The sequence below is a fragment of the Musa acuminata genome, chromosome BXJ3-6 (genome assembly GCF_036884655.1).
Source record: "Musa acuminata AAA Group cultivar baxijiao chromosome BXJ3-6, Cavendish_Baxijiao_AAA, whole genome shotgun sequence".
NCBI lineage: Eukaryota > Viridiplantae > Streptophyta > Magnoliopsida > Zingiberales > Musaceae > Musa > Musa acuminata.
In genome coordinates, this window is record NC_088354.1 from 13,386,563 (window position 1) to 13,530,741 (window position 144,179).

General features: G+C 37.4%; 10 protein-coding genes across 17 annotated transcripts; 5 read left to right on the top strand and 5 right to left on the bottom strand.

Annotated features, from left to right (window-relative positions):
* The first annotated feature begins 5,236 nt into the window (after window positions 1–5,236).
* On the top strand, window positions 5,237–7,090 carry LOC135639888 (polygalacturonase-like). The gene is made up of 4 exons (XM_065153880.1): window positions 5,237–5,839; window positions 5,921–6,210; window positions 6,300–6,528; window positions 6,606–7,090. Exons 1-4 carry the CDS (start codon window positions 5,252–5,254, stop codon window positions 6,822–6,824), a joined length of 1,326 nt encoding a protein of 441 aa, XP_065009952.1. The 5' UTR covers window positions 5,237–5,251; the 3' UTR covers window positions 6,825–7,090.
* A 780-nt stretch (window positions 7,091–7,870) lies between these two features.
* On the bottom strand, window positions 7,871–17,073 carry LOC135639445 (la-related protein 6B-like). Its single transcript, XM_065153200.1, has 10 exons — window positions 16,586–17,073; window positions 14,903–14,984; window positions 10,943–11,037; window positions 10,653–10,724; window positions 10,485–10,564; window positions 10,315–10,411; window positions 9,818–9,865; window positions 9,664–9,732; window positions 8,727–8,867; window positions 7,871–8,468 (listed from the first exon to the last, which is right to left on the bottom strand). Exons 1-10 carry the CDS (start codon window positions 17,006–17,008, stop codon window positions 8,196–8,198), a joined length of 1,380 nt encoding a protein of 459 aa, XP_065009272.1. The 5' UTR covers window positions 17,009–17,073; the 3' UTR covers window positions 7,871–8,195.
* A 19,646-nt stretch (window positions 17,074–36,719) lies between these two features.
* LOC135584256 (ankyrin repeat protein SKIP35-like) lies at window positions 36,720–44,276 on the bottom strand. 2 transcript variants are annotated; one of them, XM_065156970.1, is made up of 5 exons: window positions 44,016–44,184; window positions 43,736–43,859; window positions 42,897–43,639; window positions 42,253–42,685; window positions 36,720–37,882 (listed from the first exon to the last, which is right to left on the bottom strand). In XM_065156970.1, the coding sequence occupies exons 3-5, from the start codon at window positions 43,517–43,519 to the stop codon at window positions 37,076–37,078; spliced, it is 1,863 nt and encodes a 620-aa protein (XP_065013042.1). In that variant the 5' UTR covers window positions 43,520–43,639; window positions 43,736–43,859; window positions 44,016–44,184; the 3' UTR covers window positions 36,720–37,075. The 2 variants fall into 2 exon arrangements, with proteins under 2 accessions (XP_065013042.1, XP_065013043.1); XM_065156971.1 differs by having other exon boundaries at window positions 36,942–37,882; window positions 44,146–44,276.
* Window positions 44,277–45,041: 765 nt separating this feature from the next.
* On the bottom strand, window positions 45,042–48,735 carry LOC103988120 (protein FAR1-RELATED SEQUENCE 11). Of its 3 annotated transcripts, none has more exons than XM_018827015.2 (4): window positions 48,555–48,735; window positions 46,774–47,853; window positions 46,203–46,643; window positions 45,042–46,119 (listed from the first exon to the last, which is right to left on the bottom strand). In XM_018827015.2, the coding sequence occupies exons 2-4, from the start codon at window positions 47,806–47,808 to the stop codon at window positions 45,418–45,420; spliced, it is 2,178 nt and encodes a 725-aa protein (XP_018682560.2). In that variant the 5' UTR covers window positions 47,809–47,853; window positions 48,555–48,735; the 3' UTR covers window positions 45,042–45,417. The 3 variants fall into 3 exon arrangements, with proteins under 3 accessions (XP_018682560.2, XP_009404919.2, XP_065011027.1); XM_009406644.3 differs by having other exon boundaries at window positions 48,461–48,735; XM_065154955.1 differs by having other exon boundaries at window positions 45,975–46,106.
* A 369-nt stretch (window positions 48,736–49,104) lies between these two features.
* LOC103988121 (DNA-repair protein XRCC1) lies at window positions 49,105–60,782 on the bottom strand. Of its 4 annotated transcripts, XM_009406646.3 has the most exons (10): window positions 60,554–60,782; window positions 57,911–57,983; window positions 57,623–57,787; window positions 57,339–57,527; window positions 56,070–56,181; window positions 54,940–55,022; window positions 52,454–52,564; window positions 50,568–50,654; window positions 49,775–50,103; window positions 49,105–49,472 (listed from the first exon to the last, which is right to left on the bottom strand). In XM_009406646.3, coding segments are annotated over exons 3-10 (1,059 nt in total). In that variant the 5' UTR covers window positions 57,770–57,787; window positions 57,911–57,983; window positions 60,554–60,782; the 3' UTR covers window positions 49,105–49,471. The 4 variants fall into 4 exon arrangements, with proteins under 4 accessions (XP_009404921.2, XP_065009720.1, XP_065009719.1 ...); XM_065153648.1 differs by lacking the exon at window positions 57,623–57,787; XM_065153647.1 differs by lacking the exon at window positions 50,568–50,654.
* A 3,009-nt stretch (window positions 60,783–63,791) lies between these two features.
* LOC135640627 (putative clathrin assembly protein At1g33340) lies at window positions 63,792–65,431 on the top strand. The gene has a single exon (XM_065155288.1). It carries the CDS (start codon window positions 63,958–63,960, stop codon window positions 65,155–65,157), a length of 1,200 nt encoding a protein of 399 aa, XP_065011360.1. The 5' UTR covers window positions 63,792–63,957; the 3' UTR covers window positions 65,158–65,431.
* A 72-nt stretch (window positions 65,432–65,503) lies between these two features.
* Window positions 65,504–70,744, bottom strand: LOC103988123 (uncharacterized protein At5g39865-like). 2 transcript variants are annotated; one of them, XR_010497412.1, is made up of 3 exons: window positions 69,299–70,744; window positions 68,417–68,590; window positions 65,504–66,295 (listed from the first exon to the last, which is right to left on the bottom strand). XR_010497412.1 is itself a non-coding variant. In XM_009406650.3 (2 exons), exon 1 carries the CDS (start codon window positions 70,571–70,573, stop codon window positions 69,338–69,340), a length of 1,236 nt encoding a protein of 411 aa, XP_009404925.2. In that variant the 5' UTR covers window positions 70,574–70,744; the 3' UTR covers window positions 65,504–66,295; window positions 69,299–69,337. The 2 variants fall into 2 exon arrangements, 1 of the variants encoding a protein (XP_009404925.2); XM_009406650.3 differs by lacking the exon at window positions 68,417–68,590.
* Window positions 70,745–82,570: 11,826 nt separating this feature from the next.
* Window positions 82,571–89,727, top strand: LOC135641768 (uncharacterized). Its single transcript, XM_065157470.1, has 8 exons — window positions 82,571–82,750; window positions 82,845–82,947; window positions 83,043–83,147; window positions 83,714–83,799; window positions 85,281–85,525; window positions 87,911–88,100; window positions 88,361–88,544; window positions 89,098–89,727. The coding sequence occupies exons 1-8, from the start codon at window positions 82,593–82,595 to the stop codon at window positions 89,401–89,403; spliced, it is 1,377 nt and encodes a 458-aa protein (XP_065013542.1). The 5' UTR covers window positions 82,571–82,592; the 3' UTR covers window positions 89,404–89,727.
* Window positions 89,728–91,469: 1,742 nt separating this feature from the next.
* Window positions 91,470–92,695, top strand: LOC135641769 (B3 domain-containing protein Os11g0156000-like). The gene is made up of 2 exons (XM_065157471.1): window positions 91,470–92,334; window positions 92,425–92,695. Exons 1-2 carry the CDS (start codon window positions 91,611–91,613, stop codon window positions 92,559–92,561), a joined length of 861 nt encoding a protein of 286 aa, XP_065013543.1. The 5' UTR covers window positions 91,470–91,610; the 3' UTR covers window positions 92,562–92,695.
* Window positions 92,696–95,913: 3,218 nt separating this feature from the next.
* LOC135640067 (uncharacterized) lies at window positions 95,914–98,415 on the top strand. Its single transcript, XM_065154187.1, has 6 exons — window positions 95,914–96,189; window positions 96,797–96,964; window positions 97,037–97,114; window positions 97,213–97,278; window positions 97,454–97,519; window positions 97,614–98,415. Exons 1-6 carry the CDS (start codon window positions 95,938–95,940, stop codon window positions 98,277–98,279), a joined length of 1,296 nt encoding a protein of 431 aa, XP_065010259.1. The 5' UTR covers window positions 95,914–95,937; the 3' UTR covers window positions 98,280–98,415.
* The last annotated feature ends 45,764 nt before the right edge of the window (window positions 98,416–144,179 follow it).

The window sequence follows — 144,179 nt, forward strand, 5'->3', positions numbered from 1 at the left end:
TACTTGACACTAGGTTGTGCCATTGTCTGACACTATCTCAGAGATTATGTCTTGCAGATTGAGCCTCTAGGGGTGCCATCGCTTGACCCAACTTTTAGATTACTAAATTGGTCTTTCTCTTGGCCCAAAACAGTCCCAACATAGGCTCAATTGACCCCTAATTGAGTTAACTTAATTACATTTTAAACCAACCCAATTATAACTAAAACTATTTCGATCTAAACAATTATTACAAAGCATTAATCACATATTGTCCGACATATCATTCGTTCATCAATGCTTCGTCTAATCCTTCGATACATCATCCTCTTTTGGGGCCTTTTGCCTAATCGGCTTGTTGACCTCCGTAACTTCGATCTCTTTAGCGCAATGTCTGCTTTTCTATGCCCGATGCCCGAAGTCATGGCACGAAGCCTTCTATCGACACGTCGATCGATTCTCCGGCTCGACGTTTAATCTTCTGACATATTCCACTCCGGCCCAACATTGATTCTTCCAGCTTTAATTATCTCTTCATGATCGAAGCTAATCTTGCATTACACAAAACACATATTAAATCATAAACGTTATCAATTAGTTTTATCGTCAAAATTCGAGATTTAACATTAATAAGTACAAATACATTTCGAATCTTGGTAAGTTATTATGGATAACTTTTTTGTTAAATTTCTAAATAGATAACTTATAGATTATTATTCTTAAGTTTGTATTATATTATATTATATAAGAGATATCAATCTTGATCCAAAGGTAAATTATCTTGATATATGAGATAAAAGAGCATGCAATTAATTTTTCACTTATATGAATATAAAAAGTAGTTGATGTACGTAGGTTAGATCACCTCGATTCTTAGCTCAGTCATCATTAGGAAAGACATTTATTTGAGGAAAAAATTATAATTTGAGGTCGCGGAAGGAGATGCTTAGTAGCAATCCAGTAAATCTTTATAGTTAATGCATAGATGCAGCAAATCTGAATGGAGCAAATCGATTGAGATTTTAGGATGTATAGGAGAAAAATAATACATTTGTCTTAAGTTATATCCGTTGGAGTTGATCCACAACTAATTAAGAATTGGAATCGAATTGGGTCAACACTCCAATAATTTCAAACCAAATAGAATTTCAATTCTAAAGATTCAATTGAAGTTCCTCATATTTAGAACTAAAATCAAAATCGTCGATTCTAAACCAATTAGAATTATAAAAAAATCTGAATATCCCCCCTATAAATGATGAATTTATAATAAATAACTAATTAAAAATGTATTTTAAAAAAAAGATAGTTTAAGTTTGGAATATAGTTCTTTAATATAGTTCTTGAACTATAAAAAAAGATGTTTGATTGATCATGCATTCTATATTATGTATACGAACTTAAAAGAAGAATAAAAGTTCTATTAAATCTCTAATTGGGTACAAATATGTTTCTTATGAGAATCTCCATTAATTATTGTGGATAAGTTTTCATTAAATTTCTAGATAGATAATTTCTAGATTATTATTCCTTTTAAGTTTGTATCATATTATATTATATTCCGTTAAATTTGTATCATTAGAAAAGTCTTTTTTTTTTTTGCAAAGGTTGAATTTATTCGAGAAAAAATCTATAATATATTATATATTTGAGGTAATAGATGAAGATGCAGTGTAGCAATCTAATGAGTCTCTTCAGTTAATGCATAGATATAGTAAAATGGAGCAAATCCATTAAGATTTCAGGATGTATAGGAGACAAATAATACAAGTTATATCCGTTGGAGTTAGACCCACAAGTAATTAAGAATTGGAATCAAATTGGGTCAATAGTTCGATGAATTTAAACCAAATTGAAATTCAATTCTAGAGATTCAATTCAAGTTCCTAATATCTAAAACCGAAATCAAAATCGTCAGTTATACACCTATTATAATTATAAAAAAAATTATATATCCCCCTTATAAATGATGACTTTATAATAAATAACTAATTGAAGAATTATTTTTAAAATATAAAAAATGATAGTTTTAAGTTTGGAATATAGTTCTTCAACTGAGATCAAAATCGTTTGATTCAATTTCAATTTCAAATTAGATAAAATTTTAAATAAAATTGAGTCTGACTACCTAAATCGACTAATGGATAATTTTCTTTTTACTGAGTTTTAGTAGGCATTCATATTACGATGCATCAAAGTATAGGAGGTTTGGTGGCATTTGAAGTATCTCCACTCCCAACAAAAAAGATATTGTTATGATACCCTCAGTTTATGATAAAAAGACCTCTTGCATTATCATAGCATTATATAAGCTAATGAGATAGTTAAACATTATCATCGCAATAGTATATCTCTTAGAAATACTATTTAGACAGATTTGAGGATCTTTGACTCCTTAGAATTTTGTTCTTATAATATTTTGCATTGTGAGCTTTCTTTGGTTTGTTGAATGGATTAGAGAGTGTATTACCACTCCAAAGTGTGCTTATCTTCTTTTCTCTTTCATATAGCTAAGGAAGTCTCATCTCAGTACTTGATTCAGGGATTAGGGGTTTGTTGATTGACCTATTCATTCTTTAGAATCTCTCTCTCTCTCTCTCTCTCTCTCTCTCTCTCTCTCTCTCTATCTCTCTCTCTCTCTCTCTCTCTCTCTCTCTCTCTCTCTCTCTCTTCATTATATGCTGTAAAGGATGAATTATAATATGTCTATAAGATCTTTGGCATGAAGATCAATGTTCAAAAACCTGAACTATTTTGTGCTCGAATATGCAATCATCAAATTGTTCAGGTTTCAGAAGCTTCAAGGCTACTGCAAATATGACCTCCCTATCAGGTACAATTGAGCCTTCCATTAATCTTCAGCAAACTACCGATGGGTGATAGCTGAATTCTTATTGATAAGGTCACTACATGTATCACAAACTCGAATTCCGGACATCTTTCTTATGCATGTAGATCACCACTAATTAAGTCTCTACTATCCAACGTTTCCAACAATTGGAAATCTGCCTGCATGTATATTTCATTCAGTGCTCTCTCTCTCTCTCTCTCTCTCTCTCTCTCTCTCACACACACACACACATTCTTGTCAAAATTTACTACACATGTATACCTGCCCATAATTTTGAAGCTCTTTAATTGTCAGTATGTGCTTGGAGATTAACTATTCATGCTAGAGATGAGCAAATCAACGAGGATAAAGACTAGCTAATATACAGGTGACCGGACATGTGATGATTTACATGCCTCATCTACCTGCATTGTGATCGGAGAGACGCATGCCATGCCTACATAAAGCTGCAGGCGGCAGATCATATCACCTTGTTGGATCTTCTACTGTAAATTCCTAAACAGTGTGGGTCGGCTGATACGCTTTAAAACCATTACGTGTATTATTCTTTTCCTGGTTTTGTATGCTATTCGATCCGTTTCTTTTATATTCATGTCAGATTTCTTGTAGAGTTATTATCGAAAATTAAGGGTATTCTTGTTGGATTATAACTGAATTAATTCAAGCCAAATTATAGTGTTCGAATCGATTCATCAGTTATTTGATTTTAAGAACTATAGACGACGATTCTAGTTCAGGGTATATTTTTTCGTTCGATTGATCGATGCAGATCGATTTTAATTTAAAACATATCAATCCGATTGAGTTCACTATCCTAAGTCCTTAATCGATTCAAACTATTCAATTAAATTGGTCAAAATATCTAATTTTATAAATAATATAAGCTTAATTTTTATAAATATTATCAAAAATAAATATTTTTAAAATTATTTAACATTATAACTTATTAATCGGTTAATTGAATCGGATTAGTCAATATTGAATTGGTTTGATGTCGTAGATCCGAATCATTCGAACTATTTTATTCTAATCGAATGAAAAAAAAATGATTTAATTTTAATGATTCGATATGAACTGGTATGAACGTTTCTCTCTGTAATACTATCATTACTTAGACGAATTATATAATCAACATTTTTTTTTTGAATTATAAAATTAAGCTTACCTTTGTTTTAAGTAACGACCAAGTGGAGGCAGCATTCAGGCAATTTGCAGATCTTTCTCTGTATCTGCAGAAAGAGACTCCTCAAGCAATCTTCATTGTTGAAATGTGCCATGTTCTTAGGTCTATCCCCATGTGTTGTGCCATTAAGAAACAACAAAACCATGAAGAAGCAATGTATGGATAACTTATAAAGTGGAACTGACAGAGAAGATGTGTTTTCTTTGTTGATGGAAAAGCTCCAGTCAAGCTTGTTTGCTTCATCTTTCAAGTTATGTGGTTGAGATGCAAGGAATTCTTTTAGGTCTTCACATTGGCACACATAAGAAGAAAAGGGATTGAATGTAATCTAAACTGCAAGATAACCCTCTCTTCTTAACAGCCAAATCAGGAGGTGGAAATACAGATGTTAAGGTCATAATTGCTTAGCTTTTGAAAGGACTACCATCTAAATGAATAAGAACATAACATGCTTAGCTGGGATGAGGAGGTTTGCATGCAGAAGCTGCTGATATATTATATATCAATCACATTAATGCTTCTCTGACATGCATGATGGTGTTGTCAAGTCTCCTGTACATGGATTTTGGTGCTGTACATCACATGATCACTCCTTTACTTTTGCTTAACCAAAGCAGCCACCAAACTTGAGATCTAAGCACTGATTGATACATCGAACCTAAAAATAATAGCAAATTCCAATCCAAGACACCATAACCTCCCTGCGTAGGTCATTGTGCCTTAAAGCAACCCCTTAATCATCCACGAGGGATCCAATGAAGCTGAGAGAGATCTATAAGGAAGCAGTGGATGGTCAAGGAAGGAAATCGATTAAGATGATTTTGATTTGCATTATTTGTATTAATTACCATCTCAGTGCGCATTTGAATATATGGTAGATTTAAATCATCCATGTAAGCTTGATGTTGGATTGATTCTTTTTCGTGGATCCGAATCATAGTTTCCAATTCTCCATAGCATACAGAGATCTTTACTTTCTCCTTTCACTTCCTCCAACTATATATAAATGAGCTGAGAGGATCATAATGGAATTGCATCAAATGCAGAAACAATTGATGTGGCTTTGTGATGAGCCAAAGTGGATGCCAAGTTAGTACGGCATGCACGACTAAGTACTCAATAATAGGCATTTAAGTACTCCCATGCGATGATAACGGCCAAAACCGCTACCCGACACTGTGCGCTGCTGCTCGTCCAACCTTTGACCTTCCCCTTCGCATTGATTGACTCCATAGTTTATGGCGACCCGCAATCTGAGCAAAGACATGATCACCAGATCCCGCTGCGTGCTCCTCTTTCCTCTTCCCAATCCGTCTTGTCAACCCTTATCGGAGATCACTCGCTATAAATACATTCCCAACTCAATCCTCCGCAACACCTCCATCCCTCTCTTCTGCATCATGGCGCAAACTTTCGGCTCTCTGCTTGCACTGCTACTCATCTCCTACCTCTCCATCACCATGGCAACGGCGGCCTACAACGTGGTGGACTTTGGCGCCAAGCCGGACGGGCGCACCGACGCGGCCAAGGCGTTCCTCGCTGCATGGGCGGCCGCCTGCGGGTCGAACCAGCCGGCGACGATCATCGTTCCGTCGGGCGGGTTCCTGGTAAGCCAGGCGCTCTTCAGCGGCCCCTGCAGTAACACCGGGATGAGGATGTTCATCAAGGGGACCCTCATGGCTCCCGCTGGTTACAGTGATTCCACACAGTGGATTACCATCAAGTATGTGGAAGGGTTGTCCATCTATGGCGGAAGGCTGGATGGGCGGGGACAGGCCTTCTGGGCCTGCAAGAACGCTCGCCGGAGCTGCCCCTACGGTGCCACGGTAACAGTCTAAACTCTTAAGCTACCAGTAGAAGAAGAGTACACGAAGGCTAATGAATGAACGTGCCGCGAATTACTGCAGTCATTAACTATTGGGCAGTCGAAGAACCTCTTGTTGAGTGGCATAAGGCTGGTCAACAGCGAGCTCTTCCACATGTCCATCTTCGCTAGCAGTGGCATCACACTGCAGGGTGCAACCATCACAGCACCGGACGACAGCCCCAACACCGACGGTATCCATATCCAGATGTCTAGCTTCGTCACGATCACCGGATCGACCATGAGGACCGGCGACGACTGCATCTCCATGGGGCCTGGTTCCACCGATGTGTGGATCGAGAATATCAAGTGCGGCCCTGGCCACGGCATCAGGTCGGCAACTTCAACTTCACATGCGTACGCTTCTCGAAATTATCGGTGTCCGCCAACATGGTAATCGAACTTGTTCTCGTGGTCTGCAGCGTCGGAAGCTTGGGCGGCGAAGCACAGGAAGCCGGAGTGCAGAACATAACGGTGAGGGCCGTCGAGTTCACGGGGACGCAGAACGGGTTGAGGATCAAGACATGGGCGAAGCCGAGCAATGGCTTCGTGAAGGGGGTCACCTTCGAGCACGCCGTCATGAAGAACGTCCAGAACCCGATCGTCGTCGACCAGAACTACTGCCCCGGCACCGTGAACTGCCCCGGCCCGGTAATCTTAGAACCATCAGCTGCAGAACCTAAAACGCAGTCACCTTCATTACCTTTCTTCTCTCATCAATGTTGCAGAGCTCAGGAATCAAGATTAGCCAGGTGAAATTCAACGACGTCCATGGCACATCGGCGACCCAGGTGGCGGTGAAGCTCGACTGCAGCCCGAGCAACCCGTGCACTGGAATCGAGTTGCAGGACATCAAGCTCACTTACCAGAACGAGCGGTCCCTGTCCTACTGCAAGAATGTGAAAGGGACTGCCTCAGGAGTTATGATCCCATCCAGTTGCCTCTGAACCATGGCGCCATGGCATTGCATCAGATAGTGTATGCTACCATATATTGTATCTTTAGGCCGTCTCCAGCTGACTGGCCCCCGACGTTCACCGGAGTTGTGGTGAACGGAGCTGTCGCAGTTCTTGAGAGACTAGATTTGTGTCTTATGGTCATGTTGTTTGTGGGAACAACAAAGAAATCAAGCACTATTTGCTATGTGCCGCAGCAGATGAATTGATTTCTGATATGTAAGAAAGGCTCCTCCGGAATCTCATATTAGCATCTATTTACCCTCCTTTTCTCAATCTCGGTACTTATTCCTGAGACTTGATGTCATTTTGTCTCATAATGGTATTGATGAGTCCCATTTACTATTCAATGCCATGAGGAGCCATTTCTTAGTATTGTTGTTCTTAATAAAGTCTCATTAACAATGCCTACTCGAAGGAATTCTCAGAGTAGAGTTCAATCAGAGAGACCATCCTGCTTGGGGAAAAATTTCCATGTTTTCACAGTGGCTGTGGGAGTCAAAGAGTCATGACTATTCCACATAATTTATATACATATATGAAGCTCGTGCTCATGTGTTATGGACACGAACATATGGGGATCGAAGTTGGAGGGGTGGACTGCACATCCAACACAAGGCATAGGGGTGGGTCTACCGAACCTCGCCAGGGTTGCGGGGCAAATACTTGAGATGTGATCAAATCGTGTCTAGAATGGCAGTTTCAATCACTAAGGTGACCGATGGCGTAGCCGATGGACATGATCGATTCCGACGCGTCAAATCTAGCACCTGTACTGGTGTGTCGATATGTCAAACTATGATTGGATAATTTTCCCCTCTATCAGACTACTACAAGTGATAAAAGCCCATCAGGTGACAAAAAATCATGTTACAGAATTTTAGGTGGGTTGGATTGATACATGAACCATCACGAACAGCACAAATGTAAATCTATAACACGCAAAGTCTTCAAATAACTCTAACCAACATTGCATATTCTATTGTAGGAAATGCCAGTAAGAACCATAATAACACAGCACCATCGAAGATCGTGTCTGCCAATCGACAAACCTTCTGCCTTTTAAAGCTTTATTAGCATATAGTTAGAACAAGTTCAGTACCAACATTCATTTTTCTTTCTTTTCACCACACCATCAAATGTCGAGGACCAAAAAACGAATACAAGGAAACGAGCCCCAAAACTAGGTTCGAGACACCCTAATATACTGGACACATGGATGAGCGAAATGATGGATGGATGGATGGATGGATGGATGAATATACCCAAAATCATCAGCAGTTACACCCAAAAGCAGCAGATTTGCTGATAAAGGTCACTATTAACACACACATCCAGGAACAACCATACTAATAATGGTATTTAGACTGTACTTGTGGGGACCACTGGTTTCCCGCGACCCATGGTAAATCCTCTTGTACCATCCGGCATGCGAGGGCCAGGAGGTTGCTTATGAGCTACTGCAGGTTGCTCACGATCGGGATGAATCACATAGCTAGAAGGTGGAGTGCCAACCGCATGCCCTCCACCGCGGCTATTGTTATAAGGCTGGCCACGTCCTCGTCCTCTCCCTCCTCGGCCCCGACCTCTTCCTCGCCTTGGAGCTCCATCTCTGTCATTGAAACTCTCCTCGCTCTGAACAAAGTATCATATATTCAATCATGTTTACAACTACCAACCATCAACTCAACATATTTGAACAGCCCTGAAACAACTCCATCCTAGACTGATGATTTACCATAGAGATAAAGATTAGGTTTTGGTCTATCTGATTTATTTCTTGCATATTGATTCAGTTATTTATCTAACTGGTAGGCATCAAATAAACTGAATCTTTATTAGAGAAGAAAGCTTTAACATGTCATGGTCGGAAAGAGGAGCATGCATTCTTACCTCATGCTCATGCAACACTTCAGACGGGTGATATGTATCCTCAACCTGCTTCTCATTTGAATGGGTTGACGTGCAGACATCCTCTTCCCCGTTAATATCGGCTTCATGCCCTCTTCTTCCTCGAGCTTGCCCATGTTTTGTCTGGATTGGAGATGGCGAAAATGAGTTACAGCTAGTAACTTAAAAAGTTTCACTTCACTAGCTTATGTAGCTTATCAACTCATGAAGTAAGGAACAGATACAAAAATTTTGATAATACAAATTATATAGTCTTCTCATACAGTCTAGTATTCCTTTTTGCTCAACAGGAGCAAATAGATAAGATCTATTAAATCAAACAAAGAAACATCATCAGGTCATGCGCATTATATCTAGAAACCCAAAACTTATGCAAGAACCAAGCACGACATCCAGTCAGAATTACAATCCTAAACCTTTACATAAAGAAGGGAAAACATTAAATTGAAAAATATATCTACATATATATGACCCAGCTTTTGATTGAAATCTAGCAACACCCATCTACGTTTTTGATAAAAAAACAATAACCTGCAAATCCTCTTCCTCATCATATATTCCAACTGAACTAGCAGAATTCCAATCAATGCTGGAACAGATAGTCATAATAAGTTATTATGGGTCATATTTATATTCCCTGCCGTGAGAACAAAACAATTTTCATATATGGGAAATTGAATTTCAAGGTAACACCTCTTTCTACCACCACTGCCTTTTTAATTAGTTGCACACTCGCACACAGATGAGATACCCAACAGGTATAGAGCATGGTGTGCATGCACATACACAGAAACAAAGCAAATGTTTAGAATATGATGATTCTAGACCAAGCAAATGTTTGAAAGTAAGTTATAAACTAAGATTTGTGAGTGATAATGCAAGTCACTACAGAACACAGAATGAAAAACATTATGATTACCACAAATTTAGGAAATAATCGAAGTTTGAGTCCAGTTCTCCAGTTCTTCTCATCATTCAGTTCTGCTACCTGTGTGCCCAGATAACAATACATCAGCATAATTAAAGCTTAGAAAATGCAAAAATCCTACGAAAAAAGGGACTAATAAACTTACTGCTTTTTCAGCATCTTCGAGAGTCTCATACACCACAAACGCATGCAACTACAAAGGAAAAGTCTATAATTAAGGATTCATATTATAATCTGCATATGTACAAGTGCTACGAAACTCTGCAAGCTATAGATAGTTAAAAAAACACAATTTATGTAAAGCTAACATGTACATAAGGTTCCCCGAGGACTAAAGTGTCAGGAGAGAGGTGCACGAATTTCCATTAACTCAATAGTACAATCTTACAACATTTTCTCAATTTTCAGAAACATCAACTAGCTAAAAATCTAGTTGTTGAGAAAAAGACCATTTTTTAATACAACCAACTTTGAAAGAGAAATTCACCGTACAAATGAGACTCAAATAGATAGGCAAACAATGTTAGCTAACCATGAAAAATGTGCAAATGTTAAAAAGCAATCAGCATAATAATGAGAAGGTACATTTTAAAAATGCCATCTAACAGCCACACAAATAAAACAATTGACAGAAATACATACTCTGTTGCCAAAGAGCATTTCTAGTTTTGTTGGTCTATTAACTGCAGCAGCAGTTCCATTGGGAGGCTGTGGGTAGCATGTGCGAATTGTCTTTACACTACAGAACAGCATCACCTAAGTCATTTAGGTTTCAAAATCATATAATATTTACAAATTACAATATACTCTACCTGCCAACAGCTGAGAAAATCTTCATAAGATTCTGATAGCAGTGATCCTCAGGCAGATTTTCAGCCACAACAATGCGCGACTAAGAAAAAAAGGACAAAACTGTTATTAAAATAAGACCACATAAAATGTTGAAATAACATCAATAGCGGTCTGGTTGAACCTCTCACCTGCAACTCTTCCATGTCTGATTCTGTAAACGGCTGTTGGCGCCCAACTTTTTTACCATCATCACTTACAACCTGTAACTAACTAAATTTAGTACACTAAAAGACTAAGCAAGTACCATCATATCTATGACATCTATGACTAGAAAACATATTTAGAGATGCATTATGCAATGCAAATTATGCCACGGTCATGGTATACATACAGTTCCCCAGAACGAAAAAAAAAAAGAGGTTCAACATATTATAAATTAAAATGAGGAGCATTACTCAAGTGTGTTAACATATCCCACCAGTTTTGATGATGTCCGGAGTGCCATAGCAAGCTGAGAATTGTTGTGGACTAAGGCCCTAATTTTCTTAAACCCTGCAACAACTGATATTGGAACTGCACAGTGGCGAAAAAAAAGGATGATTAGGCAATCTCTATTACAATCTGATCTCCCAATTCTTCTCACAGGTCAATCTTCCAAATGTTGAAAAAAGATGCTGAAAATATCGATTGCTATTTGCATGGCAAGTCAATGAAGCTACAGCTTAAAATTTGATAAAAAGCACATGATACTTTTTCTCCAACTGGATAACCAATTAGGTGATGCCAAAATAAAATATTAAAATATAAAGTATAAATGTCATCTCAACGTACAAATTATACCTTTCAGGTGACAGGTGAAATAATAATTTACCAAACAATACAACTACATATCTATTGCTCAACTTCAGCTATAAACCATGTCAACTTTCAGGGGAAGCTGGGTGTTCCAGCTTTAGGTCACTGACAGCTACAAAAGGATTCATCAACAGGTGCAGTCTTTCCAAATGAAAATAACTTCTACAAATAATTTACAATCAAATGCCAAGGTCAATCTGCAAATTAGACAAGATGTATAATCTCCAAGCATCTGTTCCATATGGTCCCATAAAAGCTATAACAAAAATCAATTCTCAAAATTGGTTCTGAAACCCTTCAGACACCATATAAATATCAAAAATCTTCATAGGGTACACATATTTGAGTATTAGGCCTTTAGGATGAATATAGTCGCCATTAGATCACATGGAAGGCTTCTAAAGGACCAACCTCTCTTTCCACATACAAAGCAAATGTTTTCTCTACATTCGACCTACAATCCCACAAAATAGAACACAAAATATGGGCATTGCAGAGAATGACACCATAAATTAGTACAAACTAGGACAACAATGTTCCCAGCGAAGCACCAGTACTCTATAAATGAACTCCTCAGGCATTGGTAAAAATACATATTTGCCTACATGTCTCTCTTGCTCCTGCAAGTTAGAGCTGTTGTTACAGTTCCATCTTTGCAGTCTATTAATTGCCAAATTTTATTTTGCCACCAGGAAAAGAATGAGGTTGCTTTTTGCTCAAGTTAAAATGCAAGTGAATTATAAAAAACATTTTCTGTCAAATGAACCATTGGCAAATGTTGGTTCCTGATGTTGTCAATCATGCACGCACCATTGTGAACCGCCCACAATCTTTGTATGTTTCCATAAAGGGATAAAGCCCAAATTGGTTACATATGACATGTTCAGTTTCAAGCCTATAGTCCATATAGCATCATGCATTAGAGGACGCCAGTGTGTGACACTCTCATGATTGTGGGGCTGGGAACGGTCAATGTACCTAAACTTACCCTTGCAAGAAAAGAGACTTTCTGTGAGTCAATTTTGGTCACTTATATTGCAAAAGAAGTAACCTTACTGAAAACACTAGTGTTCACCCTTAGCACCATGCAATAAAAGGTTCTTGGTAATTATTCTGTCAGACAATCATCTTCATATGGAATAGAAGTTTGCCATCCAACAAAGGAACACAAAATATTTAGGATTTCCTGCACATAACCCCTATCTTATGCCTTCATTATTGAAACCCTTCATGTATACATCCAACCCTTTACCCTACCTACAACTCTCAAACCCCTATAGGTAACAGAGAGTAATTGGAAAGAAATAATTGTATAATATTTGTTTTTTTAACATAATTAGAGTTTTTGATAAAATTCTTACCATTTGTGAAATTCATTAAAATGTCTATCTTTCTCTTGTACAGAATACTAGATGAAGACTTTCTTCTTTTTTATTTCTCTGGCCATCTTTCTTCCCAAATTGGCCGCTTAAGCAGATTGAGACTTGACATCTCTTATGATGAATAATTAGTGAGACCCAATAATTTCTGAAATCTTTAAGATCAAGTTGCTTTATGTGTTCATCAATCAGTTTCACAGGGAGATCCAATATTCACTGCCAAGCTCCCTGACTTTCAGGTCTTGAAGCACTAAGCTCTCAAAACTTGGACAGTATGGTAGGTTTTGGGAGATTGATTCCTCCATTGATGAACTCACCAAAATAGTCCTAGATATATATTAGTATACATAAATGTAAAGTGCAACCCATTTACCAGTTGAATGCAATTTTCCTGGGTACGCAATCCAAAGAAGTCCACCCATGTTGAATCAAGTTCCAAACTAGTAAATTATGATTCCCATTTTCACTCCACATACCAATGCAAACCAAGCTTCAGGTAACAAAGATTGGTGAGAGGTGGGTGATTATTCATTGCTACATCGATTTGAACCAGAACCAAGCAGCTCAATCAATACCATGTTAGGTCTCTCAAATTACAAAAGATTCACCTACTTGAAAGCATCATCTTTTCAGTCGCTGCAACATTTCAAGAACTTATTGTGGACTTGATGACAGGAGGAGAAGGAAGAGAAGAGAGAAAGCAAAACAGAAATAAAAATTCTGATTTGGTACATCATGAAAATAGGAAAAAGATACAGATTTAGAACAAAGGATAAGTTTGTCATCGATGATGATGGAATATTCTGCAAGATATTTTCTCTTGGTTACCATTTAATGGTTGCAGAGAGTTTCAACCTATTCAAGGTATAATAATATGGGAGGCATATGCAAATAATTAGGGGGTTTCGATTACAATATATATTTAAACCACTTTCTTCAACACAATACTTACACATATTGCACTTAAGAATTATGATAAAACATGCAACTACTTCCCTTATCTTTGGATTGTTTTTTCATAGAAAAATTGTACCAATATATAGCAGTTAAGGTTTATAATAGTAAAAAGGATGAAAATTGTTGTTTGTTAAAGGCAAGTCACTTTTGCTCACTTGAACTGAGGACCATTGTTTTTCTCATAGTGGCAACCGAAAGTATCCTTCAAGTGAAAGTGGCATGTGTTTGACACTCCAGAAATGGGCCTAAAATCCAGAAGCATAGTTCCAGGAAGCCGTAGGGAGTGAAAGAAACATGTCCTAAAAGATAAGCAAAGTGCTAAAAGGGGTACCAATATAATGACAGATGCTGAAAGGCTATCACTTCAACTTTGAAAATTACAGTGACCTATTAAAAGGATTCATTTATGATGAAACAGCAAATCTAATTATGATGGTTCATTTGCCCTTTCTAGGAAACAACACCAAGTTGTTGTTGTCATCCATATAAGACAGTGTCCTTGCAAACCAATTGACTTGCTTTTCAATCTAATGTGACTAGTTTGGTGTAAGGTCCATGGAAGACATATAACTAAAAGTATTATAAACAAGGCAACACACAAAGAGCCCATTTACCCTACAACATTGTTCATACAACTAACAAGCTATGTTTGCATACCCATTTTTGGATGTGTGGAAGACTCCAAATCAGACAAAAAATTTAGCAAGTACCACATGGAACTCATTCATGCCAATAGGTCAGTGTATACTAAGATAAGCTTCAACCTTAAAAAGCTTCCATATAGGAAAATGAACTGCGCCAGCAACAACCTAATGACAAATAATCAAGGAATTGGAATACCGAGCAGCAATACAGGTTAGATCCCAAAGAGAGCAGCCTGGTTGGTGTCATTTAGGGTTGGGGTTTTCATTCAACCTAATAACATGCTCAACTGGAAGACCTAATTCCTAACATGCTCAACTGGCAGCCCTACTTAAATCTTGGTTAACCTTGATAAAACTTTTGTTAACCCTAATTCCAATGCTCTTTATAGAATTTTTGTTCATCATGTATATGCATGACCAATAATTTCAGGTCCATGTTCATCTCAATAAACCTCAACATTCTACCTTTATAAGACATTGATGCAAACACCTTTGAACATCTTAATTTGTTGAAAAAGATATATCTAAAAAACATGTAAAATTATTAGATTTGGATAAATCCAAAGAGTAAAAAAATTGAATGGTCAATGGATAAATCTTTACCAAATCCATCGGGATCTTTGTTAATGAACCTCATCAAGTGTTCAGTTGTAGCAAGGTTCACATCACTGAAATAATACTCGACCTGTCCAAGATAAAATAGTAAGTTACAAGAGACAAGATACCTTGCATCAAATAACACAATACAAGATAATGTAGGAAATTAACAGTTTTGAAATTATAGTAGGAAAACTAGATGCAGAAAACTTATTGCAAATAAGGCACGAAGAGTTGATAAAAGTTCGTAACAGATCATCCTGATTTCGTATTAATATTTAAAAAAGGAACAAAAATTATTTAAATAACAAAACTTTTGTTTTTACATTTTTAACAGGCCATATTTTGTAATATTTACAACCTATGCTGGAGAAAAGTGAAGAGAACATAAGAGAAAGTCTCTTTCTCTTGTTTGGTTACAAAAACTTAAGGAGAGAACTGAGAAGGAAGTATCATTATCCTGTTACAGGACTTGTGGCTGAATCCTGTGGACATGTCATTCTGAATCTCTAAAAAAAACAAAAAGTTCACTTTATGCTGGATGGCCTTGTTATTCTCCTTCCTTTTTCTTTATAGTTTCTTCCCACTGCTGACCTCTGTCTCTCCACCAGGGTCTATCATTCTAGTTCCTAGTCCATGTTGCGATAGGATTCAAGCATTTGGATTCAGATTCTAGTGCATTCTGATTTTGATTCAAATACCAATTCTAACCAAGGAACAAACTGCTTCTTGGACTTGAGAATTAGCACACAACGAACACTTGAGGTTATATTCGAGATTATAAGGTCGTATTATCATTTATAAAAACAATAGCAAGGTCACTTACATACAACTCAAACTTGTGGCCTGAAATTAATCAAGCAAAATTATGTGGAGTATTAAAACCTCAACAACATCAAAAGACAACACAAATTAGCCAAAAACAAAATGTCTCTTTCTTTGACTTGACATAAAAGAAAGCCCAACCTAATTGCAATGACATGTTAGATTGAGGATGACAAAGACAATTAAACCAAATTCACCATTAAATGCCAATTATTACCACATGGAACAAAAGATGGACTTCTCACATGCATTGCCATGAAAGAGTAAGGAGGCACAAGAGACATATTTGTTCAATTATGCTACTTCTCCATACACAGGACATGTGAGATTTGGTGTTTAAACAGGGAAATAAAGGAGGACGTGATCAAGGGCTGTTTATATTTCAGTATCTGAACAAAAGAGTGACAACAAGAAACCCTCTAAAAAGAATCCCTATCGTACACGTCCAACTACAAGAGGTAGACCTTCTACCGATTACCATTTTCATATATCCATTCTCACCATTAGCAAATGAGAGGACATAGAAGCAACAAAAATCTATCACATTCCATGGAATGAATAAATGGCTCGAGTAACACACGTCACAAGTAGATATAAGTATCAGGATAACAAGGCATTATGCTCAAGTCTCATTCATTTTCCGCAGGCAGATCATGGTACAGTCTAAATTATATGTTTTTCACAAACATCAAGGAAGCTTCATTTCATCAATTACTTCTTCTTCTAAGGTTTGTGACAAAAGTCTACATTTTACTAAAAGTCGTAAACCTATTCTTTTTCCAAAAATACTATCTTCAAATACCTAATGCATCAAATCACTGTCAAAATTGAGAAATTAAGCGAAATCTTCAGGAAGGCACACACCTGCTTAGTGATCTTTTGGGTAACTTCCTCCGACAGCCCGTCCCTTGCCGGATAACTCTGATCGGGATCAACACCTGAGTGACCTCCCTCGTGTTCTCCAAACCCACCGGCGGGCCCACCTCCGTAGTACTCGAACGAACTCGCCCCAGGACCAAAGTACGTGGGGCTGGGGGACGTCTGGTGGAAGACGTGCATCACCTGGTGGGCGACCGGATCGTGGCCGTGGTGGATCTGCGCCGGGGCAGGACTGGGGGGCTGCGCCACCCGGGGGACGAATTCGGCGGCCCGGGCGTTGAGGCGGCTGGAGGAAAGGGAACGAGAGAGAGAGGGATCAACAATGTCAGACGGCGATCGCTCGACGCCGGGTTCGGAGGTCCGATCATCGGGAAGCTCCAGGGTTTCGTCGAGAATTTCTTGGGCCATTAGGGTTTGGACTTTGAAGGGGTCTCGTCAAGGGGAGAGGTAAGTCCTCCAAAGATGGAAGCTTTAGCTCGACCCTCACCGGGGATATTAATAGACTGCACGGAAGCGTCATCGAACCCGATGGGGTTAAACAAAAGAACCGGCCTTTTACTGTTATTTACGACGTGGCGCAAACGGGGATTACAGTCCTACGTGGCGCTCAACCAGTGGTTAACCAACAAGCGTGAGGTATATAACCAGAGATTAGCAAGTATTGAAGCAAATTTCTAGTTTATATATCCTAATTATTTCCTAATATTTGATTACTAAATAGTGAATTTTCATCCTAATCCCTATGGGGGCATCAATTCTTTATATATATATCCTTGCAATATTTGGAAATAATATATTTATCTTTAAAAATTTTAATATAATATATTAAGAATAAATTTCTAAAAATATTCCTCAGAGGAAGTGGTTCATAACCAACTTGGGAGAATATTTTGTGAAGGTGGGAGGATATTTTGCGAAGATCCTTTAAAGGAAGTGGTTCATAGCCAACTTAGAACTATCTTTTAATCTTTCCAAAATATTCCTCAGAGTAGCTACTATGTAACCGACCCGAATTACCTTATGATCTTTTGGAAATATTCCTATGATTATTCCTAAGGGGGGCTAATTTATAATTAACATAAATTACCTTCTAATCGTCTAAGAATATTTCAGGAATATTTCGTAAAGTAGGCAATTCGGTAACTCAATAATTGACCCGAGCTACCTTTTGGGCTTTGACCTGTTATGATCGTAATGACGCTAAGAGAGGGGTGAATTAGTACTATAAAAATTTTTATCCAATCTTAATGTTCAATCGATAAGTCTATATTGGAAATGTGATTAACAAAAAGTATGAGTAAGGGTTGCGAGTAAGGTAAATGAGTAAGCAATAACAAATCATAAGTAAGAGAATGTAAACCTATTTATAGTGGTTCGATTTTCCCGACCTACGTTCACTCCTGATTTCTCTTCTCTCGAGGCTATTAGCTTTCACTCGATCTTTTTTCCAATGGACGAATATCTACTACCCTTGTTACAACTCTTCTTCTTTTAACAAGCCTAGGAGAGAACCTCTATAATACTCACTCTTTTACAATAGACCTCACACCTACTGAGAATCATTTCTAAACTCAAGGAGGAGGAAGAGACTCAACCAATGCTCAAAGAGAGTTGTAACCCTTAGAAACTTCATAACTTGTTTCTTGCTCTAACCAAGCCTTGGTGGGGGGTATTTATAGCCCCAAATGGCTTTAAGGTAGAGCCAAAAAATTTAAATCATGGAAAATTTTAGGATTTGGATGATCCTGTAGTCGTAACTTTTTATGCCATAATTTTGGACTTTCAAATGGTCATCACAAAATTTGAATTCTAGGTGGTACTACCGTCGCCTTAGGTGGTACCACTACCTACTTGGGTGGTACCACCTCCGACAGTGCTAATAAGCATAAAACAGTGGCTATTGGCTGTTTAGGTAGTACCACCATTGTGCCTGGTGGTACCACCGCCCAGGCTAACTTAAGGCCATTGATTTGGCCTTCTAACGAGCCTAATTCGGCCCTGGTCCAAGCCCATTAGCTTTCTCCACAAGTTGGCATGATTTTAACCTAATACCAACTCAATTTGACCCCAAAAGACCTTAATCAAGACTTAAACACTCTAATCAAGTATCTAACACAATCACGAAGCCTTCAATATATTGTTTAGCATTCCAACATGTCATCTGATCATCTGACACTTCGTTTTAATTTTCGGCATATCACTCGATCTATCGACATGTTGACTTTCCCATAACATCCGATCTTTTGGTGTAATATTCGATCCTTCTGACATGATGCCCCAACTCATGGCATGAAGTTTATTCTTCAACACGTCGATCAATCATCCGGCTCGATGTCCAATTTCTTACATGATACTTTCTAGCCTAATGTCTAATTTCTCCTACTTCTATTGAATCTTAGATTTTGATGATGAACTCAATTGATGAATTTATGATCTAATCTATATTTTGAGAAAATTGATGTAAGACTAACCACGATCATGAAAGGTAAAACAATTGAAGCAAGAAGAATAAGACGTTGGGCCGGAGTCAGAAAATGAGCACCAGATTGGAAGAATTAAACATTGTGCCAAGATCAGATATTGCGGGAGTCAACATGCACTTGGATCGGGTGATACACTGAAGGTTCGGACGATGCGCCGGAAGTTCGCTAGGAGTTTGAATGAACAAATGATGTGTTGGACAACTTAGCTTCTTGTTTTGTAATTGTTTTAGTTTCAATCATCGTAGTTAGGTCTTAATTTAAATTAGGTTTGAGTATAATCCTACTAACTTAATTAGGAGCCAATTGAGCCCGAATTAGGGTTGAATAGGGCATGTTGTTTAGCTTATTTAGTGATCCTTAGCTAACCTAGGCGGTGGCATCGCTAAGGTTATTGGTGGCACTACTTGAGGCTCAGCCTCCCAGGTTGTCTGACGGGTGGTACTGTCCAGACTAGCGATGGTACCACCCAGACACAATCCTCCATACTATGTCAAGTGGTGGTACCGCCAAACTGGATGGTGGTATCATCCAATGTCAAATTAACAAGCGGTGGTACAACTAGTTATTAATCTAACAAACGATGGTATCGCCTAATAATGGCAGTGGTACCACCCAATAATGATGGTAGTACCGTCAATATCCTGGAAACTCACGATGCGACACTTTTTGGCTTCATTTTTTAAGTCATTTGAGGCCTATAAATACCCCAAACTTTTTTATTTACAAGCACAAAAATGAGAACAAAAGTCTTGAGATTTTGAGTTATAAAAGTCTTAAAAAAGTGCCAAGTATCCTCCTCATCTTCCTTAAGTTTTATTATCATTCTAAGAGAGGTGTGAAACTTATAAAGGTTGTTTCTTAAACCTATGAAAAAGAAAAATAATTGTAAGAGGTTTGTTGGTCTTCGCCCATTGAAAGAAGATCGTTAGTGGATGTTGGTGGCCTCGACAAGAGAAGAATTGGGAGTGGACATAGGCCATGACGATTGAACCACTATAAACTCGGTTTGCATTTACATTATGCATTTCATTGCTATTACTTTCTAAATTAATTATTTAGTTCACTTACTCCAAGTCAAGCACATTTTCGCTATGAATTTTTTTATTGAACGAAAGTTTTTCAAAATCGATGATTTTATCGAAAGCACTAATTCACACCCCAACCTCCCCCCCCCCCCCCCTCTCCTTATGTTGAAACAGTCCTAACAACTTCGACAACTTACCTATGATAGTTTGTGTCCTTGATCAAAGTATTTTTTATGTTATTTATCTCAAAAGTATATTAGTCCATAAACTCATCAATTGATTTCATCATCAAAATTCAAGATTTAACAATCTCCCCCTTGATGATGACAACCAATTGATAATAGAGTTTTAACAAGGCTCCTCTTGTCTATATGCTATTTTCAAACATAACAAACTTGAATTCAAAAAAGAATGATAACCTTTCAATGCTAGTCTTTGAATTTGAGTTGAAGTAATTTTAATCATAAATCATAGTGAGTTCAATAGTAATCATTACAAAAATCATATGCATAATTTTAGTTAAAATGTTAAAATAATTATTACACAAAATAAAGACATCATCGTCATATGTTAAAACAAATATCATCATCATTATAAGTTAAAATATCATAAGTTAAAACATCATTACACAAAATAAAAACATCATCATCATATAAGTTAAAATTTATAATTTTTTATATCATCAAAGACTCCCCCTTTATCATCAACAAAAAAAAGAAATATGCAAACTACTCATGTGGTAATCCAAAATGCCTAAATAGAGTATCAAAATATGCATCAAAAGTATTAAGATGCTGATGAATATGTTGCATCTCAGTTAAAATTTAGTCTTGAGTATAAAAATGTGTATCAATAGTATCAATACGTTAATGAATTTATTACATCTCAGTCAAAATTTGATCATAAAAAAAGCTCAATATAATCCAATCGAGTTGCTATGAAATTAATAGATGAAGAGGGTACTGGATTCATTGGAGGTCTTACCTTAAAGGGACTAGTATGATGAAGACTTCCCCTATGTATAGGTGTTTTTGGTTCTGGCTCAAGTGGGGGAGAATCAGTTCTCCTAGGTAATCTAGTCCAAATTATGTTCATTACTATGCATCTCAATCTTCTTAATAGGTTTTTATTGATGATATTTAATCTATCTAGTTTCATAATTTCTTTATTGATGGCTATGCCATATTCATATAGTAGTCTAGTAATTAGGCCACCATATGAAAGCATTATATCCTTCATAAATATTTCAATCATGTTTTGAGGTATCAGATATCCAAAGTAGTTATCACATCCTATCATAATCTATTACATGGTGCCTATTTTCATAGTATTTACTTCATTAAAATGATATTGCTTAGGAAGTAGAATGCTAATCATGATATGTTGAAGTAATTTTATGTTAAATGGTAGCAGATACTCATAATTTTTTGGAATAATAGATAGGTTAGGATTTTCAAAAATGGTACCAATCACCTTAGAATTTGTAACCCTAATTAACTTAGTGTCACATTATCCTCTAAAATAACAACCTTATCTTTTTCAAAAATTATTATAAGGTTACAAATTATGTCATCCGTAATAGGTATATGATGCCCTAGAAGATAGGTGGATATTCTATCATGTTCATCTACGTGCAAATTATTGTAGAACAATCTAATAAGTTTAGGATAGATATGTTTACTAATTTAAAGAATTGGAAAGATATCTAAGTTAGCGAATCATTAAATTATTTTCAAATCACCTAAATCTTCTAGATCTATATATTTTTCTCTATGGACATTTCTAGATTTAAAATTTAGAAATCTAAGGGCATGTTTATAGGAATAAAAAAGTGTAGTATCATAGATCTCATCTATTATTCTTTTTCCTTTATCCCTTGAGGATCTTCTAGGTACCATGGGGACTATAACATATATTCCCAAAATAATAAGAACAAGATCAACTAATAGATTAAGAACAAGAGAAGGATTTAAGGGTTACCCTTGTAGTCTAGTCTCAAGCTTCTTTTTTATCACTAAAGAGATTGAACTCTAATCTTGATCCTTAGCCTTGTAAAAGGAGGAGAGATGAGTTTCCTTGGGCTTTTAAAGGAAAGAGGAATGAGGGGAGGTTTAGAGGAGAGAGGTTTGGAAGAAAGGGATGAAGGAAAAAGAAGGATGGAATGGGTTGTGAGGAAGGTTAGGTGAGAAGAGAAGAGAGGTTTAGAAAGGGTTTGGGGTGGTTCTACCATCGACCCTAACTAAATAGAGCTAAGGCAAGGTTACAGGCAGTGGTACCGCCTATGGGTAGTGGGTTTTGGCGATGGTACTGCCAGTCCAATGATGCTACCGTCGATCTCCTGTTTTCAGCACCAACAAATTTTTCCTTTTTTTTTTGGCTTATCAAGATTCATTCAGGTTTAACATACTTAATTCCCTTCTAATAAAATCATATTGTTCCTCACTCAATGATTTAGTAAATATATCCACTGGCTGATGTTTTGTGTCAATAAACTCCAAAGATATATCATGATTGTTTATATGGTTCCTAATAAAATAATATCTAATATCAATATGTTTGGTTCATGAATACTGAATAGGATTCTTTGACAAGCAAATTGTACTAGTATTGTCATATTTTATAGGGATATTTTTTAGGCATAGTCTATAATCTTCTAAATTATTTTTCATCTAAATTACCTATGTATAACATGCACCTGCTGTAACATATTCAACTTCAGCTATAGATAATATGATAGAGTTTTGCTTCTTGGATGACCAAGAAATAAGTGTATGGCCTAGGAATTGACAAGTTCCAAAGGTTCTTTTTCTATATATTCTATATTCTACAAAGTCAGCATTAGCATAAACAATCAAATCAAAGTTATTAGATTTAGAATACCGTAATCCTCGAGATGATGTTCCTTTTAAGCACCAAAATTTTTTTTTTACTGTTTGAAAGTGAGATTGTTTGGGATTGGATTGAAATCTTGCACAAAGCCTAACACTAAATATTATACCAGGTCTAGTTGCAGTGAGGTATAGTAAATTGCCTATCATGCCTCTATATATTTTTTTGATCAAAGCATTCTCCTTCATTATCTATATCTAATTTAATAGAAATGCTCATTAGTGTGTTGATGGCCTTAGCATTATCCATGTGAAACCATTTTAATAGATCTAAAGTATACTTAGTTTGACTAATAAAAATTTCATTGTTTAGTTGCTTAATTTGTAATCTTAAGAAAAATATCAATTCAACCATTAAATTCATTTTAAATTCTTGGCTCATATTCTTGACAAATGATTCACATAAAAATTCATTTATAGAAAAAAATAATATCATCAATATAAATTTGAATAATAAAAAATATTTTTTAAAATATTTAATAAAAAGTATAGTGTTGACCTTGTCTTTTCAAAAATTATTCTGAATAAAAAAGAGCTAAGTCTCTCATACCAAGCCCTAGGGGCTTGCTTCAACCTATAAAAAGTCTTAGATAATTTATAAACATGGTTTGAAAAAAGATTATCTTCAAATTTGGGTGGTTGCTCAACAAAAAAACTTCTTAAAAAATAAAACCATTAAGAAAATCACTTTTGATATCAATTTGAAATAATTTAAAATTTTAAAAGCATGTATAGGTAAGGAGTGTCCTTATGGCTTCAAGTCTAGTCATAAGAGTGAACATTTCTTTATAATCTATACCTTCTTCTTGATTGAAACTTTTAGCCACTAATCTACCCTTGTTTCAAACTACGACATTATATTCATCTTGCTTATTCATAAAAACTCATTCATTGTCAATCACGAGATATCATTAAGTCCAGGAACAAGCATCCAAACTTTATTTCTTTCACATTGATTTAATTCTTTATGCATTGTCGAGACCCATGAGTCATCTTTAATATCATCAATAATACATTTAGGCTCAATTTGAGATAAAAAAATAATAATTATTATAAAATATATTTTAACGAAGAACGAGTTTAAATGCCTTTTGATGTATCTCTAATAATCAGCTCCTTATGATGTGCATCTATATACTTCCATTCATTGGGTAAGGTTTCTTTAAAAGTAGAGCTAAAAAAATGAAGCCAAAAATTTAAATTCATGAGTTTTCGGGATATTAGTTGTACTATCGCTAGTGTTGGGCGGCACTACCATCATTGAGCAATACCACCGCTGGCATTGGGTCGGGTTCCCAAAAAAGTAAAATAGTGCTTTTCAGCTCTCAAGTGGTATCATCGCCTAGCCCAACCCGAAGTCACCGAATTGACATTCCAACAGGCCTAATTTGACCCTAGTTCAGGCCTAATGGGCTCCTAATCAAGTTGGTATGGTTATGCCCCAAAACCAACTCAATTAGACTCTAAACGATTTCGATCAAGACTTAACAACTCTAATTACAATCATAAAACCTTCAGCATGTTGTCCGACATGTCATCTATTCATTCGGCACTTGGTTCGAACCTCTAGCATATCGTCATTTCCTTCGGCGTATTGCGCGATCCATCGGCATATTAACCTCTCACAATATTCAATCTTCTTAGCACAATACCGGATCCTTCCGGCTCGATGCCCAAAATCATGATACGAAGTCCATCATCTGGCTTGTCGACTAATCCTCTAGCTCGACATCCAATTGATGACATGATGCTCTCCAGCCCAATGTCTAATTCTCCTTCTTCAATGATTTATCTTTCGATGATTCAAATCCATGATTGAAGTTTTTCCTACGTCACTTATCTCAAACACTTATTAGTCAATAAACTCATCAATTGATTTCATCATCAAAATTCGGGAACAATCTCCCCCTTTTTAATGATGATAACCAATTGATGATAGAGTTTTAACTCAACTCTCCTTGTCTATATGATATTTTGAAATAAACTTGGATTCATAAAAAAAAAATGATAGCATTTCATTGCTACTATTTGAATTGAAGTCAAAATATTTATTAATAAAAAATCATAGTGACTTTCATTGCAAAGGTTATATGTATAATTTCAGTTTTTATTTGTAAAGATTAAAGTAATCATTGCACATTTCATATGCATAGTTAAAATATCAAAGTAATAATACATCATATGCTTAATTTTAAATCATCATACGACATCATAATTTTTTACGTCATTAAAAAGTACAGTCGACTTTTCACCTTTTGTCATCAACAAATAAGAGAAATGTGTAAGTTACTACTTCTCTTTGAAATATACAAGTTATTACTTCTTTCTCCCCCTTTGTCATCATCAAAAGAAGAGAAGGATACTATGGTATCATGGTGCTACTTTTATCCCTTTATATCAATGTTCCAATCATAACATAAAAGATATTAATATCAAAGATAAGTTCAAGTTATGGTGGAGTATTAACAAAACTCCTTTTTATGTCATCTTAAAAATATGATTATCTTGAATTCAAAATAGAGCTTTTTAAATAGTATTCTTGAATTTAAGTTGAGATAAATTCGAATTAATATATCATTTCAAGCCCAAATATTTAATCAAACTTCAAAAAATAACTAGTAAAATTTAGGCATGAGTCATTACTAATGAAAAGTTATAAACACATCATAAGTCTCCTTGTTCAACATAATTGCTGGTGGAAAATCTGGGGGCGACATCACATGTGCAGCGAAAGAACAAGAAAATAAATTCTCCAATTTTTCAAAAAGATATTCATCATCGTGTGAAGATTGGTGCGCAAAAATTATAAAACAAACTACGTATAGAATAGATTGTATTACCTAGGGAGATCGTATATCCCTGAATCCTTGCAGATCTCTAGGAGAGGGTGAAGGAGGTCAAGCGTCCTCCTCTCTAGTGGTGATCCACACAGCAAGGTTGTGACGATGCTCCTCAAAACTCTAGACCTGCTCTGAGGTAGAGAGGGGGAGGAGAATAGGAGAGGCAAGCAAAGGCTCTAGCCTATGAACCACTGAATCCCTCCTATTTATAGAGGTCCTCTATCAACTTAACCCTAATGGATTCTTCCCTATTGGGTATTGGATCTCCATCCAACTACCAAAGCCTCTTAGATTAGTGGATCTCTATCCAATAATTTCTTATGAGCTCTTATTGGATCTCATCCATAGGATCCAATAATTCATGGGCTTATTGGATATCTAATAAGACAGGGGCTCCGACAAATATCTTATATCCGAACCTCTACTCATCGCAATGCCTATCATATGTGTGTGACCCTCTAGGCCCAATATCGAGCTGGCCGTGAGTTATACCTATCAGAACTCCTTCTAGCTGAGTGAATTATTATCTCTATACTATGTACTCGACTCATCGACTACGGGTGTACTAGGCCACTACGCTGTAGCACCTAAACGATACAGGGGAATCTAATCCATTGGCTTGCCTGTCCTCAATTACTATGTACCTATAGTCCCTCATCCATCTAATATCACAGAGACTATATACCGGGCATGGTGCTGTCAGACTTATACGATTTCTACTCGAGTCTCGCTCTAATCGGATTCTCCCGGAGAACTCTTTCTCTCTCAATCCGAATGACCCTGGTTAGGGATTTATCTGAGCAAGAATACATGAGATATTCCTTTCATGACGCCGAGAGTGGATGATCCTCTATCGATACTCAATAGCCCTCGTAAGGTTGACTGTCACTCTCAAGGACTAGTTGTATTAGATCTAGGACATCCAAACCTATAAGTCTGATATCAAAGAATGGAGCACTCATATAAGATATTTTTGGTGTCTCAAGTTTAAGGACCAGATTATACCACTAGGACTATGAAATCGCTGTCTGACAATATGGCATCATCAATCATCCAGCATTCCGTAAGTGGATTAATCAGTGAACTCATTCTCCAATGAGCACTTGTATTGTATCCCTAGTGTCCCTACACGAGCAGCTATAAGACCAGCTGCATCCATCATATGGATGGGTATACAGCATACCAGTCTGTCCGGTTATCTCAATGTCCCTCTTGAGTAACCTATGACCGAGATTATTTAGGATTTGCGTTTAAAAGTGAATCGATCTTATTATCATGATCTCATCACGATCTGATTCCCATTGCATAGATCCAAGAACATCACAATACTAAAGTGATAAATACTAAAATATAATAAGTAAAAAGATTCTGTGTCAAGTCACACGTGTCATCACTCACGTGATTGGCTTGTTGAGCACCTATGACTAGCAATTTCTATTTCTCTTGTTTTGTTATCAACACAAATATGAGCTTCTTCTTCTTGTTTGTTATCAACAATTGGAGTTTACAAGTCATAAATACAAAAGAATCATAATAAATCTCAAGTCATCAACATCAAGAAGTTAAGTGAAAGATTATGATTCATTTAGATAAATCTCCTCTTTAGTAAATAGAAAAAAGAATCATAGGAAAACAAATAATAAAAGGTCTTAATTCATATAAAAAAATCTCAAGTTATAAATATCAAATGAAATATCATGATTTGTTTGGATAAATCTCCTTAGTCATTAGCGAAAAGAAAGAATCATAAGAGATTGAATATAAAATAAATATTAAATCATGAATTTCAAGAAGTTAAGTAAAAGAACATGATTCATTTGGATAAATCTCCTTTTTAGTAAATAGTAAAAAAAATAGAAAAATAAATAATAAAAGATCTTGATTCATATAAAATAAATCTCAAGTTAAAAATATCAAGTGAAAGATCATGATTCGTTTGTATAAATCTCCTTCTTATTCATATTAGCCAAAAGAAAGAATCATAAGAGATCGAATACAAAATAAATCTTGTCATAAATCTTAAGAAGTTAAGTAAAAGATCATGATTTGTTTGGATAATATTTTTTTAATAAAAAAATTATACGAGAACAAATAGTAAAAATTCTTGATTCATGTATTTGAATAAATATTTTTCAAAGAAGAGCTAGTTTAAACACCTTTTTGATATATTTCAAATAAGCTCATTAAGGTGTGCATCAATGTGCTTCCAGGGTAAGGATTCTTTGAAAGTAAATATATCCAAGTTGCTTTGGAGAGAAGAATTCTATTTCAAATTCAATATATCAAATTCAAAATCATCAAAATTATTTTTCTTAAATTTGGGAGACTCATTAAAAACAACATGGATAGATTTCTTAATAACTAAAGTTCTTTTATTGAAAACTCGACAAGCTTTAGAAATAGAAGAATATCCAAGAAAAATGACTTCATCGGATTTTATATCAAATTTTCCTAAAGCATCCTTTTTTAATTAAAATAAAATATTTATAATAAAAAACTTTAAAATATGAAATATTTGGTCTTTTATTACTCCATGATTCATAAGGAGTTTTAGATAGTAGTGGTCTTGTGAGAATCCTATTTATGACATAGCATGCTATGTTAACGATTTCGGTCTAAAAATATTTGGGTAAGCTATGTTTATTAAGCATGATTCTTGTCATCTTTTGTAAAATCCTATTTTTTTCTCTTAATAACTTGATTTTGTTATGGATTTCTTGGAGTAGAGAAATTATGATCATACCCATTTGAATCATAAAATTATTGAAAATCATGATTTTTAAATTCACTATCATGATCACTACGAATAGAAGAAATCATGAAACCTTTTTTATTTTGAATTTGTTTGTAAAACATTTAAAACAATCACTTTTATATGTCAAGAAGTATGTCCAAGTATATCTACTATAATCATCAACAACCACAAAAGCATATTTACTACCTCATATACTTATGATATTAATTAGTCCAAATAAATTAATATGAATTAATTATAACAATATAGAGGTACTCACTTGATTTTTAGGTTTAAAGTTACTTTTTATTTTTTTACGTAGTTGGCATTAAATCATTCATAGTTGTTCTAGGAACTCAAACTAATTTATGAGAGCTATATTTTTTAAATGAATATGTATATGCATAATGATCACATCTTTCATAAAAATTACATTTAACTTTAGGGAAAATTAAATGAATATGTATATGCATAGGTCCTTTTACAAATGTAGTTGGCTTTTGTTGAGTATTGTTGCTTACAAAGCTGATTCCTTCCTCTCTATGAACATGACCTATATTAACAAGAATCATATTTAATGATTTATTTTAAATTTTAAAATTTTCTAATATTTATATTAATAAAATATTTTCCTTTTTGAGTGAGTCTATTTCTTTACATTTAGTGCAAGATGTTAATATGTAATTGTCATACTTATTTTTTAATTGATCAAATTCATTAGAGAGAGATACATGATTCTTTTTTAAAAATTTATATTTCTTACCAATTTTTTTAAATTCATCATATAAATCATGAAATACATCAAGTAATTCATTATAAGGTAAAGAAATTTCAGTTGAGTCACATACCTCATCGTTGAAAGCTATCGATACATAGTTTTGCTACTTCGTCTTTATTGGTTTTCTTTTCATCTTCTGATGCATTTGATTTATCCCAAACTCATTTTTAAAGTGCCCTAGCTTTTTGCATTCATAACAAATTATTATATTCTTTTTAAGTTCATTTTTATTCTTAGATTATTATCTTATAAAATTTGTTTTGTTCCTTTTTATAAACTTTTTAAATTTTCTTCTAAGGAGTGCTAAGTCATCATCATCATCACTCGAGCTTTCGTTCGAGCGGTCTTCTTTGGTTTTAAGTGCAATATCCTTCTTGTTTTTTGGAAGGCTCTTCTCTTGCTCGTTATATGTCTTGCAAGTCATTTCATAGGTCATTAATGATCCTATAAGTTCTTCAAGAGGAAGTTGTTCAAGTCATTTGCTTCTTGAATTATAATTACCTTTGGATCCCAATTTTTTGAAAGAGATCTTAAAATTTTATTAACTAATTCAAGATTAGAATAATATTTATCAAGAGTTTTAAACTATTGACAATATTCACAAAATATGTGCATATGTCACTAATGGTTTTGCTTGACTTCATTCTAAATAATTCATAACTATGTACTAAAAGATTACTTTTAGATTCTACTTTATTTGTGCCTTCATGAGTAACTTCAAGTGTGTGTCAAATATCATATGTAGTTTCATATGTAGAAACACAATTAAACTTAATTTTGTCTAAAGCACAAAATAAAATGTTTATAGCTTTAGCATTTAAAGAAATATTTTCCTTTCAAGATCATTTTATTCATTTACCGGTATAGAAGATTTTTGAAAACCACATTCAACAACATTCTATAAATCAAAATATATAGAAATCAAGAAAATCCACATTTGTGTCTTCCAATAAGTGTAGTTCGTCCAACTAAACATAAGAGGATGAGTGATAGAGTGACCCGCTTGATTATAAAAAAAAACATTTAATCTCTCTTGGGTGTTAAACCAACTAAGAGAACTAGACTCAAATACCAATTGTTAGGATCGTGAAGGCACTAGGGGGGTGTGAATTAGTACTTTCAAAATAAAATTTTAATTAAAAAATTTTGATCGATAAAACCCGTATCGGAAATGTGTTTAATTAAAAATATGGGTAAGGATAGTGAATCAGTAAATAAGAAAGTAATGACAAGGTAAGGCAAGAATGATACAAACCAATTTATAGTAGTTCGATCATCCCAACTTACGTCCACTCCCGATTCCTCTTCCCTAGATACCATCGACTTTCATTATCGATTTTTTTAATGGGCGAAGATAACTGTTATTGTTATAACCCTTCTTCTTTTCATAGACTTAAGAGAGGACATTTACATCTCTTTTCTTCTTTTAATAGGCTTAGGAGAGAACCTTTGCACCTCTCTTTTACACAAGATCTCACACCTCTTTAGTATAATATCTACACTCAAAGAGAAAGAGACTCAAACACATTTTAAGAAAGTTTACACACTTCAATGCTCAAGATTTTTTACTCCATCAAGCAAGCATGAGTGGGGTATTTATATACCCCAAATGGCTTAAAAAATAGAGCCAAAATTTAATTCCCTAAGTTTTCAAGGTACTAGTGGTACTACTGCCAGCATCGAGTGATACTACCGCCGAACAGAGCCTGAGAATCTAGGCTCTAGCGGTATCACCGTCGACCAGGGTGGTACCATCATCGGCACTGAGCAGTACTACTGCCGAGGTTCCTAGAAAAGTAACAACAGTGTTTTCTGGCTCTTAGGTAGTACCACCACTTAGCCTGGTGGTGCCACCGCCCAGCTTTAACCCCAGGTCACCGAATTGGCCTTCTAATAGACCCAATTTGATTCTGGTTCAAGTCCAATGGGCTCCTAATCAAGTTGGTATGGTTACGCCCCCAGGCCAACTCAATTAGACTATAAACTGTTGAATCTCGGATTTTGATGATGAAACTAATTGATTGTGTTTAGATGTTTAACTGCATTTTGAGTGATGCAGGTCTACTCAATCAGGATTAGACAGTTAACGCAGGAGGAATTGACGTTGAGCCGGAGGAGATCACGTTAGGATATTGGATGACAGAAGGCTTCGGACGTCGGGCATCGGGCCAAGAGCGGAATTGCACCAAGGATATCGGGGTTGCGGAGGTCAACCGCCGATTGGGCAACAAGCCGCAAGAGAGGACGATGCGCTGAAGAATCGGACGAAGCGCCAACCAATGACATGTCGGGCAATAGAATGTCAATTCGCGTTGTAATAATTGTCTAGATCAGAGTAGAGTTTTGGCTTGTGTGTGCAGGATTAACTACGATAACGATGAAGACATAAAGTGAAACAAAGTGTCGAAGTCAAGTGCGAAGGATTTGTTGCGAGTTCGAGAGTTCGACGGAAGTCCGAAGGTTCGTCGGGAATGCTATCGGAACTAGCCGAGAATGAGTAGGGAGCTTGCCGAAGGGTTTTTCGGAAGCTCGCCAGAAGGTTCGTTGGAAGTTCGCAGAGCTCACCGAGAAAGATTGGAGCTTGCCGAAGAAGCTCGTTGGAACTCGCCAAGATCAAATCGTGAAGTCTAGGAGCTTGTCGGAAGTCCGCAGAATGGTTTCTGAGAGTTTATCGGAAGACCGTCGGAAGTTCGCCGGAAGAAGTCTTGACTTGTGGACTTTATAATAGCTTAGGAAATATCTTTAAATTCGTATTTAGCACGTTAATTAGGGTTAGGATTATATGTTAATCCTATAACCCAAGTAGGGGTTAATTGGGCCCTCGGACTGGTTTGGGCCAAGTTTAGAGCCCAACCAGTGAGCTAAAATAGTGTAGGCGGTGGCACCGCCTAGAACCCAAGAACTGAGCGGTGGCACCGCCCAGAACCCGAGAGGTCGGGCGGTGGCACCGCCAGCCTCGGGAACCCAAGAGAATTCAAAATTTAGAGCCCAAATTTGAATCCTCTTGGGGCCTATAAATACCCCTCAATTCTCAACTAAGATTACAACCTTTGAGAAGCATTAGATTGAGACAAAAGCCTTTGTAAAGTTTTTGGCAAGCCTTGTTTTCAATTGCTTGAGTGTTCACCTTCTTCCTTTTCGTTGAAGATTTGTAAGAGTGTGAACCATTTGTAAAAAGGTTGTAAGAGGGGTATTTGTCCTTCCCCTTCAAAGTGATTTGCTAGTAGAAGTTAGGAGCCTCATTGAAGAAGGCTTCGCAAGTGGATGTAGGTCATTTTGACCGAACCACTTTAAATTGGTGTGTTCTCTGGTTTGCATTTACTTATTGCTATTTACCTTACTGCAAACCTTCATACGTGCTTTACTTCCTCATTACTTTTGCTGCATACCTTTACGAATACGCTTTCAAGTTAAGCACTTCCGAGTTCGACTTTTATCGTACGAAAGATTTTCCAAAACCGACGTTTTAATCCACTGCACTAATTCACCCCCCCCTCTTAGTGCCGTTCCGATCCTAACATAAACAACTTCGATCAAAACTTAATAACTCTAATGACAATCATGAAGCCTTCATCATGTTGTCCAGGATCTTTTCCTTTGGCGTATTGCCTGATCCATTGGCATGTTGACCTCCCATAACATTCGATCTTCTTGTTGCAATACCCGATCCTTCTGGCTCGATGCCCGAACTCATGGCATGAAGTCCATCCTCCAACATATTGACCAATCCTCTGGTTGATGTCCAACTTTTGACATGATGCTCTCTGGCCCGACGTCTGATTCTCCTGCTTCAACGATTTGCCTTCCGATGGTTCAAGTCTATGATCAAAATTTCTCCTACGTCACTTATCTCAAATGCTTATTAGTCCATAAACTCATTAATTGATTTCATCATCAAAATCCAGGGTTCAATAATAACCATATATATTTAGTAAAGTAACTTACAAAATTAACATAAAATTTAAAATTGTCAAAGGAAGTGGTTAAGATAGGGCCCAAGACATCGATGTAGATAATTTCAGATGATTTAGAGTAGGATATATAAGACATTCTAAAAAATAGTTTATGACTTTTATTACTAAGGCAAGCATTACAATGAATTTTAATTCTACTTGATTTGGAAGCTAGAAGAGAGTATCAAAACATATCTATTATTGAATGAAGGATGAGGGATAACTAAGGTGATGATGCTACACATCAATTAAAGTAACAACTAAAATAAGAGTGATTGGCTAGGTGATTTGTAAAAAAAAGGGCCACTCGGAGATATTATTTTTATTCTAGCCTCAGACCAAAGATGTCCCCATGCTCAAATTCTTTACAAAAAATAAGTAAGAAAATAACTCAATAGATGTATTATTTTATTTACAAAATTAAAAAATAAAAATAAGGTTTCTTTTAATGTAAGGTGCACGTAAAATATCATCGAGTGTAAAAATATTAGTTATTGAATTAAGTGTTATGGAACTAGTGTAAATAATAATAATTTTGTTACCATCACTAATGATGATGTCTTCATTGCCTCCTTAGTTGTTATGGATCGATAAGTTCTGCATATCAAAAGTAATATGATGAGAAGCACCAAAGTTAATAATTCAATTGTTTTGATGAGCAGAGTAGTCATGATGTTTGCTTGATGCCAATTGGGTATAGTAGTAAGCTTGGGTCGAGACCGATAAACTTTTGTTATGTGTCCAATATTATCATTAAGGTAGCAGATGACTTTTTATTGATTATTATTGTTGGGACGTTAGAGTTACTGATAGTTGTAGTGTAGATTATTTCTTGAGTTTTTTGGATTAAAATTACCATCACAATTGAAGGGTTAATAGTGTAATGAATGATGATGGCTTTGCATGTCACCAGGCATCTTATTTGATCATTTATTGAAGTTTTTATTGCTTTGATTGCTTTTTCTTTTAATTTTTTGACTGAATTGAGTTGTGATAGTTAGTCGTGTCATAATTTCTTCTTTTTTTATATATATTTCATGATTAATTAACCTGTCATGTAGTTCTTCAAATGATATCAGTAAATCTTGTGCCCGAATTGCTACTACCAATTCCTTATATTTATCTCATAGGTTATTGAGAGTAGGGACAATGACTTCTTTATCACTTAGGGGATGACCTATTAATGCCACATCATCTATAATAACTTTTATATTTTACATATAATCAGTAATAGTGCTTCTCTCTTGTGTTGTTTTCATCAGAATAGATTAAAAACTTAGCATGCGAGTGCGGGAGCGATTGGCAAGGGTGGTTTGTAATTTTGACCATACTTCTCTATAGCAATTGAGGCTTGAATTACTTATAGAATAAGACGATCTTGTCGTAGCCATAACTTATGATCATGATTTGTTATTAGGTTGGGTTCTCATGGTATTTAAATCTTTTCTAGTGGACAACTAAGGGAGCTACCGATGTAGCCTAATAAATCATATCCAAAAAGGAAATTAGAGAATTGTGCTTACCAAGATGTATAGTTGTCACCTTTGGATAGTTTGAAGGGGATTTGAGTTGTGACATTGATGAATATAAGTCTTATTATATGTTGAGGAGAACTATTCTTTGCCGAGGAAATAATAACTGGAGCATTAGATGTAGATGATAACACATACTGAATAAAAACTGATTTAGTAAAGATCGAGGGCACAAGAGCCAATGGTTGAGGATCTACCGTTGTTGAAGAGACAAGCCAAGTGTTCAATAGTGATGGGCATAGTCAGCTCTACTATAAGGATGGATTGAGGCGACGGGAGATTTGGAGCACTCGGTCTCTTACTATGCAACTTGCTTCTTCTTGACAATGCTAGAGAACTCAATGGAAGTTGACCCATGATCGGAGGATCGCAATCATTAAAGGAGGAGTAGCAATAGTGAGGAGCAATAGAAAATATAAGGAGGCGATGAACAAGTCAACGAAGGAGCAATAGATTTGTAGAGTTGTTGACAATCGAGTTAGTTATTTGATTGTTGTTAATTTGGAGGGGAAAAGGGAGGAAGAGGTTGTTTGGAAGCTGATGGGTGGCCGTAGTGAAGGGGGAGAAGATGCTAGCCGCGGGCATGAATGGATACTATAGAGAAAGTCACCAATATAGGGGAGGGAAAGGGAAGATGCCAACGTAAGGAGAAAAATGCTCTCAGCGTAGGGAGAAAGGGGGAAAGATGGTTGCAATAAGGCGGAGAAGAGGGGTGCTTCGATCGAGGGTAGTGTGGCCTTCGATAACTAAAGTCATTGTAACGGCGACGAAGAGAATAAGTCATCGAGCAAGATGCCAAAGTCTGAGAAAGATCGTCGAGCAGAATAGTGAAATTGAAATCGATTGATCTATGAGAGATCTGGTGTAGGAGAAGGACCATTAAGTAGAGGAGGAAATTGACAGTGATAGATCAGTAGAGAAGAGAGATTATTGTCACCGGACAACAAAGAAGAGAAAGTCTTGCTCAATGTAAGAGGAGCTCTGATACCATGTAGAATTAAGAAATATGTTGTGAATGGATTAAATTTTATTCATTTAAGTGATGAGTATTTATATAAGTTTTGAGAGAAATTTCCTTCCATCAAGCACTCATAATACGCAATTAGATCAATTGCTCAAATTTGTGATTGATTGAGGATGTAAGGGATACAAGAATGTCATTATGTGTCTCTATCATGATCTTCTATCATATAGCTCCAACTCATAAACTGTAATAACAAGGTACAAGTCTACATTTTGGATAAGAAAAAACTTAACATGATATGAAATCTATCATGATCTTCTATCAGATGGCTCAAAGAAGCCGTAATAACATGATACAAGTCTAGAGTTTGGATAAGAAAAAAAATTAAGACGACATGAAAAAAAAAATTAAGACGACATTTCATGCACTAAATGGATGACGAATATTTTGATGCTTAGTTGTTTATGATGAAGAGAGAGAGAGAGAGAGAGAGAGAGAGAGGTTTTCTTTATCTTTTTCTGTATCAGTGGTGCAGAAATTGTAGATCTTTAATCACCATTTCTTGCTGCTCTCATTGTAAATCTTTCTCTAGTGCCCAAAGTTACCTTTTAAACAATTCATTTGGTTCGATTATGAGTTCTTGCGAGTCGCAAATGCATTCGTTTCCAGGCTTCATGATCCATTTCACAATGTATGTTTCATGCCAATGCCCTCTATTCATGCTAATGTAGGGTATGGGGGCAGCATATCTGGCCATGCAAGCTTCTTAATGTAACAATGCTAACCATAGTAAACCTGAACGGAAGCATCAACAGATAAGGCATTGAAACCAAAAAATATAGTGATTGAGATATGTTTTTCAAAGGATCCGATAGTGCCGTAGTAATCGAAAGTAACGAGGAAGGCATTGTGAACAAGATGCTAACCAACTCACAAAATCTATACCAGTTGAAGCAATGCCATTGCGAACAGCTTATTCAGATCCCAGCTCGATAGCAAATCTTAAAGGTAACTAACTGCATCTCGAATGGTGGGAGCTCACCATGTATGTCAGATACAGGCATGTGACACTATCGAGACCTCTGAATGAGGATGATCGAGGTAAACTTCAACTAACATTTGATGTCGGCAGCTGCAAGATCTTTGGTATCCATCCCTGTTGCTCTCAACACAGACACCGGATGGTAGTGTTAATAATCTGTAGATCAAAGGAACCAACTAAACCTCGTCAGCTGCTCCTTGAATCATGGATATTTAGATGAACTGCATAAAAAGGGCTCAGAGAGTAGTCAATGGATGCAAAAAGAAACGTGGCAGGTTACGCTCCAAAATTTCTAGAAGCTCGTTTGCCTGGCTATCGTCGTCCACCCATCTGCCACCAATCCTACGGGCCGCTTCCACGAGCTGGCCTCTCAGTTTCTGCGATAGCAACTGTCCGCCTGCCTCCATGCACTCCCTATACAGAGGCATATATGCAATGGTGGCTGCCAGGGGTGGTGGGAGGTCCATTAGACAGATGGGTGAACAGCCCCTTCTCAGAATCCTCATGAAATTCACAAAGTGATCCTGTCCAGAACTCAAGCCTTCGGCAAATGCAGCTTCGGACCACTGTTCCAGAAGAAAAGCCCTCAACTCGGGTGCTACAGCCTCATCATTTGACCTTGCGATGCTGTCAGCCACAGCATATGTTGCGGCAGGGTCACCAAGGAAGTCACTGCAGAGAAGAAAAGCGACACCATCAAGTGATCCCCTGCTTCGTTCACCTGCGGCCTTTAGGATCTCGATGCTCAGAGCAGCAAGCACATGTTGTGGAATGTGTGGGAGAAGGTAAGCAGAAACACCCACTTGGCTGCTAGAGGTGGCTGCAGTAAGGGCAAGGCAGAGCTCCATGTCTCCACACCCCCTGTTAACAAACCATTGGACAACCTGCATGCAGCCCCTCTCAGATGCTCGCACCAGAGGTCCCAGGAAGTCAACAGCATGGCCCTCATCAACCAAGCACTCCATGGTTCCAATTTTACAGTAGTGGGAGGCAAATACAAGGGCGAGATCGACATCAATATCCAAGCTATTCCTCTCAGCGATCTGGATAAAAAACAGCAAATTTAAGAGAGGATAAATATGATAGCATCGCATACATGTCCAAGAATTTGTTGCATGATTCTGGATAAATGGAGCTAAAGAGCTGAAGGTATATTATGGAAGATTTACTACTTAATGTAGTAGAACTGCTGGTTCAACAGTATTGTTACTTTTAACATTGGACAAATCGATGTTTGACAGTTAGCACATAAATAAGAAAATTGTATCTCAAGTGAAATGAACAAAAAGCAAAATGGCTAGAAATTATCCTGATTCACTGATTACTAGTAAAAGCACCATAAATGGTTGGTGGTATCAGCCAGATTGAACTGAGATCAATAGGAATGGTGATCGGTCTTGATGATCTGTCAAAGAAGCAGCCATCCAGAGAAAGTTATTAAATTCCTTAAGGAGTCGACAATGGAAATGCATGGTGCTATATATAAGCCTAGATACCCAAAAAACAATAGCTCCAAAGAGGCAAGTTACTACGATTTCGGGTAGACACATAATTCAAAACATAAATCTCAACATTTTGGAAAACGTTAATGAATGTGTAATTCTGGCTGATGAAACCCAAAAACTGATAAGGTGGATGCACTTACGAAAGAAAAAAAAAAAGAAAAAAAAAGGCCCTTTGGTAAAAGTTGAAGAAAGCAGATCCTAACCATCTTGTATACAACAAAAAGTTTGGGTTATACAAATTATGAGTGCATGCCACTCTTTAAAACTCCCTTGTTAGAGACTACATACAGAAAAATCAGATATTGAATAGATAACGACCTAATTTGCGGTTTCTAAGTTTTCAGTAGTCAATCATCCATAAATATGATTATCTTCTTTTTCTTCTGTATCCCCTTGTATAACATTTTGTTGCATGATTATAAGTCCGAGCATCATGTTTCTTGACAATCCATAATTTCAAATCTCTGAAATACATCACAGTTCTTGACTAGAAATCATAATGTTATTTACATGCATGAGGGATTGATGCTTCTGTCTTTCTTCTTTACACCTTATCATTTGTCCTTTTTGGTATCTATTTGCAAACAATTTATTCTCTCATTTCTGTCAAGATTCAGAAACATGAATCCAGGTAATCAATGTTTAGTATTGTTCAATCACATTTTCCAGTCGATTTAGTAAATTATGTATTCCTTGTTTGAGCTATGAATCTAGATTCATGGGTTTCAAGGAAAATTCCTATAAACTATTCTGCTTCGAGGATCTTGCGAGAGTGGTTTGAAGCACGTTGTTTAGTTTATCCGACATTGGAGCATTCGAGATCTTATTCTGCGGGTCGGGTTTTCCCGATTCAAGTGTCTTGGGCACGTTGGGCCTATGTTTTTGCCATAGCGGATTCCTTTTAGCGTGGATCGGATTCCTGACTTATGCGTCTCGAACACATTTTGCTCTGCATCTCTACCGTAACGGATTTATCTTAGCGTCGGTTGGGTTTCCTGATTCACACGTCTCAGGCGCATTTTGCCTTGTGCATTTTGCCATGACGGATTTACCTCGGCGGCGGTTAGGTTTCCCGACTCACACGCCTTGGGCACATTTGGCCCTATGCCTCCGTCGTAGTGGAGCTCTTCACGTGGGTCGGGTTTTCCCAACTCACACTTCTCGGGCGCATTTGGCCTTGTGCCTCCGCTGTGACGGATATACCTTGGTGTGGGTTGGGTTTCCCATCTCACACGCCTCGAGCACATTTGGCCTTGCTTCTCCGCCATGAATGATATACCTTAGCTTAAGTCGTGTTTCCCGGCACACACCTCGTGCGCATTTGGCCCTACACCTTCGCCTGGCAAATATACCTTGGCGTAGGTCATGTTTTCCAACTCACATGCCTCAGATGCATTTGGCCCTACTACTCTGCCGTAGTGGATCTCTTCACATGGGTTAGATTTTTCCGACTCGCATCACGGGCGAATTTGGCCTTGTGTCTCTACTACGACGGATATATCTTGGTGCAGGTTGGGTTTCCCAACTCACATGCTTCGGGTGCATTTGGCCCTACACCTCTATTGTAGAAGATATACCTTGGCACGAGTCGGGTTTCCTGACTTACATGCCTCGGGTGTATTTGCCCTTGTGCCTCTATCGTGGCAGATATACCTTGGCCCGGGTCGGGTTTCCCAACTCGCACGCCTCGGGTGCATTTGGCCTTATGCTTTCGCTGTGGTGGATTTCAGATCTTCCCGTTGTAGGGGGCTTCAAATTCTCCCTTCGCCATGGTGGATTTCAAGTCCCCTTTCGCCATGGCAAAATTTCGGGTTCTCGTTCACTGTGGCGGATTTGAAGTCCTCTCAGTGTCGTGGCAGGTCTCGGACCTTCTTATCGCGGTAGGCCTCTTAGGATTTGCCCTTGAAGGGACACTTATTTTGATCGTGGGAGGAGAGATACCGATCTCCTTATAAATCCTCTCCTCCCATAGGGTGGCATTCGTTCCTCTATTTGAGCCCTTAGAGTCCATAGTCTTTGGAGCCTCGGGAGCTCTCGGCCTCGCCCCCAAGGCCTTCTTAGGAGTGTCTCCCCCATCGCCCCGATTCCCGGTAAGGCGGGTTAGTCTTCGAGTCCTTCTCTTGGCGTCAATTCTGCTCTTCTGTCTCAGGTCGGGATGTCTCTCCTCTTTCGTACAAGTTCTTCCCGATCCTCTAGCTGTTAGTCGGTCGAGGTTTGTGCTCCATCTTTGGACAGTAAGGGCGGAGGAGATTGGGTCCTCTTCATTGGAAGGGGCCTCTCCTGTGAACCTAAGGGGTCTTCGGGACTTGTAGTCCATGAGGAGTTCTCATGACTACAATTTGGTGATTAGGCGCACCTCTCTTAGATCGCTTGAGAACTAGGTAATTTTATCTCGGTCGAGTTTGACCTGCAAGTTCCTCGACCCAGTCAGCGCCCTTTCGATCTTGTCATAGGGTTTTTTTGCTTGTCTTGTGATGCCCTCGAGATGAGCTTTCGTCTTCTTTTTCATCCAATGATAGTGTCCTGCCTTTAATGGTTGGGGAATATCGCCTTCCTAAATGACACCAACTTGTCGACTGAAGGTAGATTCTCTATCACAAAACACTATTACAGGATCTAAACCGGTAAAAAAGGAAGAGAATGAAAAGCATTAACCACTAGACACTGCTCTTAAAAAATATTTGAAGTATTTAAGCATTTGAATAGGAAATATATATCTCATTTTGTGATGAGTAATATAGCTCAACTCATAAATATCCAGTCATGGTGTTCCCTCTCACCATCAGCTTCTATAACAAACCAGGAAATATTTGAAGAGTTGGCCTCTAAAGTGAAAAAGGAAAAAACTTAAAGCATTAACTTGCCAGTTTTCTTCTTTAGTGGCATCTCATAGCAGTCAAACAAAATTTGAGACTTCAAAACAAATGCCCCTAAAAAAGACTAAGCAACTGAATGGGCCATAATTTTCATGCTCCATCCTAACAACATGTTCTTTTACTTAAATGAAATTATTTGTAGAAAATAAAGCATCACAATAAATAAAAAAGTTTTTAAGATGTTTCATCATAAATGCTAATGCACCAAACACCCTAGAAAAGCAGCAAGCATAGCAAAGACAAACTGTAATCGTCACCCTCCATAATGAAATGCCTAGTTGCATTTTCTACCAGTATTAAAATTGATTGGTATAGTCATATTGCTCAAGGGAAGTTAAATTCCCCATACGGTTTTAACTCAATTTAGAGAGGTCAAAAGAAGCTTAAAGTCGAGTGTCCTAATATTGTATTCTTAGGTATTTCGCATATGTAACTTAGCCAAGTTTTCTAAAGTAAAGTTGCTCTCTTAGAGTATCAATGTCCCATTTCTAAAGTAAAAAATGAACCTGTTAGGAAGGGTCCAACAGTATATTTAAGACTCAAGCCTCCAACATGTTAATTTTGCCTGCCACAAACTCATTTATAAGCATAATCTAGTAGATATTGCAAATTTAATTAATGAAATTCTAACAATCAACCCCACATACAGGCTGGCTAAATGGATCAAACCTGATAATTCAAATTGAATCATGTATACAGTAAGGGCCTCATGACTTCAGCATTTCATTGCAACTCTGGGTCCATGTTAATTGGGGTGCTGCCCATCTAGAACTTAAGTTTATGCATGTGACAAGGATCAGCCATTTATCATCTTATGTTCCAACAATGTTAACTAACAATATGGTAGCACATGAATGCATTTATCTTCAATTTTTATGTTGCCAACAATCTAGTAGCATTATAAAGGAAACTGAGAAAAGAAACATTATAAAGCAAACTTATTACTATTTTTGATAAATAGCATATGTAGAAGGTAATAAATTATGCATAAATGCATTTTTTTTTTACTGTAAATAAAAGTATATTAGTTACCTGCAGTAAAATCCGCACAAGCTCTGTACTCCCAAATCTTGAAGCTTCCAGAAAGCACTGGTTTACATTGTCTGCACCACCCTCCACCAGCATCCCCAATAATCCTTGGACAGCAATTGCAGAGATTCCTAGTGCCCAACAAGAATCAAAAGAGCTAGAGAAGAGGGTAAGAGGGAAGCAAGCTGCATCGAAAGCCTCAGTAAAGTCCTTTCCTGTAAGATGGTCACCAGCAAGTTCCAAAAATGTCTTGAAAGCTGACAACTGAAGTTGTACTTCAACAATCATGTTGTTCTTTCTTCCTCCTCGATTCTCCTGGTAACGAAAGTGAAATCCGATGCATTTAAGGGCCCAATCTGTGAATTTCTGAACTTTCATACCAGCCTCTGCCTTCAGAACCTCATCTCCATGACATTCTTGTAATCGTTCATGCAACCTAACATCAAGGCAAAAAAAAGGACTCAAATTCATAGAGAACTAAATTCCACATGCTACTCAACTTCAAAATAGTGAATATACAATGACCCCAATTGATCATTCAGCCCCTCCACATTCTACAGATGTAACCTGTGATGTCACACACACAAAACCAGAAGAATCAAGAATCCTAATGTGCAAGAATTGATCTGAGAATATAGGAAGCTCACCTTTGGGCCATGATGCCCACTGTATCAGTCAAATTCATGATTCTGCAATGACAGGCATAGACACATGAAGCAAAGAAGGATGTCCTAAGGATTGCCCTTGTGAAATCACTTCCTCCATAGCTAACAATCTTCTTAATCAGTCCCGTAATGCCATTGAGTTCTCCCCATGTAGTCAAGAACCATATAGCGTCCAACGCTATACAAAGCACATCATTGAGAGTTTGTGAATCGGCCAGCAGAACCAGACTCTCGGCAAGCTCCCAATCATGAGAGCTCACTGCCTCCTGAAACAAGCGACCCAGCTCCATCCGATCGCGCCTACTAAGCTTCTTCTCTTGCTTGTTTTTACCCTGTTCTTTCGTCTGGACAGCCAATTCCTCCAGGGGGTTGGAGGCCCTTGATCCGACCTTCATGCCATCACAGGCATAATCTTTGGAGATTCGATGATCGTCAGCTGGGAGAGGCAGTAACACAACATTACTTCCGTCCACCTTTTCACCCTCGTCGCCATCATGCACAGCCCTAAGTCCCCCATTTTCATCAAAATCCTTCTCCGGTTGCCTCTCCTGCACCAAGTGCATGCAGTCCTCTCGAGTCATTACGGTCTTGCACTCGACCTCCATTTCTCGATCACCACCAATAAAGGTAATAGCTGCCTTTTCTTCGATTTTTTTAAAATCAAATATTTGAGATCGAACCGACCACAATCAACAGCCGTTGCAAAAAAAGTCAACCGCTTCTATCTGTTCGAACACAAAATCACAAGAAATCAAGAGTTTTCGTGCCAACCTGCATGAACAGAATCGGAATGGCACAAAGAGATGACTTATTCCACCAACCTCCGCCGCCGAGGCTTCGCCTATCGACAGAATTAACCATCAAACAAGACCTTCTCCGACCATCAGATTTTGGAAACCGACCGCTCTATGACCCTAAGATCGTCGCCAATTTTGGAAGCCAAATCTACAAATGAGGACATGCAAAGTTAAATATCGAAGCCTAAAATCAATAATCAACGCATACCAACAGCCATAGAACCCAATAAACTCATAAAAAAATGATTTTTATTAGGAAAGGAGGAGTAATGATAACAGAGAGAAAGGAAACCAAATTAAAAACCTTTTTTATTGAAGGAATCATGGTGACTGTAGCAGAATACGGCATGAGAGGCAGACGAGGACTGCCGAGGGAATAAAATCAAAAAAGAAGAGTAATAGAAAGAAGTTAGAAGGGACCAAGAAAAAAGAACCTTGAGGTGTGAGATTGAGACGAGAGAGAGGGAGAGAGAGAGAGCGAGAGAGTCCCTTGGCATCCCTGGAAGAAATGGATACGAGGCATAATCAAGATTCTTATTGTGACAACTAAAATTGCGACAATAATAAAATGAATAGTGTTACAGAATCACATATTTTCGTCTGTTTTTATTATTTTAAACAATGATTTTATATGACTAATCTTTTTCTGGACCACCTGAGAGGAAATTAAACGAGAGGCTCTTCTTTGTTTTGTCTTTTTCCTCTGTATTGAAAAGTTGAGGTAGATAATTACTAAAATTTCCTTTTTCTTTTTTCCATTTTCTGATCCTCCGTGAGAGTGAGTGAGAGTGAGGGTCATCAACACAAGATCCCACCACCCAAGCGTCACCTTGCTCTCAGATTGGGACCACTCATCTAGCAAACTTCCCCGTGGCCCCCACCTCAATCATCGGAATAGTCTCTCTCTCTCTCTCTCTCTAGGGATAGGTGGCATGGATCTCTCATCCATAGCCTTCCATTGGTGTCAGCCAGCATGAATCCCACACCCATCATGGTTCTTGTGGGTAGAGGTGTTGGGTTGGGATCCTCTCCGATTGATCCAAAACCATAAATGTTTTAGACACATGACAGCAAGAGGCCTTCGGTGCATGAGTGGCTGAGATGTGGGATATGGATGATGTGAATTAAAGGTGAACTTGGAGAGGATCCTCCCACCACTTAATGGATATATTTGCTCTGTGTTCGATTGCCTTTTATCTCTGCATTCTGTACTCGGGCAATGGAAGTGATTCTCTTCCGTCTGAACGGGCAAGATGAATGAATGAACAAAGAGAGACTAGACAAAAGCATTGTCAAAGAATTCCAAATTGCTTCTCTTTTCAAGAGGAGCTCTAGAGAATTAACATCCACAGTTTTTCTTGCAACTAGACTTCAACAACTTGACATGTGGACCTGCTCAAGCTTAGCAGCTCTGTCCATCTAAACAAGTAAGACAAATGTATAATGAGTTTGTTTTGTACAATCCCGAGTTGAAACATGACCAGTTTCATCTCTTGAAAACAACCTCAAGTTCTACAAGAGCATTTTTTATACATTTACAAGAAATTCTTTAGCGGTATCGAAGACTGCTATTAAGAAACCAAGCAAATCATAAATACTAAGTTTTCTTCAGAGAATGGAGGTCATTTCTGTATCCTCTGAATGGGGTTTCACATCATGCTTCAGGGATCTTTTTTACAGAGTCATCTGATCGAAACCACCTCCTATCACATTGCTTGCATTTCCTTGGCTGTTTTTGTCAATCCTTTCAATTTTCTTGGTCTTCCTCTAGTAACTGTCCTTGCAGGAACTACATCGACTGTAGCATCAAATGTTGAGCTCAGCTCCAGATCTAAGGTAGCTTCATCAGCTGCTGGCATGTCCCTTATATGGTTGAGAAGCCGGCTCAGATGCCACTGCACATACTCGAAACGATCTTTTGTTATTGAAGATTCTTGAATAATTATAGAGGCAAGCGACCGCAACGCTTGGGTCCGATAATTGTAGCCACTACTTTTAGGGAATAATGAACTTTCCCGACGCCATCGATGTAACAAGTACTTCTCTGGGACAAGGAAGCAATTCTTCAAAGATAGTACTCGAAGAACATGCCAACACAATATGCCAGAGCATTCAAACCCTTTGCAACTGCAGCTGACCTCTTCATTAGAAGGCGAACAGCTCACTGTATGCCCGCCATCAGAACTCAAGTGATGCCGGACTAGATAAGTATCCCTTGATGTCTCAAAAACTGCATATTGTGTTGATGTCATGATTTCTTTCTGAAACATCTCAAAAGCGTAATGTGTTAGAATAGTTGATGCATGTTCCTCTAGAGGCAGGCATGTTTTAATCTGAAAATTCTGATGGTTTTGCCGTGTGGTTGCTTCTTCACCTGCTTGATTCTGGAAATCAACTGCAACACCAACCTGCATATGTTATCGAAGAAACTGATAAAGGAAGAAAGAAAGTGAAAAAAGAACAGTGAGCTATAGTTTCAAAAGAAAATTACCTGCTCTACAAAATCTTTGAGCCGTGTTTGTGAGTTCACAAATCCTCTGAAGAATGACTTAACTGACAAATCCCCAGTTGCCAATAATCCACCAAAAAACCAACTGCGCAAGTAAGGTACAGCCCAGTAGGAACGGTGAACAAAGAGTAGGCTGATATGTCTATCTGAGTTGAGCCCATATTCAGTAACCATCTGGTCCCACTCATGCTCAAATTCCTCCTTAGTCTCTAAATCACGTACTCTACAGAATTCAGCCTTAAACTTCTCATATTGTGCATCCAATAAGACAGAAAACCAACTAGGCAGCTTAGACATTATGTGCCACAAAGAAAATGCATGCTTTGTGTGTGGAAATTCGGTCATTACAGCATCTTTCAGTCCAATATGAAAATCTGTCAGCATTGTTTGTGGATATTTCCCATCCATGAGGCGAAGAAATGCCTAAAAGATAATTAAATGAAGGTACAATCAGGTGATGTAGAAAAATTAAGGCATAAAGATTTTCTCATTGACTTTTCATAACAAGAGATGCAACATCTACAATGACAGAGCTGAACACAGAGAGACAAACCTGCAAGGCCCATCTATATGAATCTGGTTTCTCATCTAACAAGACAGCACAACCAAAGAATATGATATAACCATTGTTGTCAATACCAAACCAAACCCCAACGGGCCTGTTGTAAGCATGAAGGCGATAAGATGTGTCAAAAAACACCACATCACCAAATACTGTATATGCACGAACTGAACCCACATATGACCAAGCAATGTGTTCGAGTTTGTTGGCTTCAACAGATGTAAACTCATAGCGGAAATCTGGGTTTTTTTCTTTCATAAACTTGCAACTCTTGAGAAGTTCTGATCCTTCATTTTCAGGATTGATACTCACTGAAGCCTGAAGGAAGTTCTTTACATCCTTCTCTGTAAATGTCAACTCACCTGGCTTGACACCTTTATCCATTTCGAGGGCCCTCAGTATAAGATTCACATTGCAACCACCCTTCGCAAGAGCTAATATACGTTCCCGATCAACCGCTGATATATAGCGATAACCAGGAGAAAATTGCAAATTGTTTCTGTCTAACAACTCATGGTTATGGACATTACTAAAATTAACAACCACCCAGTGAGTTGCACCAGCTGTGACATTCTTCTTTATGACCATTTGTGCATCACATCTACACCGTGATGGCTTCTTCTTTCTCACGCGTTTTGAAGCATTTTCTTCTCCAGATTTAACGGGCAGAGGAGGTCCAGCACGATGGCAAACAAGTTCCCTCTTATATACACCCAGTGGGTGCTCTGGGTTTCCCTTTGAGCGTTCTCGCCTGACCAAGAAACCACTGTTCCGTGCAAAGTTGCTATAATACTCCAGAGCCTCATCATCATTTTGGAATGACTGTCCTACATATGGAAGGGGAATGATCTTTGTAGTACCAAATGTCCGGGGTATTCCCGGCAGAAAACTTGGTTCTGCAGGCCCAAATTGCTCAGTAAATTCGTCATCCTCATAGGCTTCTTCATCGATATAGCATTGATCATCTCCGCATGGGCATTGGTGTTTTTGAGTCAGACAAGTGTCTCTCGATGCAGTTTCAGTCATTTTACTTGCTGCCAATCAAATGCATTTCACCACCATACCTAATGTCTGAATTTAGTATATAATAAGAAAATGTTAATGCAAGTACAGGATCAATAAGAAGTAAAACAATGAGGTGCTGACTGCTGAGTGCTCCACTGGTTAAAATAATTACTAGTGTCATCCAGAAAATTGCCATCAAACTTCAAAAACATCCCTCCTAACATTGGTTTTCTCAGCAATCAGAAACAGAAAAGGATCCCAGGTTTGTATATATCGTGTTCAAAAGATGGATAGGAAATGTGGCCACCAAATTCTTTGTTGTGGCCCGGAAACATGACAAAATAGGACGGCGAAAAGCAAGAATAAATCAAAACAAAGCACATGAAATAAAGAAACAATCAGAGAACTTGTACCATGTCCTCGTGATCCAAGATCACAACTTTAAAATGTATCGATCACGAATTAAGCGACCAGTGGTCACCGAATCACGAACAACACTATGCACTAACCTTGTTCTTTCTTCTGAACGGGTAAAATTAGCTTAAGATCCCAATACGTTAAGGAGAAATCTACATTTTTTAAAGTGCATTAGGAGATTAGTTACGGTATAATCTAGGTTTTGAAAAACTCGAGATAATTCACCCCGACAGAAGCACCTGGAAAAGGGAATCACCCGGAAAATAACGAGGAGATGGACCGCTCGTGGAAACAACAACAGCAATCAGAATCGCAAGACGAAGGTTTCATAACCGTGGATAGACAAATACCTCTGAGGTTGGGAGATCGGTGGATCTTAGGGTTAGGGTTTAGCGAGGAGCATGTAGGGTTCTTGGCGAGAACCGTGTAGCACCGGCGACGTTTGATATTGAGACCCCCGCTTTTGCGAACTCCGCAGAGCGACGAATGTGGCCGATCGATGGATGTCACGGAGGCGAGCAGAAGAATTGGTAGGAAAGAAGGGGTGGAAATATCTGATAACGAAGTCCCAACATTTTTTATAATAGCAACGGGTTTACATAATGCTTGAAAGCGTAAATAACTCCTTAATTATGATATATGTCCACTTTTATTTTCTTTATTTTATATGGATTGTAAAGCGTAAATGATACCAATAACTTAATTTTGATAATTAATTATTATAAATTTTGAAAAACTAAAAAATAATTTAGCTAATCCATTCTATAATGATTCTTCTAACATGATAAGTATCACTTCTATTAAAATTTTATGATAATTAATTATTAATTTTTTGAATAAAATCAAATCATTTTGATAAAAGATTGAAGATATTTTCGTCCAAATAAAAAAAACACTAAATAAAAATGAATACAATGTCCTTGATTTTTCTGTCTTTCTTGATTGTAGAGGAAGGCCTCCATGTTTTCTCGGATACGTATCATATGACACGTTCTATTTTTCGCTCATCCTGCAATCACAAACTCTTTGACACAGCATTATTGCTATAGAGGATCCACTAAATTTTTCCATAAATGGCTTGCTAGCAAATCTTCTTTCGAGAGGTCAAGTCAATGCCAGCACAACAAAATTGATATGGATATGGTGTCAGAGCACAGGACGTGCTTGATCCTACTCAAACTTCCAGAGAAAGAAGGTTAAGTTCTTATAGTTCCCCCATCAATCTCTCATTTGCTTCCAAGTGATGTTCCTTTGGTCTCGGATCCACTCTGCAATTCGGCAAGGAAAAGAAATGTCAAGTAAAAATAGAAAATTAATGCACAAACTATATATTAGGCCAGCAAAGTACAGAAAATGATTACCACAGTCAAACTCGGAGAGCAATTGGATAAAAAATTCGAAAACACAATGCAACCAAAGATAAGCACCTACACTATCAAACAACAGTTGCAAGAGAAAAAGGTTGTTGCCAAGAAACACTCAATGTAGTAAGCCAACCGAATAACTTAAAATTCACACCAGTTGAAGCCAAGTAAAATAGGATCCAATGACGAACTAATTGTTTCTTTACCATTCACAGTTCTCAGAAAGTTGTTTGCAGGCGAAGTCAATTTCTTCTTGCGTCATGACGATGGTTTCATCACTGTCAAACCCAGCATCATCAGGCTTAACTTGCTCATCCTCAATTTCTTCCTCCTGGTTATGATCAGCTTTCTGCTGTTTTTTCTTAAGGTTATTTAAATGGTCAAACTCTTCTTCATAAATCTCCTTGCACCTGACGGCCAGTTCATACAGCACCTTTTTCGTTGCCAATCCTTTTTTACTGCTGTTCTCAAGTTCCACCAGCTCTTTCACAACACGAGGGACAAACTTCCATTGCTCGCTAACATGCCGAACATCCTAAGCAACATATTAGTAAGTATATTTGCAAAATCAAACCCCAAAGATATGCTTAGGAAGTGTGATGTTGATGCTTGCAGACTAGATAATGGGAAGACAAAAAAGATAATAATAGTGTGCTAGAGCAACACTAGCCAATGCATTGAAAGGAGAGTAAACAGTTTAAGATGCAAATGTTGTATCATGTCCTCTGAACTATATATTCTGAATGATCTGGATGGTTTGGGAACGAAGGAAATAATACTGATTAAAAAGATACTTAGAAAACCTCCAAACTTTAATCTCTGAGTTTTGAATGTCAGCATTGCCTTTAAAAACAAAACTTTTAAGTAATTGTGTAATGCTAGCTAGCCACACACATAGTCAGCCACTATTTGTTGGACAATTCCCCACATTTTTCTTGGCCAGGTTTCCCACATATAGCATATGATCCTAAATCAAGATAAAAAATGGAACAAACTTACATGGTCTTGCCCAAGGGAATCTATAGAATCTTGCAGACAAGTAATAATCCCTTCTGCAGCTATACCTTTGATTTCACTCTTTTCTGGCTGACAAAACAGAAAAATCAGATAATTGCACTGACATCATAAACAATAATATCATGCATTATTCATTCACCAAGCACTTGCTAACCATTTTAAATTTATGATAGGAGAATCATAATGCACAAGAGTTTGTCCACATGCAATGTAGGTAAGTTAACCTTGACAGGACGCATCATTGCACATTAAAATGATTGAGTTTAAGGTTAAGTGGTTAACACCAAGGTTCGTCATACCATACCGTACCGGTGTTTCGACCCGGGCTTAGTACGGTACGGTACCGATGTACCGGGCGGTACATCAGGGTGTACCGAGTGGTACATCCTGGTGTACCGAATAATTTTATACTTTTTATACTGTAGCAATGCTACAGTACAGTACTGTGGTACTACAGTATAATACTGTAGCACTGTAGCAGTACCGGACGGTCTGCGTACCGATAACCTGTCGGACCGGTATGTACCGCCCGTACCGGGCGGTATACTTCGGTATGACAGACCTTGGTTAACACAATCCAGCAAGGTAGCAGTAGGGTAGTAAAAATGACCATGAAGACATAGTTACCTAGAATATCGAGAAGTTCTGAATCATGAAATTGACACAAATTGAGATGTACCATCTATCTATATCGATGTATGTGGAAATTAGTGTAGGTTTGTTCTTCTAGATCTTGGGATACATTGATGATTGAACGATATAACTGGGTCACTTGCTATCCATGTAAGATGCTTTAATTTTGCTATGTAATTAACTTTTCATTTAACTAAGAACAAAAGCAAAGGTGGTAATAAAACCATTCTTTTTTATTTAGTACACTCCGGTTATGCTTTTCTTAAATCCATAATTTAGATTATATATGTATATGTATATGTATATGTATATATATATATGCGTATATATATATATATATATATATATATATATATAGAGAGAGAGAGAGAGAGAGAGATTAATATCTATCTATTTTCAATTTTTTGAGGGTGTATGATCCTATGGAAATTGAGGATTAACATTTTTTTAGGGCTATTAAAGAGGTGGCGGTTAGGGTGAGCTGTATAAGGGATGAAAAGGTGATGGTTAGCAGTAATGATGAGATGGAGGTTTGATGACAATATGATGAGAAATGGTAATATCAAGAAAAATGAAGAGAGGATAAAGGAGTCCAAACAGCTGTAAATAGAAAGCAACAATGGTGGAAATGGTGAAATGGAGGATATGCAGGATGTTGTAAGCAGTGGCAGCAGATGATTGTGAAATGGCTATGCTAGTGAAGGTAGAGGTTGGGCATTAGTGATGATGTTAATGGTGAGGAAAATTACATGATTTAATAATATATATCTAAAGGGTACTCAAGAAAGGGAAAAGAATGATAAAAAATGAGATGGGCATAAAATTGGTGCATAGATTTAATATCTCTAATTCCACCTCTTTAATCATTGCAATAGGGATAAGTAGGTTAGACATACAATGTCATAAATAGATCCCTCCATTTTTAAGTTTGGCTGGCAAGTTTATTCCAAGCCTTGTTCCACTTTTATGTACAAACCAAAGAAAGCCTTTATGAAGTTGCTCTAATTCGAACATTTTGGAAAACAACAATATCACTGTCAATGCCCAAATAAACAATTGCAACTAAGAGATGCAATGATGTAAAGACACAAATATGTTATATCAAGGGATAAAGGAGAGTGAAGAGCTAAATGTAACATAGATTACTACCATCATTTATCAACTCCTAAGAAATCACACCATATCTACTTGACGGGTGATCTTGCTGTAATAGGATAAAAGTGATAGGAACTCACCTTTTCATCTTGCCTCTCCAACCATGACATTGTTCTATGCAAATCATCTACAGCCCACTGTTTTATCTTGGAAGGAGAAAATTGAATGTCAACATTAGTGGCAAGTTCTCCCTGCAATTAAAACCAACACTAACACAATATAAGCTACAATTCCAGGAAGAATCTTAGGTTTCAAAAGGAAAATATCTAGTTCTTAAATATATCAACCTGTCAAGATGCAGAAAAGTGACAAATTTGGTGTTTTTATATTGGAATGAATACACCATAACATCACAAATTTCCACACCTGCATTATGATTGTAATGTACTATATATAACTTGCAAATTGTAGACTAAATGTAACTTGTTAATTTTCAGTATAACTGCCAACTGATAAAGCAAAATGAGACAAACTATTGACATAATGCATATGCAGATCTAGGCTATTTTCTTCTAGTTTAAGTTCTTTTACCTGACAAGTTTGACGACTTCAGTGTCCAGATTATGAACAATCTAGCGACCTAATAAGTCAGATATAAAGGAAGAACCACAAACTCCAAAATGCTTAATCCTGAGTTACTCCTAGTAGAACAATTAGCTGTATATACCAACATAATCCACATGTGCGGCTAATCGGCCAGTCAATCAAAGGCTCAGCAGCTTCATAATGAGTCCACATAAAATTCAGGAACCACCTCTAGGGCACCGATGTGGTCTTAAAATTTTCACACCTTGGCATGTGTGCATCAGGTAAATTTCATCACTGTAAATTTCATCAGGTAAAGCCAAAGGTGTTTCATACCATTGCCACAACCAAAGGCACAAAAGACCTATTGGCCTTATAATTTTGGATATAACAAGCCTAGAATCACATGATCTAAAATGACTAAGTCCAAGTTATTAGTATCAGACCTTTTTAACCCCATGTATTGACACCCTAACCCTACCATCATCTTACAATACATAACTACTCAGCACAAAATAGTACCTAAACCAAATATAGAATTCTTATGTAGAATAAAGAGCTAATACTCCAGTATTATATTTAAAAACCACTTGAAAAGAAATTCCAAACATAGCTTATGTCTCACTTCACTTCAACAAAAATATGCCACTAAAATTTCCAAATCAGGACTCTCACATAAATGGCATATATCCTTTTTAAATGTCTAAAGCTTTTAGAGCATTTATACTTTGTAAGCGAAATGAATCACTTATGCAAGATATTGAATAATATCACATACATCTAGATTTACATAAGCATTTGTACAACAAGAAGACAACTACACAATAATTATAGCAATGTATCTACAAAAAATAATTTGTCATGTATTTAGAATTATTAGTATCTACTTTCTAAGCTTCAAGACCCTATTATTCACTACTTGACATAAATATTTGACATAAATAACTTCATTAAAACATCTATGTATACCGAGCGGTACGTTTTGGTATACCGCTCTCTGCCCGTGTAAGGAGGAGGTTTCCTTCTCCTTGTGCAAAAGAAAAAAAAAAAAAGGCAACGTCGCTCTGTTTCTGCCCGCGTGGGGAGAAGAAACTGTTTCCTTCTCCCCGCGCAAAAAAAAAAAAGAGAAAGGCAACGTCGCCCGGTTTCCCCGTGCAAAAAAAAAAGGAAAAAGAAAGGCGACGTTGCTCGATTTCTGCATGCATGGGGAGAAGAAATCGTTTCCTTCTCCCCGCGCAAAAAAAAAAGAAGAAAGAAAGGCGACGTCGCTTGGTTTCTGCCCGCATGGGGAGAAGAAACCGAGGGTTCCTTCTTCCCGCGCAAAAAAATAAAAAAATTAAAAAAAAACACCTCGTTCCTTCCGCCTGCGTGGAGAGAAGAAACAGCTTCTCCCTGAGACATCACCGAGGCTTCTTATCTCCCCGTGCGGATGAGGAGAAGTCGCCGACGACACCGAGGCCTCGTCGCCTTAGACGAGGAGGCAACATCATCTACGACGTCCAACAACGGATCGGGATCATCGAGGGAGAGCGACGCCGGATCTTCAGGTTTTCTCTTCTCTTCTCCCTCTTCTTTCTTCTCCCTATGCCGATCGATTTAGGGTGATAACAAAGCGGAAACAGCCCCAATCGACCCTATTGCTCGGTAGCGAGCGGTCCGCGTACCAGTCTACTGATGGACCGATACGTACCACCCGGTACGGGCAGTATTATTCGAAATTAAAATCCTTGCTATAAGTAACACTACATTCCAAACAAACCATACTACACTATAAGGAAACTATTAGATAAAAATTATTATAATTAATATAATTTTACATTCCAAGCAAAACACAATTGAAAACAATCATTATACTACATGCTCCCCATGACATGAAAAAATTATTGCAAGAAAATCAACTGTATGCCTTTTCAGCTTTATGTACTAGTCTTTGTGATCTTTAGTACTGATTCCAATAGAATGTTTTTAGGTTAAAATGATTATCAGGGAAATAAATTGCATAAGACATGCACATAATGCCTTCCAGATGAAAAATACTAACCGCACGCCTTTTTCTCCCAGAAGATTCTACATCTAATCTTCCAGACTGTGAAAGAGGTTCTTCATGTACAACATCACACTCATCTACAAATTTAATTGCAAAAGATCACCAGGAAAGCAGATTTATATCATTATCTTGCTCATCAAAATAGATTTATACCATAAAATTTCCCTCTTCACATTTTGATTTTTTAACTAAAGGAACATAATCATAAGCTCTAAAAACTATCATGTTCTCAAAAAGAAACCATATTTCCAGTGGCTGCCTAAAACAAATTCAGATTGTTTCTTAATATAAAGAAAATAGTATGCACCATACAATGGCATGACCACCATCAACATCCCAGCAAGATAAGCAGGATTAGATCTTGTTCAGTATCTGGTAAAGTCAAGGCTTCAAGGCACTCCTTTTCCCTTCATCTCACACTTATTTTGCTTTCCCATCTCTGGGCAACATTGACATTGGGCAAGCATGTTTAATGGAGGCAATTTTTGCTCCTCTTCCCACTACTCTACTCCTCTTTTCTCTTTACCAGAAACGACTAGATCCCCAGCCAATTCTTGTGTGACCAATTTCATCAATTAATTCAACAATAATACCAAATAATTAGTTCAAATTTGACCATGTTTGGCACATTTCATGAACCATGCATCAACCAATGTTCCATGAGTAGCCAAAGCAGCCACCACACAGAGTATATGGCATTTCAAGGACATAGTAGTCATCACAGCAGGATATGAGTTGATATCTTTTCCACTATGAAATTGGGTCAGAGTGGACAATTTACATTTTATTTTTACTTTATCAATGTGCCTTTTAGGACCAGGTCGTCCACATGAGTATCTTTGACATATCCCTTCTTCAAGACTAACTAATCACAATTTGTTTACACTTTCAGGTCTTGAAGTATTCCTTTCCCAAATTCCAGAACAAAAAAGACAATGCAAGATTTGCCTAGAGTATAGAAAACCCCAAAGGCATACTCTAAAACTTATCCCTGACAGTCAGCATCTTCTGCAGTATCATCATCCAGTCTCCTTAAGTATGTTAAAGCTAAAATCAATGAAATGTGAGAAAAGCTTATAAATTAGCTCTACATTTGGCCAATAAGCAACAAGCTGGCTTACTACCTTGCTGAAAGTCAAACTGCTTGCTGCCTTTCCGCCATGGTTTTCCAACATGCATAAGGTACGGCACAATGTCAACAAGACTTTTCTGGCTATGACACTCAGATATCCAGTCCTACAAAAATTAAAGACTATCACTTCAATGTACATCAAAAAGTAAATTAGTTGTCAATCAGCAAAACTAGATGCTTCTATCCATTATAACAGTTCCTATATTGCATGTAGACTTCATTAAAGGTGCAATTGAAATACGAAATTTGAATTCATGTTAGCAAATTTTATGCATCGGACTTATCTTGTCAGTTTCATCATTTAGAAAGCACCACAGTCATCTATTCTTTGTATACATTATTTAGGTAAAATCCAGCTCAACAGCATCTCAGATATGACTATAAAATAAATATTTGTAATTATGTCCATGCTCCAGTGCCGTATATAAGTGTCATATTAACCATCTAATTGATATTCAATGCATATTGATATCTGAAAAAACTAAAGCAGTGAGACACAATAACACTGACTTCCCTGAACATGGAATAGAAAGGGATTATGAAGGCTGGTTAACAATCCACTGTTGGGAAATGCATAAGAAAAAAAAAATCCTGTCCTACATAATATCCAAATCCTATACCAAGTATAAGATTGCAGGAACAAATCAAATCATCATTGTTTTTTATTACATGTTCATAAAAAACCTATTGTTCATGGAGACAGGTGAGACTGTAAATATCTCTGCAAATTTTTGACATCCAGCTGAGGTAATAATAGAATCTTGCAGGTCAAAGAGCTCAATGCATACTAAATAAGTGCAAAAATTACTATAGAGCAACAAGCAACACACAAAAACTGAGAAGTGTTTGCGAAAAGGGAACAAGGAGTCAGATTAAAGTGAACAGGAATGACTTCTGGAAAGGGAAACGTGCATAAAATGGCTTTGTACCTTAACGTCTCATTTCAGGTGCTATTCTTAGTTGATCATGCAAGCACACCATCTTACAAGGCATAGGCTGCTTAAGTTATCCCAACTGTACTTAGGAAACCTAATTGCAATCAGCATAAATAATGTGACACCACTCAGAATATGATTGATTGATCTAATTAAAGAAGAGGTCTATATGTTCTATATAAATCTACAATAAGAAGATCAGCACAAGTAATAGAGAAGTTAAGTGAGCAATAAGCACACTGAGATCTTTCTTCTTCAAGCACAAATGTTTCCATATCTTCACACTTGACATGAACTATATTATAAAGATGAAAATGAACTATAACCTTTGACACAATTGTCCCACCATCAGACTTGACTTGTCTAAATTTAGGAGTATTCGGAAAGGCACACACAAGAATTGTGCAATCTGAGGTCCAATCAGGTTGGTATTCTGCCCCCATCTCCAATGCCTTTGATCGCAATGTGGCCCTCTCAGGGTTAACAAACCCTGACAATGCAAAGACTACACCTTCCTGACAAAACCAAGACATAAGAAGCCCATGAGTACTCAAGCATTGGTAGCCTCAGGCAGATGATAAAAGACAACTTCCACTGTCTTATTCAGTACCAAAAGTTTTGAGAAATCCATTTTATTTTGAGAAGTTTCATATAAGCAGGCATTGCTGCTTCCTATGAAATTATCTACTTCCACTTTAGCAGAAGCAACAGCCAGTTTCTTGCCACTGGACTTGTTTTTCATGTCTCTAGAGCCCATTCAGAATGACCCCCTTCGCTGTTATATCATGACCATCATCAGACATGGTGCAAAGAACTTTACTAGGTACCAATTTAAGAAAACAATTCATTTTACTTCAAGCACAAACAACTTGATGATCCTCTATTAACAATCACTTACAGTGTGATGTCAAAAGTGCTCAAGAAGACAAACAGCAATCTTCAGTATCTCTTGTCTCATGTGGCAAATCTCTCTGATTAAAGCAGAAGAATGATAGGATGATATCAAAAGCATGAAAAAATTAAACCTCGGACATGGTTGACAATTGTATTGCACAAAAAAAGACACACCAATATGTGTACACTATTTTTAAACACATCCAGAAGCACAGAGAAAGAGCTTCTTGAAGTTGCATAAACCATAAATGAAGCAGCTTATTTCAAGAATAAAAAGAGAACATAAGTACATAACAGAGTAAACACACAAATCTTTATGCAATAAGGAAAAGAAAGTTAAATGAATTTACAAAGTCCAACTTACCTTACAACTGGTGGCATTTGAGGAACACATTAAAGAGTAGAAAAGTTTACTTTGTGCAGTAGGATGGACAGAAGACTCAAATAATCTGTTTGTCATGATTGCTCTAAAAAATTTGTCATCAAGAAAAAAGGAAAATAGCTCGCATCTAATTAACTAAGTTGTCTTTTGGACAAATGTTTGCCATGAAATGTTTGTAAAGTGGCAATTTTTTATCTCCATGTTGGTTCTTCCTAATTAACTAAGTTGTCAGTGTCATATCTAATTAAGGCATAGGTTGGGTTTGGTTGAGATGCACTAGCTTTTGCTTGATCTATTTTGATGAGCTGATTAGGTAGATCCAACCTGTTTTAGTTCTCTTGGGTTAAACCAACTTAATTCAAGCTGGGTCGGTGTTTTTTAAGGAAAGAAAATGAGTGTCAGTGATAGCATGAAATGCCTTCTACTGAGTTACCAAATGACCTTGACTTTGCTGAAACCAAAGTTGAAATTTCCTTTCTGAAAGAAGGTGGAACTCCATTTGCATTCCAACTTTAGTGTCCAACAAAGTACATACATTGAAATTTCTATTTCTCAGTTGAAATTCACTTTAGGCATCTGAATAACCACAAACACAGATATCATATAAAAGATTTTAATTGATTGATTTAACATATAGAACAAGTAAACTACATTTCCAATATACTTTACTTTTAGCCATCCTCTTCAATTCAATACAAGTTTTGACTGTTTACTCGACTTTATATCAAATTCTTATCAGACCCATATACTCAAATCTGTACTCCTATACCTTCTTGAGCAATTCAATAATATCATTTTGAACAAAAACAAAAAATCCAAACTAAATCTCAGTGCCTGGATGTCTAGGTGTGGACACCACACATAGTGATTCTGAATGTCACTGCCTTCATATATTTAGAAAAATAAATAGTTCTCTATGTTTTTGTTGGTAAGACTGCATACATTGACATTTCCTAGACTGACAGAAGCCTCATGCAGTGGGTACCATTTTTTTTTAACTTTATTTACTCCAACAACAATAACAAAAAAAACTTGCTAAAAATTCCCACAAGAAATGGCTAATGGAGTTACAAAAAGATCAGATTAAGAAATATCATCATTATGTTACCAAATAGCAAAGATAAGATATTGGTACTTGCATGTCAAAAAGCAGATGTATATGGAATTGCACCAAAAAAGATGTTCTTTAAACCATTGAATTGATTGTAAATTGGCAATTGTTGCACCTCATTAGCAACAAAAATTTGAAGGCTAAATATTTAAACTAATCAGTCAAAAAGGTACGAGAGATTTCTGGCGACAGTTAGTCAGGTGAATCACAATTGATAAGTGCAGCTTCACATGGCTGAATTAAAAAGGATTCCAAATTAGAAATAAGATGCATGAGCCTTGCATAGAATTATTTTGTGAAATAAATTATTGGAACATGTAAATATCACTTCAAGATGTGCATCGAGTAAAGAATTTGAGGAACAACAAGAAGTGGTCATGTAATATGCCTACAGAATGAATTTAAGTTTCAAAGGTTATTTGATTTTGAACCTACCACGGAATCATTAAGCATGAGACTCTGGCATGCTGCCTCTTTCTAAACCTATCCTTCTTTTCACCAGTAATGAGCAGAATTATTTCCATGCCACATAAAAGTTCAATGATTTAGTACCCTTGAAGCTCACTTTATGTCAACATATGTAACCACTACTGATTCACAAGTTAAGGTCTGATAGGTCAAAATCTGTAGAAAACTTGCAGGTGCATCTTCCAATCAGCTCAATATATCTTACAAAAACTCAACAAGTGACCTCGCCCATTGCCATTTTGCTTCACCAAATCATGTCGAATTCAGGTCTCTGAAATGAGCACATCTCAAAGACATTAAATAACATTTTGTGAACTAATAATTCTATCCTAGTTTATTTTCATCCAACAAGCCACGAGGTCCCTTAAGCTCATTTTGTTTTATGTTTGCTAACATCTTCATGAAGGCCTAACCTACAGCACCTATCCACCAAATTAGACTTCCCCCAGGAGTCCTGCAACTCCGATAAGTCACACCATGTTACTCGACAAACCTACATCAAAATCCGTAATTACAGACCATCTAATTGTTTTGTACGATTTCAGGAACCATTTTGCAATACAATCGCAATTACATCGGGACCTCATCTCTCCTGCAGCTGAGTTACAAATAAAAACTACAAAGAGAAGCGCATATAAATTTGAGACGCGAAGCGATCGCGAAACCAGAAAGCAAACGGCTGTTACCGAAACCCGAGGCGCTTCGAATTATAATGCTTAGGGTTTCTTCAGCAAGAAGCGCCTCGCGACGGCAATACGACCGTGGGATTCGGGGGCGACGACTGTGCCGGTGGGATACCGGTGTTCCAGAGGAAGAGATGGCGGTGGAAGGGCGGCGGTCCGGCGGCGTAGGCTGGGGAGAGGAAGGCAAGGCACAGCGAAAGTCCGTGTCCGAGCCGCCGACTCGTGAGATTGATTTCTTGGCTTTTGATTTGGTCTACCACGTCAGCATAAATGAACCCATGCCTTCCCCCCACGAGGACCAACCTGACGTCATTAATGCCTTTCAAATTAGATTTTTATGGTAGGAGTATAGCCCATACCTTAGTTCCGGAATTTGATGATTTCCGTTTCAAAACCGATGATTCTAATTTTGTATAATCATGAATCATAATCAAATTGAATTTAATTGAGCCAGTTTTGAAACTATATATAGTGTAATGATATTCGATCATCCTTTCGATTGATAAATATTTAAATAAATAATATTATATATATATAATAATAATAATTGAATAGCAACTTCGTCTCCTTAGGCACACCAATACATATTTGGGTTGGCAAATCACTATGATCTTAATTTCCAGCATTTCCCAAATATATTTCATGTACCAATCAAACTTGATGGATATTTTTAACCTTGTCAACAAAGGTAAAGATATTATTACGTGCCTTAGACATGGCATTTGAGGATTACAAGTGAAGCTGGAGTTGGGAGCTTTTCCTTAATGCTGAGGTGGTTAGAGTTAAATATGAATGATTAATTCTTTTTATTAAGAACAACGGGAGGTGGAAGCTTTTCTCTAATTCTTTTGTTTCCTTGTGAGTTAAGTTGGTTAGAGTTAAAAATGGGATTATTAATCATTAAAAATAATTAGAGTTGGAAGCTTTCGCTTAATGCTTTTGTTTCCTTGCGTGAAGGTGCATACAGAATCAAACTCCAAGACTTATCTTTATCAGAGTTCTACAAAGAGAAACCCCTTTGTTGTTTGAGATGTGGTGAGAAGCATTATTCCTATGGTTCATCCCTTTGTCGTTTGATGTTTATGAGTTCTCTCATGTTCAATTGGTTGGCCAGACACGCTCTGAGAGAGAAAACATTTCCCTTTTTTTGGGGAGAGGAGTATGTCTATGTTAGAAGTGTTTTTTGTGCTTCGATAAGATAATAATAATAATACATGCTTTTATGTGTTTTTGGGGGGGGGGGGGAAGGGAAGAACAAATACAAGTCAAGAAACGACCGCATATTCCTGCAGTGAAACGATGCCAAACATTTGTATGCCGAATGCTTTATCAACGGACGACCAATCTTAGTCTTTCGGAGAGATTCACTATGTAGATTTTCCTACTCATCTGACATGATTTCAATCACTTTTTGAGTGCAGAAAGTCTACTCGGCATCTCCAGCTTGGGTGCCGTCGTGACTGGCAAAGTGGATGATGTCTCCACTTCTGTGCTTTCAGTTGAGTAGGCCCCTTCAAACAGATGCTCCAATGGCCGCTATATATTCTATACCCATGGATGGTGAACGCTGCTTCCATGTCGTCTCTAGTGCTGCAGGAACATTCTCACGTGGTTTCAGGAAATTATTGACATGATCCAGCAGGGAGGAGAGCTTCCTTCCGTTACAACTTTCTTTGCCTCTGGATCTTTACTACCAGTGTTCCGGTGAAGCATCATCGCCAGTCATTCTCGTGTCACCTTTTAGCATCCTCCTCACTGGTACACATCGCCATTACACACCATTACCTTGACACGAAGCATCGTGAAAGAGTGGAAACATTTGATGTCCAGCCTATCGGAACGCCTGCATATGCGTCGCAGATTAGTTCATTAGGGTATAACACTTCAGATCGATGAGACAGTGTCTGAGCATCTGATTCAAACCTACATTGACTTCCAACACGATGCGTGTGCATTCTGTCGAAGCAGGGAGACTTCGAACTCATGCGATCTCCAGAAGCAAACCTTAGGTTCCGTGCCTCTTTTTGTCTCTCTAGTCCTCGGCTACGGATGAACACACACAATGGTAACAGAAGACAGTTGTTATTCTCTCGAGATGTTGCCAGAGAGACACATCCATCGAGTTCCTGACTGCTTGTTATCTGCTAGATGTTGGGGGACGAAGGCGAGATGGTGTGGAGGTTTTATGTCCAAATCCAGTTGACAGCTGCTGCATGCATCTGAGAAGTGAAACTTGGATGTTAAAGCTAGCTTCTGCTAAATATATGGCTGTGCTATTCAGCAGAAGACATGGATAGAGGCGATTCATTTGTTACACAAAAGTGTTGCCAAAGATGAGAAGAAGATAAAATGAATGATGAATTGAAATGTAACAAAGAGCAAAAGGGAACTGATATTACATAGATTTATTACTGAAATCTGTGAATACATTGGGAAATTGATGAAAGATGAAGAATGAAGAGAGGAAAAGAAGCAACACCTATCTTGTGTATATCTTTTGCTCTACTAAGAATTAGGTAATGCCTCTGTATCATGTGCAACTTATCAAAGGCATTGATCACTGCAAGCATCACGAGACGCTAGGAAGGAAAGATAGATAAGCACAGGCTATTGTCAGGTGTCTAATCTGGACATCTCCAACATGATGTTTTCTAAGCTAGTCTTTTTACAAGTTCAGATCTCTCAAATGCTCTTTAAAGCTGTAAACAAAAAACTATAGCCGAAGACCGACTGGTTGATAGGCTTAATGACACACACACACACACACATGAGAGATAGAGAGAGAGAGAGAGAGAGAGAAGGGGGTGGGTTTAGTCAAAAGATAGCAAGGTAGGGAATAAAAGGACCACCTTTTTCGGCTGCTTTTACTGAACAAGTGGGTAAGTAAACAAGTAAACAACATCAAATATGTTCCCCCTTCATTCCTCACAAGCTGTTTCGGATGTTTGTGTGGGAATCCAACCAAGAAAAAAGAGTAGGCCCCTGAGTCAAACCCAGTTGAGTATACCAATGGGGGAAGATTTTGATGCATGAGAATCCTATTCCACCGGAATGGGATTCCCCCACCAAGTCCACCAAGAGTTGACCTTGGAATAAATTAAACAAAATCTGAAAGTGGAAACTTTTCTGATCACCTTCTTTTCTCTCCAGCCACAGCACCACCAGTTGTTTTCTTGGTCCAAACAAGTTCATCCACACAAATTCTTGTGAGGATAGTATGAATTATTATACATATTCATGAAAGCAACCAAGCCATGGCATGGTATGATTACTGTCCAAGTATTCCTGTGAAACATCCTCTACTTTATAGAGCTTTAGGCCTTACAGCCTCTCACCTCTCTCTCTCTCTCTCTTTCTCTGTGTAAAATTCCCATGCAGTATATCTCCCACATCCTGCTCTCCAAGTGATGAAGGTGAAGAGCAAGCTCTTGGCTGCTCTAAGCTCACTTGTGGACCATGCTATTGCTCCGAGAGCGGCGATGGCCGATCGAAGCATCCTCACCGAGATAGAGGCCGCCATAGCACGGTGCACCGACAAGCACGACGTGCCCGTTAACGAGGAGTGTGTGCATGAGATCCTCTTCCGGGTCTCCAACGCTCCTGGTTCCATCACCTTCCTCTCCAGGAGGATCTCCTCCCGGCTCGACGCCACGCGGGACTCGACGGTGGCTTTGAAGACCCTCGTGCTCCTCCACCGTCTCCTGCGTGGCGGCGACCGGTACTTCGAGCAGGACCTGCAAAACATGTGGTCGTGCGGAGAGCTCAGGGTGGATCTCTCGTGGTGCTCAGCTGATAAAGGTCATCTGCACTCCTTCCTCCTCAGCTATTCGCTGTTTCTCGAGGAAAGGTTGGGTTGGATCATCAACCAGGCCGGTCTGCTGGAGCCGATCAGGCCGCCGCAGTCGGCGTTTCGATCGCATAAAGAAGAGGCAGCCGAATGGCTCTTGTACAGATTGTCCAAGAGCCAAATCCTTCTCGATCGGATAATGGATTGCCTGCCTAGTAATCCATCGTTCTCAAGCCAAGTGATGCACTCAGCATTCAACATTATCTTGAGAGAAAGCTTTCGAGTGTACGACGGCTTCTCCGACGGCATGGAGATCGTGGTGAGCTCCTACCCTGAGCTCGACAAGTCCCCCAAAAGCTTAGCTCTTGACGTCCTCAACAAGGCGTTGACGCAGACGCCCAGTCTTCATGATTTCTACGAGAATTGCAAGAGAAGCGTTTGCTGGAAGAGCTTGGAATACCCACATGTTCGAATCATCACAGCCGCACAAGTTTCGTCGATCGAACAGAAGCTGCCCGCTAGCTCCCATTGTCCACCTTCAACAAGTTCCGGTGATAAAGAGGCCACGGAAACGTCCAAACAACATCAGCAGGATGCAGCAGTCAGAGAAGCCGAGTTCGGATTACATGACGCGAGAAACATTCTGTTCTCTCAGAAATTTGAGACGACGATAAGCACAGTGTGGGTCGAGTTCGACGAAGAAGACTCACAAAATTCCAGCTTCTCTCTGGGGGGTGTGGATGATTGCTTGACAGGTGCTTCCGATGATGTGCTGACTGAAGTTGATGGTTCATGGCAAGGCAGGGAAGCCACGCGATAGCCATAAACCCACTAAGAGATCTTCTGGGGATCCAACAGGGTTGTCTCTTGAGCAATTGAGACTAACAAATACTGGTTTCAAGTTCAGTTCCTTCTGGTGTCTGTCACAGTGTGATGGTTCTCCTGCTGTGGAGAGAGTTTTGTGTCACTGTAATCAAACATTCTTTTGATTGTAACGATAACCTACTTTGGCCATGACAAAATATTTTGGTATTAATTCCGAAATGATTTGATCAACACGCATGCGAAGACGATGCATGAGACAACTTAAGATGAATGCTGGCAATCTGATCTCGAGTGTAAGGATTTTCCCAATGAAATTGGTTCTGGCATTTCCTCCCTTGTCAATTTTAGTTAAATTGCAACAGGATGATCAGAACTCCAACCATTTTATTCTCATGGAAACTATCGATGATGATGCTGACAATGATGATGATTATGGACTGCCTATAAGTCACCTGATCCCTTTAAAACACCATACTTTTCTACCCAATAAAATACCTTCTTCTTGATATATAGTGCTTGAAATATGGAAGTCGAGGCACAAAAACCAACTCATTGCCACCAGGAACAAACTCTGGCAATGGCACGCACAATTAGAACATGCACTGACAAAGCATTTTTGTGAGTTGAGCCTCCAAGAAGCAGCAACCAAGTCAATGGAATAAAAGATGTAGTGACCATCAAATTCAAACTTGCGGCTTGGCAAAGTCAGCTCAAGAAATGTGATAAGACTGCTGCTGTGTTGTGATTGCAGAGGGAGATTAGCATCTGGAATAGAATTATGCATCCTGATCCTGACTGATCTGGAAATAAAGAATATGAACATGGATCATGAAAGAGACATTGTTTGAGAGACACAATTATAAACAGCAACTGTTGCTTCCACTTTCTTTTGTCTCGATTTTTTCCTGAGTTAGGCGCAAACTTGAAAGAAATTGGCCTGGCTGATCCTTCTAGCATGATTCTTCTTGGTGGGAAGATATTTGTCAATACAGTCATCACAAGGTTCGTTCCAAGGTCACAAAGAAATCTAATGGATTGGTTTGCACAGCCAAAATCCATGTCATTCATCTTCAAAAGATTTCACTGGCATCTCTTTTGCAAATAATGTTTGAGTTGGCTGGAAGTAAAGCCCCCTGGCATATGAGATAATGAACAGACATTAGGACTATTTGCAGTAACTCCAAAAGAACACATATAAAAGCCATAAAACAGTGTTGCATCTGCAAAAAAATTACTGTGTGAATAAAACAAGCATTACCATAATCATGTCTGCAGATCATGACATTATTTGTTATGACTCATCTGGTAGGGTCACTGGCTCATTGGTTTCAAGAGAGTGAAGTTTCAGTCATGTGGAATAGAAACACTAAGTGCAGCTTGTTAGTACCATCACAATTTATATTCCAATGCAACTCATTATCTGCTTCTAATTTGTGCCTAGCTGGGACAATATCTCGTTTCATAAAAATCACATTCACATGTCTTTCACATATATAATTTTGTGAATATCCTTTTTTATAAAAAATACAAGTCATTCAACATGATTTACAAAAATTAGACAAAAGAATTCACACATCAGTCAAGGTAAATATCCACACACAAGTTCATCTAGGCAAATACTTAAACATAGGTTGGTCTAGGTAAATGCTCACACACAATTTCAGCGAGGCATTAGCTATCAAATGAACAAATAACTCTGGAAAATCAAAACCAAAAAGCTGTTGCTCAACTAGAAATACATGATATACCGGAAAAGGAAGAAGTTCATTCACTGCTATTTATTGACATTCATAAATGCCTCAAATCAAGTGTATCTTTTATGTTTTCGACAGATAGTGTTTCCTATTTATTAATAATATATATCTAATCAGCAATTATTTCATAATGAGAGAGACATCCAACCAAGCATTGTGAAGTTCTTTCTTTCACACATGCAATTGCTCTTAAAATTCTGAAATTAACTAATATATTGTAATCAATATGGAAGCCAGTATTCCATGAGGGCTTCGTTAAGAGGTGCGAAATGAAAACATATTCTACAGAGCAAAAGTGGACTTGAGTGGACTATGAGTCAGAAAAGTAAAGGGTGCTACCATCTGTGGTAGTAATATTGCTAGCAAAATCCTGTATACCTATCTAGATGAACTTTGCAGAAGGATATCCAGTCTGTACTTTTCCAGTGAATTTGAAAGTCACAGCAGTTTGTAGAACATCTGAACTTTTACATATCCTACTGTCCACTGAATCATAGAGAACAATTTGGTGGGAGGATGTTCATCCTGAGTAATCTACTTTGATCTCCTTTAATAGGAGAGGAGATGGATGTATGTGTTTGAGTTAATATAATATTTTTTTTTCTTAAAAAAGAAATATAGAAATCAATAACACAATGAGAAAGATGAAATATACAGGCTAATTATAAATTACTTTATATAATTAGTTATCTTTAGTATCCTGATCCCTATACTTTTAAGAGTTACATTGAGATTCCTGTACTTATGAAAGTGAAATATTTAATTTCATTTCTCTCACGTCGTCAACTCTACTAATGAAAATATTGCAGGGTTTACCACTGAGCACGTGCGGTATTTCCGTCAACAGAGTCGACGACATGAGGAGAAATAGGGTTACATATTTCACCTTTGTAAGTATAAAATTTCCAATATAACTTTTGAAAGTATAGGAATCAAGATGCTAAGGTTAACTAATTACAGGGGATAATATATAATTAGCCTGAAATATACCCACCAACTTCAACAAATGCATAAAAGACTTGCATCGAATTATTTCTAGTTCTAGTATGCTTTTAAAATGCAAATAAAAAAAATAAAAACCATAAAATATAAAGAACAAGTAGCTTAAGACTTCTTTGGTAAGAAAAGTATAGTGTGCACAAACTGATAATTGACTAATAAGCAACAATCATCTCCAAGGTTCCGAGAAGTGCATGGAAGCCTCTTGTGCTTTGAATTGTGACTAATTAACAATCAACATAAATGATTGTTAACTTAGTCAGTGACCAGATTCAGTGGCACTGCTCTTGGACGTAAATGGTCACCATGTTTGAAACATAGCAGAATATTACATAAACAATGTTTAAAATCTCAGATATAACATTTCAGGAAGCATTCATTGTTAAGTAAAATCTATGATAAAGAAGAGATATAATTGCATCAGTCATTATCATGGATTTGCCAATATTCTGGTGGCCAAACAGCCATAAGGAGTTGTTATCTAGAAGCAGAATTTGATACCTGAACTTCTATGAATGTCACTGTCAAGTTTAGAGACATAGCTTTTCGTTGACCACAAAAGGAGAGCTGGAATTAGCCAAAAGATTCCTCAAGAATAAACAACTACAACAAAACAATTGGCTTCTCGAATGCACAAACTTTCTGTGATCAGGAAAATAAGGAAGCCAATTGTTTCTGTACCATGAAAAAAAGAGTATGAAGCATTGTAAAAGAACCCATATCACACCAAAAAAGAAAAGTACACCTAGAAAAACTCAGAAATAGCTCAAAGAAACATTATCGGCATGCTTTCTTGTTTGTACATTACAACCAATTAGATCATAAGAAGCATTTAGATGCTTTCAAGTTTCAAAAGCAGTACACAAATGGAATAATTGCTACCCGTAGAACTGCAGACTCAAGGGCAGCCAAGTCTCATCACACATCTAACATCTTTTCCTCAGACCCTACATTTCTTTCAACCAAGGGTACTCTAAACATGTACACAGGAGTACAATTTATCTTACATTAGAAGAGCATACAGGTTCAATAACATTAAGTAAAGCGTTAAAAGTATAATTGATCTCTCCTCAAAACTCTCAATCAAAATCCTTTCTGAAGTGTAACTCAATTATCTTAAACCGAGTTAGAGAATGAAAAGGTGAGGTTAGGATAGGTACATACAGACAATCTGAAATGAGGCTTTAATCAATTAAAAGATAATAGTTGTGAGGAGATTTAGCACATACTATAGAGATATCTGCTACATTCTGGGGTGAATATAGCAATCAACCCATTCCTACTGCTTAATTGACTTGTTCATGGCATCCCACGTTCATCTAGTAAATTAGAAACAAAAACAAGTGTAGCCTGGAACCATGCATAAGATGGATGACTCCAAACCTCGTGAAGGGAAGTGCCAAATCTTTCTCTATTTTCGTCTCAGCAACATATGGGGCAATGGATCAAGCCGTTCTCATTGCACCCTTCACACTTCACCTTCTTCTCCTCGGAATCCAACACCTTGCAGCTGCCATTGCAGTCCATGCACATCACAAATCGCAACCCGCCGCAGCCCTCGCACCACTTTGTCGCCCTCGGAAGCCCCTCCAGCAAAAGCCCCAACTCATCTTCTTCTTCCAATCTCACGATCTCCTCGGCACCACCGACACACCTGCCCTTGACGAAGACGATCGGGACCTTCACCTCCTTCCTCCCCATCAGCAGCCGTAGTTCCTCCCTGTACCCGGAGTCCATGGAGATGTCCCTCTCCACGATGTGGCCGCCGTAGGACTCGATCAAGGACCTGACTGTGTTGCAATCCTCAAAGGTCTTCCTGATCCCTCTGAGCGTGGTGGTGTAGAGGACCACGGTGTCCTCACCTCCTGGGGGACACTTCTCCTCGAAGGATTGAAGCAGGATAACAGAATCGCAGATCTTGACGTGCACCATCCTCTTGATCTGCTCCCCTTCCTCGCAGTGCTCCCGCTCGAAACGAGCGAGGAGCTCCGGATCGAACAAGGGGCTCAGGCTCCGCCTCGACTTGGAGTTACTGAAATCTCTATTGGAGTTGTTGCTCCGTGCGCTGTTGGGGGTGCCCTTCTTCGAGATTGCCGAAACGAGGTTGGTCCACGGCGTGTTGTCCAAGGAACGGAACGGCTTCGAGGCACGGTAGGCGTCATGATCCGACCTTTTGGGCTCCAGCCGCAGCGGGGTGTTCTCCTTCCCGGCGAACCAATTCCTTGGCATCACGGGCGACATCGCGGCCCTCACCGCGGGCGACCGGCGCAATGCAGACGAGGGTTTGTGTGGCCTCTTCTTCTGCGGTGGCGACCGGCTAGGGGTCTCGTCGGCCAGGTCCCCCATGAGCTCCCGCGCGTCGATGATCTCCGAGGGGCGCTCTTCCTCTGCCGCGGTGCTCTTCTTGTCGACATGGGGAGGGGACGGCTGGCCGCACTCCGACGCCGAGGCTGCATCCGGTTCGACTTCCTTCTCTGCTGGCGCCTTGGGATTATTGGCTTTCTCGTCGCCGCGATCGAGGCTGAGGGCCCCGTAGGTGGTAGAGGTGAGGGAGACGAAATGGTTCGGGCAGTCGCCGTCGGGGCCTGCGTCGCCAGAGAAGAGAAGCTCCTCGCCGACTTCGGCGACGGCGAGCAGTTTAGAAGAGATGCAACCCATTTGATTTCCTTCCTTCTCCTCGAGAAACAAACAAACAAATTAAAAGAGAGTCAAGTTCGGAGTTTAACGGGTTTGAAATGTAACAGGTTCGGGAGTGGCGCCGTCTCTTTCACCAAGAACTCTATACCCGCCGAAAGACCCGCATCGTTTACCATGTTAGGTTGCGGGGGCTACTCTCATGGGTTTCTTTTGCGGGGCCCTCTTCCCATGAAGCGGGTAAAGTTGGGGCGGATTCGACAGTAATTATGTCTTCCAACGGTCTCTTTCGAATCCCAATGAATGAATGGGCTTTTAGGGTTCGAATTTGTTGGGCTCGCTCGCTCGCTCTTTAAAGCAATATTCTAAGGTGGGCTTTTTATGAGCCAACTCCAATCAATAAAAATAATAATATGATGGTTCACACCTATGAGTTAAATCGATTCAATGCAATAAAAAATATGGCTATTGTAGCTGAAAGTTGTTGCTGTACAAAACTGAACATTTGTGCTGCAGATGAATTGGTTGCTGCAGAAAACTGAACATTGTGCTGCAGATGAATTGCTGCTGCAGAAAACTGAATAAATGGAATATGACTATTGCAGCTGAAAGCTGTTTAGATGAATTGCTACAGTGGAAAACTGAACAAATGCAGCTATAATTTGATCTGAATAACAAAGCTGCATGTTATATTGCAACAGCTGTCAAAACAACAAATCTGGAATATGAAAGCATACAAATGAAGAAAGCATTCTTCCCAACAAATCTGGACTATAACACTGCTGCATTTAATCTGAACATTTGATCTGAAATATGAAACTGAACAAATATAAAAAGCATGGAACATAAAACTGCTTGTCAAAACAACAAATCTACATGTTATATTCCTCCTACCATCTCTTCTTCTGAGATGGTCAAGACAACAAATCTGTCAATGTTGTCAAAACCAAGGCTTTCCGTATCATACCGTACTGACGTTTCGACCCAGGCTCGGTATGGTATGGTACCAGTGTATTAGGCGGTACATTAGGGTGTACCGAGCGGTACACCCTGATGTACCAAACAATTTTAAACTTTTTCATACTGTAGCATTGCTACAGTATAGTACTATAATACTATAGCGATACCAGATGGTCCACGTACCGGTACATACCGCTCGATACGGACGGTACGCTTTGGTATGACAGACCTTGGTCAAAATAACAAATCTGTATGTTATATTGCAGCAGCTGTCAAAGCAGTTCTTGGATCAGAAACTGCTTTGATCCGTGCAGAAATATGCATTCATCTAAGAGATTTGTTGACAAATCTGCATAAATCTGAATTATGAATTTGAACATCACATTTATAGTCTTTCGAAATATTGTACACTATAGTTAATTGACAACATCAAACAAATACAACCAATTTAATTTACAGTCTTCCAAAATGACTAAACTGTCAATTTAAGTTATAGTCCTTCAAAAATGATCAAAAGATATCCAAAATATCACTGCTTTTTTCTACTCTGCAGTAAAGAAACAAATTTAAAAAAAAATCAAATGATACTAACAATTGAATCAGAAACAAATACTGAAAGAAAGAAACATTCAATTACTTGTAATTTTTTTCTTTGCATTGGAGGATGTTCAATATCTAGAGTTGGCATTGGTGTCCACTCTAGAGTCCATCCTATACTACACATCAGACTACTCACTTACTAGGGTGGATCAATAGCAACTGGTTGTGCTTCAGTAGCAAGATGTTCAGCAAAACTTCAGTAGCAAGTGACTATACTATTCTATCTTTTTATCATAGGACCCTTTGGTGGCTCAAGATGACATCTTAATTTTTGCTGTTTTCTAGGTTTTCTTTTAGGAAGATTGAGAGGCTCAAGTATTTTATGATTGTTAATTGGTCACATCTTCTTGCTATCCAAAGGATTGAGGAGATGACTATAGATATCCAAGAAAGTGGCTCTTCAATAATATATATCCACTTCGATCTTCATATTTTTTTGTAAATAATTTAAACATGATATAGTATAGCAACAAGGAATACCAATTAAATCTCATTCCCTACAATTGTAGTCACGACAAGCAATATCAACTGTTTTTTTATATTCCCTTATCCCTATAACCTCAAACTTGTCACCACCATTCTAAGTATATATCTAATTAATGAAAATTTTCTTATTCGTCTCAAGAATGATCCTGATACGAGGACAAAACAACCCATAAAATTCGATCAATGAATCTTGTTATATATGGATTCTATCCATTAACTTGACTTGAATAATCTCAAGTATCGTGATAATTAACTTATGATGAACTTCCAAAATGATTGAATTGAATATTACACTTTATTGTTATTTTGAATCTATTTACAGGCGATAAGAATACACGATCAGCTAAAACTCATTTTCATAAGTTGAAGCTTCCCATACATACACTATTAAGAAAGTGTGTCACTGAGTGTTTGACCTAAGCCTTTGTAATATGTGATAATATTTATTATAAGATTTGACTTAGAATGACATTTGTTAGATAATTTGGAAAATCCTTGTTTTTTTTATAAAGTTAATTATGAACATTTATATTTAGAAGATTCTTGCTTATTAGGTCTATTGATATGTTTTTATTTTATATTTTTTTAAAAAATAATCTATTTATACTCATGGATATGAGACTATGATGAGAACACCTTTCTTTGTCACTAGGTAACGTTGCTAAAAGGTTCAATCTTTTTTTTCACTCTTAATTCAAGTTGAGAAAAAAATTGTTTCTCAGTTTTGTTTACTTTTCACATGCGATGACAATTGGCATGAACTCGAGCACACTCTATGGACGGGGAGAGGACTCCAATCCCAATGTCATTCCTCCTGTTCTAATCGAGAAATCCTTCTCCTCGTTACATTGTCTCTTAGTTTTGTTTACTTTTCACATTACTTAGATGATAGATTAGTTATATTTGCTTTGCATTCTCATAACTGATATAAATGTCTAAATGTTTGTCAAGATGAGCATACTTTTCCGCCTTCCTCCCTTACTACGTTAGATTAGAGTAGTTTATTTTTTTTCTTCGTTACTGAGATATGGTACAGACAATTAGCATCAAGTGTACAATTGCAAGCAACAATTAACAGAAGGGCAAGGAGGAGAATAAGGTCATGGGTGTCACTAAGTACATTCTAATAGTGTCATGAATACCATGAGTCGATTCAGTTAATTCATTATCGAAAGTGCAGGCTCATCCTGGTGTCTCCTCCTCACTGATATGGGGTGCTAACACGATGAGCCGACGAGGGAGGTCTGTTGGGGGGGATGGTTCGTTGGGGATGATCTGACCTTAGAACGAAGAGGCCGAGTAGATGAATGGGTCTCCTTTACTAAGGGGTCATCTCTTGGCGGCGAGATCGTCTCCTGGTCATCGATAGTTTTGCATAACAGGTTTGCATTGAAGAGTTTTTTACTACACCCTTCCAATACTTAAGTTAGCATAAGGTGAAGGAGAAGGACAATAGTATGAGCTATGCAATTGAGTGAGCCGAGAGAGCCCCCCAACTTAAGCTGTGGTATGATTTTTATACTTGAGCGCTTAGCAATGGCCAACGAGTCTCTGTCCTGATCCCTCCTTTATCCGATGGAGCGAATGTGTCAATACGGGTAACTTGCCATAGCAAAAGTTAAATTATTTCTAAATTATGTAAGAAATTCTATGAAGCCAACTTGTGTTTCTAAATCATTGTAATAGAAACACAATAAACTAATGCGGAAACGAAATAGCGTACCTCCAGCCATTGTCGCCAAGAATTTCTGCAGAGATTTCTTCTTGAACTTTGGTTCTTCTCGGCTCAGAACTCTCGCTTTAGATGGTGTAGGAAAGCCTTTCGCTTCAAAGAGATGATTGAGCCAAGGGACCAAAATCCTCATGTATATATAGATGTTCTCCCATCAAGAACATTTATCATCATCAACTCATAACGTTCAAGAATTAATTCAAATTTGTAACGTTTGGACCATAATGAAGAACTTAATGATATTAAATATTTAATTTATTAATAACGGTTTCATGCATAAAGAATAAGAAACTGAAATCATTTAAACCATAATAAATGAAGAAATTCATGATAATGAATTATGAATCTTAATAAGAACGGTTACGTTATTATTAAATAACATATTTAATAATAACCGTTACATTCTCCCACTTGGTCCATACGTTTATCTTAATAATTTGAATTAATCGTTCTCGAACAACTTTCTTAAGAAATAAATACATGAATCATAGCGATAAGTCCTCTAAGTGCGAGTATTATCATCCATGTATCACGATGTATTTAGTTTCTTAATCTTAATGTGGTAATATTACTTTATGAATAAACCTTATGTTTATTCTTGGTCCAACAACAATATATTTTCTCAAAATAATGTGCACATAAATGAGAAAATTTCACAATATATAAGAGTTTCAATATCATTACAAAGTGGAACTAAGTCCCATTTTCTTTACATGATCCTTGAATTTTAGATGTGGCATGCCTTTAGTCAAAGGATCAGCAATCATCAATTCAGTGCTAATGTGCTCAATGACCACTTTCTTTTCTTTTACACGTTCTCTTATGGCTAAATACTTAATGTCGATGTGTTTACTTCGACTTCGACTTTTATTGTTTTTAGCCATAAAGACAGCAGCTGAATTGTCACAGAAAATTCTTAATGGCCTAGAAATAGAATCCATGATTCTAAGCCCAGAAATAAAACTCTTAAGCCATACACCATGTGAAGTAGCCTCAAAGCAAGAGACAAACTCAGCTTCCATGGTAGAAGTAGCAGTCAAGGTCTGCTTAGCACTTCTCCAAGAAATAGCTCCACCGGCCATCATAAAAATATATCCTAATGTTGATTTACGAGAATCAACACAACCGGCGAAGTCTGAATCTGAGTAACCAATCACATCCAGATTGTCTGTATGTCTATACATAAGCATGTAATCTTTGGTTCCTTGTAGATACCTCATCACTTTCTTTGCAGCTCTCCAGTGGTCCATACTTGGATTACTCTGATATCGACCTAGCATCCCCACAATAAATGCAATATCAGGTCTAGTACAGACCTGAGCATACATAAGGCTTCCTACGATAGAAGCATATGGGATGTTTTTCATTGATTCCCTTTCAAAATTGTTCTTTGGGCATTGGTTCAAATTGAACCTATCACCTTTCACAATGGGAGCAACACTTGGTGAACAATCATTCATCCGAAATCTTTCTAAAAGTTTATCAATATAGGTTTCTTGTGATAGACCTAAAATGCCTCGAGGTCTATCTCTATAGATCTTAATGCCAATGACATAAGATGCTTCACCCATATCCTTCATGTCAAAATTTTTAGAAAGAAATTGTTTCACCTCATGCAGCAAATCCTTATCATTGGTTGCAAGCAAAATATCATCTACGCATAAAACAAGGAAACATATTTTACTCCCACTAACCTTCTGGTATATGCATTGATCCATGAGATTTTCAACAAATCCGAATGAAGAAATCACTTCATGAAATTTAAAATACCATTGGCGGGAGGCTTGTTTTAAGCCGTATATAGACTTCCTAAGCTTGCAAACCAAGTGCTCACCAACACTAGAGGAGAAACCTTCAGGTTGTTTCATATAAACCTCTTCCTCTAGATCTCCATTAAGAAATGCTGTTTTCACATCCATTTGTTGCAACTCAAGGTCAAAATGAGCAACTAATGCTAAAATAATACGCAGAGAATCTTTCTTAGATACAGGAGAAAATGTCTCCGTATAATCGATTCCCTCTTTTTGAGTAAATCCCTTTGCAACAAGTCTTGCCTTGTATCTCTCAATGTTACATAACGAATCTTTCTTAGTTTTAAAGACCCATTTGCAACCAATGGCCTTTGCTTCATTAGGCAACTCTACAAGATCCCAGACTCCATTGCTCATCATGGAATTCATCTCTTCTTTCATAGCATCATGCCACAAATTTGACTTTTTGCAACTCATGGCTTGTGAAAATGTTTCAGGATCATTTTTGGCTCCAATATTATAGTCAGATTCTTGTAGATATACAACATAATCACTAGGAATTGCTGATCTTTTATTTCTAGTAGATCTTCTTAATGTTGTACCAATGGTTCCTTGAGGAACTTGTGGTTCAACTAGTTGTTCAGGAGCTTGTTGTAATTCCTGAACTGCTTGATCTATTAGAATACTATCAACAACTTGTGAAATTTCAATGATTGGTTGTTCAGCACTAGTTTGTACTTGAGGAGTGCTATGAACTATAACCAATCTATCATTTGATGTGGAAGGTTGAGATTCTATATGATCATGTGCGGAAACTATGTTCCTGAAATGTTCGCTCCCACTAATCACATCATCCTCAAGAAATTTAGCGTTTCTTGATTCCACAATCCTAGTTGTGTGAGATGGACAATAGAACCTGTAACCTTTGGACTTTTCGGCATATCCAATGAAATACCCACTAACAGTCCTCGGGTCCAGTTTCTTCTCTTATGGATTATATATCCTAACTTCAGACGGACATCCCCAAACGCGCATATGTCGCAAACTCGGTTTCCAACCTTTCCATAGTTCAAATGGTGTCTTTTGGACAACCTTGGTTGGAACTCGGTTTAATATATACACAGCCGTTTTTAATGCTTCAGTCCACAAGAACTTAGGAAGATTGGAGTTGCTAAGCATACTCCGCACCATGTCCAATAATGTTCGGTTTCTTCTTTCTGCAACACCATTCTGGTCTGGAGAACCAGGCATAGTGTATTGGGCAATAATCCCATGTTCTTAAAGAAACTTAGCAAAGGGACCAGGTGCTTGTCCATTTTCAGTATATCTACCATAATATTCTCCACCCCTATCTGATCTCACAATTTTAATTTGCTTACCACATTGGTTCTCAACTTCAGCCTTAAAGACTTTGAAGGCATCCAATGCTTCATTTTTATTATGAAGCAAATATATATACATATATCGTGAGTAATCATCTATAAAGGAGATGAAGTATTTCTGACCATGTATGTCCATGTCTGGACAACATATATCAGTATGAATTATTTCTAATGAGTCTGAACTCCTATTAGCACCCCTTTTGGACTTATTGGTCTGTTTTCCTTTAATACAGTCCACACAAGTCTTAAAATTAGTAAAATCAAGAGTACTAAGTACCCCATCTTTAACTAATCTTTTAATTCTCTCTATGGAGATATGTCCTAATCTCCGATGCCATAATATAGAGGAGTCCTCATTAATATTACACCTCTTAATGCCAGCGTGAACATGCATTGAACCTTGAGTATTATCATTTTGTAATAAAATACGGTAAAGACCGTCAGACAAAATACCATTCCCAATACAATCAGATTTATATAATAAACGAAATGATGTGTCTTTAAAATTAAAGGAATATCCAAATGGTACGAGTCTGGAAACAGAAATTAAGTTTCGTGAGAAACTTGGTACATAAAAGGTTCTTTCCAATTTTAAAACAAAACCACTATTTAAAGTTAAAATGCATGTTCCAATTGCTTCCACATGTGAGCCCATCTTATTTCCTGATAAGATGCTTTGCTCACTTCCCACTGGCTTCCTTAGGTTTTGCATACCCTGCAAAGAGTTTGCAATATGGATTGTTGATCCAGAGTCAATCCACCAGGTGTTAATATTAACATTGACCATATTAGATTCATAACATACATATGAGGTTGGTTTACCTTTCTTTTCAAGCCATTGTTGGAATTTCGTACATTCCTTCTTCATGTGTCCCTTTCTTTTACAAAAGAAACACCTTGCTTCTTTCTTGATATCAGCTTGGGGTGGTATTTTACCTTTTCCCTGCTGATAAGCTTTTTGATTGGCTTGATGTTTGTCAGTTTTGTTCTTCCCTCAAGTGGTTACCATCAATGCACTCTCACCCAATTCCATTACTAGCCTCTCTTCTTCTTGAACACACATGGTCATTAATTCATTAATTGACCATTTGTCCTTATGTGTATTGTATGAAATTTTAAAAGGACTATATTGTGGTGGAAGGGTGTTCAGAATATAGTGCACCAGGAAGGATTCTGACATATTAACCTCAAGTTTCTTAAGTTGAGCCGTAATATCTCGCATTTGCATTATGTGCTCATGCACACCCTTTATGTTGGTGAGTCTTAGGGATGAAAATTTCATTATAAGGGTGCTTGCTAGTGCCTTATCCGAAGTGATGAATTGTTCATCGATAGCCTTTAGCAAGTCTCGGACATTTTCATGCTGGTCAACAGAACCACGTATGCCAGCAGTTATCTTAGTTTTGATAAACATCACGCTGAGCCGATTGGATCGCTCCCATCGCTCATATAATGCGATCTCAGTTAGAGTGCTGGTATTTGTGACTATAGGTGGTTCGTCTTTCTAATAGCATAATCAATATCCATCCACCCTAAATGGAGGAGAACCCTCTCCTTCCATATCTTATAATTATCACCACTAAGTTCGGGAATATCACATCGAATATCAGAGAAATTAACAGTTCGAGAGACTGCATAAAATCAAACATGCTTATGTCAAAATTTGAAGCTTAATAGACTAAATTACATGTTTTACCAATGTGAAACATGCCAAAAATATGAATCTCATGACATAAAAATTGCCTGTGGGCTAAATTCTTAATTCAAATAGATTCATATGGTCTTTATGATAAAACTATCAAATTATATTCCAATTCATAATCCCTGTGGGTAAATTATGAAAATAATCTGATATTTTATCCTGATTAATTATATTAAATATAATAAAAGATCCTGTGGGATAACAATTATTATACGAAATATAATCAATCACAATATGATGTCTAATTACTTATGTGATCCTTATTTTAACTTTATATATAATTTTAATTAATTAAGGATGCTGTGGCTAATTCTTAATTAATTAAGATTATATGGATCACTAGACATTTTAAACATAAAAAATTTGCTCATAAACATAATTTAATATAACTAAATATGCATACTTAATATGAGCATTTTACCGACTAAAAATATTGAAAATGATATTTCCTCATGATTTTCAACAAAATGTATCAACAAGTTTTCAAGAAGAAACCAAAATCAAATCATTTTCATGGCATAAAAATGAAAACTTTTTCATATCAAGACAGAGGTCATTCGGCTCTGATACCAAATGTAAGAAATTCTATGAAGCCAACTTGTGTTTCTAAATCATTGTAATAGAAACACAATAAACTAATGCGGAAACGAAATAGCGTACCTCCAGCCATTGTCGCCAAGAATTTCTGCAGAGATTTCTTCTTGAACTTTGGTTCTTCTCGGCTCAGAACTCTCGCTTTAGATGGTGTAGGAAAGCCTTTCGCTTCAAAGAGATGATTGAGCCAAGGGACCAAAATCCTCATGTATATATAGATGTTCTCCCATCAAGAACATTTATCATCACCAACTCATAACGTTCAAGAATTAATTCAAATTTGTAACGTTTGGACCATAATGAAGAACTTAATGATATTAAATATTTAATTTATTAATAACGATTTCATGCATAAAGAATAAGAAACTGAAATCATTTAAACCATAATAAATGAAGAAATTCATGATAATGAATTATGAATCTTAATAAGAACGGTTACGTTATTATTAAATAACATATTTAATAATAACCGTTACAAATTATTGAAATTTGTGCACGGATCACGTATTTTGACATGACATTATGTGTCAATACATGTCAAATTATTTTGACATGCAAATATACTATGCATTAGCCATCACAAACTGTTCATGCTATAGAAAACTATAGATCACAACAGCGGTCAAACACTTTCCATTTAATGAGCTTTTACGTGTAGAATTCGAGTTTTGGAAGTGTACATGTGTGCAAATAGATGTGCAACTCCTTAGGTTAATGACCAAATCGTACTTCTTGAATCCGTGTAAGGTAATGAAAATGGTTGCTTTGTAGAGTAATCCAAGTTTGAGAAATCACAAATAAATCACCTTAGTTTAAGAACCTCAAATTTCTAAGTAACCACGAGCGATTAATGTTATAGAGCAACTTTCTCTTTTTGTGGACGAGTTGCATGCAGCACCCAAAGAATTACCATGAGATTTAGTCAGCTCCAATTATTGAAATGGTAAGCTGACATAGCATTTCCTAGAGAAAGACCGACTACATTTGGCTTCGGTTTTGTTACAGGTGACTATGCCTATTTAATCTTATTTAAATTACTACCAATAATGTGCATATCAAAATAATTAATTAACCTTTTTGCTAGTGTTGAGAAGGAGATGATGATCTTCCAAACCAAAAAACTTCCCATATATTAAGAATCAAATAACACATCAAAAAATCATCACAAGTTTAATATGATTTGATACTCACTGACTGTTTGATCATCAAATACCTATGAGAAAATTCTAGAAAATATACAATAGGGTACTATAGATTTTGTAACAGGGCAACCAAAAAAGATATGACGAAATTTTGATGATTATGGATTGTTTCACTTAGTTATTCTTTGTTTTTGTTTTTGGTTAACAAGGGTGATGAGTATCTTTTCACCCCCAAATAGATGATCGATCTTTGAAAGATAATTCAAATGCTAGAGGATCTTTTAAGAGCATTTGTCTTGGATTTACGTGATAGTTAAGAAAGACATGCAATTCGATTGAATTTGCTTTACAATAAGAGTTGCCATTCAAGTATTCAAATGATCCCTTTTGACTATTTATTTATAGGAGGAAGTGCTAATCACATTTGTATTGTGATGAAGAAGTTGATTTAGTGATATTTGCTATTGTTAACAACTCAAACTCAGTTAACTATTAAGAATTCATATGAGATTATTAACAGCTCAAACTCGATTATCGAAGATATACAAATTGATAGAGAAGAATTTATGGAATTTGAATTGGAAATTCATAAGAGATGATTTATGAAATTTGATTAGATGGGTAATTAGCTTCAGATTTATGTACCCTTAAAAAGATCAAATACATGGCTTACTACTTTGGCCTGCTTCCAACATTTGCAGACATACTCATGTCTTGATATTTCAAAGATTAATTAGGGATCTATATTGTATCGACTCATAGCAACCTTTGCACCTGATATAGGTGGTAGAATACGTTAAAAGAACACAATCCATATCTTTTTTGGGGAGGTAAAATGTTGGGACCAAATTATTTAAGGGGAATGAGGAATGTAATCATCATAATTTTAATTTTTATTTTCTAAAAAAATCCATAAGCTATTAAGGCTAATTCTTTTGTTGAACAAAAAAATATTTAATAAAATAATTATTTGATTAAATATGAAATATCAAAATAAAAAAATTATGATTTTTACCTTAAGTAGCATCCTTCCTAATCACCTATTTAAGCTGAGCAAACCCTCTCTTTTCGTTATTCTAACAAAGATCGAGAAGAGTCCAAAGATAAGCGACATCAAGTAAGGAACAACACAGATGATTGCAAGGAACAATAAATCCCCATTGTTTCTTTATTAAGTTCAAAATATTTTAATTCATATTGATATTTTTTTTGGATTTTGGATATTACTTAATATTATATTTTCAAAATATTGGGATGTATGATGTAAATATAAGAATTTATTATGTTATTTTATTACCTTGAATTCTTTGTTAATTTAATATATTATTCAGCATTAGATTTTGAAAAAAGATATGCATGATGCAAATTTTACAATATATGATGTTAATAAATTACTATGAATTCTTTATGAATTTCGGATATTATTTAATGTTAAATATACAAACAAATGAGTTTCATGATGCAAATTTTAGAATTTACAATGATATTAAATTATCTTGATTTTTTTGTGAATTTAAGATGGCAATTCCAGCGAGGAGAGAGGTCAGTCTCGGTATTTCACAAAGCAATTATTCTAAATTCCTGTTTATTATAATAATATTTCACAACGAGGACAAGCGAGACGTGCAACAATAAACCCTTTCACGTGCCTTGCAGCTGATCGCTAATGGGTCGGAGCCAAACGACCTTTGTTGATGGCGCTAAATGGTTCGGTCGAAGAGTCCGGTCTCGGAAACAGCAGGAATCAGGCTGAGAGGAAGGGGAAGAGGAAGGGGAAGAGAAAACAAGGAGAGGCAATCATGGGCAACGCCCAGTCGCCGTCTCCCGACCCTCCCCTTGATGCGGCAAGCTTGTATATGATATCTCATCTCATCTCATCTCATCTCTTTTCTTCCCTTCCAAGTCATCTCATCGATTGAGTCATTGTTCTTCATATGCATACACAGGGCTTTCTCGAAGCAAGAGTTGGAGGATCTGAGGTCGCTCTTCGTGTCTCTGGCTGCTCAATCTGGGAGCAACTGCAAGTTCATTTCCCAGCCCGTGTTTCAGGTTCACCCCCCACCTTCGAATGATCGTTTGGAGCCCTAAATTCTTGATGTGGATCCCAACAACCTGATTCTCATTTTCTTGGACTGTTTTCGCAGGCGCATTTTCGGGTTCCTGGCCCGCTCGGCGCCAGGATGTTTCAACTGGCTGCTCGAAAGCGGAACGATGGCATGCTCACTTTTGAGGATCTCGTTGTTACCAAAGTTGGCTCCTTTCTTTTATTCTTTCCACTCCTGACCAATCTTTTCTACAAAATTTGAATATTTATTCGGTGACCCGTTTCCAGATTGATTGAATGTTTTGTTGGTTGCGTAAACAATAAGTTCCAAACAAGTAATCGTGATTAAGTTGCCTCCTCATAGCTTATCTTATATCTGACTTGTCTAGTTCCAATTTTTGTCTTTTTCCTCTTCAATAACTAATTTAACTGTATTAAAATGTAATAGGAAAGTTAACGTATCTTCCAGCCATGACATACATGAACTTTTGCTCAATTTGGCCTTTGTGTTAGGTACCTAGGAATTATGCAACGATGATTAGGTTCTGTTGCTGGATTAGACATTTTGATTACTCTAGTTGTTTTAAAATAAAGAAACTGGTGCTGTTCGTTACCTGAATTGTAAATTTTGGGATTCATTTTGGTCGTGATGTTGAGATAGCTTTGGCAGTGAAGTGAGCTTCTATTACTAATTCTTTCAAGGGCCATTTTTCAGTATTCATGAAGTTTTTTGCTCGTCTTATGTCTCTCTTCCATTTTCTTTTGTGTCAGGCAACATATGAGAAAGGTGCTCGAGACGAAATTGAGGAATTTATATACCAATTATGTGATGTTACAGGAGACAGCATTCTAGGAAGGTAGGAAATTGCAGTGAAGTATGCATATACTACACTTGATCTGATGAAGAAAAATTAAAATATTCAAGTAATGCAAAAGGAAATGAATCCTTCCTTTCCTACGTGGGACTAAAGATTAGAAAAGAAAGAAGCCAAGGGTTCAAGCACTACTGGTTGTTGAAAGCATACTGAAACTTGCTACGTCACTTAGTTCCTTGCAATTTCAATCCTAAAAGATTTGATGAGTTCCCATCTTCATGGTTATTTCCATCTACATAAAATGCTTAGCTTGTGACAAGTATTTAGTGATCTTTATGCTGTAGAATCTGACACCTTGGTGGAGGTAAGACTCTTTTCTAAATTGAAGAACAAGAATACTAGCACTAAAAGTAAATACTTTTTCTATTGGTTACATAAGAATAAAAAATTTATGTTGTTACACAACCTTGTAAGGCAAAATTTTGATAAAAAATCTAGTAGCAGATGGTCAAACTCCCTGATTTAGGTATGATGTTCATTACTGAAATGTTGTTTATACTTGTTCATTACTGGTCAAGCAGAGATGATTATGTGACAAAAGAAATCCTACAAGCCTTTTTGTTTACACTTGTACATGTCTAGTGAACCAACACCAGAGTTCATTGGAACTATATTGACAAAAGCTGGGATTGGTGTGTTTATACTTTATATTTCAGAACCCTTCTATGTCTTAGTTGATTATAAGCCATGAGAAGCATGTTATATAGAAGATTTTATGAGATAACATTTGTCAGCTGGAGCCAATAAACTATTCAAGGAAATAATAAATAAGTTGTTTACCATCAAAGTAGAGATGATGATGTGACAAGAAAAATCCTAGAAGCCTTTTTGTTTATATTTGTACATGTCTATTGAGCGAACATCAGAGATCATTGGAACTATATAGACAATGCTGGGATTGGTGTGTTTATACCTTGTATATTCAGAACTATGTCTAAGTTGATTATAAGCCATGAGAAAGCATATTATATAGAAGATTCTATAAGATCTCCGGACAAAAATTTTAAGTTTTTCCTTCTATTTGATTATAACCCATCTTTTGTTTATAACCCTTGTATTTGCTTGAGACCAAGGTTTTAAGTTTTTCCTAGATCTGTACATATAGAACTTTATATAGGTCTCGGGCATGAAGTGGCACACTGATCACCTTTTTCAAGCAATTCACAGATGGTTCATTGGTTTCCGGGTGGTAATAGCATTGAAGATATATAGGATGATTTGTTGTTCTCTTCAAAATCTGCAGTATTGAAGAAAAATAGGATGATACCACCATTAAGAAAAACATATTGTTGTTGCTCTGTGTAACTTGACTATCTTCTTTCAGTATAGTCTTATATCCATGAGAATCTGATATAGTTTACTTGACAATTTTCTTCCTGTAAGGTCTTAAATCCTTAAGAATTTAGTATTATTTATATTTAGTTCTATATACTGAATATTTTTGAGCTAACTTGACTTCTCAGGTCTGATATCGAGGCTGTACTAAATTCAATACATGAAGCCTTATTTTCTCCAGAACCTGATGATAATGGCTTGAGTTCACAACATCAGGATATTCTTGAAGTGTTTATTAATGCAGCAATATTTTCGGAAAAAGTTGAAGGATTGGCCGGGGAAAGTATGTCTTTGGCAGATTTTAGAAGTTGGTGTAGCCTTCTCCCATCAGCAAGGAAGTTCCTTGGAAGTTTGTTGACACCACCTGATTCAGGTTTCCTATCTCCCTCCTTGATGCCATCTCCTCGACTCGCATCGTAACTATTTGAAGCTTTTCTACTTGCTGACTTGTAGAATTATCTTTGTTGTCTCTATGATAACTACTTTATGATTTTTCAAGTTTTCAGTTTTTCTGCTACCATTTTTTACACAATTGGTGACCTATCTGTAGGCAGACCAGGCTACCAAGTTCCATGTCTACAAGGTCCAGAAAATGAATAACTATTTGAAGCTTTTCTACTTGCTGACTTGTAGAATTATCTTTGTTATCTCTGTGATAACTACTTTATGATTGATTTTTCAAGTTTTCAGTTTTTCTGCTACCATTTTTTACACAATTGGTGACCTATCTGTAGGCAGACCAGGCTACCAAGTTCCATGTCTACAAGGTCCAGAAAATGAATAACTATTTGAAGCTTTTCTACTTGCTGACTTGTAGAATTATCTTTGTTATCTCTGTGATAACTACTTTATGATTGATTTTTCAAGTTTTCAGTTTTTCTGCTACCATTTTTTACACAATTGGTGACCTATCTGTAGGCAGACCAGGCTACCAAGTTCCATGTCTACAAGGTCCAGAAAATGAATAACTATTTGAAGCTTTTCTACTTGCTGACTTGTAGAATTATCTTTGTTATCTCTGTGATAACTACTTTATGATTGATTTTTCAAGTTTTCAGTTTTTCTGCTACCATTTTTTACACAATTGGTGACCTATCTGTAGGCAGACCAGGCTACCAAGTTCCATGTCTACAAGGTCCAGAAAATGAATAACTATTTGAAGCTTTTCTACTTGCTGACTTGTAGAATTATCTTTGTTATCTCTGTGATAACTACTTTATGATTGATTTTTCAAGTTTTCAGTTTTTCTGCTACCATTTTTTACACAATTGGTGACCTATCTGTAGGCAGACCAGGCTACCAAGTTCCATGTCTACAAGGTCCAGAAAATGAATAACTATTTGAAGCTTTTCTACTTGCTGACTTGTAGAATTATCTTTGTTATCTCTGTGATAACTACTTTATGATTGATTTTTCAAGTTTTCAGTTTTTCTGCTACCATTTTTTACACAATTGGTGACCTATCTGTAGGCAGACCAGGCTACCAAGTTCCATGTCTACAAGGTCCAGAAAATGAATAACTATTTGAAGCTTTTCTACTTGCTGACTTGTAGAATTATCTTTGTTATCTCTGTGATAACTACTTTATGATTGATTTTTCAAGTTTTCAGTTTTTCTGCTACCAGTTTTTACACAATTGGTGACCTATCTGTAGGCAGACCAGGCTACCAAGTTCCATGTCTACAAGGTCCAGAAAATGAATAACTATTTGAAGCTTTTCTACTTGCTGACTTGTAGAATTATCTTTGTTATCTCTGTGATAACTACTTTATGATTGATTTTTCAAGTTTTCAGTTTTTCTGCTACCATTTTTTACACAATTGGTGACCTATCTGTAGGCAGACCAGGCTACCAAGTTCCATGTCTACAAGGTCCAGAAAATGAATAACTATTTGAAGCTTTTCTACTTGCTGACTTGTAGAATTATCTTTGTTATCTCTGTGATAACTACTTTATGATTGATTTTTCAAGTTTTCAGTTTTTCTGCTACCATTTTTTACACAATTGGTGACCTATCTGTAGGCAGACCAGGCTACCAAGTTCCATGTCTACAAGGTCCAGAAAATGAATAACTATTTGAAGCTTTTCTACTTGCTGACTTGTAGAATTATCTTTGTTATCTCTGTGATAACTACTTTATGATTGATTTTTCAAGTTTTCAGTTTTTCTGCTACCATTTTTTACACAATTGGTGACCTATCTGTAGGCAGACCAGGCTACCAAGTTCCATGTCTACAAGGTCCAGAAAATGAATAACTATTTGAAGCTTTTCTACTTGCTGACTTGTAGAATTATCTTTGTTATCTCTGTGATAACTACTTTATGATTGATTTTTCAAGTTTTCAGTTTTTCTGCTACCATTTTTTACACAATTGGTGACCTATCTGTAGGCAGACCAGGCTACCAAGTTCCATGTCTACAAGGTCCAGAAAATGAATAACTATTTGAAGCTTTTCTACTTGCTGACTTGTAGAATTATCTTTGTTATCTCTGTGATAACTACTTTATGATTGATTTTTCAAGTTTTCAGTTTTTCTGCTACCATTTTTTACACAATTGGTGACCTATCTGTAGGCAGACCAGGCTACCAAGTTCCATGTCTACAAGGTCCAGAAAATGAATAACTATTTGAAGCTTTTCTACTTGCTGACTTGTAGAATTATCTTTGTTATCTCTGTGATAACTACTTTATGATTGATTTTTCAAGTTTTCAGTTTTTCTGCTACCAGTTTTTACACAATTGGTGACCTATCTGTAGGCAGACCAGGCTACCAAGTTCCATGTCTACAGCATCCAGAAAATGTATCATCTGATATGCTACTCTTGTGGAAAGAATATGCTTGGCATATTGGAGGAGCTCTCTCGCAGAATGAGGTGGAAGAGTGGAAGCTTTTGTACCATAGTGCAGTTAATGGCCTCAGCTTCTCAACCTTTTTGGGCAATATATCGTGAGTATCTCTTTTGTTGAACTTCAATAGTTGGATCTGCTTGACCCAGAAATATGGGAATTTGGCACAAACAAAATGAAGTGAAAATATTATCTTCTGGGTTGTATATTATGTAAACTATAACATACTTTAGGTGATTAGTTGGTTGAACCTAGTTTCCTTCTCAAATTCTCTATCATCCTATTCCATTTGGTATTTATAGCTTGGTCATCATGGTTTGTGTGTTACTAGTTGATTGGGTATGGTTCTGTGCACTGCAGAAATGGAGATGGACCGACTGTGTTGATTATCAAAGACACTGAAGGTTATGTGTATGGAGGATATGCTTCTCAACCATGGGAAAGGCAAAGTGATTTTTATGGTGATATGAAATCCTTTCTCTTCCAGTTGTATCCAAAAGCTTCCATTTTTCGTCCAACAGGAGCAAATAATAATTTGCAATGGGTAAGGTTAATAGAAGGATCTGTGAAGATTTATCGTATATGAAAATTTCTTCATGTAAATTACCAATAGTCATGGCAAGGGACAGACATGGTTTACATGCCTCTCTTGCTAGTTATTTTTCTTATGTTAGTGCAGTGTTGTCCTTCTTACATTATGCTATTGTGGGAATCTGTCAACCAATGTTCTGAAAATCCCATCTGCATGGTAATTTTGACAGATGAGATATGTTGGATTGCATGAAATGACCTATCACATGCAATCATGATGTTCTGCATTCTCATTTTGCTAAAGTAAACCTGTTCTACCCTCCAATGAAGATTTCTTGCCATCATGTTCATTTTGAGCCTTTCATCTTCTTTAGGTTCTGTGCAGCAGGAAATACGTGACACCTGAATTTTGAGATTGGCTTTTCTTCTGTGGGCAATTTTTTTTCTTTCTTTTGCATATACAATCACTTAGTATGATTAGCCATCATCCACTGCGAATATTTGGTGCAAACAATCTTTAGTTAAACACAGGATAATAACTGACTCCTGATTTCTTGTTGTGGCAGTGTGCTGTGAACTTTAGCTCAGATAGCATCCCAAACGGCATTGGCTTTGGAGGACGCGCAAATCACTTTGGTCTTTTTCTATCTGCAAATTTTGATCAGGGCCACACCTTTTCCTGCACAACTTTCAACAGTCCTTGCCTATCGAAGACAAGTAAGATACATCCAGAAACAATCGAGTGTTGGGGAGTCCTAGCAAAAGGGCCACAGAATGGAAAGCCTGAGGTATTGAAAGGTACGGTTCTCGAGAGGTTTAAGGAGGATCGAAACATGCTTAAGATGGTAGGCCTGGCAAACTCAAGCGACTGAGCATTCAGAGTGATAATTTATCAAGGTGATAACAACTAGAGAAATGGCTTCTTTACAAGATTATTTTCCCCTTCATGCTATGTTACATACAAGAGCACAGTCTCTCCCTTGAATGACTCTCTTATCTGTCTGCTGTCGTGTTGCTGGTTTTATCTAAGTTCATTTCTCATCGTTAGATATTACACATGGATTGGGGACGGTTTCTGTTGTGCTCGAACAATTATAAGTTTCAGAAGATGACTATAGAGAGCCTCATGTATATGGACAGAGTATGGTAAAATGTAAATGGTGAATGTTACATGCAAGTCATATTATATTTGTGGATATTGACAATTCTCAAACTCCAACCTCCCGTAATTTTCTCCAGTAAGTAACCAGTGGCCATCACTTTCCTGGTAGCTTGGACTGTATAATTGTTGAACAGTTGTTCTATCATCTTCCTCAAGTTACCCTCGAGTCCTGGAGTAACTCCTGGCCACTTGAATTCTCTGGCGACAGAAGCATTATCTGATGCACTTGGTTCATTGTTTAAGATGCCACACTCCAATTCCTAGCTGTGTTACCATGCATAAAATTCCACCTTATGTAAGTGTGGCCAGCTCATAGCCTGCTACGTCCAAAATAGTGGCAGTGAGTAGTGCCTATCAGAATCATCAAGAGTTTGATTTCAATTGATTTCCTGCTGAAAGAAACATGAATCAATCTTGCAACTGTGGTTGCAAGGTGTGCAAGTCTCACCGTCCTGCTCTACTGTCGACTACTGCTACTAACAGAGCTCGTCAGGTGCACCCAATGATTGGAGTCTCTCACTCTCTTGAAAAGGCGTGGCCAAGTTCGACCGACCATGTCGTTGTTTTAGTGCCCTTCTGCAACATGCCAAGCTCTTTCTCGCTTTCCTCACTGGAGTTGAGACTCGACTTGTTCTTCCATCATTTGGTCCCCCCATTGTCCTGAGTCCTTGTTCCACTAGTTTTACAGCCTGATGCCAGTGAGCATTCTGGCTACCAGAAAGGAGAAAAGAAGAGAGAGAGAGAGATAGTTGAAAGTCCCTACGAGGTCTTAGCTCATGACCCTTGAGTTATAATATTACTAATCCTTGTCCGCTGGTTCCCTGACAGAAGAAAACAATCAGATTCCTTACAGCTCCATGAATTCTGCAGTGGATACATGGCGTGACCCAGAAGCTGTTGGTGTTTGAGCACATTCCCATGTGTTTTCTTATCTCCTTGTTCAGATAACCCCACGACACATGCAGCAAGGATTAGATATTGTAGCATTACTGCATGCTAATTGAAAGATACCCACTCATTTATGTATGTGCACATGCAAAAAGAGAGTTGGGGATCTGTGGATATCAAATGCAGGCGAGGTGGGCGTACCCATGGTCTACAGGTGTCCCATCCATATGGTCATGGAGAAGAAGAGGCTGGTGGGTTTGCATGATGGGGAACTGGAGGAGGAGAGGGTGAAGAGTACATTGCACACAACAGCAGGGGAGATGAACGGTTGGAAAGTGGCAGGTGTTGGACTAATCTTATCTTCTTCTTCTTCTCCATCTTCATCCCTGAGAGTCCTAATTCCCTTCCATCAAGTACATGTAGTTGGTCCCCATCAAGCTAAAACCCACATGATAAAATAGCTTCACTGTCCTGCTTTTTGTAGATGGAGATCAAGGAAGTGGCAATGCCTAACAAAAGACTTGTTTGAGCTCAGTAGATGGAAACTCTAATATTGACCACAATTCTGATTAGAGCTGCATTCTGACCCAGTACACAAGCAGTCGGTTCTGAACGTTGGTATTCTCAGTGGTCAAGTTTAGGCAATCCATCTTTCATGTTATGGTGGAGTTCAACCTACTCTCTCGGTCATACATTCCGGCGATGAGAGTCCTCCAGGTCCCTGCTGAGGTGACTACAGAGAAAGGATTCGACCTGACTCCTTGGATCGACGCGGAGGAATAATCATCTGAAGATTATTGAGGGACTCGGGATGTATTCCAGGTAAAAGAAAACAACCCCGGTTGCCAGGAGTCGTCGATAGACAACACTCCACGTGGAATATAATTGCTTGGGGCTCACACTGGATGGCTGTGATGAGGACACAAGCGCAGCACCGGCTTCTGCATACCACCACCTGACCATTCCTCATCAACAATCCATGGATGTTCTGATCGATCAACCAGGCGTCTCCCTTACATCTGTAGCCAGATGTTGCTGCGTCGGAAGTTATTCTTCGCGGGCTATAAATGCATGGTAATATCACTCGGACACCTTCAGCACCACCAACCGTCCACGGCCCCCGCCATCTCTCTCCCCTCTTCTTTGTCGTCGCTTCCAGACTTGAGCCACTACCAAACACATATGGCACAACATCACCCACAAGCTTGGTCTTGGATAGATCTGCACCACCATTATCAGCATCTCTACCAAGCAGAGGAGGAGGAATCAATGGTTGAGAGAGAAAACATGTTTGAAAAGCCCCTAACCCCTAGCGATGTAGGCAAGCTCAACAGGCTGGTCATCCCAAAGCAGCACGCCGAGAAGTACTTCCCCCTCGGCCGCGACTCAGGCGAGAAAGGCCTTCTGCTGAGCTTCGAGGACGAATCAGGCAAGGCATGGCAGTTCCGGTATTCTTACTGGACCAGTAGCCAGAGCTACGTGCTGACCAAAGGGTGGAGCCGCTTTGTCAAGGAGAAGAGGTTAGATGCAGGCGATGTCGTGCTCTTTGGACGTCCACGGTTCGGGGGAGACCGTCTCTTCATCGGGTGCAGACATCGGTGGGCAAACGAGAGCCCGCCACCGGCTCACGCCATGGCCGTGCCCACTGCTGCAGGGCCACGGCGGGCAGTGTGCCACCCTGATCCTTGCTCCTGTCCAACGAGCACCTCATGCTTCAGCTCGGTGCAGGAGGACTGTCTTCTTCTTCGTGCAGGTAATCCTTTGGGAACATTACATCATACGGTCTCGTATTAAGCTACTGAATCGAATGATAAAGGATTCTTAAAGTTGAGTCCATTTACAGGCGATCAGAGGCATGAAGCAGTGCAGAGTGAGACAGTGGCACCTGCTAACTCGAAGCGATTCAGACTCTTCGGCGTGGATTTGGACTATCGGCCGGCGCCTGAGCCGGAGCCTTCGATCCCAATCTCATGGTTTTAGGCCACAGCGCATGCCAGTCCAAGCCGACAAATGCTTCCAGCTCGGTTGCTGCAAAGACTTGACTCACAAGGTTGCCTAAATCGAGAAAATAGGATAAAAGGAGGAAGGCCACGTTCACAAGGTTCGATTCACTTGTGAGTTCCCAGCGTAAGACACGAGAACAACAAGAACAACAAAAGTTAGGAGAAGAGGAGGGGACAAGAAATCCCCGGTTTTCCGGGCAATCGTCTCTTCCCCCTTTAAATTTCCTTCAAAAAATGCACTGTGCAGGGTCTGACGAATGGGTGAAGTTTCAGGAAACGTCAGCTTGGCACTGTGACTCACTCTCGTTAAGTGTGTTGTTCTTCAGGAAACGACTCCAGAAATCACTGGCACCTTCTTCTTTTTATTTTTTCTGAAGTTGAACAGGAATCGAGTACAGTGTACAGTGTACACTCGACCATCTTTAACTCGGCAATAAACTGATCGATGTGTTGGCACAGATGCGTTCTCCTCTTCATTCTAAAGCGACAGCTTTACATGTATTCCTGTAGTCAATGTTAGAACTGAATAATTGAGAGGTGAATCCATTGACAATGCATATGGTAGTTGGTGAAGTTAATTTTTATAGTCTTGGTGACTAAGATCACGAGGACTGAAATAAAGTGATAGGTTAGATTCATCTACTCACCTCAAACCCTAAATCCCAAACCCGAATTATCTCACAAAGACGATAAAATAATAATTAATAATAAAAAATCTCGGGTTAATAAAATCCAAGAAGATTTGACTCTCAGAACTCCATTGTAGAGGTACTGAGTGAACTAAATCACATCTAAAATCTAAAATATTGTTCTTGATGATATCTAAGATATAAGGATCTTAGAATTAAAAATTTGATTATTTGATAGTAAGCTATATGGATCGAATCCACCTTATTATCACTTACTGTTGGTATAAAGACACAAAAGTGCCATAATAGGACCTAAACTATTGTACGATTGATACGAGAGATTGAAAACATGATTAAGAGAGAGAATAGTTATATATTAATAAAACTTGGATTGACAAAATTGAGTTGTGGGCTAAACCTAATATATATATATATATATATATCTTTTAAACATAAATGAGATCATGTCAAACGAATATGGAGTAATTATTATATGACTCAGCTTTCTGTGTCCGATCATATAGCGTTGAGTTAATCCTCTTATTACTGTCACTTTTGTCTGTCTCATAGGTTTTGGCCTTACATGAGATGACGATGACTTAATGAGATCAGCATGTGATGGGGCAGATGTGATTGACGCGATTGGCTACCATTCACATCTCATAGTTTCGTATCAGATGAGATGGACTTGACATATATCGGGTGGCTAATCATTTTTGTTGGGCATTTCACTATTTTGTTACTCACATTTGAGGTATATTCTGTTTCTGATCATTTGCTTTTATTTGGTGCAATGCCTTACCTTGTAATGTATAAACTATGGTAATTCTTTACATCATGCCCTAATCCAACTTGACGTTGGTGGGTCACGGTTGCTCTTTCGGATTGTAAATGACCTAATGTCGTTAGTAAATCGATGGAATATAGTTTAGAAATATTTTTCTTGATTCAACAATGATTTAGTTAATATCGTGTCATGAGTACGATGATATGGCTAATACATTAACATCACATGATCGATGCATTAATCTCATATCGTGATAACATGACTGACACCTCAACTCTAGATTATTGATACATTAGAATCCACATGAATGATATTGTAATGTTATGTGATTGATACGTTAGAGAACCATATGAACCCTAGCAACAATTATGCCCGAGACCAACACTTCATGTTCTCATGAGCAGTACATCATATAAAGATAATGATTCTAAAAATTTACTATAAAAAGAGATACTATAAATATATCCATGACATAAAAAATTAAAATATATTTATTTGACTTATTAATTTATGCATCTAAAGGGTACTGTAAAGAGTGTCTCGAGTTTTGTATGATTTAAACTCGATTAAAAAAATTTAACTTAGATTGACTTAACAGCATTACTTCATTTTGATTCTTCTACCACGAACCAAAATACTTAAACAAGAGTTAACATAGTATACTCATTAGGTCCATATAAGTCAATCATATATATTGCTCACTTCCGACGTGGGACTAATGAGATGTTACAATTATCATTCAATCACGGACCAAAATACTTAAATGAGAGTTAATATAATACACTCATCAGACCCATATAAGTTAATCATACACATTGTCCACTTCTGATTTGGGACTAATGAAATATTACAGGGATAATCTTCTAATATATATATATATATATATATATATATATATATATATATATATATATATAATTCATTGAAAATGGATATCATGCTTTTAACTTATTGATTGCTTTATTGTTAGTCTTTGTTAGAATGGATCGGTTTCTAGTTTTAGGGTTGTGACGCAATTAACTAATAGCTAGATTCAATTAATTCCATGGCTTTCTCCATCAAAATTGAACACGAAAACATGTGTCCGAATCGAATAGATATGACGATTTGTCGGTTCTAAATTAAACTTAAATTGGATCTAAACGATTCCATTATGATAATTTTTAAATCAGAAAAGATAGTTCTTGATTTAATTACATATATATATTGTGTTTTGGTTCTAATTCTAAAATCAACCTTATACGATTTAATTTTTATTTTTAAGATTTAAGAATCGGAATCAGATCGACTAAAGATACAGTTGATAAGTGCTAAATAATTATCATACAAATTAATGAAATAAATATCCGTATGGATCAAACGAACGGCACATCCGTGACTTCTGCCGTAAGCCTAAAGCGGTGATGCGACAACTTTTAGTGCTGGCGTGGGCCAATCTACTGCCAACGTCACCATGCGCGTCATGTCTGTCGAAGAGCCACTTGAATGTCATCTTGGCACGACACGAGGTTATCCCATCTTGGCTTTTTTTACGTGGCAGCACGTGGGAGCTCGGCCACTCCGTTCTCGGGACCCACACATCCGACCACCTTCCCCCATCTCGAAGTCACGTTAAGGTTTGCCGCGCCGACCTCCGGCCACCCCCTGCCACGGCTAGCGATCTTTCACAGCCGCGATGGACGGCCGCGATCGTCGGAGCCACCCGAGGCCAACTCGTGGCTCCGACACCTCCACGTACAACCCCCTCTTCCGCACCGTCTCGCCCGAACTCGAACGCGCAGGCGTTGCACCGCGAGTCGGGTGCCCGATTAGTCCCTCCGTGCCTACGTCACGCGGGGTGGTAACCAGGTGGGACTAAGTCTGATACGTGGCATTTGTCAGCACCGCCTCGGGCGTTATACCCTTGTGTTACTCTGAGGTGGCCGTGTCGAGTACCCATGGCGTCGCCTTCGCCTCTTTCCTCCGCGCGACAGCGACGCGGAGTGGGACATCGTGGGACGGTGGAGATGGAGCTCGATGCGGCGCGGGCCCTGACGGACCTCGCGGGGTCAGCGGCGACAGGGAGTGAGAGCGGCGGGGAAGAGTGGAAGAGAATCGAGAGTAGGTCCAGGAAGCGGAGCAAGAGCAAGTCGCTTGAAAGGGCACAACTCGGGAGCTTCCAGGGTCAGGAGGAGACTTCAATTTTGGGAGTAAGATAGCTACTGTACTCTTCTCTAATGGGTCCAGGTTGGCAACTTAATCAAAAACACATCCAATTCTTGCGTGCAATGATTCTTCCTTTAGATTAAAGATGGTAGATTTTTAGGCATCTGGGTATGTCCATTTACAGATTATTCTTGACAAGAAGGTGATGTCTTCGCTCTTAACCGGCAACCTATTGTTATGTTTAGTTTTGATATTCCTGTGCTACGTTGTAGGAGGCTAAACACTAAACTTGTTCTTTCGTGATGTTGCCATTCCTTATGTTAAAAGGAACCTTTTCTCTTTTTTCTTGGTTTGCTGAGAGTGGATTTACGCGTCAAAGCTATCCTGAAGTCAAGTTTGGTTTCTTCCCGTTCATACACATTGTAGATTTCCTTTCTTTTTTTTGTCCTGCAAAAGAATGTTGAAAGATAGCCTACATAATTACTTTCATTAGCCGGATTGCCTGAGATCTATTGTTTCTGATGTAATAAACATTGTGGAATTCCCGCGTTTCTCACTCAGAATGAAAAAGATTGTTGAATTTTACCAGTAAAACTAATGTCAGAAAAGATAACTATTGTTTGAACACTGTAATGTTGGCCTTTGCTGAAGGGGACATGCTCGACTGCCGGTTGTTATGGAGATTGCACTGCTGCAGACAATGTAGTGCAAGAAAGAGCACATAGCCAAGTGAGTTCTGAATTGGGTAAATCTACGGTCAAGGTCCCCAGTAATTACTCATCACTATATGGTAGTAGATCCAAACAAAATTTGACGGAGGTAGATTTTTCTTGACCTCATTCGATATGATTTCCCGCTGAAGTGAACACTTAAAAGTTGAGCTTCTTACAGGCTGAGAAAGAACAACGAAGATTGCGCAGGGTCATTGCTAACCGGGAGTCAGCTAGGCAGACCATCCGTCGGCGCCAGGTGAGAGTTGGAATGAATTCTCTCTTCGTGGTATTATTCTTTAGGCTAGTCCTTATGATGCTAACTCCGATACGTTCGATGATCTTGTATGTTGAGAGGCCCTTCGCGAGGAGCTAACGAGAAAAGTTGCCGATTTGTCATTGGAAAATGAGAAAATGAAGATGGTAAGCACCACATTTAGCTCTAGAGATTTCATTCCTTCGTGTCTGTCTGTCTGTCGAGACTTGATAATGCCTCTCCCTGTTCATGACTTTGAGAATGTGTTTTGTCCTAATTATTCTGATGATTCGGTGATCCATGTTTCTAGTGATTCTGATAGATACTTTGAATTGATTGAAGGAGAAGGATATTGCTACGAGGGAGTACCTTTCACTCAAGGAGACAAATGAACAACTAAAAGATCAGGTTTGACATCTGCAACCTCTGCGGGAGTCGAAAATTGATTCATGTTCTAACTACACTTTCTTCGCTTGCATAACTGGTACTCAATCCTGTATAGATTGCCAAGACAGTGAGGCCTGAGGCTGACCAAAATATTAATACTGCAACCACAGAGATGGAATCACCAAAAACCGGTCGCCGGTTTATCGGATACGGAAGATCGCCTATCGTACAGTTCATGTATCCTTCCTGGCCTTCCATGTGGGGGAACACTCTAGCTTTCTTCGGGCAAGCTAATCCTAGCAATATAAGCGGATCAGTGCCACCTCAAAACATGCCATCTTGCGCTTGGTATTATCCATTTCGTCGTGGCGAGCATGGTCTCGGGCAGTCCTACGGAGAAGCAGACGACACAGAGAGAGCTGCTGTCCATGGCACTGATGACAAGGAAAAACACTCTTTGTTGGCAACTGTTGGAACCGAGAAGGCGAATGCACCTGAAGCTGAAGCCAGAGGAGGAGTATCAGGAAGTATCAACAGGGATGAACAGATCCTCAAGACTCCTGCTCAAGAAACTATCACCAAAGGCTCTTCACATGATGAGAAATGTGAACTCCAACATGATAAAGGATTGCCGGAAAAGCTCCAGGGTGCTTGCACTCAGCCTCCTGACAAGTTGTCGTATGCGATATCAGCAACAGCGGCAGCTGTGGCGAGGAGGAGGAGGATGGAACTAAGAAGATTGAAACAATGTCATGGAGGACAGGAAGACATGCGCTGCTAAATCATCAATGCCAGTTCTGTGTTAATAAGTTGTGACGTTGGTAGGAGTGTGTTTTTTGCTGTTGCCATCTCAGAAGAGTATTATTATGCTGCTTTTGCCAAACACAAACATTAGTGAGAGAGACGAGAAGCACAAGTCTTACCATCCATTCTCCAGCACTTCAGCTTCTGTTGTATTGCTTCTTCAATTGATGTCGTCCCATCTAGAGCAGATTAACATGAGAGAAAATAATTTGTTGAAGTTGAGAGGAAGAGGAAGAGTAGGACAAGCTTTCAATCTTCTATATTTCTCTAAAAAAAAATATTTTTATAATTTCAGAAATTCTATTTCTCTCATGACCCAACATATGGGGTTTATATAGTCTCCAAAGATACATTATATTAATTGTATTCAAGATGAATCATTCTCTTTCAAGAAACCCTTTCAAGAACCAATAACCAATTTGACTTATCATTCTATAGACTGTTAATCCATTTTTTCTTCTTAATGTAATGATTCTCCCACTTGATGCAATGAACTTTTTTATGCTTTTTGAACAAGTTTAATTTCAACATTCTCCCCTCTTAAACTTGTTCCATCCAGCATGCCAAGTTTTCTTCGAAGTTGTTGAATATATACTACTTCTTCAAGAACTCCATTAAGAAATGTTAATTTGACATCCATTTGTAAAATCTTCCATTTCATTTGAGCTGCTAGAGAGATAAGTAATCTTACTGTCTCCAATCGAGCAACTAGCGCAAATACTTCTTCATAATCAATCCCATATTGTTGTTTATATCCCTTCGCAACCAATCTGGCCTTGTATTTCTCCACCTCTCCTTTTGCATTTCCTTTTGTTTTGAAGATCCACCTAACACCGATAGCTTGGTGGTCTTCTGGAAGTGTAGTAAGCTCCCATGTATTATTTTTGTTAATGGCATGAATCTCTTCATTCATAGCTTGTCGCCATTTTTCATCTCTATAAGCTTCTTCAAAGTTTAATGGATCATATCCTGCAAAAAGACAAAATAAAGAAAGTTCATCATTGTTAGTATCGATCCTTCGAGTCACATCATATAGGTCCTGAATAGGTCTTGTCCTTCTTATAATTGGACTTCTTGAATCATGTAATCTAGCTGATCTAGGTGATGATTCTGGCACAACCACTTCGGTGCTTGCTTGTATTATATCATCTTCTTCTGAAGCTACAACTTTCTTATGCTGCTCATCACTTTTCCAGTTCCAAATCTGTTGTTCATCAAACTCAACATCTCTTGACATCACAACTTTATTTGTGATAGGATTGTAGAGTTTGTAACCACTGGAATTTTCCGGATAACCTAGCAAAATGCATTTTTGACTTTTATCCTCCAATTTTGTTCTCTTCTCTTCTAGTATCTTAGCAAATGCAACACTTCCAAAAATCCTCAAATGATCAACTCTTGGTTTTTGTAAGCTCCATGCTTCTTCTGGTGTAACATTACCAATTCGCTTTGTCGGAAACCTGTTAAGCAAATAAACTGCACAAGCAACAGCATCACCCCAAAATTCTTTCGGAATTTTTCTTTCCTTTAACGTACATTGGACCATATTAAGGATAGTCCTATTTTTTCTTTCCGAGATACCATTTTGTTGAGGTGTGTATGGCATGGTGAATTGATGTAGAATTCCATTATTTCTACAAAAACTTTCAAATTCATTTGATATATATTCACCACCTCTATCTGTTCTTAAACATTTAATCTTACAACAACTTTATCTTTCAACCAAATCCTTAAATTCTTTGAATTTGCTTAAAACTTCTTTCTTTTCTTTTAACATGTAAACCCAAGTTTTGCCACTATGATCATCATTAAATGTAAGAAAATACCTGCTTCCTCCAAGTGTTACTGGATTGATAGGGCCACAAACATCCGAGTGCACCAGATCGAGTCGATGCCATGCTCATTTTGTTCTTCTCACTTTGAAAGACTTTCTTTCTTGTTTACCCATGACACATACTTCACATAGTTTTGCTGGGCGATCAATTTTTGGCATTCCTGTCACCATATTATACTTTTCTAGAAGTTTCAAAGCCTCAAAATTTAAATGAGCATATCTAAGATGCCAAAGTGTAGAAATATCCTCAATATCAGCTTTAAAACAATTTGATTGATAAAAAATACTCAAATGTAGAGGAAACATTCTATTCCTTGCCATTTTCACATGTGATATCAATGTTTTATTCTTGTCACGAATTGAGAGAGTCATATCTTTCATCTCAATATCATAACCTTTTTCAAGTAATTGTCCCAAGCTTAGAATATTATTTTTCATATCAGGAACATAATAAACATCTGAAATGAATAATTCCTTGCCATTATTAAGTTCAAGGAGAATTTTACCTTTGCCTCTTATTGGTCTTTGAGACAAATCACCAAATGTAATATTCCCGGAATAACTTGTATCCATTTCTGAAAATAGCTCTTTGATGCCACACATGTGATTTGAGGCTCCTGTATCTAGATACCATGTCATAGACTGATAATTTTTCAAATTTTCATAACTCATTAGCAAAACTTGATTTTCCTTCTTTTCTTCCTCAACAAAATTTGCCTTATCACCTTGATTGTTAGGATTATAATAACATTCATAAGAGTAATGTCCATACCTTTTGCAAACATAGCATTGTATTTAAGACCTTTTAGAGTTTCTGTCACGTCCACGGCCTCGGCCACGTCCTCGATCATAACCTCGGCCTCTTTGGCTATAATTTTTTCCAACATCTTCACTGTTTGGAGATTCTTGATTGGTCTGATTTCTGCCTCCTCTTCCTCTTTGTCCTCGTCCTCTTCCTCTTTGAGAATTTGATTCTCTTTTATTTTCAAGAGCAAACTTAGTTTGTAGTGCTTGCTCCATAGTTTTCTCTTCTCCTCTTTTTGTAATCCTTTGTTCATGAACTTGAAGGGAACCCATAAGTTCTTCTAAAGACATTTTTTCCAAATCTTTAGATTCTTCAATCGCAACAGCAATAAAATCAAATTTCGGATCTAGAGATCTCAATATTTTTTCTATTACTCTCTGATCATTTACTTGTTCACCATTTCGTCTCATTTGATGAACAATAGAAATGATTTTTGAGAAGTAATCAGAAATAGTTTCAGAAGTACCTTGTTGTAGTTTTTCAAACTCGGCTCGTAAAACTTGTAGACGAAGTTTCTTTACCTTATCAACACCACAGAATGCTTTTTGAAGTATTTCCCAAGCCTCCTTTGAAGTATTTGCTAGAGCGATGATCTCAAACATTGTATCATCAAGGCCTTGGTAGATTGTGAACAAAGCCTTTTTCTTCTTTTTCCTTATTTCTTTGAGTTGTTTTCTTCCTTCTGCATTCATTGCTCCTTCTTCTGCTTTTGTCAATCTGGGGATCTGGAGTTGGATGGCACTTGAGGAAGAAGTCATAGCTTAACCTATGCTCTGATACCAAATGTTGATGTTGATAGGAAGAGGGGATAGAGATATCAAACAGAGAAAGAGTAGGACAAGCTTTCAATCTTCTATATTTCTCTCAAGAAAAATACTTTTACAATTTCAGAAACTCTATTTCTCTCATGACCCGGTTTATATAGTCATCAAAGATACATTATATTAATTGTATTCAAAATGAATCATTCTCTTTCAAGAAACCCTTTCAAGAACCAATAACCAATTTGACTTATCCTTCTATAGACTTTTAATCCATTTTTTCTTCTTGATGTAATGATTCTCCCACTTGATGCAATGACCCTTTTTATGCCTCTTGAACAAGTTTAATTCCAAGATAATTTACCGGTCAATCATATTATGGTTCCATTTTTCATCAAAGTGGGAGTGCTTCTAATCGATTGGCATCTCCTATGGTGCTCATGATAGAATTTTGAGATCTTAGTTCACAAGTTTGATATCTAGACAGAGAAATGGAATATTAGAACAAGAAGAATGTTTGATTGGACATTACAGCCTTGGAAATTGTTTCAAGGTTAAGCTAAAAGCTAATATTAAGTTCATGTTGGTGGTTCTGACAGATTGGCCGAGTGATCTAAGGTGCCAAGATTTATGCTCTGGTCCGAAATTTCACAGCTGTCAAAGTGTTTTTAAATATATTTTATAAATGAAATTTCTATGATAAAATAATAAAAAATTGTAAAGTGAAACGTAGTTAATCATCAAAGAATTTTTTTTTTTTACTTTATATTTTATTTAGACAGATGACAAACCTTACCATAATTTATAGGTGAAATTTCTGTAAGGAAAAAAAAAAAAGTAGAGGCTTATAAAACAAAGCATAATTAAGTATCAAAGTTATTAAAACAATCCTTACAATCAAATTTTACAGTAGTCTTTCTTTCTCTCACTTTATTATTTTTGCATTCAACTGAAACTTGGGGTGATCCAAAACTGGTGGCGACAATATTGTGGTTGTCTCGCTATTCTTTTGACGCAACCATTCTTTATAATGTAAACATGATTTGACCATCTGTCGATGAGATATATACCATTACCATGACATCCGATGGTATGAGCCGAGACTGAGAATGTTTGATGGCCATTTTCGTTCAGGAATAACACTCGGTCACCTAAGTTCTCCATCTTGATCCAAGTCTTGTTCTCCAAATCGAGTCGAAACAAGCACACATCACAAACATCCAATTCATATCCTTGCACAAGGAGGCAAACCAACAATATCTCTTTGTAAGATTCAACCAAGAATATGCCATGGTTGATTATGTGAAAAAAATCAATGGGAGGTGGTACATCCAAATTTTTGATTCGTACGGGAAGAACTTGGAACGTCACTAAGTATCCACTAGGGTAATCTAAAGCATAAAATTGTCCTTGAAAACTAAGGATAGATCTCAAATTTGTACTCACATTTTTCTCTACGTTCCATGACTTATCTCCCGGCCTCCAAACATGAAGATCTTTGAATTGACATCCGAGGACGATACAATCATGGTTTGTCGGAGATGATGACATGTAAAGGACCTTTGTGCATGGGTGGTTGAGAGATGGGAGGTGCACTCGCTCTCGAGAGAATGGATTCAATAGAGAGATCTTGGTATTCAAGTTGTGACCGAGCACCAGCCAACCATTTGTGGAGCCATTGATAACAAACTTTATTTGATGCACAAAGCTAGGGAGTTTGATTTTGAATGATTTATCATCATCTACTACGTTGCACAAGATGCAATCGACCTTGGAATCTATCATGGTGAACAACCATGGGGTTTTGCTTCCTGTTGGGTCGTATAGTGGGGTTGTGACTCGCCACTCTTTGCATGCGGTGCTTAAGCGTACGGCATCCTTGGGGTTCATTTGCATCAAAATCGATCCCACGATATCGATAGGAATATGCTTGGCGATGACCTTCGACCTCCACATTATCTTCCTCTTTTTTTGTTGCTTTTGCTGGTCGTTGCTTATGGCCATAGATCTGTTACTAAAAGGAATAACAATCTAATCTAATCTAATATAATAGGAGAGGAAAATAGAAAAGAAAGTATATCTTCGATAAATGTTTATAACACTCTCGAGGATGTGTAAATAAAATGAAACCGAGAGAACGAAGAAAGAAAGAAAGGGAAGGATTACCTGGCTAGAGGTTGAGGAAAGACACTAGCATGAGAATCTTTGGGGCACCCATTACTTGTTGTTTGATCTTGCACTTTCATGATCGAGTTTGTGCCGATTGCCTACGCACACATCGTCTTTGTTGTCTCAGTTTTGCTTGGCAAGAGTAAAAGGATAGTAGAGAATGATGAAAATTTCTTACAAGCAAAAAACATCTTTTATCGAGACTAATTTTCGCTAAATACAAAAATTTTCACATTTAGTATCATAAATCCCTGTTTATATATAGAGTAATCAAGAAATTACCTATGGAAGGTCATATTTAATGTGGTGCACCTATTCAAGTGTTCATGTAAAATCCTTATTCAATGCAACCTTTGATTTTTATATACATACCATTTCATGTTGTCTTTTCATAATACAAGAGAATTCTAATTAGTGTTTTTATGTTGTGTATTAGTTGACATGTTGGTGTCTGTTTTGGCATCACCTTCCTCAGTCCAGTTGGTACTTCACTATGGTAGCTCTCTAGATGAACAAAGTCATGGCTGAACTGAACTCCATCCAAAGAAACTTGAAGCTTGAAGATTGAAGATTGAAGCTTCAAGCTTGATCGGGCTTTTGTTTCCAACATGTTGCATTTTGGAGCTTCATCTTCATGAATACTGACCAAAAAGTGAGTCTAAGAATTTTATCTATACCTGCAAAGTAGGCATTGTCTTTTGAAACAGAACTGAAACTAATACAAATATTTGCAAACAAAGGAAGAGATTTACAGTCGATCTTTCTCTAAGAAATCCTTTTTTAGCTTACCAAGTTCAACATGCAGTTGGAGATGGATTAGTCTCTTTGCGAGCTGCATGCATTCTCCTCCTCAAAAAAGAGGGAAAGTTACTAGGCAGCATTAATCTCTCGTGGCTAGTTAGAAACTCGAGGATCAAACACTAAGATGATTCTTGTGATTTATCAAGCTTGGGATTACACTTGGAAAGTAACCATCTTCATTAACTTCCACATATTCAAAAGTTTTTATATGGTCATTGATAGATGATATTATGGCACGCAGCACCCCACGTGGCACCCCCTAGTCGGAGTCCGACTTAGAAATGATTATATCCTGAAGCATCGTCACCTGGCTCAGAAGCGATGCAAAGCATAATCCATGCCATTGGAAATCGTATGAAGCAACACCCGAAAGTGAGGAACAACTCGCCACAACAGTACAGGATCAGAATAGACACATCAAAACAAACGAACCGCCCGCTTAAAATATCGACGAATGCTAACAATGTATAAACGATCGATCCCCAAAGAGGTATAAAAACTAAAAACTATCTCTTAGTAGATGCCAAAGGGGAGCTCTCTCTCTCTCTACATATTAATTTAGTCATATAGCTTACATCGTTATCTTCTCCCCTTCGCTAATTTAAGCAGAGGAGGGGCCGTGTCGAGTAACCCCCGTCGTTGACCTATCATGCAGGATGATCGGTTGCCCGAAAACACTCGAACGACCCAACTCTTAGGGAGGAACCTTGCAACTAGGAAAATCTTAGTTCGCTTACTCGGTCATCTCGAACAAGTTCCTCACCAACAGAACGATTATCGATCAGATACTCTATGCGGTCTCATCTCACTAAGTCTCTCATGTTATCTAGGAAGAGACATCTGAATGAGTCTACACCTTCGGTAGTCGACGATACCCATAATACTATCAATCATTAACCTAAGGAGCTACTACCTATAATACTACCTATCTCTTCACACACATGTACACTTCCGAAACTTGATTTCTATTAGAAAACAAAAGCTAATAAAAAGAAACATAACTAATCATCAATAAAAAACCTGACATTGAAGTCCATTAATCACTCTCGTTTGCTTCCGGAGAAAGAGAATCTCTAAAATTAATTAGATCTCCATGACTAACTAATACCGTTGTTGTGGTTTATTTCAACTCAAAGCATGGTGGAAAATTTGTCAGGTACTTCGGCCACGTTTACACCACCAATCAATGACATATATAGAGTTACTACAACACCCTATTTCAAGAGTGAAGACCAAGATACCATGCTGGCCACGAAAGCAATTACTCAGAAACAATGATCGATCGTCGAGGCTCTCTATCTCGATTCAAGTCTTGTTCTTCAAATCAAGTCGAAATAGATAATCATCATAGGTTTTGGAGATGCCGACCAACAACTCCTCGTAAGATTCAACTAAATAGATGCCATGGTAACCTATGTGAGAAAGATCCATAGGTGGTGGAACATCGGCTGCTAAATGTTCAAGCCACACATTAGATTTGAAGAAAATAAATTATATATATACATAATCTAATGCAGTGGGGGAGAGATTGAAAAGAAAGCACATCTTCTTCGATAGATACTTATAACAATTACTAGGATGCAAAACTAGAGAATGATGTAAAGGAGAGAAGGATTCCAGAGGAGGAGGAATGACACTGGGGTGGGAGCCCTTTCGACGTCCTTAGTTTGTGCTTGAGTTCATGCTGACAGCCTAAGCACATACATGAAACTTGCCCTCCATTTAGTCAACGCCTTGATTAAATAGGAACAAAGGTTTCCTACAATTAAAAAAAAGATATAAAAAATTGAAGTTATACAAGGTGTAGAGTTGAGTCTCATACAATTTTAGATCCTAGAAACTGTTCTAAAAATAAATATAAGCTAAAAACATATCAATAAATATATTGATTTAGAACTTTCTAAATCTAAATATTCATAATTATCTTTATAAAAAATAAACACATAAATATAATATAATTATGTAACAAATGTCCTACAAAGAAAAATCATAAAACACTCCGTATCGTATATTATAATGGCATAAGTCAAATGCTAGTCACCAACTCCTTGTTGAGAGGTTTAAACTTATGAATGACTTCTCTATTCCCTGAATATAAATAACTCTTATCATGCTCTCAATAGTAAAATTAACCAATATCCCTCATCTATGAAAGTAAAAAAAAATATGATTCACCTAATATTAATAGAGGAACTATCTAACCATAACATATAGTGGCCCATTAATCCTAAAGAAATTTAATCTATGAAATCACATTGAATCAAGTCCACTCAAAATGAAGCAATCCAAAAAATTGCCTAAACTGCTTAAACTGACAAAAACAATCAAAAGTCACCCTGAACCAACCATCTTGAATCCATGGAACTGGTTCGGTTTGGCTCAACCACGTAGGGCCAGGCGATGTGCCTCGTGCATTGGGTGCGATCACGGGGGTTGGGTAGTGAGCTTTAGACTACACTGGGCCTGCCTCACTACTGCATCATATTATTGGACTTGATCCGGGTTGGGTCTGATTCTTACGAGGAGTTGACCTATTTGGGTTTGGTTTGCCCTACTACTTGGTTGACCTGACTCGAGTAGGATGTGGTCAACGCCAAACTTATGCCCAAACCAAGCCATGGCCAATTAGACATGACTAAACTAACATTGATAAGCAATTAAAATTAGTCTAATGCAACATAAACTTTACAAATTATTTGACATGCTTCAAATTAATTAAATTCATCTAAAATAATATATCGATAAAAAAAGGTATGAATTTTTAATTAAGATTTACTCATATTTATTAACAATTAAGGTTATTTAATATCATTGTAAATTCTAAAATTTACATCATGCATCTCTTTTTTTTTTTTTTGAAAATCTACCACTAAATGGTATCCACAATTCATAAATAATTCAATGTAATATGGTAATATTGTAAATTCTAAATTTACGTCACACATCCAAAATTTTTTGAAGGTATACCATTAAATAATATGTTAAATTCATGGAAATTTAATAAAATTGTATATTCTAAAATTTGCATCATGCATCTCAATTCTAAAATTGTAAATAATCGCTATTGATGTAAATATTGAAATTATTATGTTATTTGTAAATATACTATATTTATTGGAAAATACATTTATTTATACTATTCAATTATATAATCTCTTTTTTTAAAATGCACTATTAAATAATATCCAAAATTCATAGATTTTTAATCAAAATAAATTGAATATTTTCAACTTCAAATAATAAAAAATAATGCAGGGCTTACTATTCTCCTCAATTATTATCTTCTCTTCCATCTTTCTTAACTTCAAAATCTTCTTGATCACTATTAGAATGAATAGAGAGAGTCTAAGAGACAACAAAGGATATTACTTAAGGTAGAAACCCTCATTATTATTTTCATATATAATATTAAATTAAATAATTATATTATTCCATATTTTCTCAGTCAATAAAGGTAATAGTCTTAATGGTTGAAAAATAAATTTTTTATTTTAGGATTCACCTATTAGAAACTTGTTGGGAAGGGAGAGGAAAAAAAATCAAAAATCAAAAGAAAATTTCAATAGAGATTAATAATAAAAAGAATATACCAAAAAGTTGATACAAGATTAATGTAGTTTGGCATGTCCCCACCTATATTAATAGAAAAAAATAAATTATCTAATGTATAATATCAATTACAAGGCTCCTCAGTTATCCCTACTGAAATATAAAGAACTCTCACATAAATATAAAGAACTCTCTAAGTCTTCTCTAAAATCCTTAAAGATCTATTTTAGGAGACCCAATATGTCTTGACTTTTTCACTCATCAAAACCTTTAGACTCAATGTATATTTATAGGAATAAATCCAAATTTACTAAGAAATTTTAATTTAATTAGATCTCTACCAACTAATTTAAATATAATTAAGACTCTTAAAAAATTACTAACCCTAATAATCTTTACCTTTGTGAGTAATTTTTTACTTAGTGTCTTATATAGAAATTGAACTATTGACTTGAAGAATTCACCACAATTAACAAACCAAATCATATCTTGTGTAATTAGAACCAAATTAATTCCACTACTTAATTTCGAAGAGAGATCTCCATCTCATTATTTTACCACCAGTAATATTTTTTTCCCTTACAATCATTTAAATATTAGAAATCATGAATATCGTCTATCATTTTCTACACCACGAATGAAGCTCGTTACCATAAGCATCTAAGATCTCCTGTATGGATAACCTATTTTCAGTGCTTTGAGATATTTACTATATTTTTTTCCTTGATAGGATAACTCTTAATATAATCTTTTTTTCATTAGAATCATTTATCCTCGAGTAACTTTAGAACTTCACCTCTAGCTTTAGAGCAATAACTTTGGGAATCTAAAAGACTCAAAGAAATTAGATTCTTCCATATCTTTATAATATAAACAACATCCTCCAAAGTACGTATCACTCTTTTAATCTTTACTTTACCGATACCCTTGACCTCCACCACAGAATCATCACCCGACTTAATGTACTACTCAATTTATTATTTAGTGAATTAAAAAATTCTTCTAAATAACCTAAGTAGAATCTAAAAATAACTCTCTTGAAAAAATGCATCGTTACCTTGGAGAATGTGAGAATATCTCTATCACAAGAGAGCAAGAGAGCATTCGTGATCTTTTTTTTATATCTTTTTTCCTTGGATAGTTCTACTTTATATCTCTATATTCCTTACATCCATAACACTAAATATCATAAAAAAACTTTGACTTTTGATCTTGACCTACTAAGTTGAGATCTACCTCCTCATCAACTTTTAGATTGAGTAGCTAATGTCTCATCATCCATATTCCTAAATTTATTTTTTTCTTGATAGAAAAAGATGATAAAACTTTTTCAACTTATTCTAGAGTTGCTATATCCTTTCTACATAGTATCATCTCCATAAAGTTGACATAGGAGTTAACGAGCAATATAAGAAATAACACCTTATCTTCTTAATTAATCTTTATATTAAATTTCTTCGGTTGATCCGATATCCTTTTAATATGTTTAGATGCTCTACCAAGTCTCTACCTTCTTCTATCTTCGATCTACATACTTTTTACTTTAGCTACAACTTGTTAGTTAAGCTTTTTGTCAAATAAAACTTTTTAACTTATCCTAAATAATTATACTGGAGTCATCATCAATAATATTATTAATAATATTATTAGTGATGCAAAGATGAATAGTACTCACACATATTGCCTCAAGCTCCTCTTAATTTTCATTGCTTATCTTTTCAATTTTGCTTGCTCATCTTTTAAATGTTCTTGCTATGCCTTGTTGAGCAAGAAGATCCTTCACACTCCTCTGCTATAGAGTGAAATTATTTCTTCTATCAAAATTTTTTATAATAAAGCCAATGGAAACAACCGATGACATCTTTATTAAATTATTAATCATTAAATTTTTTGAGTTTTGATACCACTTTGTTAGGGAAGGATAAGAGAAAAACTAAAATACCAAAAGAGAAATCCACTAAAGATCAATAATCAAAATAATATGCTAGAAAGCTGATGTAAGATTATCATGGTCTAGCAAATCTCTATCTACATTCATGAAAAAAAATCAGATTCTTCAATATATGATATCAATTACAAGGCCCTTAAGTTATCCCCACTCAAGTATAATTTTTCTTGTTTACCTCTCACGTAAACCTAAAGAACTCTCTCAATACTCTCCAAAAATCCTAAAGATCACTCTTAGAAGCACATAAAATATCTTACTCTCCCTCTCACAAAATCCCTAAGATGATATATTTATAAGAATAAATCCTAATTTACTGAGAAGTTTGAAGTTAAATAGGACTTTATCAACTAGTTTAAATACAATTAGAACTTTTAAAAATATTTATGAACCATAGTATAAATGAGTTATGCTCATGTAGTAAAGTGTTAATTACATAATTTTTTGACTTAAAAATAAAAAAAAAAGATGATTACATTCTTCTCTTGTTAAAGAATTTAGTCACAATGATTTACCTTGGATAAAAAGGCATGGATTTTAATTATTTGACATTCTTTCTTTTTCCCAAGTATTTTCATGATTTGTACGATATTGCTAGTGGACTTTCAATAAAAGAATAACTTTATTACTCACAACCATAACCTTTTTTTTTTTTTGGAAAATTTGGGTCAGCTACTCTAAAGAGGTGGCATATTCTCTTAAGTATTAGATGAATCCCTAATATATTTTTAAAACATCGAGACATGATCTACTATAACATTATGTATGCTACTCTAAGATACATTATGTGTGCTTGCAAGAGCTTGGGCCTAGGGCCAATCATTAAGTCATAGATATATCTACTATAATATTGCAAAAGGGTTTATGACTCTTGGATCTAATATGCCTATATCGGAGATATACTTTAAAAAGGTATGATCCCTAACTTTAAATTCTAGTTCATTTCACCTTTATTTTGCTTAGTTTTTTAATTGACTTTGAGATGTTAATAATCTATGGATATCAACATCTTTCAATTAGTTGTAGTTGGAGAATCTTTCACTCTCTAATAAGTCAAATACATTAACTAAAACAAAAGAAAATTATTGGTGAGTAAGAAGGCATTTATTATTTCTATTTTTGACTCAATATCATCTTTGAGGTAAAAGTTTTAAGGACGAGGAAAGCTATCACTAGGAAACAAGTATAAAATTAAAAAAATAAACCTTTATTGCTTGTAAAGCTATAGTAATTAAAAAAAAAACTTTTATTACTTGTAAAGCTATAATGCTAACTACAAGACCTAAAGTGATGAAACTGTCCAAAGAGATTAATTGGCATGTAATGATTGTCTTTAGATAGCACCTAGGTGCTCTTTGTAGTTTATGGAATATTGTTAGCTTCAGTCTTCTCCTTTACTCTCTATGTTGAAATTTTGGACAACTAGCAGTAGGTTTCAGGAGTTTTTCTAAAAAGTTGAGTATAACTTTGATGTAGAGCTTTAGCTATTGAAACTTAGTTAGGTTCTTGTCGGAGACTTTTTTTATTACCTTTAGATGGGGAGACACACCCCTTATAAGGTGAAAGGGCCATAAGGTGTAGGAAAATTTAGGGGCGACATCTCATGCATAGCGGAGAACAGAAAACAAAATCTCTAAATTTTTCAAAGATGTGTTTGTCATCGTGCGAAGATTAGTGCGCAAAATTCGTAAAACTAAAAACCACGCGTGAGATAGTTATGTTACTTAGGGAGTCATATATCCATGAATCCCTACAGTTCTGTAGGAGAGGATGAAGGAGGTCAAGCGTCATCCTCTCTAGCGGTGATCCATATAGCAGGGTTGTGACAACGTTCTTCAAATCTCCAAGCTTGCTATCTAAGGAGGAGAAGGGGAGATGAGAATAGGAGGTGGCAACTAAAAAAACCTCTGGCCTATGAGTGTTTAGTTCTCTCCTATTTATAGAGGCTCAATGTTAACTTAACCATAATGGATCTTACCCTATTAGATATTAGATCTCCATCCAACTACCCAAGCCTCTTCGATTAGCAGATTTCTGTCCAATAATCTATCATTGGCTCTTATTGGATCTCATTCGTATGATCTAATAATTTAGGGGCTTATTAGATATCCAATAAGATAGGGGCTCCGGAAGATATCTCATATTCGAACATCTACTCGTTGCAATGCCTACCATATGCGTATGATTCTCTAGGCCTAATATCGAGCTGGTCATAAGTCATACCTACCAGAACTCATTCTGGCTCAATGAATTTGTATCTCCATAATAATTCACTCGACTTATTGACTACGGACGTACTAGGCCACTATGTTGTAGTTCCTAAACGATACGGGGGAATCCAATCTATTAGAACTATATGTCATCAATTATCATATACATATAGGCCATCATCTATCTAATATCCCAGAGACCATATAACGGGCATGGTGGTATCAGACCTATACGGTCTCTACTCGAGTCTCTTTCTAATCAAATTCTCCAGGAGAACTCTTTCTCTCTCAATCCGAATAACCCTAGCTAGGGATTTGCATGAGCAAGAATACATGAGATATTTTTCTCATGACACTAAGAGTGGATGATTCTCTATCGATACTCAATAGTCCTCATAAGATTGGCTACAACTCCCGATGACCGACTGTGCTAGATTTGGAACCTCCAGACCTATAAGTCCGATAACAAAAAGTGAAGTTATCATACAGGATATCCTTAGTGTCTCAAGTCTAAGGAATAGATATACCACTAGGACGATAGAATCACTGTTTGACAATAAAGCATCATTAACCATCTAATATTCCGTGAGTAGATCAATTTGTGAACCCATTCTCCAATGAGCACTTGTACTGTACCCCTAGTGTCCCCACATGATCAGCTATAAGACTAGTTATATCTATTATATGGACGGGTATATAGCACACCAGTCTGTTTGGTTATCTTGATGTCCCTCTCGAGTAACCTATGACTGATATTATTTAAGATTTATGTTTAAAGGCAAATCGGTCTCATTATCGTGATCTTATCACTATCCGATTCCCATTGCACAGATTTATGGACATCATAATATATTCATGCGACAATCAATATAAGTTATAAAATACCAAATAATAATAATAAGCAAAAATAATGTGTGTCAAGTCACACGTGTCATCACTCATGTGATTGGCTTGCATGACACCTATGACTAGCAATCTCTCACTTGACCTAAAGATAATCAGCTTTGTGTCTGATCCCCATCAGACCCCTGTGACGCTCAAAGACAATCTAAGACAACAGATTTGTCAGTGGATCTGTGATGTTATCTTCGGATGAAACTTTTTCGATTGCTACATCTCATCGGGTCACGATCTTTTTGATCAGGTGGAACCTCCTCAGAACGTGCTTAGACTTCTGATGAGACCTGTGTTCCTTCGCTTGAGCAACGCTCCATTATTATTGTAATATAAGGGAATCAGCTCCTTGCTGCCCGACACGACTCCCAAATCTATGATGAACTTCTTTATCTAGACTACCTCCTTTGCTACCTCTATTGTAGCAATGTACTCCACCTCTATGGTCGAGTCAGCAGTAGTATCTTACTTGGAATTCTTCTAGCATAGTGCTCCTCTATTTAAGGTGTATGCATATCCCAAATTTGACTTGCTATCATCGACATCGGACTGGAAACTTGAGTCTATGTAGTCTTCAACCCTAAGGCTACTACCTCCATATACTAGTAAAAGATCCTTAGTTCTTCTCAGGTACTTAAGGATATACTTTACTGCTTCCTAGTGCTCCAAGCCTGAATCTGCCTGATACCTACTCGTGACACTCATAGCATGTGTTATATCAAGCCCGGTACATAGCATAACATACATGATAGACCCTATCATTGAAGCATAGGGTATCCTATTCATGTTCATCCTTTCTTTAGGAGTCTTTGAGGATATACTCTTATAAATCGATATCCTATGTCTTATCTGTATAAGACATCTCTTGGAATTTTTCATGTCAAACATATTGACAATTGTGTCTATATACCTGGACTGAGACAAGCTAAGCATCCTCTTGAATCTATCTCTATATATTTGAATCCCCAAAATATAGGATGCTTCCTCTAAATCCTTCATGGAGAAGTGTATAGATAACCAAGCCACTATGGATAACATTCTTACATCATTCTCAATGAATAGGATGTCATCCACATATAACAACAAGAAGGTGATAGCGCTCCCACTTACCTTCCTGTATACACAAGGCTCATCTTCGTTCTTAACGAAGTCATAAGATCTAATTGCCTCATCAAATCTTATGTTCCAACTTTGGGAAGCTTGCTTTAGTCCATAAATAGACCTAAGCAATATATACACCTTATCTGGGCAATCCTTAGACACAAATCCCTCCGACTATATCATATATACCTCCTCCTCGAGGTTGCCATCGAGGAACGTAGTTTTCATGTCCATCTACCAGATTTCATAATCATAGTATGCAGCAATAGCCAATAATATTTAGATATATTTTAGCATGGTTACAGGTGAGAAGGTTTCGTCATAGTCAATATCGTTCGTCTCAGCATCGTGGGTCCCACTATCGCTTCCACGTTTCCGTTATGCCTCCTCGTGTAATTACAACATAATCATAATCATAGGCACGTAGGCCTGACAATAAATGAGAAATAAAATGGAGGCTCGTAGGCCCCAATAATAATAATAATCACAAGTACACACATCACACGGTTCATGATCATTCATCCACATATTATACATCACATGTACATATCATCATCATGTTGGACTACTAGATAATAATAATAATAATCAATTAAACTTTTAATTAATTAATATTTTTTGAAACTAGGATATTTAGGGAATTTTTGAATTTTGAAGGGTATTTTGGTAATTCAGACAGAAAGGACAAACTCATAATTTTTTAAATTCTAAGGGGCAAAATTTTTTTTGCCAAAAAACCCTAATCCCCTTCACTTCTCTCATGCTGTGTTGCCGTCGTCGCCACCCTACCGGTTGCCGGGGGGGGGGGGCACCACCCTTGCTCGCGGACGTTGTGCCTGCGGGCATTGTCACCCCCCCGGGTGGATTTGCTTGCAGGCCCTGCCCATTGTCACCGACCGTCGGTAGTAGCCAAGGTTACCATCTGCGAGGGAAATAAGGGCAGCAATAGTTGTTACCCTTTCTCGCTTTTGCGTCAACGATTTTGACGTCAAAAGCTTCTCAAAAACACAACACATGCAGTTCAAAACTAATCTTTCGCATGAATAACCTGGCTCTAATGCCATTGTAAAAAAATCTGGGGGTGACATAACTTACGCAGCGGAAGAACATAAAACAAAAAACATCCAAAATTTTTCAATATGTGTTCGTCGTCATGCGTAGATTAGTGCGTAAAACCTACGACACAAAAAACCACAGGTGAGATAATTGTGTTACCTAGGGAGATCGTATATCTTTAAATCCCTACTGATTTGTAGGAGTGAATGAATGAGGTCAAGCGTCCTCCTCTCTAGTAGTGATCCACACAACAAGGCTACAACGATTATCCTTAAATCTCCAAGCCTGCTATTTGAGGAGGAGAAGGGGAGAGGAGAATAAGAGGTGGCTATCAAGAAGCCCCAACCTACGAGCCTTTAGTTCCCTCTTATTTATAGAGGCCCTAAGTTAACCATAATGAATTCTACCATATTTGGTACTGGATCTCCATCCAATTACTCAAGCTTCTTAGATTAGTGGATCTCTACCCAATAATATCTTATTAGCTATTATTGGATCTTATAAAAGATTATTGATCTTCACTCATTAGAAGTAAAATCGATACTAAAGCTAATAACCTCGATTAAAGAGGAATCGAAAATGGACTTAGGTTGGAAAGACCAAACCATTATAAATTGGTTTACATCTTTTTTTAACTTGTGAATTTTATTCATGACTGTTCACTTATTATCCGTCACTCTAACTCACACTCAATACTTGATTAATTATATTTTTAATATATTTTATTTTCTCAATCAAATTTTAAAATTAATTTTATACCCTCGCCCCCCGTGCTATTAAGATCCTAACAGTCTCGAGTCCAAGCTTGCTCAGATAAGATTCTTTTGGCTTTTGGTGTTGATGATTGCATCGATGACCTCTTGTTTCACTAGGATTTTAAGACTAAATAATTCTTTTTAAACTTTTAGACCGGGGTTAGATTTGAGTCTATAATATTTGATCTAACCATCAACAATAGACTCATATATGGGTGTGAAACTGAAGGTAGTTTATTTTGAACATCTCTTATGATTGTAATCGATGTATGTTTAGTCTGATTGCTCTTCTTCTACTTCTTTATTAAGAGTTCTAATAAGACCCTAAAGTCTTATCGTCGCTATGATACCAATTGGTAAGACCCTAAGGTCTTATCGTGGAAGAAAGGGGAGAAAAGCGAATGATAATGATCGCTTCGAGGGGATCGACCTCCTTGATCGCTTCGAGGGGATCAGCCCTCCTTGATCACTTCGAGAGGATCAGCCCTCCTTGATCACTTCGAGGGGATCGACCTCCTAGGGTTTGTCCATAGAGTGGAATAACATTTCATCGATTGATTTATTCTCAAAAGAAAGGGTTACATCACTATTTATAGAGTTCCACCTAGAGTCCATCAGGACTTGAACTATAATAATAAATAAATATTAAATAAACCTCTACTTGACTCTAACTGAACCAAACCGACTCAATAAATAACTGAACTAAATAGACTTGATAAACATTATTTAAAAGCTCAGAAAAAGGGTCCTAACAGTTCCTCCCTCTTCAAATCAGCCTTGCCCTCAAGGCTGAGTAGCATCAATCTCGGGGAGCTTCTCATTCAGCACTTTAGTTATAGACTATCTACAACACATCACAACCCGTTGATCAAGTAAGTATGGTCTCCACTTTTTGATAGTGTAAGCAACAGGTTGGTCTTTCAGTGTAGTAATCGTTACAAGAAACTTCTGACCCTGTATAATCAATTTTATCTTTGAACCTTTGCTATCACAAGTGAAAATCTGTCCATCAACGATCTTTACTTCGAATCTGTCATAGTTTTCAATGTGGTGGGCCAATCGATCAACAGTCTCACTATCCATAAAATTGTTAGTACTACCTATATCAATCAAAATAGTGACAGGCTGATGCTTAAAAGTTCTTCTGATTTTCATAGTTTGTGGGTTAGCATAGCCAGCCAATGTATGCACTGTATGTGTGATGGCTTCAATATCTTCATCAGGTTCAACACCTTCATAATCGAAGTCCAACTCTTCTGCTTTCGGTTCCGCTTTCGGTTCCTCTCTAATTGGCTTAATCATCAGATGTTACCCTTGTTTACATTGGTGCTCCATACTCCACTTTTCATCATAGTGCAAACCCCTTGCTGATCTTTCCTTACTAATTTTTTTCTTATGTAGATGTGTAAATGAGATCGCAACTATCATAGTGCGGGGTTGACGAGCCTTAACTTCACACCAGATCTCTGGATTAAGCCCTTCAATAAATGTATCCAGAAGCTGCCGTTCCGACCAATCTCTAGCTTGATTTGATAATCTTTCAAACCTACTATGATATTCTAACACTATAGATGTTTGACGAATTTTGGTGAGCTGGCCATCAACATTCTCATATTCGGATGGGCCAAATCGAACAAGAAGCCCTTTTTTGAACTTCTCCTACGAAGGAACTCCGTAAACAATTTCATACCAATCGTACCACTGGAGTGCATCTCTATCGAGCTGGATTGAGGCTATTTCTACTTTGGATTCTTCTGGAGTTCTATGAAAATGGAAAAAAATTTCTGTCCTAGAGATCCAACTAGTCATATCTCCATCTTTTCATCTCGAAAATTCCACCTTCATGTGTAAGTAGTTTGTGTCACAATCTTGGGGTATTTTTCCTGTATTTTCAGATCTGTGCAAAGTAGAACTTGAGCCCCCATTTTGTTGAAATTTATTGAGGCTCTCCAGTAGGCTCTTTTTGAAATCATTAAGTGTTTCTTGCAATCGGTTCTCAATTCTGATTTCCAATGCTTCCATTTGTGCTTTCACTGAGTTATCAGTGGCCATTATGTAAGACTGCAAATCTGTAATCTCAACTCCTATTTTTGGTGTCGGTCAAGGGCATCAATAATGTCGATGCGAAGTTGTCGAGGAGGTGGACGCCGAGGGCAGTGCTGCGGTCACTGCGTTGGAGGAAGAGTAGCTGCCTTGTTTCTATCACTGCGTGGGGTGAGAGCGCCGGGGTTGGAAGGTGACTACGTTGATGTGGCTGCAGCTGATACGACCTAAGGGGTGATTGCCAGCAACGGGGTTGAGGCTGCAGTGATTGGTGGCTGTGGCACAAAATGCAAAGTTACTCTGTTGGGGTCGCCACGAGGAGGGGAGGTCGAGCGGTTGCGGTTGCGACGGTTGCGACCCAAGGGAAGGCAACGATGGTGGTGCGGTTGGGGGCAGCGCCGCCAAGGGCTTGCCGCCGCGGTGGCTGCAACGGTGCAGATGGGAGGGAACAATGTTTGTCTCTGTCGCACTGCGGAAGGAGGCACTGGTGACGCCAAGGAATCACGTGCGGTTGAGGAGATGGCAGTGGCTACGATGGTCGTAGTTGCCTTGTTTTGATCGCCGCGAAGAGGGATGGTCAAGCAACTGCAACTGCAACCCAAGGGCATGCAGCAATGGTGGCACGGTTGGGGGCAGCGTCGCCAACGGTAGAAGTGACGAGGGGGTTGGTCCGTTGGCCGAGAAGCAGCGGCCGCGGTCCTTCTCGCTCCAGCAGGGTGGAGCAGCAAAGAGGGAAGACTGCTGGCCGGGGAGCAGCGGTGACGGTGGTTGCCGGCCGGGAAGCAGCGGCGACTGTGGTGGCAGTCGGCACTCGTAGCGGCAAGGGAGACCGGCGGCTGCGACAACAGAGGAAGCTCTGTTTCTGCAACCGCTACAAGGAGGGGCTGCAACACCCGACGGCTGCAGTTGCAACCCAGGGGGGTTAGCACGATGGCGGACTAGGCAGCGTCGCCGACGGTAGAAGCGGCGATGGGGTGGTCCGCTGGCTGGGATCGACGGGCGGCTGCGACAAACAGAGGGAGCTCTGTTTCTGTCGCACCACAGAAGGAAAGGTTGTTCCCGGGGTTGAGAGGCAGCAGTGGCGGTGGTCGCCGGCCGGGAAGCAGCGACGACGGTGGTGGCAGTCGGCGCTCGCAGCGGTAGGGGAGACCGGCGGCTGCGACAACAGAGGATACTTTGTTTCTATCGCACCGTAGGGGAAGCCGCTGGCGATGCCGACTGATCACGACCGGCGGTGGCTGGCAGTGGTGGTTTCTCCGCTGGGAGGCGACGATGGGGGTGCGGCTAGGGCAGCGTCGCCGACGGGCGGCGCTGTGGGGTGGTCCGCTGGCTGGGAAACAGCGGTCGCAGCCAGCGAGATGGGGAAGCGAGGAGAGAAGGTTGCTGGCCGGGGCGCAGCGACGGCGGTGGGCGCTGGCCGGGGATCAGCGGCGGCGGTGGTCGCCGACCGGAAAGCGGGCGATGGTGGTCGCTGGCCAGAGAGCAGCAGCGGCGGGTGGGTTGGCCGGAAGCAGGGGATGCGGGGGTGCGTGGCTGCGGCTTCTTCTTTCTCTCTTCATTTTCTTTCTTTTTTCGGATATCAATTGGTAAGACGCTAAGGTCTTATCGTGGAAGAAAAGGAAGAAAAACGAATGATAATGATCACTTCGAGGGGATCGGCCTCCTTGATCACTTCAAGGGGATCAACCTCCTATGGTTTATCCACATAGTGGAATAACATTTTATTGATTGATTTATTCTCAAAAGAAAGGGTTACAAAGAAAGGGTTACATTATTATTTATAGAGTTCCACCTAGAGTCCATCAGGACTTGAACTCTAATAATAAATAAATATTAAATAAACCTCTACTTGATTCTAATTGAACCAAACCGACTCAATAAACAACTGAACTAAACAGACTCGATAAACATTATTCAAAAGCTCAGAAAAAGGATCCTAACAAGTTCAAGATGAACCTTTCAATACTTCTCTCGTATATAACTTATAGTTTTATAATGATCACAAAATAAATTATCTTTTTAGGAAGAAGATAAGGTTTTACCATTCTTAAGATTCTTTTTAGCTTTCAAGTGCTTATTTACATTCTTTTCGGTTCAGGTTTGATTGTTCCTCTTAATTGTCATTGTTATTACGCTTGAGTTTCGAAGAGGCCCAATTTTGTGTTGATGTGAGCATGGAAGTGTTAGGAACAAGTCGGCACTAAGAGGGGGGGTGAATTAGTACAGCGATAAAAATTACATCAGTTTGAAAAACCTTCGTACGATAAAATCTGATTTCGACGGAGACCATTTCAGAAAGATCTTTAAATTGAAAGTATACGGAAGTGTAGTTGATGTAAAGCAAGGAAGACAGTTTGCAGTTAAGATAAATAGCAAAACAGAAATGCAAACCGATTTATAGTGGTTCGATCGTCGTGACCTACATTCACTCATCCGATTCATCTTCTGTCAAGGCCATCGGCATCCACTATCGATCTTTCTTTAATAGGCGAAGATCAACCTCCTTTTTACACCCCTCTTCTTCTTTTATCGGGTTTAGGAGATAACCTTTACAAGCACTCACTCCTCTTTCAAACTATTCTAACACTTAGACTAGAAGAGGAGAATTCTCAAAAGAGATTACAACAGCATTTTTCCCTCTTTAAATTCTCTGTGCTTGTGTGAGTTAACCAGGGATGAGAGGGGTATTTATAGGCTTCAAGTTGATTTAAATTTGGAGACTAAAAAGGTTTCATTCTAGGTTTCCTGGGTATTGGCGGTACCACCACCGTTCTTGGGCAGTACTACCGTCGCAGGATCTGCAGTTGGGCGGTACCACCGCCCAGATTTACTGGGGTGTTGTTCCCCAAGCGATGCCACTGTCGACCCTGGCAGTGCCACCGTCGGCCAGGGTTTCAGCACCCTGGTTGGGCTTTGAATCCGGCCCAAATAAAGTTGATGGGATTACCTCCTAATCTTAACTCCAATTATGTGTTAACTATGATTTTTAAGACATAATCTAAACAAGATAAGTCCGGTTTCTTCCGGCGAGCTTCCAGCGATCTTCCGGCAAACTTCTGACGATCTCTCGATAATGTTCCAGCGGACTCTTGCCAAGCTCTTGGACTTCACGATGATCTTCTTGGCAAGTTCCTATGAGCTTCTTTGGCAAGCTCTTGGACTTCTCGGTTGGTTCCGGCAGAACTCCTAATGAAATCGCGTTCTTGACTCCGGGACTTCATTTTGCTTTATGTCTTGCTATCGTAGTTAATCCTGTACACACAAAAACACACTTCGATCTAGACAATTATTACTAAGCATGAATCATGTTATCCAGTATGTCATTGGTCCATCGATGCTTCGTCCGATTCTATGGCGCATCGTCCTCTCTTGTGGCCTATTGCCCAATCGGCCAGTTGACCTCTGTAACTTCGATATCCTTGGCGCAATATCCGCTCTTCTTGGCCCGATGCCCGAATCAATGGCCCGAAGCCTTCTGTCGATACGTCGACCGATCCTCCGGCCCGACGTCCAATCTTCTGACACGTTTTCCTCCGGCCCAACATGATTCTTCCTGCTTTAATTCTCTCCCTGATCGAAGCATCCTACGTCATTCAAAACACAGATTAAATCATAAATACTTATTAATTGGTTTCGTCATCAAAATTCGAGATTCAACAAGAAGGTGGTGGTATATTTCATCATAGTTGATCTATGAGTCTAATACCTTAACGTTGATCGAGCCATTATAGAGGGTATGTCGATGTGAGCTTCGACACCAAAGGGTCAAGTCCTTGCTCTGATGTTCTATTCAGTAGCATCTTCTTTGCATTTGTGCATCTCAATTTATGCATCTCAATTGGAGATATGTCTCTCTCCTTTATTGTAATATTTTTTTCTTAATTATCGTTTGATTAGCTTCAGCTTGCATCCAACCCATCATGATCTCCATCTACATCTATTTGGCTAATACTACTATATGGATAGTAAGGTCAATCAAGGCTATTGGGTTATTAGTCATCATCTCATTAGTATTTCTTCCTTTAGATTATCGTGGCATCAACTCTAACTCCTGTAGTTCTTTCATCTAACTTTTTATATCCATGTCTCATGGTCATTATCCACAAGAACATTACTCTGATACTATATAATTCGAATGTAAGTTTTGTTAGAGGAAAGAACTATCACTAGTAAACTGTGTAAAACCAAAAGAAACTAGCCTTTTTTACTTGTAAAGCTAAAGTATTAACTATAAGGTTTAAAACAACGAAATTAAAAGTTTATAAAGAGACTAATAGGTGCATATGGCACATGTTATCTTTGGAAAGTTCTTGGGTACTCTCGATGGTTTGCGAAATATTATCAGTTTTGATCTCCTCCTCTCTCACTATTGGAATCTCCTCTTAAGGTTTAGACAGTAGGCAATAGGCTTTGGGTGCTTCTCATAGCGGTTGGGCAAAGGTTGATATAGAGCTTTGGTAGTTGGAACTTGAGAAAGAAGGCTATAGTTGGAAGGATTGATTGCACCTCTTAGAATTCCTTCTTTCTTTTCCTCTATTATCTCTTTTTAAGCTAGAACAACTAAGGCCAACTAAGCTCTTGTTGGAGACTTCTTTAATTGTCTTTAGTTAGGGGGCACATATCTTGTTTTATAGGGAAAGCGGTGCACAAGTCCTTAAAGCTTAAGGAATTTTCTTGTAGAGCATGCACAGCTAGTACTTTTCTTAAAGGGCTGTGCACCTTCTTTCTTGGTGGTTGCCCTTATTTGGGTGAGGTTTGCCCTAATTCGAGTCATATTATGACTTGGAATAAGGTAAGTTGATTATTGAGACTTGGGCTTTAAGGATCGATCAAACTAATCGAATGGTGTTGAGATCATCTTTGTTTAGTTTCTCTAAAAATAATCTTTTGTGTTCACTTGAGTATTTAAGTATTAGTGCATAAAACGTCTGTAGGTCTGTTACAGTGGTGATATGGACAGCTAGAAACTAGAGATATAATCCTACCAAGATTTCTATAATTTTGGCAATTTAGAGGCTAACTACAAGTGACATAATGGCTCCTATAGACCAAATTTCTTTAAGAAAATGCAGAGCAAAAAACTCCAAATAGATAACTAAGCTCATTTAATTCACTGATAACATGCTCAACTCGGATGCCACACAATGCGTTCTCCAGATTATCTGTACTTAGTTCACTCAAAATTGACTTGCAGTTGGCTTAGTAACTAATGCTAGCTGTTCTCAAAGACATCAACCTATAAGACAGATATGGGTCTCTCCATGTTCACCGTCAAGCAATGCTGTCATTCCAGTTGGTACTTCGCCATGGCAACTAGCTAGGTGAACAAAGTTATAGCTGAACTGAACTCCATCCAAAGAAGCTCGAAGCTCGAAGCTTAGCGTGCCTGTGTTTCCAATATATTGGTTCTTGGAGGAAGGCTCATCAATTTGCTCAAACATGCACAATTTGTGTCTTGTAATATGACTGAAACTAAAAGGATAATCTTTGCAAATAAGAGGAGATTTATATTCGGTCGTTCTCTAAGAAATCCTTTGTTAGCTTTCCAAGTTTAACAGTCGGAGATGGATTAATCTCTTCGTGCGCTGCATCCTCCTCCAAAAAGAGAGGAAGTTAATAGGCAGCATTAATATCTTGTGACCAGTTAGAAACTCGAGGTTCTTAGACTAAGATAGTTTTGTGATTTGTCAGACTTCGGATTGCAATAGACACTAACCAATTTCATTAACTGACACAGATTCAAGAATTGGTATGATCATTAACATAAGGAGCTGAATATCTAATTGCACACATATACATTTCTAAAATTTGATTTCTGCAAGAGACTGTAAAAGCTCATAAAATGAAACATGGTTAATTAAGCCTTCATGACTAACTAATACAATTGGCATTGTTATCGTTGTATATTTCAACTCGAACTTGGAGAGATCCAAACTGGGATGCAAAGATTTTTCGGTTGTTCCATTGATATTCTCATATTCTGATTTTCTATGACATAAACATTTAATGACATATAATCAATGAGATATATACAGTTGCCACGACACTCTGTTTCAAGAGTTGAGACTAAGATACCATGATTACCATATTTGATATCATATAGGAATAATGCTCGATCACCTAAGCTCTCCATCTTGATCCAACTCTTGTTCTTCCAATTGAATCGAAACTGATAAACTTCTTGACCTCTGTTGATGCCGACCAACAACATTTCTTCACAAGATTCAACTAAACAAATCTCAAAGAAATATATGGGAGATAAAACGTTGGGCAATTGTCCATTCAAATCCATGAGTCGAAACGGAAAAACTTCAAAACAAACCAAGTGTCTAGAATAATGTAAAGCATAGAACTGTCCTTGAAACCTAAGGATTGAACTATAATCACTTATATTCACATCTTTCTCTATGGTCCATGACTTGTCTCCCGACCTCCAAGCATAGAGAATATCAACATCTCGTGCAAGAACGATGCAATTAGGGTCTGTCGGAGCTGATGACATGTAAACGAACTCTAAGAGTACTGGGTGTTCGGGTGTTGGGAGATGCAACCATGCCCCGGAGAAGGGATTGTATAGAGAGATGGTGTCATTCTCCAGCACCAACCAACCATGTGAGCTGCTACTAATGAAGCTTCCATCGAGGGGAAAATCGAATCTAATCTTGAATGACATGTTTTCATCTACTACACTTCGTAGGTTACAGACCCCCTTGGCATGCTCCACGTTGACCAGCCATGGTATTTTGTTCATGGTGGGGTTGTATCGTTGAGCCATGATCGACCATTCCTTGCACACGGTGCTCAAGCGGACAGCATCCTTGGGATTCATATGCATCAACACTCTCTCCACAATATCATTGGCAATGTACCTAGTGATGCCCTCGGCCCTTTTTTCATCCTTTCTCTTTTGTATTTTGTTGCTCGTGACAGTAGCTTTGCTGTTGAATGTCCACTCCACACATCAGATATAAAGAAAATATACAAACTAGTCTAATCTAATTTAGTCAGGGAGGAAGATGGAAGAGAAAGCAAATCCTCGATAGACATTTATGAGAACGCAAACTATAGGGTGCTGCTATGTCATCAAGTCGTGTGGAAACTAAATATAACCGAGAGGAGGATGTAAAGAACAGAAGGATTACTTGGTTAGAACTACAGGAGGAGGAATGACAGTGGGATCGGAGCCCTCTCCACGTCCATGGCATGTGCTCGAGTTCATGCTGACCACCTCTGTATGATGAATCTCTCCCTTTGCTTTGTTAGATTCGTTGTCTAAAGAAGAGCAAAAGTGCCCTAAAAACAATAAGTTCCGAGTTATACAGAGTAAAGTTTGATACCATACACTTTAAGATTTGGTTTAGTGATGTGATTGTATTCAGAGCAATTTAAGGGTCAAAGCAATTTTATTCAAAAGCATAAATATCAAATGTCTTTTTCTCAAAATAAAACAAAAAAGTTCTATCGACGGAGTCAAGAAAGCTACAACTTGTTAGAAGTGCAACCTAGCGATCGAAAAGGTATTCTCCACCCATGTCAAGCACAAATATACACAATCAACACTATAAAAATACGTGAAGAATTACAACAAATCATGTGTCGGATGTCATTTAAAAGTCAAATCATATAACGGTCGCTATCACATGTTATTATGCTACACTTTCCTAAATAAAACAAAACGATCTTAACCTATAGGATAAGTTCTTTATTTTCCTAATAATGGATAGAGAAAACTCTAAGATTACGTTCCTCCAAACAACAATAGAGAATACTTCTAATCATCATGTTTAATAATCCGCTAATCTTCAAAGAGAATTATTTTATCAATACTGATTTGTCTATCTCTTGGTGGTGAAATAATATCTTCAACTATTATTATATATATGCATCGTATCTTCATCTTCAATCTCAATTATGGCTTTGAAACTCTATAGCATACCATCAAATAAAAATCTTCAAAGTCATTAAATCAAATATAGGGTGGTGTCAAACCCCATGATAGGCTTCAACAATGGCTATGGGCATCACATCTCATATTTGAATCGAGTTCAAATCAAATTGATTAGGCCAAAAATTATGATTATACAACACTAAGTGAATAATTTATTCCATCCAAAAATTGATTAGGTAAAAAATCGAGTCCGACAATGGTCATCAATTCGATTATTTTTTAAATACAACAATAAGTGGATGCTATAACAATAATAATAATAAACAAACATAAATCTCAATTATTTGAGATTGACTACATGCATCTTTTACTATCGTTGAGATTTATAAAAAATCTTATGTTTAGTTAATTTAAAAATATTTTAATTATTATTTATATTTTATGTTAAAGTTTTTGAGTTTTCCTCTCTATTTTTACTCATATCGTAAGTGTTATTCATTTCACCTTCTAATTACAGTAAGTCTCCTAGGCATATATTCATAATATCTTAAATGATTCTTTCTCATCTTATCCTTTACTAAAGTAATATATAATTATATATAAATAAAAATATATTTTTTATCTTTTCTAATAACTTCATGCATAAACCTTAACATTCTTATCTCAACAATACTAAGTGAATAATTTATATAATTTATTACATAAAACTATAAAATATTAGTATGTACGTTAACACAATTCAACTAAAATGATGAGCAATTAAATTTAATCTAATGCAACATGAACTTCTAAAAATATTTGACATGCTTCAAATTAATTAAAGTCATCTATAATAATCTATCAATAAAGAGGTATAAACTTTTATGAGATCTATTAATTAAGAGTCACATATCATCATTTAAAATTTAAGGTGATTTAATAACATTATAAATTCTGAAATTTATGTCATGTATCTCAAATTTTTGTAAAAGATACCACTAAATAATATCCAAAATTTATAAAGAATTCAAGTTAATTTGATAACGTTGTAATTTCTAAAATTTATATCATGCATCCCAATTTTTTTGAAGATCTACCATTAAACAATATCTTAGATTCATAAAGAATTCAAGATAGTTTAATAACATTGTAAATTCTAAATTTTGCATCATGCATCTCAATTTTACATAAATCTACCACTAAATAATATCAAAACTTCACAAAAAATTCAAGGTAATTATTGAAATGGTAAATTTTATTGTTTATTATTATGTGTCTATTTTTTGACAATATAATATTAAATAACATCTGAAAATCATATAAAAAATTTAAATTAATTTAATGGCATAATAAATTCTAAAATTTAGATATGCATCTAAATATTTTTAAAAATATACTATTGAATAATATCCAAAATTCATAAAAACTAATGGATATAAATTAAATATTTTTATTTTAAATTAAAAAAATAACGGAGGGCTTACTGTTCTCCTCAATAGATGATTACTCCAAGTTCTCCCTCAATCCTTCTTGTTGTCAAACGCTTCCCGATCACTATTAGAATGAATAGGGAGAGTCCACCTCGGATAAATAGGAGAGAAGGAAGGATGTCATTTAAGCTAGAAACTCTAATTTTAAATATTTATATAATTCCATATTTTCCCATTCTATAAAGGAAATCATCTTAGTGGTTGAAAAATATATATTTTTATTTTAGAATAAATCTATTAAAAATAAATTATGCCCATATGAGAAAGTGACAATCATGGAATTTCCAATTTAGAAAAATAAAAAATATAAAGAGGCTATTAAGTTCTAGTTTTCTATTAAATCAGCTATTATGGAAGTTCTCATAATATTTAAAAAAGGCTATAACGTTGGATAACTTCCTACTCAAAGCACTAGTGACCACATTCTTATTACTACAAAGATAATTGATATGAAGATCATAATTTTTAGAAAATCCAACTATCTTTATTATTTCATATTCAATTTTCTTTATGCAAAGGTATATTTAATACTCTTCTGATATACAAAGATTTTAAATATTGAGCCATAAAGATAGTGCCTCTAAATTTTATTTGGCCACCAACTTTAATTCATAATTATGATAGTTTCTTTTATGAGATTTTAAAGTCTAGATGCATAATCTTCTATCCTCTCATTTTGTATTAAAACACACCTAAGTACACAAATTGAAATATCTCTATTGGATCTCGTACTTTGATAATGAAATAAATTAGTGAACTTGAATGACTAATATTATGTTAAGCTAACTGATATAGTAGATACTATGTGGATAGTTAGCAAATTGGATGTCCCACTTGAGAATCAAACATCATGCTATAAGATTGATATAATCAATTGACCACTTTACCGTAAGTCAACATGCTAGAAGATATGGTGATCTATTGGACAATTGATCAACATGTGGAAGGATTGGTTAATATGTCGAAGGAATAATCGAGAACCGATTGAAGCCTTAGTCAAGTACTTAATTGTAATTGAGTTGCTATTGCACAAAAAATCGATTTACTAGACCGACACAAGTATAGGTTGCAATGGATAGTCTATAAATTATTTTAGGTTCTTATTGGGCTGAAACAAGCTAGTTTTGGTCGGGAGAAATTGGTAGATGAAATTGTCAATTTGGTTTTGACTTTTTTACTGTGAGAAATCTTCTTATTCATATGTGGGGTATTATTGTTTGGAGAGTTTCTTCTCCATCTTACGAGACTCCCCGCAAATATAAGCCAAATGTTGGTGCATTTGGCTACGACATATAGCTCGCCTTGAACAATAAGTCAGATGTATTCCAACTTGTTGTCATAGCAACTCACCATGAGAGAACGATATACTTTGTATTCTTATACTATGTGTAAACTAGTATGATTTGGGTCACGTTATGTTCACCTTCAGACAATTCTCTCTTAATCCAGTTGGTACTTCACTATGGCAGCAGTCTCGGTGAACGAAGTCATGGCTGAACTGAACTCCGTTCAGAGAAACTTGAGGATCGAAGTTTGAAGCTTAATTGATTGTGCTTGTGTTTCCAACATACTGCATTTTGGAGCTTCGTTACTAAAACTCCTGACTAAAAAGCTCATCAATTTGCTTAAGCATACACAATACAACTACTAATTTAAATTAAATTGAATATAAATTAAAAGAAAATTATTTGTAAATTAAGGGAAGAGGTTTTATCATCGATCTTTGTCTAAGAAATCCTTTGTCCATTAATCATTCTCAATCTATCTTTTGCTTCAAAAGAAATAAAAACCTTGTAAATATCTTGATGGTGTCATGAGTACCATTGACTGATGAGTCAATATGGTTTATCCTCTATCGAAAGTGTAAGCTCATTCAGGTACTTTTTTCTGATTGATGTGAGAGATTTGGTGAGGTGAAATCGCACGAGCAGCCTAGTTGGAAGCGGTTCTGTCTGTGCGGACCTAGTTCAGGGTGACCGGGTAGGTGATTTGGGATCTTCCTAGTTATAAGGTTTCCTCTCAAGGCTGGGTCATACGGGTGTCCCTAAGAGAGAGTTTGTCTCGTGGTTGCGTGGCTGCATCATGATAACAAGGTAGTCTCCTGACCGTCAGTGATTCTACATGATAGATTGATGCCAGGGGTTATCAACACCCCTTTGATGCTTAAATCGGTGAAGAAAGATGCTTAAATAAGTGAAGAAAAGAAGATAATAGTGTAAACTGTATGATAAATTTGTGTACAGAAGAGTTCCCCCCCCCCTCCCCCGTTAGTGTGAGCAGAAGGGTTCCTTTGTATATCTGAACCTTGGACCTTTTTACTGACTGACTTGGGATAAGAATAGATGAACCAATTGATCATTCTCTAATCTTGATAAAGTAGGATAATTATTGCTAATCATTGAAGCGGTGCACATCGAGACATAGGACTAGTGACCTAGGGCCTCAGCCTCCTAGATAGCAAATTAGCTTACATGAGATATCTAAACCTTCATAACCAAATGAAGACTTTCTAATCTTTTCTACATTCTTTTGATCCTATAATTTTATATGATGAGAATACAGTTTGATAGCTATTGAATGAGATGTGTCTAATTCCGATGGGACCCAGTTTCATGATTCAAGAATAGTATTTGATTATCTACGCTGTCCATTTTGATCCAAGTTGTATTCTTGTTGTAGTCTTTCAAGGCATAACATAGGAGATGCATACTAACAACAAATCCCTATAAGATTCAACCAAATAGATTTGGTGGTATGGTAAGCCAAAGAAATTCATGGGTGGTAGCACATCCAAAATCTTGATTGAAAACGGAACAACTTGGAAACACATTAGGTGTGCATGAAAGTAATCTAAAGCATAGAATATTAATGTGAAATCAGAGGATGATGCAATCAGGATTTGTCAGAGTTGATGACATGTAAAGGAATACATACTCATGTGGCGTGGCAGGTCCAATCACACCCGAGTGAAGAGCTTATAAAAAGATGTTATAAGCTATCCCAGAAAAACAATCTATGAAGAGGAAGATCAAGAGGTTTGATCTTGAATGATATGTCCTCGTCAACTATGCTGTACAGGACGTAGTTAGAATATGTCAACCATGGAGTTATGCGCATGATTGGATCATACCATACCGTGGGATTGTGGTTTTTCACTCACTACATGAGGTGATGGTTCGTATGCTTCAACACTGACTCTATAATATCGATCGAAATATACTTAGTTACGCCCTTGTCACTCCAAACTCTCTGCTCCTTCCTCTTCTACTTCTTATTCCTTACATGTGTAGATCTGTTGTAAATTATCCACACCACATGTTAGAAAAGGAAGATGAGAAAGAAAGCACAGACGGATTCAGAGTTCAGGGTTATCTTCCACAGACGTTAGTTACGAGTCATCAAGTGGATTGCAGACCTTTCCACGTCCATGACATATCCACAAGCTCATGTCTTCCGCCCAAGTGCTTGGAATCTCTCCTATGGCTTGTCCGACACTTTACTAAAAATAGGAACAAAGGTATCCTACAATTAAAGAAACTTTGAGTTATACAAGGACTAGAGATTTGAGTCCATACACTTAATAGTTTTGGTCCAAGTTGAGGTTAGTGATAATATAGTTTCATCTAAGAGCATTTAAAAAGTCAAAGAAATTTTATTCAAAACCTTAAATTTAAAATGTCCTTCCCAAAATAAATAAAAAAAATCAAGTAATATAGTACATTAACAATCTTGCTAAGTAAGAACAATCTCTAAATGTAAATCATCATTTTCAAATATATAAATAAAAAAGTATGGAAATTATAACATAACTAGCAAACAAATATCATCCAAAGTCAAATCATATAACATTTATTATCACAAATATCATCCAAAGTCTTTAAATTCATTAAATCAGAATACAACAAGATGTCAAATCCATTATACCCCATGGCCTAAATCATGGTTGAACCAATCTGATTTCAAGTCAAAATTACAGTAAAATAAGTCCAAATCAAACTAATAGGCTTAATATTGGCTTCAACTAGTTTAGAAACACTTAACACTAGCTCCAATAAACTTGAACTAGCACAAAAATAGTTTAAACAAGTAATATTCGATCTAGAATTATCTTAAACTCACTGGAATTAGTCGAACCAATTTAATTTAGTTTAGCCACACAAGACTCTTGTGTGCCATACTGTCACGGACTTAGCTGATTTTGCCTAAGTCATGCGGTACCCTTGCGTGTCCGTCCGCAAAGGTCAGCCTCCCCGAAGCCTCCCATTGTCCCTTAGGACCAACAAAGAGAGAACGGGTTAGAGAGAACGCCTCAATCGGGATCCACAAGCAAACATCTCTGAAATACACTTCATAGACAATGCAAATTACAAACAGACTTTACAAGCTCTGAACAGTTGCACAACAAAGGGTAAAATGGTCCATTATAGATCGAGAATCTCTCACACGTGTCCACATGATACAACCTTTATTTACAAGCCTAAAGAGGCCACCAACCCAACTAAAATGAGACTATTAAGCCTTCGACCATCCTCCTACATGCTGTACAAGACATGAAGATACCAAAAGACACGGACATACATAAGCATTACATCAAACATCCTGTTTAGAAGTTTGTCCGTGACAATACGCCATAAGGTTCGAGCTTCTGGCTATACTAAACCTACTTTATTGATATGTTAAGATAGACTCGAGTCAAGTTGGATCTAATTCTCACTAGATTCTCACTAGGCTAGACTTGACTTATGTTGGGTGTGTTTCACTTTAGTCAATTATCACGACTCAAGCTAGATCGAATTTAAGTCAAACTCGAGCCCAAACTAAGCCAAGGCCAATCGGACTAGATCGGTAGCCTATAAATCTAATTTTATTTTATCCAAAAAGAAGTAATAATTTATCTAATTTGAAATATAAAATTATAAAACTTCAAAATATGTGTCATAACACAATTAAACTAGCATTAATAAGTAATTAAATTTAATCTAATGCAACATGAACTTTAAAAATTATTTGACATGCTTCAAATAAATTCATAAACTTTTGAAATCTGTTAACTAAAAGTTTACTAATCATGATAAAAAATTCAAGGTGATTAAATAGCATTGTAAGTTCTAAAATTTACACCATGCATCTCAATTGATTTGGAAAATCTAACACTAAATAATATCCAAAATTCAGAAATAATTCATGGTAATTTTATAACATTGTAAATTCTAAAATTTACTTCTTACATCTCTATTTTTTTTAAAATATCCACCATTAAATAATATCTAAAATACATAAAGAAATAATTGAGCACTTACTATTCTCCTAAGGCGATGATCAACACACTTCCTCCCTCGATCCTTGTCATAGCCGGAGTCTAGGGGGAATCTGCTTAGCATAAATAGGAAAGGAAGAAAGATACCATTGGCTTAAAGGTAAAAATCCTAATTTTCGCTCCATCTTTAATATTTAATTAAAAAATTATGTCATTCTGTATTTGCTCATTCAATAATAGAAATAGTCTTAATGGATGAACAATAAATTTTTATTTTAGAATACACATATTAGGAATTCAAATATGCTTATATGGTAAAGTTCTAATTATGAAATTTTTATTTAGGAAATATAAAATAAAAATATGGTGATAACATTCATCCCCCTTAAAAAAAATTGATCTCAAATATTTACCTTATGGAAAAAGATGTGGATTATATTCTTTATTCATGAGAATGTGCTATTTCCTTTGGCTATTCCAAATAAGAAGTCATATGATGCAATGGAGTTCCCACTGGACAATATGACATTATTAATTATTCATTAGACAATTAATATCATCCAAGGTTTGTCTAATGAATAATGTAATGAGTGTTTTTTTATTAACAAGAGTATTCATAAGACAATGAAATAGTTAACAGATTGTGTAATGAATAAATCTTGTTAATTGAATAATTCTTGTCTAATTAATCATGTCTAATGGGAACTCCGCATCGTAGAACTCTTTCCTAATGGTAGAATATAAAATAATCATCCTTTGCTTGTTGTAACTCTTGTTTTAAATGGGAACTCCGCATTGTAGAACTCTCATTCTTTAACTATGGTTTGTATATGTACATTATGTTGAATCTCGTATTTTGATGATGAAACTACTTGATATATGTTTATGATTTAATCTGCGTTTTGAGCGACGCAGGATGCTTTGATCAGGATGAGACAATTAAAGCAGGAACATCATGTTGTGCCGGAGGAACATGTCAGAAGATTGGACGTCGGGCCGGTGGATCGGTCGACGTATCGACAGAAGGCTTCGGGCCGTGGACTCGGGCATCGGGCCAAGAAGAGCGGTTATTGTGCCAAGGATATCGGAGTTGCGGAGTCAACTGGCCGATTGGGCAATAGGCCGCAGGAGAGGACGATGCGTCGAAGAATCAGATGAAGCGTCGAGGGACCAATGACATGCCGGACAACTTGGTTAATTGCTTAGGATTAATTGTCTCGATCGAAGTTTTGTTTTAATTGTGCAGGATTAACTATGATAACGATGAAGACATAAAGCGAAACAAAGTATCGGAATCAAGCGCGATGGATTTGTTGCGAGTTCGAGAGTTCGACGGAAGTCCGAAGGTTCGTTGGGAGTTCGCGGAGCTCGCCGAGAAAGATCGGAGCTTGCCGAAGAAGCTCGTTGGAACTCGCTAAGAACAAATCATGAAGTCTAGGAGCTTGCCGGGAGTCCGCAGAATGGTTTCTGAGAGTTCATCGGAAGACCGCCGGAAGTTTGCCGGAAGCTCGCCAGAAGAAGTCTTGACTTGCGGACTTTGTAATAGCTTAGAAAATGTCTTTAAAATCATAGTTAGCACATTAATTAGGGTTAGGATTAGGTGTTAATCCTATAACCCAAGTAGGGGTCAATTAGGCCCAAGTTCGGACTGGTTTGGGCCAAGTTTGGAGCCAAACCAAGTGAGCTGAAATAGTGAAAGAGGTGGCACCGCCCCAGCCAAGAGGTAGCACCGCCCAGGCTATGTCTCCCAGCGAGACTGGGAGGTGTAACCGCCCCAGCCAGGAGGTGGCACCACCTGGGGCTCAGTCTTCGAGCAAGACTGGGCGGTGCAACCTCCCTGGCAGAGAGGTGGCACCGCTTGAGCTCGGTCTTCGAGCTCTGCCAGGCGGTGCAACCTCTCCAGTCAGGAGGTGCAACCGCCTGATCCCGGAATTCCGGGATTTGATCGTTTTGAGCTCCAAATTTGAATTGGGTTGGGGCCTATAAATACCCCACCCATTCAGCACTGAAAGAGCAAGAACTCAAGCCGAAATCTTGATCTTTTCAGTGGTTCTTAGAGCTCAAAACTGCTAGTTTTCCTCCTCCTTCTGTTCTTCAAGTTTGAGTTGTAAAGTGAGGAGAGAAAACATTTGTAAGGGTTGTCTCCTAAGCCCATCAAAAGGAGTGAATCTGTAAGAGGGTAGTTGGCCTTCGCCTATTGAAGGAAGGCTTCTAGTTGACGTTGGTGACCTCATCGGTGGAGGAAGCCAAAAGTGGAGTAGGTCAAGACTGACCGAACCACTCTAAATCTCTGGTTTGCGTTTATTTTGAGCACTTTATCATTACTGCAAACCTCCTACTTAGCCTCTGCTCTCTGCGCTTTTACGAACGAATTCTGTGCAGTTTATGTTTACGTCTTGATTTCATTTATAACTGCAAACTGTCTTCTGCACTTTTACGAACAAGGTTCTGTGCAGTTTACGTTTACGTCTTGATTTCATTTACAACTGCAAACTGTCTTCTGCGCTTTTACGAACAAGGTTCTGTGCAGTTTACGTTTACGTATTGATTCTGTTTATAACTGCAAACTGATTTCTGCGAACGAGTTTCTTTGCAGTTTACGTTTACGTCTTGATTCTGTTTATAACTGCAAACTGATTTCTGCGAACAAGTTTATTTGCAGTTTACGTTTACGTCTTGATTCTGCTTAGACGTAAAATTGTGTTTTAGACGTAAACTACTTTTGAACGTAAAACTACATTTAGACGTAAAACTGCGTTTAGACGTAAACTGCGTTTAGACGTAAAACTACGTTTAGACGTAAAACTGCGTTTAGACGTAAACTGCGTTTAGACGTAAAACTACGTTTAGACGTAAAACTGTGTTTAGACGTAAAACTGCGTTTAGACGCAAACTGCACTGCGCTCAGACGCAATCTGATCTTAGACGTAAACTACGCTCAGACACAAACTGTGCTTAAATGCAATCTGAGCTTAGACGTAAATCTGCGTTTAGACGCAAACTGCGCTTAGACGCAAAACTGCGCTTAGACGCAAACTGTGTTTAGACGCAAAATGCGCTTAGACGCAAAACTGCGCTTAGACGCAAACTGTGTTTAGACGCAAACTGCGCTTAGACGCAATCTGCGCTTAGACGCAAACTGCACTTAGATACAAACTGTGAATCAGCTTTTGCATCATAATAGTTTCTATCGAACGAACGCAGCTTTCGGTTTTAATCGCTGTAAAATTTCCGCTGCACTAATTCACCCCCCCCCTCTTAGTGCTCTCGATCCTAACAATTGGTATCAGAGCGGGGTATTTCTCATTTCAGATTTACACCCGAGAGAAATGGCTCTTCAAGAGGGCTTTTCGGTCTTTCGTCCACCGTTCTTTAACGGATTGGACTACACTTATTGGAAAACTCGAATGAGAGTTTTCTTGATTTCTCTAAATCTGGATTTATGGAATATCGTTGAAAACGGTTTTCAACTTCCCTCTAAACCGATGAACGAATGGTCGGATTTAGAGAAGAAGTATTTTTCTTTAAACGCAAAGGCTATGAATGCCTTATTTTGCGCTTTGGACAAAAATGAGTTCAATCAGGTTTCTTTGTGCGAAACGACTTTCGATATTTGGCGTGCTCTTGAAATCACGCACGAGGAAACTAGTAGAGTCAAAGACTCGAAAGTTAATATTTTACTGCATGATTTCGAGCTTTTTCATATGAAACCAAGCGAAACCGTTGTTGACATGTACACCCGTTTTACGGATGTCGTCAATGGTTTAAAATCACTTGGTAAAAGCTTTTCGGATTTTGAACTCGTTAACAAAGTTTTGCGCTCACTTTCTAAAACTTGGGATTCAAAAGTAAACTGCTATTCAAGAATCGAAAAACTTGAACCAATTTCCACTTGAAGAACTAATTGGTTCATTGATCACATATGAAATGACGTGCAATGCACGTGAAGAACTTGAGAACCACCTTCCAAAGAACAGGAAGGATTTGGGACATAGAACATTTGAAGACCACTCGAGCATAAGCTCAAGTGATGGTGAACTTCAACTACAAATGAAACAAAAATTAAAAAGTAAAAAGAACGGAACTACTTGCTTTGAACACAAGAAGAAGAACAAAAACTGGGATGAATCGAGCTCCTCCGAAGACGAGGAGAAAATCAACAAAGGCGAGGTGGCAAACTACGCCTCTACGCCTTTCGACGCTAAGGTAATCAAAATGCCTTTAATTTACTTCGAAATTACATGATGTTCTTCATGATGCATTTTTCTTTTTCTTTAAATTTTCTTGAAAATTATATTTTTAATAATTTAATAATGTAAATGAAAAAATATGAAATGATATGGTTGCTATTACTGATAATGATATGGTTGCTATTACTGATAATGATATGGTTGCTATTACTGATGATAATATGGTTGCTATCACTGATGCTATGATTAGGCCGTACTTGCATCACCAAGAAATATATGATTGCTATCATTGCTATATGCCCTGTATCAAGATATCAAACAAAAAATTTGCATCATACGAGCTGATATCTTACCATGTGATGCAATGCTACACTTGCTAAAATATTCGAAATGTGTACATCATGCCCTGTATCAAGATATCAAACAAAATCTTGTTTCACAGTTTTACGCATTGATATCTTACCATATGATGAAATGCTACAATTGATGAACACTTGAAATGTAATCCTCTATCTTATTGATTTTTCAATAAATCTATGCTTTCATCATGAATTTATTGAATGTAATTTTGAGGATGATTTCAGATTTGACAAATGCTTGATTCGTATTTACGACATAAGATACACTTTAAATATGAATCATGCATCAATCATGTTAAATGCTTTTCCCATCTTATCGAGATTAATGATTTCATGATATTGTGTGAATCTCGAAATTGATTTTGATGAAATAGTAATAACGTTATTCATGTTATGAATCTTAAAAATGATAATATGCTTCATGTGATAATATGAATACACGAAACACTTATGATATGATTTTTATACAATTCCGTGTATTCATAAAATATTTATCTCCTCATCCAATAACTTTTCTTGATATTCCTTATGAGATGAAATGAAATAATGCATGAAATACAAATGAGGAGTTATTGATCATGCATGGTAGGATATAATTTGACAAAATTGATACCATCATGATATGAAACATTTATGATTTGCAATTATGCATGCAATACTTGTGCTTTCTAATTATGATGTGATGTATTGCAAATGATGTAAATCATGATGAGTGCTAAGTTACACATTTTGAAAAGAAATTGCTATATTGAAACATTAATGTAATTATGAATGATGATATGATATTATGCATGTAATACTTCAACTTATGATAATGATGCATGCAATGATGAAATATTCATGATAAAAAATTGTCTTGACATTCATAACTTGATTATTCATCCTTTGTCATGATTTTGAAATCGTTGTAAAAGGAAAAAGAACTACAAAACTGTATTCTTCCTTTCTTTTTGACAATGACAAAGGGGGAGATAGCTAGCTTGCACAAGTCAAGAAGATACAAAAACTTGATTGCTAGCTTGCCTATCTTAAGTAGCAAAGATTGCTAACTTGCTTATTTCAAGAAGCAAAAGTTGTCTTCTTGAACATCACTATCTTGAATATCTCAAGAAGCAAGACTTGCAACCTGCACATTACAATAGGAAGCAATAATCATGAGCCTACACAAGAAAGTTATCTTGCATTTGCTTTCGAAGTTTTTGCTAACTTGTATATCGTAAAAAATTGCTAGCTTGTAGTCTAAAGAGAAGCGAAAAGTTGCTATCTCAAAAGAAGCAAAGGTGCTATCTTGCCTATCTCAAGAAGCAAAACATGCTAACTTGCGCATCTAGCAAAGTGGACAAAATTTTCATATTTCAAGAAGCAAGAGTTGCCTTCTTGAACATCTCTAATTTGCTAGCTTGCATGATGTAGAACTTGCTATCTTGAACATCTCTAATTTTCATACCAAGTGCTATCTTGTATGCTATAAAACTTGCATATCTAAAACTTGATAGCTTGAATATTCTAAGCATGATTCAAAACTTGCTATATTTTCTAGCAAAATTGCATGATGATAAAACTTGATAATATGTTTTTCATGCAATGAGTTGAACCAATATCACAAACACTTGATTGTGATACTTCTCCTTTTTGTTGATGACAAAGGGGGAGAAGTATGTTGATGAAAGTATGTTGATGACATGACATGTGATGCATAAGTTTATGCATATGTTCATGTTGACGTGTTGCAAGTATTCATGATGAATATTGCAATGACTTGAATTCAGTTTGAATTCAAGGTTCTATCAATATGGCATATTGATAGGGGGAGTTTGTTTAAACTCTGAGAGTTAAGGTTAACTCCGATTATGATGACATGTTGCTTAGATTTTTGAATCTAAGAGTTTCTATCAATAAGGTATATTGATAGGGGGAGTTTGTTTAAACTCCGGGAGTTAGGTTTAACTCCGTCATCAAGTGGTTGTCATCATCAAAAAGGGGGAGATTGTTGAATCTCGTATTTTGATGATGAAACTACTTGATATATGTTTATGATTTAATCTGCGTTTTGAGTGACGCAGGATGCTTTGATCAGGATGAGACAATTAAAGCAGGAACATCATGTTGTGCCGGAGGAACATGTCAGAAGATTGGACGTCGGGCCGGTGGATCGGTCGACGTATCGACAGAAGGCTTCGGGCCGTGGACTCGGGCATTGGGCCAAGAAGAGCGGTTATTGTGCCAAGGATATCGGAGTTGCGGAGTCAACTGGCCGATTGGGCAATAGGCCGCAGGAGAGGACGATGCGTCGAAGAATCAGACGAAGCGTCGAGGGACCAATGACATGCCGGACAACTTGGTTAATTGCTTAGGATTAATTGTCTCGATCGAAGTTTTGTTTTAATTGTGCAGGATTAACTATGATAACGATGAAGACATAAAGCGAAATAAAGTATCGGAGTCAAGCGCGATGGATTTGTTGCGAGTTCGAGAATTCGACGGAAGTCCGAAGGTTCGTTGGGAGTTCGCGGAGCTCGCCGAGAAAGATCGGAGCTTGCCGAAGAAGCTCGTTGGAACTCGCTAAGAACAAATCATGAAGTCTAGGAGCTTGCCGGGAGTCCGCAGAATGGTTTCCGAGAGTTCATCGGAAGACCGCCGGAAGTTTGCCGGAAGCTCGCCAGAAGAAGTCTTGACTTGCGGACTTTGTAATAGCTTAGAAAATGTCTTTAAAATCATAGTTAGCACATTAATTAGGGTTAGGATTAGGTGTTAATCCTATAACCCAAGTAGGGGTCAATTAGGCCCAAGTTCGGACTGGTTTGGGCCAAGTTTGGAGCCAAACCAAGTGAGCTGAAATAGTGAAAGAGGTGGCACCGCCCCAGCCAAGAGGTAGCACCGCCCAGGCTATGTCTCCCAGCGAGACTGGGAGGTGCAACCACCCCAGCCAGGAGGTGGCACCGCCTGGGGCTCAGTCTTCGAGCAAGACTGGGCGGTGCAACCTCCCTGGCAGAGAGGTGGCACCGCCTGAGCTCGGTCTTCGAGCTCTGCCAGGCGGTGCAACCTCTCCAGTCAGGAGGTGCAACCGCCTGATCCCGGAATTCCGGGATTTGATCGTTTTGAGCTCCAAATTTGAATTGGGTTGGGGCCTATAAATACCCCACCCATTCAGCACTGAAAGAGCAAGAACTCAAGCCGAAATCTTGATCTTTTCAGTGGTTCTTAGAGCTCAAAACTGCTAGTTTTCCTCCTCCTTCTGTTCTTCAAGTTTGAGTTGTAAAGTGAGGAGAGAAAACATTTGTAAGGGTTGTCTCCTAAGCCCATCAAAAGGAGTGAATCTGTAAGAGGGTAGTTGGCCTTCGCCTATTGAAGGAAGGCTTCTAGTTGACGTTGGTGACCTCATCGGTGGAGGAAGCCAAAAGTGGAGTAGGTCAAGACTGACCGAACCACTCTAAATCTCTGGTTTGCGTTTATTTTGAGCACTTTATCATTACTGCAAACCTCCTACTTAGCCTCTGCTCTCTGCGCTTTTACGAACGAATTCTGTGCAGTTTACGTTTACGTCTTGATTTCATTTACAACTGCAAACTGTCTTCTGCGCTTTTATGAACAAGGTTCTGTGCAGTTTACGTTTACGTATTGATTCTGTTTATAACTGCAAACTGATTTCTGCGAACGAGTTTCTTTGCAGTTTACGTTTACGTCTTGATTCTGTTTATAACTGCAAACTGATTTCTGCGAACAAGTTTATTTGCAGTTTACGTTTACGTCTTGATTCTGCTTAGACGTAAAACTGTGTTTTAGACGTAAACTACTTTTGAACGTAAAACTACGTTTAGACGTAAAACTGCGTTTAGACGTAAACTGCGTTTAGACGTAAAACTATGTTTAGACGTAAAACTGCGTTTAGACGTAAACTGCGTTTAGACGTAAAACTACGTTTAGACGTAAAACTGTGTTTAGACGTAAAACTGCGTTTAGACGCAAACTGCACTACGCTCAGACGCAATCTGATCTTAGACGTAAACTGCGCTCAGACGCAAACTGCGCTTAAATGCAATCTGAGCTTAGACGTAAATCTGCGTTTAGACGCAAACTGCGCTTAGACGCAAACTGTGTTTAGACGCAAACTGCACTTAGACGTAAAACTGCGCTTAGACGCAAACTGTGTTTAGACGCAAACTGCGCTTAGACGCAATCTGCGCTTAGATGCAAACTGCACTTAGATACAAACTGTGAATCAGCTTTTGCATCATAATAGTTTCTATCGAACGAACGCAGCTTTCGGTTTTAATCGCTGTAAAATTTCCGCTGCACTAATTCACCCCCCCCCCCCCCTCTTAGTGCTCTCGATCCTAACACATTATCCTTCTATCTTTACTTAACTTTTTTCACGAAAAAGGATAGTGTCACCGAACAAGCCAAAAAAAAAAAATTTGTCCACTCAATAGTTATAGTTTCATATCTATAAAGTTTGTAATCATGGAAGTTCTCATAATATTTTAATGGTCTATAAGATTTGATGACTTTGTACTCAAAGCATCAACGACTATATTAACACTCCTAAGATAATAATTGATAAATCATACTCAAAGCATCAATGACAACATTAGTATCAACGAAATATCTTTATTGTCTCATGTACAACTTTGTTACATGAAGATGTACTTCAGGCACTTGTGATTTATAAAGATTTTAGAAATTTGACTATAAAAATAATACCTTCAAAGTTTTAATGCAAATTCAATAGTTGCCAACTCCAAAGTAGGGTGATTCTTCTTACAACTGTTTAGATACATAAGCTATTATTCTCTCATCTTGAATTAAAACATATCAAATTGATAAATTCATGCATCATTATACATAATAAAACCTTCTCCTCCTTAATAAATCATCGAAATAGGGGCATTAGTTAATCTCTCCTATGCATCACTAACATAGAACGTCACCTTTACCCTCTTCATTCATGAAGAAAAACTTGACTCATGATGGAATATGCAATGTCAAATATTGAAGGTTGATTATGACATTGTGATTCGTAGCTATTTGGGGACATCTTGTATAAGTGTAATTTTTAGCATTATTGTATCTTTAAAAACTAAAGGGTTTCCAAAAATATAATAGAAAACCAAATATAAAGACTATTTCACATAGCTTTCTTCATAGTGGTGGATGAAAATAAAGAAACTCAACTCTTAAAAGAAAGATCTTCATCGATAACAAGTTTTGGAAGTACCACCTTATGCAGATGTCATCAGTAAGGCAATTATTTTAGAAAATTATTTAAGGGCACCTGAATCCAAAAGGACCTAAGGCATACCTCCCAGTCTTCTACCTTAGGAGGTGAATTGACCTTGCGTTGTACTGTTCGGAGGCCTTCGAATAAGGTGAGACAACATTAACAACCAACTCGGCACTTGCAACGTGCATGATATAAATACTTTTCGGGAAGCTAAAGTCGTGTTACAATTACGTGTAGATGAACCATAAGTCTACTCAATATATAGGAGGGCAACACTAACAGCCAACTCGACACTTGCAACATGCATGCTATAAATACTTTCAAGAAACTAAAGTTGTATTACAACTACGTGCAGATGAACCATAAGTCTACTCAATATATCGGAGGGCAACAAGTATGCTTCATTTGCTAGCAGCCCTATCACATATCAAGGGATCACTAGCAAAATTCACAATAATAGCATCATCCAAGCATCCAAAGTGAGATTCAAGATATCCTTTATTGATCTTGTACTTTGTATTTCGATGATGAATAATTCAATTAATGAGTTTGATGGACTAATCATATAATTATGACACATAAATAGGGGAGTATTTTTAACCTCTTTCATTAATTAGTTGTCATAATAATAAAAAATATTATTATATATTTTATATTTTGATTAAATGTCTAGACTCTACAAAGGATTAAATATCGAGTAAGAGAATTGGATGTTAAGTTAGAGGATCAAGGGTCAAAATAAAGAATGAGATGTTAATGTTCATAGATTGAATCATTGCCTTGGTCATCTCATTAATCTATAATTGGCTCTTAAGAGAGTAGTGGCAACTAGGCGATGGTACCACCTAGTCACAGTGATATCACATATGATGGTATCGTTAAGTCAATGATCGAACTGCATAGTGGTGTAGATACCACCTCATGAGGTGGTCGTACCACCAACTATAGTGTGGCAATGCATGATGCCTTATTGTAGTTGTACCTCTAGTGCTTATGTGCTACCCCTAATTTTTTATAGATGTTTTTGGGTTTTGGGGGTCTATAAATATCCTTGTAAGCATAATGAGGAGAGACAATGTTTGATCTCTCAAATATCTTCTTCCTAGTCTCAAATCTAAAGCTAGTAGGAGGTTACTCAAAAAACATAAATAAATAATAAAAATATATCAATAATTATTGAGTAAAACTTCCTTTATATAAATGTCCACAATCAACATTAAAGAAAGATCAAAACATAATAATAAAATAAATATCATTTAAAGTTGAATCACAGTTGTTGCACCCTCACAATGGCGTAGGGAGAAATATTATGTTAAGAGAGATTTTTTTGTTTGTCCTAATATGATGAGAGAGAACTTAAACGACGTACTAAACAATGGATAGAGTGATATTTTAAAAGCATTAAAGTGATGATTCATTCTCTTTAATATTAGATAAATGAATCATTTAGCCATCATAACATATTAATCTCAAAGGGATTCACTTTACCTTATTAATAGGGATAATCCTAACACTCCTTAGCTCCACTTAAGCAAAAGCCTAAGAACCACCTATTCCTTATGGTTGCTAG

Excerpts from the sequence above, each read along its gene's own strand:
- LOC135641768 (XM_065157470.1), top strand. The coding sequence starts at position 82,593 with ATGGCGCTAAATGGTTCGGTCGAAGAGTCCGGTCTCGGAAACAGCAGG. Across the intron at positions 83,800-85,280 it reads GGAGACAGCATTCTAGGAAG|GTCTGATATCGAGGCTGTAC; the intron begins GTAGGAAATTGC and ends TTGACTTCTCAG. Across the intron at positions 88,101-88,360 it reads ACCTTTTTGGGCAATATATC|AAATGGAGATGGACCGACTG; the intron begins GTGAGTATCTCT and ends TGTGCACTGCAG.
- LOC135584256 (XM_065156970.1), bottom strand. The coding sequence starts at position 43,519 with ATGGAGGTCGAGTGCAAGACCGTAATGACTCGAGAGGACTGCATGCAC. Across the intron at positions 42,686-42,896 it reads GTGGGCATCATGGCCCAAAG|GTTGCATGAACGATTACAAG; the intron begins GTGAGCTTCCTA and ends CCTTGATGTTAG. Across the intron at positions 37,883-42,252 it reads TTGTGCGGATTTTACTGCAG|ATCGCTGAGAGGAATAGCTT; the intron begins GTAACTAATATA and ends TTTTTTATCCAG.
- LOC135639888 (XM_065153880.1), top strand. The coding sequence starts at position 5,252 with ATGGCGACCCGCAATCTGAGCAAAGACATGATCACCAGATCCCGCTGC. Across the intron at positions 5,840-5,920 it reads GCTGCCCCTACGGTGCCACG|TCATTAACTATTGGGCAGTC; the intron begins GTAACAGTCTAA and ends GAATTACTGCAG. Across the intron at positions 6,211-6,299 it reads GGCCCTGGCCACGGCATCAG|CGTCGGAAGCTTGGGCGGCG; the intron begins GTCGGCAACTTC and ends CGTGGTCTGCAG.
- LOC103988123 (XM_009406650.3), bottom strand. The coding sequence starts at position 70,573 with ATGGGTTGCATCTCTTCTAAACTGCTCGCCGTCGCCGAAGTCGGCGAG.
- LOC135639445 (XM_065153200.1), bottom strand. The coding sequence starts at position 17,008 with ATGGCCCAAGAAATTCTCGACGAAACCCTGGAGCTTCCCGATGATCGG. Across the intron at positions 10,412-10,484 it reads ATTTTCTCAGCTGTTGGCAG|TGTAAAGACAATTCGCACAT; the intron begins GTAGAGTATATT and ends GCTGTTCTGTAG. Across the intron at positions 9,866-10,314 it reads AAATGCTCTTTGGCAACAGA|TTGCATGCGTTTGTGGTGTA; the intron begins GTATGTATTTCT and ends TTTCCTTTGTAG.
- LOC103988121 (XM_009406646.3), bottom strand. The coding sequence starts at position 57,769 with ATGGGCTCTAGAGACATGAAAAACAAGTCCAGTGGCAAGAAACTGGCT. Across the intron at positions 57,528-57,622 it reads TGGATTTCTCAAAACTTTTG|GAAGGTGTAGTCTTTGCATT; the intron begins GTACTGAATAAG and ends TGGTTTTGTCAG. Across the intron at positions 50,655-52,453 it reads TGGAGAGGCAAGATGAAAAG|CCAGAAAAGAGTGAAATCAA; the intron begins GTGAGTTCCTAT and ends CTGTTTTGTCAG.
- LOC103988120 (XM_018827015.2), bottom strand. The coding sequence starts at position 47,808 with ATGACTGAAACTGCATCGAGAGACACTTGTCTGACTCAAAAACACCAA. Across the intron at positions 46,644-46,773 it reads CATATAGATGGGCCTTGCAG|GCATTTCTTCGCCTCATGGA; the intron begins GTTTGTCTCTCT and ends ATTATCTTTTAG. Across the intron at positions 46,120-46,202 it reads TCAAAGATTTTGTAGAGCAG|GTTGGTGTTGCAGTTGATTT; the intron begins GTAATTTTCTTT and ends TAACATATGCAG.
- LOC135640067 (XM_065154187.1), top strand. The coding sequence starts at position 95,938 with ATGGCGTCGCCTTCGCCTCTTTCCTCCGCGCGACAGCGACGCGGAGTG. Across the intron at positions 96,965-97,036 it reads CCAAACAAAATTTGACGGAG|GCTGAGAAAGAACAACGAAG; the intron begins GTAGATTTTTCT and ends AGCTTCTTACAG. Across the intron at positions 97,115-97,212 it reads AGACCATCCGTCGGCGCCAG|GCCCTTCGCGAGGAGCTAAC; the intron begins GTGAGAGTTGGA and ends GTATGTTGAGAG.
- LOC135641769 (XM_065157471.1), top strand. The coding sequence starts at position 91,611 with ATGTTGCTGCGTCGGAAGTTATTCTTCGCGGGCTATAAATGCATGGTA. Across the intron at positions 92,335-92,424 it reads CTGTCTTCTTCTTCGTGCAG|GCGATCAGAGGCATGAAGCA; the intron begins GTAATCCTTTGG and ends GTCCATTTACAG.
- LOC135640627 (XM_065155288.1), top strand. The coding sequence starts at position 63,958 with ATGAAGGTGAAGAGCAAGCTCTTGGCTGCTCTAAGCTCACTTGTGGAC.